Genomic DNA, 144179 nt, shown 5'->3' with positions numbered 1-144179 from the left:
AATAATCATGAGCCAGAAATATTTTGCAAATGACCTGGCAATTATCTGTACACAATGAATAATGCAACTCGGTGAATAATATCAGAGCTAACTTGCTTAATGACCTAGTTCTGAATTAGTTCACTGTTTGACCAGATCAATACTTACTTTATCCAACTAGTAAGGAATGCAGATTGGTACTCTTTTCTCCCTCACTGACTCCACTGGTTCTGACAGAAGTTTAATTCCCCGATCAGAGATGTAAATGATGAGAAGCATGTTCTCTGCATGCAACTGACAAATGAGTGTGACCACACTCCACACTGGATATTGTGTTTATGCTCCTCTAGTGCAGAAATGAGAGGTGAGACTGGCTCAAATCTTGCCCTAATATCACAATATTATCCCAGAGCTCAATTATGTAGACTACTTTACATGCAATATTAATTTAAAAGAACATGAACAAATATCCCAAAGGGTTTTGGTCTGTTAGGTATTAGTTCTTATTGACTAAAGTGCTGACATGGCACACGGATGACCCACCAGATTCTATTTGACCCATCAGTAACACTTGAGAGTTGAAGAATTTGAAGTTGTCTACTTTCTTGGCAGTTACCCCACAAGATTGAGATTTTAGAAAGCTTCTTGGTGAGAAAAACGTAAGCAATGGTTATATGAGAAGTGCCTGTCATGAAAAGTCTTCAAAATTTTGGCTCGGTGGTCAGAAAACAAACCCGTTTCCTGTGAGTTTAGCAACTCTGTCATGAATTATCTCAGTTTGTTTAACACAGTTTTCAAAGGTGTGTTTTTTGTTAATACTGTGTATGATAAGTGCTACAATGTTCCTGACAGCTTGGATAAGAAGTGATGAACACAGTGAATAAGCTCCATCAAGTAAGGCCAGGAATTATATCTGTTCTAGTAATGTCAGCTTGTCTTAATGCTGCATTACTTGGCACTATACCTATATCACATTTCATAGCTTTCTTTGCCTCTTCAATTCCTGCCCCCAGTTAGATTGTCTTCTGACACCTACATTTCTGTCACATTTCTGTATTTCTCTTGATAGAATCCAAGGGAATAGCAGAGCTGTTGAGGTATGAGATAGATGATCAAGTTACAGCATTTCTCAAGTTTGTTCCTTGTCAAAGCTTCATCTTTTGGAGATTTTCAATAGATCTGCTTCTCTTTATGCTTTTTTTTCTTTTTTTTTTTTTTTTAATTCATCATTTCTTGGCAAGTCACTTGTTTTCCAGTGAAAGCTGTTGCCTTTACTGTAAATGACCATTCAGAACTTTGAGCACTGCAAGAATAATGTGTCTGTTTGGCTAGAAGACATGAGCTTGGGGATAATCTTCTACCTCTTCTCGTACAAAAAGATCTGTTAATGAGCCAGCACATTACTCAAGAGCTGGCAGCAGACAGCCTGCATTTTAGAATGAGATCTAACTATAAAAATATCCATCAACTCGACAATGTGTCAGGTAACTGTACCTCGTGGCAAATGAAAGTCCAATTTGCTAGGTCATGAAGAATTAATTCTTTTAACACAGATTGTTCTGCAATTTCTATAGAGTTTTTTTAAACACAAAATAAAATCTCTTGCAGCTTTCCTGCATTAGCCTTCAAAATACTATTGGTAGAAAGGAAAAATTCAGTTTTCTTCTATCTTTTGTGAACAATAATAGAATTTTTTTATCTCCCAAATGGACTAGGTCTGAATATTAGCAGAATCAAATATGGTCTCAGCCTGGCCTCACTGCTTATTTTTTCATGTGTGCATAGCAGGAGCACGGGCTGTGATATAAAACTGAAGAAACTTTCCACAATTTATGTGATTCCCTGGTTGTGAGCTAATTTCATTTTCTAGATCTTATCTGCTGATACTGGGCTGTTTTAAGGTCCTTGTCAGTGCAGGGAGCTATTTATATAAATGCATCTATTTGTTTAGGCAAATCACAGGACAGGAGTAGCTTGTAGAGTTGGGTATATATTTCAGAAGTAGCGCCTTCATTTGATTCATATCCACAGTTGCACATTAACATCTCCATATGACTGTCCCTTCTGACTGGGATGAAGGCAGTAGAGAATCCACAGGAACTGCAGTGGTTGTCTTTTAGAATTTGGCCAATATTTTTACTAATTTAGGTAAACTGTCTTGATTTTTGCTATTTTTAATAATGGGTATCATATTTCAGATAAATTGTCTAGCTCAGCTCCATGTACATTCTACATCAAGAAGGCAAGAAGATTTTCCTTTTGTAAAGAGCCACACGAGGGGCAGAAGAGTCATGGAGGAATCTGCATGGAATTACGCTAAATTTTTGAAATTTCTAAATTACTCCACATTTTCATTTTCAGATACAACTGAATGAGACAGTGCTCTCATTCAGGTACCAAATGAAATGGTGATCCAAGCAAGGCCAAGATGTGCAGTCCCAGAAATCAAAAGAACACTTTAATGGCATGTTATGCAGCTTTTCCTTCACAGTTTAGCCCATCCTCTTCTGTTATGAAGGTAAAAGCAGAAGTGCTTCTGTAACTGGAGTTCCTCTTCCCCTACCACTGAGCTGTGTCATTCATATACAGCAATGTAGCACAGGTTCTGCCACCCCAGAAAGAGATTCAATGTTTGTATTAGCAGCCAGAAAGAGTCCAGGCTTCCACTGACAATTCAAATGCGTCTTCTGGTTGGAGAATCTCCCAACACAGCTAAAAGAGTCATCTTTTATCTGAGCTGAAATCCTGTTCTCTTTGACTATGACTGTTCTCTGACTGTTGCAAAGTCCTTGCTGTTTTGGCATTTTTCCTGGTGTTTTTGTGATACTTATTTTAACATAGTGCCCATTTTTCATTCTGGGACAGTGCTCAAAAATTTTCCCATAAATGCCACTTTAACTGAGTGAATGCTGCTTTTTATCACTGAATTGCTAAAGGCATTTCTGGTGTTTTTCCAGACCCTTGCTCTAGGTTGTTGATGTTGAAACCAATTTGAGCACAGGCACAATGGGTTAACATTTTCCTGCTTGTTTGTGTAGCGATTGATTGTTTGTCCAGCTTGTGAGACCAATCTGTAGCAGGAAACAGAATACAGACATTTTGTAAGAGAGAGATATAAAGACCTGCTCACATTTATGAGAGGAGCATTCTAGGGGACAGAGAGAGGAAAGAGAGAGGAAAACAGAAAAACTGTGGATGTTGTCTGATGAAATACAATGGAACTGAATTAACATTCATTTTCTCATTTCATGCCCTCCACAATTTTTCACTGTGCAACTTCTTGTTCCATGGAAAAGGCCTCTGTTTCAAGGTGCCTTGATATGGGGTGCACAACTTTCAGTGCACTCAGCTGGGACACAGAGTCCGGGACCCTTAAGGAGGGGGTGGTAGGAAAGGAGGCAGTGCACAGCCATGTTGTACTATGAACAGAGTATCACCGAGCCTTTGAATGACTGATTGCTATTCCTTCTTTTACAAATGAGAACTAAATGGCAACAGTCTTCTCTTTGGTCCCTTTAATTTCATCTCCTTTCCAGATTAGCTGTACTGAACAGTTTTAGAGTCACAGAATGGCTTGGGTTGGAAGAAATCTTAAAGATCATACAGTTCCAGCCCCCCTGCCATGGGCAGTAACACCTTCTATCAGACCAGGTATACAAAAGGATGCAACATTGTCTCTTCTGACCCTCTATTAGAGGCGCCTGGGTAGCACAGGACACTCAATCCCCTTGCTTCACAGTGGGAGCCTGTCAGTGAGATTAGTCCAGTGAGATTAGAAACAGCAAGACTGGTCCCTGACAGCTGTAGTTCACGCCAGGGTTGCCTTCAACCCCAGGGGTTGCTGAGATTTTCTTTGCAATCTACTGTATGGAAAACCTCATCAGAAAAATCCCTCATTGTTTTTCAACCAGATCAAGCAGATATTTTAATTAAAAACTACCACTGGCACTACTGGTATGGTAGGGAACTAGGAACCCTTTCTGTATGGCAGTCTCTCAGCACAAATGATTCTGTGTGGTTGTGGCCACATACTTGATTGACTTGGTTCCCAAGCTGATGTTCACAGTACTGTATTCATCTTGTTCAGATGGCTGTGACATGCTGCCTGAATGCACTGATACTGACAGTGAATGTGAGGAGAACCAGACAGTTGACAGCATCTCCATTTTTCAGGGCTGATGTAGGATGATCTATCACATGATGTTAGGCCACAGCATGTCATTTATACAGCTACAGCTGTAATGTGGGTAAAATTAGCAAAAATGAGAGAGAAGTGACAAGAGGGGAGAAAAAAAAGAAGGGAGGTGTTAACACTATTTTGCATGAACATACCTTATTTAAATGAAGAATATGTTCATCCTACATCTCAGGTCTACCCGCTATTTCTGTGGGTTGGAACAGCATTGACAGCCCATCCTTGCCTGCTGTTTGGGGAAATTTGTCTGCCCAGGGGCAGGCATCGGAGACCTTTTGGGCTGGTCCTGTGCCCCATCCCTCATGGCTGTTCGGGAAGACTTTCTCACTGTTGCTTGGAATGCACAAGCATCAGCCAGAAATACAGGGTATTAAAAAAAAATTCTCTTGATCTAAATAACTGTATGCTCAAGCTGGGAGCTGTAACAACCTTGTATGTAAGAAGTGTAGATGAGGGAGAGCCCTGAGGATGCATTCAATGCTGCTATTGAGCACCTAAGGTGGATATGGGGACCTCTTCTGGAAGGAGATTAATAGGTGACTCAAGCCTACCTTAGAGGTCAAGCATATCACCTCTGTGCAGCTACTGGGGAGATCAGCGTAACTGTGTGTTTACAGTTCTTTACCTGGCTTTTCTTGTGTGAATCAACTAATGTTGTTCCTTGTTTTGCTGGCCTTCCCTGTAATTTGGGAAGAATAGTTCTTGTAGCTCTGGACTCTCTGGAGCTGTCTAAGGGAAATGCTGTATGCTGTAAGGGCAGTATTCAGAAATGTCTTCCATTTGGTGACTGCCTGTTTGCCCACCTGTTTACATGTCATCCCTGAAACAGGAGATTGAACCCTGTTGTCAAGTGGTGTGGCATGAGCTGGACTGTCCCAGGTTTTGTGCTAAAAGCTGTGAGACTGAATGGTATCTTGTGAGCCCCAGCTGACCCTCTACTTCACTTTTTCTCTAGCAAGTGTTATAAATTGCTGGTGGCTTAAATGTGCAGGGAATGTGACGTGCACTGGCTGCCATGCTGGGGGCTTAAGAGGGAAACGGAACAAAGCTCCTGCCCATTCCTCTCATTCGCTGATCACCTTCTCATAAGTGAATGGAAAGTCAGTGGCACTCTGCTTACTTGTCTCTGGTTATGGGGTTCACACTACTTGCAGAGGCAGGTGTGTGTGTGTGTAAGGAAGGTTGTTCCTGTGCATCTTTAAAGTCTTGCTTGGCTCTGTCAATCATATTTTTGTGCCTAACTTGGGTTAAAACGAAAGCCCCATGATGTCTGTGGTACTTCTGTGACAAATGTTACATTTTTCTTAGTATCACATATTTCTGTTGAGATGACTGGTGTACCACACTTGACAATGATGAATTATTTACAGCAGACCAACAGCCATTTATCCTGTGGTACCATCTGCCATAAAGTTCACATTTTTGTCTAAGCAGTTTTCTCCCTTTGTTATTCTTTGAAAGAATATCTGAAGATGAGGAGGCAGTGAGGAATGGATAACCACCTCTGGGCGATGGTTTCAGTGGTGTGTTCAGACGCTTCTGGACAGCAGTGTTAAAGGTTAAATGCTCTTGGCATTTGATTGGGAAAACTCTAGCAAAGGTGAAGTGAATGATGCAAGCCTAGCATGAGCTTTAACTGTTTAGGATGTTTCCCATGTGCATCCTTTGCTGGAATCCTTGGTATAAGGGTCATGTTGTGGGCAAGGAGGAGGTGTGACTGGAGCAGCACTGGCAGATGGTCCCTTGAAGGTCGTTTCTTGTTGTTATCTCCTGTAGTGCTGCCATATGCTGTGCAGGGGGATGTTTCCTTCCTCTTCATGGAGTGTAAACTCATCAAAACAGCAAGTGCAGCATGCCATCAACCCTCAGCTCTTGAAGTTTCTGAATAGGTCTGTGGCTTTAAGACATTTTTAGTATGTTGTCAAAGAGTATATAGAACAAGAATTTTTGAAAAGAATTTTTAAAAAAACTGTCTATTGTGAAGGTGGAGGTTTTCTTTTAATGATTTAACATTTTTCTCCTGAAATTGTCTTTCTGCTTACAAAAATGTTTATTTTTATCTTTTTTTCCCCTAAGACCTTTCTTGTAACCCGTGAACATCCAGAGTATGGACAGTACTACGTAAGAATTGTAGGGGGATTGAATGCTACCATTGCTTCTGGAACCATAGCCACTCCTCTCAGCTGCTGGTAACAGCACAAATTTCCAACAGAAAATATCTGAAGAAAATAGCCACACCAACTGGGGGGTAAAAAGTGCATCAAACAGAAGTTGTTGGTTATGTCTTGAATTAAATTAGTATTTCTGAGCTGCTTGTGCAAATTTAAGTTCATTCCATAGTGGAGTCTTTCTAAAACTGGGAATGAAAGCACATGTAAACCATTGTTGCTCCATATAGAACATGATCTTTAGATAATCTGTCCCCCTCTTCCTTTTCTTTTGTTAGTTGTGAATAATAGCATCAAGAGAAATTGTTTATCCTGAAAGAACAGACAAAGGTATACATGAGCTTGTAGAGCTACAAATCCTGTATAATCTTTCAAGGAAAAGTATTACTGAAGTAAAAGGTAACAAGTCTGAGTAAAGCAGAAGAATCAGGATGTCTTTGCCCATTTGAATGACTTGTAACCTTTTAGAAGGGGCTTGACTATCTTAGTGTTAGGCCACCATATGCCACTGGAATTAGTGTTTACCATTACTCAGTTATCAGTGGTGCTATGATTTGGTTGTCCCAGACAATAAATATGATCCTGAACTTTACAGCTCTTAAGTGACTCAATCAACTGACCTAGAACTAAGGTAAAGACCCAAGAGTTTCTTGTAGCAAGCCACCAAGGCTCAGAGTGACATCACTTTGCTCTTCTTTTTAGCTTCTTAGGCTTCATTGACATATGTGTGTCAGTCTGTTTACAGTTTGCTGTTAAAGCTATTTTTGAACATAGTATTTAATGAGGTGAATAGCAATAGGTGGGTTTAGGATTGCAAGGACTGCACATGAAGTTAAAAAATCAGTTAGCAAACAGTGATATTTGATACTACTATTTAAAGCTGTAATATTTACCTGTGGGTTGTAATTAAATACTACAGAATTACAGAATCAGTTAGGTTGGAAAAGACCTCTGAGATTATCCATAGAGTCCAACATATGACAGAATGCCACCATGCTAACTAGACCCTGTCACTGAGTACCACGGCCAGTCTTTCCTAAAACACCTGCAGGGATGGTGACTCTGCCACCTCCTTGGGCAGTGCATTCCAAAGTCTAATCACCTTTTCTGGGAAGAAATTCTTCCTAATGTCCAACCTAAACCTTCCCTTAAGGCTGTGCACTCTTGTCCTGCCACTGATTGCCTGGTTGAAGAGACAGGCCCCTACCTGGCTACACCCTCCTTTCAGGCAGTTGTAGAGAGTGATAAAGATACCCCTGAGCCTCCTTTTCTCCAGGCTAAACACCCCCAGCTCCCTCTGACACTCCTTATCAGATCTGTACCCCACAGCCTTCCCCATCTTTGTTGCCCTTCTCTGGACACACTCCAGCACCTCAGTGTCTTTCTTGTGGTGAGCGGCCCAGAACCGGACACAGCTCTTGAAGTGTGGCCTCGCCAGTGCCAAGCACAGGGGAAGAACGACTTCCCTAGCCCTGCTGGCCACACTATTGCTGACGCAGGCCAGGATGCATTTTGCCTTCTTGGCCAACTGAGCACACTTTGGCTCATGTTCAGCCGCTTTCAACCAGCACGCCCAGGTCCTTTTCTGCCAGGGAGCTTTCCAGCCATTTTATCTCCTATAGTGCTGCATGAGACTATCGTAGCCAAAGTGTACAACCGGCTACTTGGTCTTGTTGAACCTCATACTTTTGGTCCCAGCCCATCCATCCACCTGTTCAGATCCCCCTGCAGAGCCCTCCTACCTTACAACAGATCAACACTCCTCCCCATCTTGGTGATACCTGCAAATTCGCTAATGGTACAATCAATCCCCTCATCCGGATTATCAATAAAGACATTAAGCAGGACATATATAAACAGAAATCCTGGCACTGTGTGCAGTTATACAATTTCTCTTAACATCAGATGCTTAGAATTAATTTACTATATGTGTAAATGTTGATCCAGTGGTAGATATCATCCCATTGTACCAAATTACCAACCTTGTGCAATACCTACATTTTCTGGGTGAGTAGTGGTGGTGGTGCATTTAACAAGCTGCATAATTTATATTGCTGAACTGGCCCTTTATCTATGATACTTTTCTTCTTTGTAGTCCAAAAAGCATATCTAAATTTCATGTAGCTTCCTTGATCACTTCTGCCTCTGCAGCAAGGCAATACTCTTGTACCCTGGTAAGTTCAGACATGTGGAAACTGCAAAGCTTAAAGGAAAATAATGGTCATATTAAATTTTGCTTTCTTTATCTTTTGTCATTGAAAAGTGATTATCACATTGACTCAAAGGTGTGAAAATTTAAAAATCATGGTCTGACTTATGTTTGTTTTATTCTCTTCTCTAGAATGGCATTTTGAAACACCAGTGTGTTTTCATTCCTGACCACTGAAAATACAACTTTTGCTACTACTTCTGATGTGGCTTATGGTAGTGTTCTTGTCGAGGAGAAAAGTGATCTTCTTATGAAGAAAATATGGTATGATATGGCCTGGCCTTCCTCTCTTTAGGGAAGAAGATTGTAGCCATTAGTTTTAGACGTGTTGCTGGGCTTTCCTTAGGTCTCAGAAATTTTGTTACTTGGTGGAAGCAACTCCTGTGTTTAATTTGGCTGGGATTGTTGTAGTAGTATAATTGGCATGGCAGTGGAGAAGGATTTTAGAAATATTCAGAACATCCAGGTACAAAGTGTTGTGCAAGAAGCTGGGGAGATGCAATTCATCTTCAGGAGAAACACAGCTTCTCTGACTGAGTGTATTGATGGAGCATCTCAATGTGAAAAGGCCACCTGTAGCCCCTGCTCCCTATGCCCATCTTCCACAGCAGCCAATTACTTCACGAAGAGTAAGTCTTTGTGTTAATGGGACTGTATGACAATGTAATGTGACTTTTGGAAGCATTACAACAAGTTCTGAATGATAGATGAAATGAAAAATCCCTGTCTGGTGAAGAGAAAGCATGTATTGCGCTGGATGATACACTGCCAGCAGTTCTAACAAGAGGCTCCTTCACAGATTTTCCACCTCAATCAGCAATGCAGTTGCTGTCCCCTGAGCAAAATCTCTCCTCTACTTTTTTTTTTTTGTCTCTGTGCAAGCAAAGAAATATTCTTCATCTTTATAGCTTACCCACTGCCTAAAAAATTCAATAATCTTTATCTGCTTCCAGTTGTGACAGTCGCTATAGGAAGCATCCTCTCCCCCAAATTCATTCAGCTTGTTCAAGTACTTTTACAGTAGTTTTACTCCATACACTGAGGGAGTGGGCCAGACAAACCTTAATCAGTGATATAGTCAGTAATGTATAGCATTTGCTGATGTATAACATCAAGTTTGAGGAAAAGGTTAGCAAGAAAATAAACAATAAGGCCAAGTAAAGAGTAATCACCTAGTTTAAGATTTCTGTTGCAACAAAAGGGTGTTTTTTAATACAGTCAAGCCTGAGCTGGTATATATTGGCATGGAGAATAAAGTAAATCACATTTTGGAAAACAGTGGTTTATAGATGGACTTAGGTGGCATCACAGATAATTTCTTTAATTTTATTTTTTTCCTGCTGTGTTGTGGCAAAAAACGGATGGAGTGATCTGTGAAAAAGAGAAACATTTTGTACTGTTTGTAGGCTTCTTCATCAGGTGATATGTCCTGGTCTGTCTAAGCTGGGCTATAACGTGAGTTAAGGACTGGAAAGCAAATATCAGGATGAGAGGTGTCAAGAATTCAGAGTATTCAGGTAATTTGAGAGCAGGGCAAAGAGGTCAGTCTCAAGAAGACACCTGACAGCAGAGGCTTTTCCACCTGGCTTACAGGAGCTGAAGTTCAGCTAACTCAGTCTTGAAATAAGAATCTGCTTTCTGGCTGTGAGGTCTCTTGATAATGAGAGCTCAAGCCTGGCCTGGACAGCTTGCCTTTCTCATCCTTTTCCTTAATGTAAAAGCATTCAACTCAAAAGCTTGTAGACAGCAACTCCACATTAAGACAATTAACAGACACGAATTTCTCTGAAGATGATCAGGGCAGATTTCTTTTCATCTCCTCCCTTGCGCAAGGAGTGAAGGTTTCTGTATGCGGCTTCTTTTCTTTGATATTCACTGCTTTCCCCTGCAGTGCAAGAGATTGGCCAGGGCAGGAGATCTCTTTGTAGGTGGCATAGAGAGTGATTATGGATTGCCTTAGTTGGTTTGGGAGGGAATTTTCCCTGGGTCAGGTTGGCAGGCTCTGTGGATCTTTTACCTCATATAGCATGAGGTGTGGTTCGTCTGCTAGGATCATTTGTGTACATCTCAGATGATTAATTATTTGCCATTGCATGGCTTCCTCAGGTCTTGCCAACCCTGTGCCTGTTGCAGATAGTTTTCTAAGCAGAGAAATGCTTTTCCCTTACTAAAGTATTTGAGCGTCAACTCGATGTTTTGCTTAAAATTAATGGTCTGTGAACACACAGTAGGTACATCTAGTATCCTTTTTGGCCTTAACTTTCAGGAAATGGTATCCACATAAGCTATCTGATTGGTTAAGGCTGAAGTGGTTATTTAGGAAAGCCCTCTTTTCTGTTCTGAAAAATGGCCTGACTCCCTTAGAGGTCTTGTTCTGACAGCCTGAGAAAATCTTGCTCTCCATGGAGCAGAAGTCCAGCTTGCTTTAGTTTAATTTCAAGCAACAATCAACATATATATTTCGAGTGGCTCATTTCCATTTGTAAAAACCATGCAATTATATAGACTGATCTCAACTGAATATCTGTACTGCCTGAAAGAATATCCTCTTCAATGAGCTTTCTGACTCTGTGTGGAAACTACCAGTGCAAAAGTAAAGGTAACTCATGTTAAGTGGTGTTCTGGTAGTTAACGTAGCTCAACAGCCAATGGATTCCTGTCTTGCTGTGTGCTGGTACCAGAGGATCATCAGTGACTTTTTCCATGTCAGTGAAGTCAAACTCAGGTATTCCTGAGTTTCAATTATTTTTTTCAGAAAGCATACAGTTTAGCCCTTAAGTCTATCTACTTCAGCAAAATAAAAAATGCTACCTTCAAAATACAGCCTTTGCAGCCTCAGGGGCCCTGTGATATATGTGACACAGAACCTGGCCTTTTCTATATTCAAGCAAGTATTTCTAAATGTTTGTTTGCATAGGATTGTAATATAATACGTATTTTAAGAAATTTTTTGGTTCACTGGAGCTAGAATTTCACCATACAGGTATATAGCCATGTGCAAAACCAATGCATACATTAAATATTAAGTCGAACTTCTGCGATTTGTGAAATATACACCAGCACCACAGAAACAGACATCATATAAGCAGCAGTGTTTGATAATTGTCTTTTATATTATGATCAAAACCAGAGATATTTCAGAAGGTTTTTTTGTGAAGGGGCCTTTGCAGAAACACCATAAGTAATCAAGATTCACTCTGTGCATATCAAGAGAAACGGTGCCACTTCCTTGTGTCTGGCTTCATCCTGTAAAGTGGAAAACAGCAGCAATTGTGTGACTCTATTCAAGTGCTCTCTGTTGTTCTGCATCTTTCTTCTTTGCACCCCAAACTACAAACTTTCAAATAAAAATAACGGAAAACCAGAATACTGTATTTCTAAGCTGAGTTGTCCTTAAAAATTCGAATGAGTCATTTAGATAACATTCACAATACCAGCAGCTCCAGGGCACTTTAGAGAATATGTTTCAACACAGAGATATTTGAAACAAAAATTGTAATATTCTAAATGAAATTAGATGAGCAAAACCGTGTCATACAGAGATGAAATATAAATAAGTGCTTTAGGCCCACTCCATGAAAAATGTATGTGCTTTTTTAAAAAGAATTTTTATTCTGCAATGGTTTAATTTCTGTAGAAAGCAGTGGTTGGTTGTGAGTTGTTTTTGTTGTGTTTTCTTTTTTTCTTCCTAGTGCATTCTCCCAGAATGTGCTTTTGCCACTCCATAAAGCCTTCTTTCTACTAAATGTCTGTCTCTCTATTAAGCCCCCAAGGAACTGTACAAGCCAAAGGCAGATGGAAACAATAGGCATTCCATGTTCAAATGTACAACCTACAGAAAGTTCATTTGTCAAAAGTCTGAGGAACATTTCCAAGGAGGTTGCTTCATAAACAACATCCACATGGGGCAGATCTGACTTGTGCTACCACTTTTCATGCACACATTCCATAAGAATTTAATAAGATGTTTACTCTTCAATTAATAGTTAAAGCAACATTTACAGAAGCTTGTTCCAAATCCCAGTCATATTTCTCCTTTCCTTCCACTCCCACCCTACATTTCAAACCTCTTCATCTTTTACGTGCACCAACTACTTTCCTTCTTTTTACTGAAGACTTATCCTAGCCTCTCTATTAAGAGCAAATCACTCTCAGACTTCTTGAACTTTTTATTCTTTTAGACTTTTTGAACTCTATTTTTGTACCTGTTGGAGCTGAGCTCCACTTTCACTGGTGAGTATGCAAATCCCAACACAGTATGAGTCTTTGAGATGTCAATAACTAATGCCAGTATTGTAGTGTTGAAAGTTAATCTAGCCTTCTGACTCATGCCTGGAAGACAAAAGTTACTCTGGTTGATGCTGTCTAGCAGACAGCATACATGCTTTTTAAAGCTCTAATTACTTATGATAAAGATTTGCCTTCATTCCTTGGCTTTGTATTAATTAAATATTTTTAACATGATTAAGATAATGATTCTATAAAGCTGTGAAATCACTTTGGCTCCCATGAACTCCAACAGCTTCCCTGATCAAACCCCAGATTAGGGGCAAGGAAAATAAGGAAGACTTTGTCGATACTTGGATATAGGGACCCTGCATCAATACTTTGTTCAGGAGTAATCCAGAGCTGAGACCAGCAGAGCTGAAAAAGATATCAGCCAGCTATTGTACCCAAGTACCTTCTGCCAAAATAGGCAGCTGATTCAGAGGGCTCTCATCATACAATTGGTAGTAACCACCTTCTATATTAGGCCAATTTGAATTTACCTAGGATACCCAAATCCTGTATCTGGAGCTAAAAATAGCATGTAGTAGTTTTTGGTGCAAAAGCAAGATAATTAAATTGTGATATTAGAAAATTAGTCACCCACCAAATGCAAGATCCCGTTTTGATCCTGTACTTATTCAATGGCCATGTATTTCTCTGCAAAATAACAAAGTGTTGGAAGGTGACTTGAAACCGGAGGCATATTGCATATATTTCTATACATAATCTAGCACTAAAAACTACATAACCAATTCTCTAGACTTCAAAAATGGCATTTACAAATAATAGACCTGAAAAAGTGAAAAGCACCCCTAAAGAGTGGAAGCTACTCGAACATTGTAATTTCTGCCCAAGAGACATCAAATTCATCTGAATAAGCCAATACTCAGAACTTGGATTTCCCCCTTTCCTGAGCTGCATAGAGGTGCAGTGCTGTGAATGACCAGGAAGCCAATGGCATGTTGACAGCTTTGGGTAAGTTTTCTCCACTGGAAGTACTTGCCTCAGACACTAAGGTCACCAGTAAATTTTTGTCTATTAGGACTATGGAAGTTGTTGGCTTTCCAGGGTCTGACCAGTACAAGAAGAGAAGTTATAGTCTGATCCTTGTGTAATGTTGGGTAGAAGTGCAGAGTGGATGTGGTTTTTAAACAGATCTAGATCTCTTCACTGGAGCTGTTGAGTGCATTTATGGCTGTCACAGGAGCTTTCACCTGCCCGGCTTGGGGCCAAAAATCTCCATTTGCAGGATGCTGACACAGTCTATGTGTTTCATTGCCCTCTGGTGGCGCGTCCACCAGAGCAGGAGGCTATTGCTCTTCCCAGCCGCAGGAGTCTGTGCTACTGGTGTAAGAGAAGCAGGTGCTACAGGAAGTGAAGAAAAATCCAGCAAGTGTCGGTCAGGGCCTTATTTTTTAGGAATTGTTATCTGCTGTTGCTTTAGTTTACTGCAAGAGTTGTGAAAGAAAAACAGTGGGCTAAACTGCTACCAGTTATCCCTGTGCAAATCCAGACTCTCACCAGAGCCAGACTCAACAGTCTGGTTTTATACCTGTGCAAAAATGTTGGAAAGTGGCTTGAAAAGACAGGGAAACCCTTATACTGCTTGGCTATTACAACAGCAAATTTACAAGTTTGCCCTTGCAACACATACGTAACCTCTTAGAGCACAAGAAAGAAAAGAAAATTCTCTGTGATTATCCAAGTGCATTCAGTATTGGATGGTTTCTGAAGCCAATATTCAAGTAGGCTGAATCTAGGACCTCCTCTGTAATAGTCACCATCTGGACTCTGAGACTGGGCACCTCATGTCCAAGGTGCTAGAGCCTTAAATCACCTACAGCCCTTGACACCTTACATTAGATTCTGGCAGATGAAGTCATCTGCTTCTTTCAGTTGTGATGGTCCTAGTACAGTCAACCTATATATACAGCTGTGGATCTGCTGTCTGAGATGTGGGAGAATAAGAGCATTATACTGTAAAACATTATTCTTTCATTCTTGCTAGAAGTAGTTCTGAGGAGAAAAATAATCTGAAAGGAAGTGACAGTCCAGAAATCAGGTACCGTATTTTTTGTTTATGTTGGTTTGTTGACTTCAGTGGCTGTGTGCATATATATTATGGATAATTTGCATGTCTGTGGTATTTCTATAGGTAGGGAAGAAGTCAAAGCTATTTGAGTGTGTTTCCAGGAATAGGTTTTTACAATCCATGGCAAAAGCATGGTAGGAAGTAATTCAGAGAAACAATGTTTTTTCCATTTATGCTGGAAGTTTTTTGTCTCCCCAAGGTTATCTGTTATCAGAAAGAAGTCCAGATCAGGAGAGGCAATGGAGAATTTTCTTTGTGGATTGTTTGTATCTCAGCTACTTTTACTTGCATTTGTCATGGAATATATTATAGTCATATTGCAGAGTCCACACAGCATGTCAGCTTTGAGACAGGCACTCTGAAATGTGCTCACAGATGATAAATTGCACACTATGTCAGCTACATCTTTGTCATGAGATTCTGTTTTCTATTTATAGTTGAAATGAAACACTTGAGAAAATTCTAAACCAGAGCAATTTCACAGAAATCTCGCAAATTTTTCCTTATGTGTATATCAGTGAAAAGACCCTCCTGTGCTATCTCTTTACTCTGTGGGTTTCCAAGAATCAACTTCTGAGATCAAAGTAGAATGCTTTCATGATTGTAAAACTTATAATGTGCCCATGTAATCTAGCTGGTGTGCCTTTGGAGTATGTTCCCTTTCAAACATGAAGGAGAAAGAGCATGTAACCAGAGCAGAGTGCAAATGCATAAAAAATTTGATACAGTTTTTGGGAATCAAAACCCATTATCTCCATAAGAGAAGAGATTATTTAGTTACTTCTTTGGCTTGCCATGCTAGTTTTGTTTGAAGCTGTCTGTGCAGTACTTTGCTTTTGTTTCACCCTCTTTCTAGGATGGTTCTTTTTCACTTATGCATCTTAAACACATAATGTCCTGCAATGGAGTAGTGGGTAGCAAAAATTGAAAAAAGGCACTAGGTATGCTTTGCAGCTAGAAATGCTGCTCTGATTTGTTGCGATTTGTTTTTCTTTTTTCTCTGATTACAGCAGCCTACTTTAGGAAAAACATGTCTGGAGAGCAGTAATGGTGCACTTTATTGGGACAAAAGCTCACACTGGCCTAGACAGGGACAGATATTCTGTAATCTGCTGAATGAATATTTAAGTTAAGTAGGTCTTGTGATGGTGTCCTTCTACCTTGGGCGCTCATATCTTCATGGACAGAAAGCACAAGGAGAGATTTGGCAGTTTATTCCAGATTTCTGTGTGTGTATATACATATCTCTAACTGATTTTAAAAGCAGCTCTAACTTGAACACTAGAATGGCCTGTGAACCTGAAGATATCGATACTTGTTCAAAATGTGTGTTCCTGCTTCTGACTCAGCTCTAAAACTTTAGTTTTAGAAGAGAGAGGCCTTGGATTTCACTTCCCTTCAGCTCTGTAACCTCAGCCATCCATCAATCAGGGTGCCATGATCTGGTTTAGAAGTGCATATCTGGGGCATTAACCGACAAAGAAAACATCGCAGCATTAGTGTACCAATCTGGAAAGGTTAAGATAGTTACTGAAACTCAGTTTGGCTGGAAAGGTAACTGATGGTATTTAGCAACATTTTTACAAATAGTGAGCCAATACCTTGTGCCCTGTCTTGCAAAATGCTGCAATGAGTGTCTTTCTTTAAAACTTGTCTTATGGTGGAAGATATCTTCAAAAGGTACATATGAAAAAAAAAATCCTGATGTTAAGTTAATAAGATCACCAAAGAGAACATAAAATCCATTTTCCTAGTTTGGAGTCATTACCATAAAAACAGTTTGATCTTTTTTAATAATTTCTTTTCGCTCTTCCATCTCTCCTTACTCATTTCTGGCTCTTTCCTTCTGTTCCTATTTGATACACTTGCTCTACGCACTCTTCTTTCATATTTTGAATGTCCTTAGGAAGTGAACCTCCCTCCATGGCACATTGGGTTTGCTCATACTGCCAGTTTTCTGACAGCATTATGTTTAATCAGGCAGCTTCCTCTGCAACTGGTCTGTCCTGTTTAACTTAATCTTTTCACCCAGAGCAGCAATAGTGTTTTATTTAACTGGTATGTTGGCCGAGACTGGTAAAGATATCTGTCTGGATGCTCATGTGACATGCACTTGGGTCAGCATCTTTAACTCTTACTACATGGCTTTGTTGTTAGCTTGTTTCTTTAAAATACTTGACTGTTAAATTTGCAGTCATGAAAAATAAGCTAACTAGCATCGGGCTCCAAAACTGTTGTGGGGGGAGGATTACCCACTTGAAAACAAGCAAGAAGTCTTACAAATATTTGGACTGATTAATTCACCAGCTTTTCTTTACAGAGCTCTATTGTGCTATAAAGCTATTCACTGACCAAGAGAGTACATTGTCCATTAAGTTACTGTTTTGTATCTCGTGTCAAACAAAAGACATTGCCTCCTACAACAGTAACAGCTGAATATTTTCACTGCTCATGCAGTTTCCTCTTCTAGCTGCTGGATCATCAAAAATTCTAATCAACTCTGATCTAACGCAATGTACTACATGGCATTCATCATCTGTTTTAGCCTTTAATGCACCATGCAAGTTTTAATCAAAGGTATGCAACCATTAGCAAAAAAGAAAGACGAGAATTATGATGGTGTCCTTAGCAGAGCTCTAAAGCCAACATCACAGGCAGCAGATAAGTTCACCTCCCCCTGCTGAGTACAAATACAGGAGAATAAGATGGGTCTTTTTTTGAAATAATTGCAGGAGAGTGCCACTGAGGTTTCAGGGCCATGACTTCTGTTGTTTTCTCTCAGTATAACTGCTGAGACTTATTTGCTTGCTTTCCTGAATATTGAAAACAAATGTTGGCACTGTAGCCTTAATGTGGGGGGCTGCTGGATCATCTACTCAGTTCAGAGTATGCCTGTGTCTTCTGCTGGTGCCAGAGGGAGCCCAGGGCATTGGCAGTGACCGGCAAAAGAGCCCAGAGCCTTCCTTGTGGCAGAGAAGGCTCTGGTTCTCACTTTCTCCTAAGCAAACTCCATTAGTCACCTTTCCTCTTTTCCTTAAATGCAGGGCTAGTGGTGCTGCTGTTGGATCCTGGGTACAATTAGATCCATGTGCTCTTCTTCCATGCAAGCAGCAAACTTAACCTGTTTCTCCTGCATTTGGCCTCTATTCCAGCACCCTTTGCTTCTCTGCTTGTTTAACCAGAGCTATCCATCCCTAACAGGATGGCAAGCAGCCCCCTCCTGCCTTTGCCCGACTCATTATTCACAAAGCACCAGGGTTTCATTTGACTGTAAGGATACACATTCTGTATCATGTCAAGCAATTTCTCCTCCTGCTTCCCCACCCACATCAGCCCAGTAAATCAAAGCCAAGCAGCAACCAGCCACTAGCATGGTGTCAGGCTTTGAATCCAGATTGGCATGGGGAGCAGGCACTGGTCCATACTGCAAAACTGTTTAATTTCTGCCTAACCGAGGAAAAGGTGAAAGCAGTCTTTTTGGGGAGGGTAGCAGGCTGTGGACACAGTAGTGTGATCTTTGTCCTGCCACGTGAACTCATGAACGCCACCTTGCTGGAAGTGGCTTGGGTGAGGGTGGCAGACCTGACACTCTTTCACATGTCCTGAGCAATCCTATCAGATTTGAGGGTTCGCTCCCCTAAGAAAACTGCTGTTGTTTTCTCAGCCTGCTTCTTCCTTAGTTCGGGTATTGGCAGTGCAGTTTCAGGTCCTGGCTTAAGAATAAGAGGCTGTAACCTGTGCCAGCTTGTAGCGTTTCCTTGAAGCCAAGATGGCAACAGGGAACGAAACTCCATATTGTTCTTTGGCTGTGCCCCACCTAGCTGGTATGGGCAGAATGGGGAGCTGACAAGCACCCAGGGAGTCACAACTTAAATGAGTGATCTGGAGGCCTTTGGGCTTGTGAATCCATGCAAATAGTGCATGGGTGGAATTCCTCCTCAGGTCAGCTGACGTGGGGTATGAACTTTGTGAATTATGTTGACTTTGGGGCATGCAGGAGAATTTCCCCATGCCATGGCAAATGTAAAGTATTTTCTGTGGGCTAAAATCCCCCTTATAAATAATTACCACTAGCTCAAGCTAGCTCTGGTCAGACATTAAAAATTGGCCTTTCTAATGTGTGGTCTGGGGGCCAATTCTGCTCGTGTGCTTTGTTCATTGAGCAGCTGCCAGTGGGGGACAGGGCTCAGTAGGACTCAATGTGTGCTTGCCTGCATCAGCTCCTGTGTTCAGCCTCCTGCCAGATGGAGGTCCCAGGCGTGCCTAGGCTTTCACACTAGCAGAAACCCTATGTAAATTGCTGGCTTTGATTTCCACATGGCCTTTAATGTGCAACATGTGCGTCTTTTAATGACCACCTCTGGCAAAAGATTAATTTGGTTGGGGGAGGGAGGAATGGATGCTTTAAATCTACCTGTGCTTCCTGTGTCTGGCCTGTGCCCAGCTATGCATGGGAGCCAGAGATTTTCCACAGCACCAAACAGTGGGATTATATATCCAATTTCCTATTTAACTAGGCTAAAAAATAAACAGGATTCTGTTGTTTTAACCCAGATAGGTCATTAGCTTTACCCAGTTTCCAAGTATTGGTTCATCATTGCAGTATATTTTTGTGAGTTCCAGAGGTGGATAATCAGCAGCACAGTGTTGTAAGGATCTGGTTCCAGGTCACAGACAAGTAATGAAAAAACAGCAGTCACTGAGGATTTGATTTACACACTGCAATGGCTATGTGATAGCCCCTTTTGCGAGGAAGAAAGTGTCCCTCTGGAGACCTCATTCTAACCAGCAGCAAACATTCAAGCTCCCTGGTGCTTCAGATGTCAATTATACCAAAGCCTCTTATTGTATAATGCAGCTCTGTTATAATAATACTGTCTGAGGCAGCAATAATAATGTTGAGTGAATTTTCAAACAGTGGAGATGGGAGGGGGAGGTTTATCAATACAGTACTAATGATGGCCTTGTCTTTCACTGAAATAATTGTGATAGGGTTTATAGCACTTCCTTCCTATACCATGCTGTGCAGCAGTGTTAGTTTACTACCTGCTGTTATTGCTTTTGTATAAAAAGGTGTTAAAAAGAAACGTCTGTCAAATTTTGAGGCTGCAACTCTTAATGCAGCAGGGTTGTTCTAGCCAAGATGGTCTGAGGATATGAGAGGTACAGCAGTCACAGGGAGAAGTGAAATCTTTTATTAGACACACTGTCACAGTGAAGAATAAATAAGCTTTTGGGCTCAGAAACCTGTAGTAAGGTCCCAATTTTTATAGTGAATTACTCATATCTTATTATAAAGGTGCCATTGGAAGGACAATTTTTTTTTTTCAAGCGGACTCATTCTCCTTGCTTGGATATTTAAAGGTATCTGCTTTGAGAGGAAATGTAATATGAATTCTTAAACACATAAGGATACAAAAGAAAAGCTCTCTGGCACTTAGGAATCTTTTCTATTTATGTGACCCTATTTCTCACCTGATATTTATGGGGTTTTCTCTGTTACTCCACCATGTGTGTAGCATGTATACTAAGACCTACTGGACCTAGGGCAAGTCATATCCTGGTGTGTTCCTGAATGTTGTGGGAGAAAGCAGAGAAATTCCTGTGAGGGAGGGGGAGATAACAGTATATTGGAAATATAGTGTTGGGGGGGAGGGGGTTGTTTTGTTTGTTTTGTTGTGTTTTTCTTTGGGTTTTGTGGATTGTTGGTTATATAATAAGTTCTAAAATTTTCTGCAGTATTTCAGAGTTACTTTATTTCTCAATATGCTGGATTGATGAATTCCATACTTTTTTTTGGTGAAGTGAGAGAAATTGAAAGAAAATATAGCCAGAGTTAATGATAAAAATTCTCTCTGTTGAAGCTCTTCATTACAGTACTTTCCAGAATAGAAAAGACAAACTGCTTTTTCAGTGGCACAAGTCCAATCTCAAACTAGAATCAATTGCTTTGCCAATGCTGAACACAAAGGATGTTCATTGTTTGCAAACTGAATTTTTCTTAGTGTGTGTGCACAAAACCAATGATCATATTATTATTTTTTTCCTTTCAAGAAACCCCTGCAGTGAAAAAACTGCAGCTGATTCTGTGCTCACCATCCTGGTTTGCAGGAAGGCTTCTTGCTTCACAGTGTGATTTCTTCATAATAGCTGCATGACAACAGTATGCCAATATTTTGAAAAAAACAACATCCAAAGTTATAACATGGTTGTTTATGTTAGCTACTCACTGCTGGGTTTTGTTTTTTTTTTTTTCCTTGAGCAAATAAATTTGCTTTTGTTCACACTGTTTTGAGGCTCACCTTGCTATGTGCAACCTACCTTTTTCTATGTCTGTCTTTCCATCTCTGTATATAAATTTTGAGAGGAGTAGAGTGATCTTCCCAGGCCCGTCCCTTCCTGCAACAAGTAATTGCATTTTATTATGCTTAGCATCAACCATCTTAAAAATGACGATGGATTTCTTCTCTTGTTATATTTATGCAATATCTGCCCCAGGGTCACTTTTTTCGCTGAAGCTTATGATCTTTTTTCCTAATATCTAAACATATTTCTGGCTGACTTTTCCCTATTGCTGTGCCAACATTGTTTTTACATTCCTTTTTCCTCCTATCATATACTTTGTCCTTGGTATGTTTGCAGAGAGTAATCACATCCCTTTCCATGTCTTTTGACACTGAGCCAGCATCTGAAAATATAAGGTCTTTATGGGGTGGCAAGAACTCACCCAGACATTCATGTTTAATCCACACAGTGGATATGGCATCTGCCTGGAGTCATCCTGACTCTGACTGCAGCATTTTGTCCCTTAGGGACTGAATTCCAACTGAACACCAGTGATGCTAATTTTGCGAAGATCTATTTATTTATTTGCCATACCCCTCCTGCATAGCATTGCCTGGGATTCCCTGATACAGAAAGCAGGTCCAGGTAAGAACACAGGCTCTACATGATCCATAGAAAACAGTCCCACTTGCTAACAAGAGAGTTAAAGTAACATAGATGCTGCAATAACTTATGTAAGTATTAAAGCTGCCTCATTTCCTTATTTGAATCTCGCCTCTTTATGTATCACCTCCCAGTTGGCTGCCGCTTCCTCAGAAGTCTTTGCAGCTGACTGATATGTTGCAAATTATTCTGTGGTTTGTGGAGGTGTTCAATATTGGTAATTTAAGCTGCACAGCCTGTTTGTTATTGGTCATGTGGCACAGTTTTTCTTCCCTGAGTGAATGAGCTTAGCAGGTCAAAATTTTGTGTTGAATCCTCACAGGAAGTTATTTGAAAACTTTTTGCAGAATATGCAGAGTTAAAGATTTGCTGGCTCTTGCACATTTACACTAATATAACATGACCACAGAAATGCTGGTGGAAAGCTTAACGGGGGGCTGTGTATATAGTAGCACTAATTTGTTTTAGAGCATCCTACAGAAAATTACTTGCAGTATTCCTGAACAATTATGTCAATACATCAGCATAAAAGATTCCCTTGACATTTGCTGATATGTATCTCAAGCTGACATGCATTTCTTCTGAGAATATTTGCTAAATATTTAACCCAGGGCTGTAATGCGAATTTCTTTCCTATGTGTTATATACTCTCATATATTTTCTGATATCTAGTGTTACAGGATATTCCCTGGTTCTCTTGGTAAGATGTTTCACAGTATCAGTTATGATATTTTTCAAGTAAAAGAAGCAACATACATTTTGTGAAGCATTCTGCTTTGCCTCTATTTGAAGATGGTTTTTGCCCTGCTTGTTCACTAATTGGCAGCGCTGAGTAATTTGTAATCTCTCTTCCCACTGAACCAGTGAGTGTTCTGTGTGTGTATGCATATGTTTACAAAGTCTTAGGATTCATCTATGTGGTAACAAGAACCAGAGGAAATAACTGCATTCTAATTAATAATATTTTGATTAAGGTCTATTTGTAAACCCTAGTTTTGGTGTAATTTAAGCCGAAAAAAGAAATCACATTTAGCTGTACTAAAATGGCACTGAAATCTCTGTCTCATGCTAACTACTGATGAAATGTTAAGAGTGTGATTTACAACTGACTTAATTGGATTAGTTTCATTTACCATCTAAACAAGCCCTTAAATGTTGCAGTGTTTACCACCTGTTGTGACTCGTACCTTACAGAGATTTTTTTGTTCATGGGCAGGAGAGTGTGCTCTGTAATGAGAGAGGAAAAGGAGGGCTATAAATGTTCATCTCAGTTTCTGCATGCTAGTAAACTTGACCCTGGAAAATTGTGAAGTTTTTTCTAGAAATTATGATAATTTTAATATGTTGGTGGTGATTTCTTCTAGTTTCTGATGAGTAGTGCATTTACTTCTTATCATCTGGGATAATTAATGTGGAAAAAGTTTTCTTTGTTGTAGTTGTGTTATATAATACTAACTGATCTTCTGCTGTTTCTGTACAGATCTAGGTCTTGTAACAGGTTGTGAGCAACTCTGATAAACAACCCTGAAAAATATGAAGGATTTTTTGACATTTACTTGGGATGTTGGATTTTTAGTGTTGAGTCTCTGCCATAGTCTGAGCAAAAGATACGAGGCAGAAAGGTCTATACCACAGAAACACTGTGAGATATTTTGGTGTAACCAGGTTGGACTGTTGACACAAGCAGTCACTCTGCTTTTCTCATAGTCTTCTCTGCAAATGTAATAAGCTGAGTCTTCCTTTGCTAATCCCCTACAATAATTCTTTTATTGCCATAGTGGAGAACAGATGGGTCAAAGGAGAAGATCCTTTCCTTCCCTCTCCTCAATCCTGGTTCCTCCAGAACTTGGAGCTCTGGATCCTGTTCTGGGCTCCCCAGTGTCCAGCAAAGGGTCATGAAGATATTTGGAGTACTGGAGTATCTGGAGAGGATGAGAGAGCTGTAACTATTTACCCTAGACAAGAGAGAACATGGGGCAGTCCTTTTCTATGTGCAAAAATACTTGAGGCAGTGGTAAAGAAGACAAAACCAAACTCATCTCAATAATGCTCATTGTAAGAACAAGGGGTAATGAGCACAAAATGAAACACAGGAAACTCCATGTAAACATGAAAGACAACTTTTGCAGTATAAAACTGGTTGAATGCTGGAACAAGTTGCCTAGAGAGATTGGAGCCTCCATCCTTCAAGTTACCTAAAACCTTAGTGGACCAACATCTCTAGTTGTCCCTCTAGTTGCTTTGGACACAGATGTTGTATTAGACAATCTCCAGAGGTCCCTTCACACCTCAGCAGTTCCATGAATCCATAATTTTTACACTGTTGTCTACTTAAGGTAAGTTTGATTGTAGACTCTGGTAGATACACGCTTTTATAGGGAAACTAAACCAAAACAACAACAATGAAAAAATCAGTCTGAACTTAAACAGAGGTAGCCAAGATCACAACACAACCAGCAGATTTGGGAAATATATGTGAAGAAATGCAGCAATCCAAAAGCAGAAAGTTATTCTCCTTTCTCCAATACATGGTTGCCCTACTTCTACCATCTAATTCCTTCCTATTTGACTTCAGGTAGCTCTTTACTTTGTCGCTTCTCCTTTTTGATGTTCCACCCTTCTCTGCATGTTCTCTCTGCAGTGTTAAATATAACCAGCCCATTAGGCTCAACATTTTCTGCTGGACCAGCAATCACAATTAAAATGTCCTACATTAGAGTCTGATTCAAGCGGGTAGCCCTACTGGAATATGAGCTCAGTGGCAAAGGCAATGATCAAAGTTTCAACAGGATTTTCTCACAACCTTGTTGCATTCCTGAGATGCTGAGAAACTGGTTATCATTAGGCACCATATTCTGTCATCTTATACAGACTTTAACTTCTTTCTTTGCTCCTTCCATTTTCCCCACTACTTAGCCCCAAATTCCCTCTGTAATCTAGGATTCCATAATCTGATTACCATCTCCTTTATTTTTTCCCAGAGTTCTTCAGAATTATGAATCTTTCTGTCTACATACCACTGCTCAGCTCTGAACCACCTCCTTATTCCACCCAAACTCAAGATATAAAAATGAAACATGTTATTTGGGTGGAGATCTCTGTTGTTCATATGCTGTCATCAGTGAACATCTCAAATTGCTTCATACATTGTTTTTTACAGAATTCTTCTTTAATGGCTTCCAGCACCTCTGTTTTCAAGCTTTACTAGATTCAAGATTCCAGATTAAATCAATAAATGGGTCTCTAAGACCCGTGTATTTATTGACTTTCATGTGCTCCTTCTCATTAAGGTTGTTTGTCATCTTCTTCTCAGAATTGTTATGATTCAGCTATAAGGTGAAGAGTAACCTAGATCATATCTGCCTACCTTGGACATATTCTCTGTTCTCCCAGTCTATCCCTCCTCTCCTTTTCCTTTCTTTCTAACTCTGGATGCACCTACCATATATTTTCATTTACAATTTATATATATTTTTTATATAGCTATGTAGTTTATATTTTGTAGTCTCTTTAAAATGCCTTATAATTTGTTTTATTCCTCCAAAATGGACCCTCAGATTTTCAAAAAACCAGACACAGCTTTTAGGATGCCAAATGGAGTCTTTAATTGGATGATCCATTTGTGCCTGCAAGTAATCATGCTGATTCTCTGTACAAATAGGTACAGAGGTACAAACAGATACAGAGGTACAAACTCTTCTCATACGTAGAGACTGACAAGCCATTAGTAGCATTACTTGGCATTTTTGCTGGTTTTTGGTGGTATAGAGGCCATTAAGTAAGAAAACAATACGATTTATAACTAGATTATAAATTCTACTGAAAAATATGAAAAATCTGTTCATGTCCTCCTAATTCTCAGAAAACTGAAGTTTTATGTTATTTGTTGTATATTAAAATAATACTAATTTTAAAAAAAAGCACAAGTTTTTTGGGGAGAAAGACCTCATTATGTTTTTAAAAGTGTGTGTATACTGCTGGCTTTGAGACATATCTTTCTCTAAGAGAATATGTTTACATTTTTATGCTTTTAAAGGTTTTATTAGTATTAGATAGGACATTGTGCCTAGCAGTGTTGTCTCTATTTAGTGAGCCTACTGAAACCCAGAATTATTGGAGTGTTCTCCAAGCTGATGAGTAGCTTCCCTCTACAGCCAGAGCCCATCATCACAGACTCCCTTTGCCATGAATTTTCTAGAGCCATCTGGAAATAAAAACTGTAATAGCTCAATCTCTTACTTGGAGCCTAAAAGCAACTTGTTCTGTCAAGGTAATAATTTGGAAGCCTTTGACATACTTTTCACTTCTTGTCCTTTTTGGCAAAGAGGAGGCAGGAAAAGGTGGGATTTTTTTTCTGATGTTTCTAGAAAGAGCAACATTTTTCATTTATTTTGGTAGCAGCAATGATTTCTGCTTTTAAAAGTTATACTGTGGGGAACATGCACACTGACTAAATTGAAGCTAAATCTGTATTTCTTCCTCTTTGGGTTAGAGTATGCCACAAATCATGGGGAGACTTGTGTTGTCTCAGACATACGCAGGTGGAACATGGAGGTATAAGGGCATTGAAGGTAAAACTCAAAGTACAAACAAATCTTGGTGATAAAGCTCACTGAAAGAAATTATAAAGATTTTAGATTTACACAGCGGCTTGCATCAGGATGCTGACAGCAATTAGATTTTGCATCCCTACCACTTTATAGCAGATTAATCTACCTTTTTTTTTGTCTTTTGAGTGGAAGGTGTAGTATATAGAACTGAACTGAAATGCTATAATTCTTGGTAGGACTGAAGATCCTGGAGAGAGACGAACATGATTGCTGTATGGCATGGTATATGTCGTTAGGTACATTTGGCCTTTCCACAAGCTTGTTTCTGAAATCCCTTTTGGCTTTTAGATCTCCTCCACAGGCACCTTGTAAACATTTCAGCAGAGATTACATTGCAGTGAATCTCTTGCAAACTAAGTGTGATTTGACCATGTTAAATTCTGTTTCCAGTACTGTTTTAGATTTAGGACAATTAATTACAGCAATGATCAAATCAATGGAAGTTTCATGCAGAATGGGAGCACTAGAGCAAAGGAATGAACACTCTTGCAAATAATGGAGGCAATCATTGCCTGGCAAATGTAGTCAGAATTCTTCTGAACTAGAATCTATCATGAACAATGCACTTAAGTTGCTTAAATCTTAGTTAAATCAACACATTTTGAAATTGCTGGGGAATCTGACTATTTACATAATCTTTGTAGCCAATTGATTGTAACAGACTTCCTCTGAAAAAAATATTTTATCTGTCTAAAGGCTTCTCCCTTCCTCAAAACTCTGGTAATTCATAAAGCTATTTAATCACTTTAGCAAAATCAACATGGAAAAATGAATGAGGTCTGCCAATGGAAGAATGAGTTAGAAGGAACTGATCTATAAAGAATGCTTTTCTAAGTATCGTTTGTCTCATGACTGTTGTCCTCTGCTAAAAAAAGCCAAACAGCCTACTTAAAATTTCTTTCTAAAGTGAAACAGAAATAGCAATAACAGCCAATGCTCTTTCAAATGTTTCTGTTTGTCAGTCTCATAATTATAGTATCATTATCTGGATTTTATTAAATGTTTTCGTGGTGCTGAAATAATCTTAAAATCATGAACATACACCTGTGCACAAGGTAAATTATACTATCCAATGTATAGCTATACTTTGTGGGTTTAAATATCAGGTTAAAGCAAATAGGCAAAATACTTCTTGTGAGCATATGCCTCTTCAGATGTCAGTATGGTTGCTGATGAATCTTCTGTTGGTATCTTCGCTAAAAATTGCTCTACTGCCAAGTTACACAAAAACATCAAGTCCTAGACATGAGATGCAAAAAAGCATGTAGAGGTTTTTGGGAATTTGGATTGCTTTTGCGGGTTGAGGTGGTTTTTGTTTGTTTGTTTGTTTTGTTGTATTTTTGTTTGTTTGTTTGTTTTCTGCAGGATAATTTCTGCTCATTCAGTAAAGTTCTTGCTCTGGGTCGATGGTGTTGAGAATCTGAAAAATCCTTCTGATAGCTCTACTTTGTTCCTTTGTCCCTTCTATCTTCAAATCCAACTAAGTCGCTCATGCTTCTGTCTTGTGAGGGGATTTATGGTTAAATAGTCTTTTAGGCTTGGAATTTGGCAGGTTAGACTCCTGTCCACTTGCATATGGGCAAGAGTAATGAGCTGCCTTTAATACAAGGTGGTCTTCAGATTTTTTAAGGTCTACAAAACAAACCTAAATTGCTTGTTAATTTGAGGGAAGCTGTGGATAGCAAGGCTGTCTGCAATTTTACTGTTTCTTTTAGTCGGGCTGGTTGTGGCCAGGTAAAGAAACATTGCTGCTTCAGGAACATATTTAAATGATCTACTCCTTTTTAGAAGCTGCTAGTTGCATAGTCAGTCTTGTGTTTCATGTACATCTAAATGCTTCATTGACTTGTGCCAAGAGATGGAAACTAGCCTGCTTGTTTTAATACATTCCTGATGATTTTGATGGAAAATCTAAATGTGTGAAGAACACAAGATCCTGGCCACTAGCAGCCAAAAAAATACCATTTCACATTTGTTACTCTTGGGAATCAGGGAAAAAACAAACAAACAAAAAACCCAAACAAACAAACAAACAAACCCCAAACCCAACAAAACAGTAAGAACAAGCTCTTGAAATTAGAAATAAACCAAGGAGGAAAAGCTGCAGTTAATGTGAGAGCCATGCATCATTGAGATCTTCCAGTCTTACAGAATCACAGAGCAGCCCAGGCTGGAAGGGGTCTTGGAAGGTCCTTTTGTCCAGGCTTTCATGGAAGGGGGAGCCTAAATGAGATTATCCAGTACCCTGTTTAATCTTCTCACACAGCAAAGTTTTCTGGTTCCCCATACCCTGTAAGGGGGAGAGCTGAGCACTGCTTCCTAGCCTGCTTCATTAGATTGTTGTGTCGGTGGCTTTTGATTTGGTAGTTATTCTTTTTTATTGCATGTTTTTATATTAGACTCTTAGCTTTTCTTTGTAATTAGACATCGTGATTATAGTATATTTTTATTTTACACTGGAGTGTTCCTTTAATGCAGAAATCAAATAAACAAAACACTTAAAATACAGAAAAAAATTACAACAGTAATGCTTGGGTCCGAAGGAGCAAAGAATTGGGAAAAACCAAGTTGTAGTTATTGCTTTTGGCATCAGCAACACAGTTCATATTTTTTATTATCCTCCAAATTAGGTTTATTCATTTATTACAATTCAGTCAATGAATTAAATATAAAACTTATCCAGATTTTTAAAGACAGACATGTGTTGCAGTTAAATACAACTTTTTTGTTCTTGTTCAAATGCTGAAAAACATTTTTCTTCTTTGTGTAAATGTTTTCTGAGGAAAGGGTTATGTGGGGTGAGGAGAGAACACTCAAGGCAGAAGAATATGTAGTAGAGTTTTTAATAGCACAGAGCAGGGCCGTGCTGGTCCTCTGTGGCAGCATCCACACAGTGATCAGCAGTGTAACGCCTTCCCTTTATCTAAGGAACAACACATTTATTCCACGTGGTCCCATCTGGGAGTTTGTTTCAGAACAGTATTACCTTCCTCGTGATAAGAATCTCTGCTTGTGAAATTATTTTGGAAAAAGGCCATCTCCTAGGGAAAATAATAATAAAAAATATGAATCCATGATTCAGATAATAAAACTTTGATTACTGCTCTCTTAGGAGGATGGATGAGGAAGCAACAGTCCAAGGAGCTGTCCCTGGAACATGTTTTAGAACAAGCTGTTGGGATTGACTGTAATGTCATGCAGAGGCTTGTTATGTGAGGTACACCACTCAGTTGGCTCCCAGGGAATGAATCAGGTTTCCTTCACCAGCCTTGGCTCCAAGTGGTTCCTGAACGGGGTGTGAGTAGTGAGGAAAGAAATTCCTTCCTGATACAAACACATTCAGCTCTTGGTGGCATCTAGTGGGTGGGATAATAGGGTGTAATAGAACTGCTCTGAGGACGCAAATCCTCAGCTGTTTGTTGCACCCAAGATGGTTCAAACTAAAATATTTTTACAGTAGTTCAGTAGCTAATACATCAGTGCCTCAACAGAAGCAGTAGTGCAGAGATGACATCAGTCGGATGGATATTAGTCACACCTTCTACAAAATCCCTGATCCCATTCAGCATAGAATTCTAAGTAATAGAAGATTTCAGTCCAAGGTATGCTAAAAGTTGAATGAACTCTCAGTTTTACATTATTTTAAAAATTGGTTTGATTCTCCCAGTTGCTTAAACAAGTATAAATCAGGAATAACTTCTGGAGTGATTGCATTCCAGAGGAAGGTTAGCAAATGAAATAAATCCTCTACTTTGTTGGAGACCTGGGTGGAGGAGGACAATCATCCTTGTAAGTGCTCTGTTTGAAAGTGCACAGAAGATGAGATACACCAGCTGTGTTAAAACAAGCCATTTTCATTTCACACATACACCCTGCAATTCTACTTTTTAATTTCTAGGCAATCACACTGCTGGAATCTTTTCCAGCCATTGAGTAAAATATATGTTTGTCTTGCAATTATGTAAATAAGGTAAGTGGTTAAGATTTAGATCTAGAATAATAATGTTAACAACATTGTCCCTTCAATAAAAAGCAAGCAAGTTTTGGATGTAATGTTGTTTTTGCTCTGTACGTTCCATGCCACAGAAAATCACAGGCAGACACAGAGATGATGTGGTATTCTTATTGTATTTAAAACAATATTTAGCAGTGTAGCTCCTATTGCCTTTTACATGTGTTTGAAGGAAAGCCCTGCTTCATCAATGGGAATGTGTCAGAATTTTGTAATAAAGCATGCTGTGTAATATATTTAAACACAGTCCAAATTAATTAAAGTGTAGTGGACGTGAAAGATACATACTTAATGTGACATTTCAAATAGGGAGAAAATATGATAATGAGCTATTTCCATGTGTTGCCATCCTTCTGGTTAAATAATACTTCTGTTTTCAATGAAGCCACTGAGCAATAACATTCATTTTTGGAGTTCCACAGCGGTTAGAACTGATTGTATACAGGCTGTAATCATTATCCTAATTCTGCCCAGGAAACCCTCTCTCCCCACCATGGAGAAATTTGGAATAAAAAGTCTCGTTCCAGGAAAAAGAATTTCCAAATAATCCTGGGCACCAGATCAAAATATGAGCTCCAAATCCATTCCTTTTTCTTAATAAGAATCAGCACTTTGAAAAATGCTGTTCTGCAAGGAAATAATTGCATTAGTCAGCCTCTTGGCACTGGCGTGGGCTGGAGCCTTCTCTTAAAATGAGGCCCAGCCTCGCCCTGCAGTACATCCAAATCCCCCAAAGATGCAAATAGCCCCAAGACCCTTGGCTTTGTTCTTACAGGCAGAAAACTAAAACATGGGGCAAAAGGAGAGAAAGCAACCTGGAAACACGGCCTGTCTAATGCTGAGGCAGCCTTGGGTAAGACAGGCATCTTTTGTGTGCTGAAGAGTAGAAGCCAAAATAGGAGCTGGAAATAAGAGGTTACTGCTTCATGATATCCTTTCCTTCTGAAAGATCTGATCACACAGATGCAGGGCCTTTAGCTAATTGTATAGCCCAAAGCACTGGTGATACGTGATTATATATTTGCCTCTTGACAGGATTATAGTGCTTATGATCAGGACTACTCCAATGCTCAGGCCCTGACTGAGCAAGCACTAGCACAAGATTACTTTGGTTGCTCTATGATGGAAAGGTCTTGCATTTAGTCTAGAGAGTAAGCCTATTTGTCTTTCACTTGGAGGATTTTTAGAATCTCACCAAAATATCCCTTTTTATTAATGCTCTGGTTATCTGATTTTCAACAGTGAAAAGGCTGCACATCATTGGTGAGGGATGAAAGACAAACTGGATGCTTTATTGGATATCAAAAGTGCAATGCTGGAGCTTTGGTCTACAGGAACAGAAACCAGACTTGCCTGGCACTGAGACATTATCCCTCCAAGAAACCATCTAAACTGACCAACACCCTGGAATTCCACTGGGGAGGTAGGTGTTGAAGTGTTTTTCACATGCCTGTTTTGTCCTTACATTGTTTGAACTTTTGAGTCATCCACATCACCACCACCAGAACTATTTCCTTCCCAGCTTCTCCTCAGATAGACCAGTTGTAAGCAATGTAGTGGAGCCTGTAATGTAAACTGTTAAGATTAGCATGGAACAGAATGGACAACTCATTCCTTTGTTCGAAGACTACCAAGAAACAGATCTGTTTCTTCCTGCTGAAATGCAGGAATAATACTTCATTTCCAAGATAGTTTTATGCAGAACTCTGCATCTTAACTCTGACGGGTTCTATTAGATACCCGGGAACTCAGTCCCTTGGTGAGGTTGATGAAGAGGTCAGGCAGTCAGTGCCCACCCCTGATCCTCCTGCTAATTACTTTGTTGGCAGTGCATTTCAGGTGCTCTATATTCCTCCCTCTTTGGGCTAGTATTGTTCCAACTGTTTCCTCCTATTCAGCTAATGAGCCAGAAGCAAATGCTCCTTTGTTAGCTGCTGTTGACCTAATGGGAAAACGCTATGAAGATGTAGCTTTCAGTCATCACCTGAATATAGTAGAGGAGGAAGATACTTTAACCTGTTCGTGTTAAAACTAAAGACAGGAATGTGCATCTATTGGTAGGGAAAGCATGTCACCTCACTATGCCAAATCAGAGCTTGCCAGAGCCCTCACCACCTGGTAGAGTCATGGATGGAGTCAGGCTTTGTGTGCTCAATCAAGATCGTGTGCTCTGTGCATTAAATACCAGACTGTGCTGTATTTTTCTGCATTTAGATTTAGCTCTTCTGCTGCTGGAGTGTTCTAGTATTGTGGTCTCAGGTGTTACAAGGTGCCTGAACAAAGAACCAAGCTGCCTTGAAGATAGTTGTTTCAGAAAGAAACATAATTAATAAAGTTCAGACCAATAGGGTCTAAGCAAGCCTTACTGCTCTGGTGTGCACCTGTCTGCCTGGCAGCCTGGCAATGCCCAGCAAACACCCTGAGGGGTAGGAGTGCTGCTGGACAAGGGGTGCCTTAGGGTGTCTTGTCCTGAAGAAGGAAGGGTTACCATCAGGTAAAATACATATGCTGTGTGTTTGGGACAAATGTGGGATAATGAGCCAGTAATAAGCCTAATGTCTTCTGTCACCAGAGAAAGAGTAACTCAGGAAGAATTTGTAAATTGGCAGAGGCATTGCAGATATCAGTGTGAGATGTTTATGGCATTTAGTACTGATCTGAAATTTTCCACCAAGGTGTCTTTTCTGAAGGGAAGGTTACACAGTATTTTTAAATTGACAGAGTTTTGTGTGAGAGACTCATCCTCACATTCAGAGTGTGCTCAGTGTGATAAGGGCATGTATGTATCTGACTTTCCCAGTTTTCTCTTGCTTCCCAGTACCTGGGCCATAAATCTGAGATTTAAGTGATGCATGCCCCTTTGCCTACTGTGATCAGACACTGACAATTCACTACAGCATTTTCTGTATGTTTGTCCTTGTGAACAGGAGCTACACTGTCTCAGGCTGAATGCCAGTTGGCCCTCTGGCTTTGGTAGTTCAGAGATCCCTGCTCTGTACCAAATAGAAAATACAAAAAAAACTTTTCATGGAGTACTGGGAAAACTAGACTTGCTTCTGATCAATGCAGCTATCCCTGGCAGAGGGATGGTGGGAGTTGATTGAACAGCAAGAAGAGAAGATAGTGGGTTGCAAGGCAAACCCAAGAAAGCTGTTTGATGCAGCAAAGGAGAGAGAACTGGTGGAATTATGCATGGAGGGAGTAGCATCCAAGAGTAGAAATAACATATCAGGTAGCAATGTTACTTGGAGGAAGAACAGAAGTGCCAGCTCCACAGATCAACAACTCAGACAAATCAAAAAACTAGCTCAGGAGAGGTTTAGACAGAAGCAACCCAGTTCTCTTGCATTATGCTCCCAGAGTGTGCAGGAATAGCACTGAATTGAATAAGGCCCATGGGAGCACAGAAGGCAACTGTTGATAAAAACCTGTGTGAGAGAGAGACGAGGACCCAGGCAGAGCTGCTGGGTTCAGAACAGGGAGGACTGAAGAGGGCTGCAAGGGCAGCTGTTGATTTGGAACATTCCGAACATGGGGTAGGATCTACAGACTGTGAGGAGGGCATAAAATGGGTGAGACTATAAGGAAATAAATCTATCTGGGAGGGGAATGGGAATAAATAACACAGGATCTCTGGTAAGTATGGGAATGAGAGGACATGATATCTAGAGAGCAGGCAGAAAAGACAGAAGGAGGGGGATTGCCTTTCTAATTATGGGTATCTGTAACTTTCCTGAGATATAATGGGCAGAGGATGACTAACAAATGGCTGAGTCACAGAAACCATGTGACTGAGATTCTAAATTCATCTGCTAAGGGACTTGAATATTCACACAAAGCTTAGAAATTTTCCTCTGATACTATTCTGGTGCAGGTGATCCTAAACTTCCCATACCAAAAAACCCTTTCCAACTGCTATTTGGAAATATCTATCTCAGTAAATTGGTCAATATTCATGCTGGCAGGCAAATATATTACCTTATTCCTCCATTCCTGATGGAGAAAACCACTTTTGGCCAACTAAAAAAATGGTCCATTTTTATCCATAGAACCTTCTGCAGTGAGCTTTATATGGAAGGCTGTTTGAGCCTTCACCATAGCAATTTGGTAAATGATGTTGCTTAGAGTCAGAACAGTGTTCTGCCAGCCTTTGTAAGGAAAGTTATTGACTTTAACTGTCTACTACTTATAGGATTTTCAAATACTTGATGTGTCATGAAATAAGGAGAATGAGTGCCCTCTGTTTCAAGGTGCTGACTACTGAAAATCTTTATTTCATGTAACAGTAGTGCTTGCAAAAATTGGTAGAACCATCAAAAGAAGTTACTCATGCCTTCCACTAACCCTCCTCCTCCCATGTGACTTAGATTCAGGAACTGATGCAGGTTAAAATTATCTGTTGTCCTGGCCATCATCTGATTAATCAGATACAATCATAGTTGTCTGAATTATTTCAGATATTATGTTTAGGGGAAAGACATAAATGTGAAATTCCAACCCCCACCCCCCTGCCCTACTGCTAAAGAATGGGATAATTTCTTTTCCTGATAGCAATTGCTGAAGAAATATATTCTGATGAAAATCAGGATTAATGTCTCTCCCCATCTAAGCTGGAGTTTCTGTGTGTACAGTTAGAGAGATTTGGACAGCAGTGAGCTTTTGTGAATACTGTTATATTAATGAAGTTTCCTTCCTTTTGACTTAGCAATCTCTAGTTTACTTGAGATGAGCAAGTCGACTCACTTCTCCCTTATATTTTTGTCATGGGGAAAGAGCAATAAAACAAGCAATCTCGCTACTGAGGGCAAATCTAGAGCAAGCAGGCTTTTAGCCTCAGGTCTAGGACATTAGTCACATGCAAATCGGTGATGATAAATCAATGCCTGGCTCACAAAGCTCCCTAGGAAATCACCAAATGAAAACATGATTTTTAAAAGTACACAACTAATCCCTCTCACCATAAAGAAACAGTCCCAACTTCCATGTCTAGCAACATTTTTCAGAGCAGGAGCTGGACTTTTCCAGAAGGTTCCCCTGGAAGTTCCAAGGAGTTACGTGACTCCTAGTCCTTCATTACTGCTCTTCCATCCCCTTTTCCTAATAGCCAGAGAGTCTCAGCATCTGATGCTTTTATGAAACAGCAGAGAGGAGGTGGTTCTGATTGTGTTTCTTTGTAAAAAGTTTCATTGCCACAATTCCCTGGATGGTACACAGTGCTCTGAGCTTCTGCCTGCACAATAACTGGTTTTAAACATTTCTGTTTAATCAAGAGTGAAGTAAATGTCAGAGATTCAATGTTCTAGATCAGCAGTTTCCAACACTGATACATCTTAATCAAGCAATTAGGTGCCTTTTTTTTTTTTTTTTTTTTTTTTTTTTTTTTGTTATTGTTTGGTGTTTTCCATGCTGGAGAAGGGAACAGATTTCCTGCTTTGCTCTGATGACTGCTAGCAGCAGTGTTTGTTGTTAACAGAGACATGTACACCTAACCACCAGTTGGCAGGTGTTAACACTTTGTTACTCGCTATTCCCACATGCTGAGGATTGTGGGAAAGCTGTCAAGCTCTCTGTCTTGTGTAACACTCAGCTTTTACAATAACAACAACAACATCAACAAGCTCTGAACAAATTCAGAAGCTCAGTAGGAATGCAGCGATGCAGCACTAGCAAGGGAAACAATAGGATGGATTCTCCTGGCTTTATGGGAGCTAATATGAGGCTTTGTGGAAAGTTTGAGATATTTCCTTGTCTTTGCTTGAAAGCAGGTAGATGGAGGCTGAGTGCTTTCTTCTTCTTCTTCTTCTTCTTCTTTTTCTTCTTTCTTTTCTAATTGGTGATATGTCTGATGTTTGGAAGAAAGCAAGAATGCATTGTGTGTGCCTCAGCATTTCTAGTCTGCATCTGACATTTGTACTCACCTGTACTCAGGAAAGAAAGCTATGAATACAGCATACAAACAGAGGAAATATCACAGAAAAGGATAGGAATGCCTAGATGCCTAGGAATGCCTTTTTTTTTTTTTTTTGGGTGGGGGGTGTGACTGTCAAGTGAGAAATGAGAATTTCTTTTACTATAGTACAACCCTTCTGGCAAGCTCAGATGTGCCAAGAAGAAAATGTCCTCTGTGAGCCTTAAGTATTAATAAAATACTTTTTCTCTGTTTCTTGCTGTCATCCAGGTGCTCAGACATAATCTGCCTTTGCAGCTACAAAGTCATGGTTGAGTAATCCAAAGAATTGATTTATTACTGAAGAAGTGAGTTTTGATGGATTTTTGATTTACATGAAGACAGTGATGAAGAAGGAGTGGGAGTAGCAAGGCAGCTGCAGCTGGAGTTCAAGACAGAAACTCAAAAGAGCAAGTGGGCCAAACAGTATAATGTATTAGATGAGTGACCAGTTTATATGGCTGATTTTAACAGTGCTGCACTGCATAATTGTACCCTTTCCTCCCAAACGCATAATACAGACCACTTCTTGAACCTGCAGAATTATGCTCTGCGTGAGGATGGATTTCATCCATTTTCTTTTTGATGAAAGTGCTTCAGATGATGGGAGCATGATCAAAGGAGTGATCATGGGTTTTCTGGCATGTAGGTTATTATGGCTGGGCTGATTTTTGAGCACAGCTCCAAGTTTGGGGTCGTTCTCCAGTTAATCTTGCATCCAAACTGAACTCTCCTTGCACTATGGATGGGCTGGGTTCAGGATAGGGCATTTCTTGAGATACACCCATGCTGACTTGAGTCTGCCAATGCCTGTCCTGTGAAACATGAGGAAATGCTCCCTGACAGGTGGGTGCGCCAAGTTCTTTCCTGGAAAGGTTCCTACTGCATGACAAGGACACTCCATGGGATATGGAGGAGGTTGAGCAGAAGGTTCTTAACAATACAGTTGTACAGTCATATTTTAGTGGCCTACCCTCTGGTCTGTGTTACACAAGGCAGTGTTGACATGGCCCTCAAGACAGTGACTTTTAAGTTAATTTTAATTCTGGAATACAGATTTGAGGTTAGTCAAAAGTTAGGGGCTTAACGAAGTGGGATGTGCAAAACAACTGCAGAAACAAATGGATAAAATCCCCTGGGCTGTGTTTTGCATTGGATGGGATTCCAATGGTCTCTCCCAACTTCACAGGTCCCTGAATCACTGCAAAAAGCAGGTCATTTTAATGGACTTAACATTATTTTTTTGACATGAAAATCATCCCTATACCTGTGCACTGCTTTAAAAAGCCTTCCTGCTTGCAGAGCCACCTCCCGCAAGCTGGTTCTTAAAGATCTGTCTGCCAAACTTGGGAGTGAGAGGGAGGTACTGGCTCACATACATCTGCAAGTTGTGTTTCCTAGCTTCAGATTTCTATTAAAAATTTATTTGCTCTTGTTTGGCCACAGGAAACCAGTCAAGGAAGTCACTAACATTGGTAAGATGAATATGTAGATCAAATATTGATAAACATCTGTTTAGTGTATGCATGGTCCTGCATTTGTTCCTGTACATATTAAAGGATAATTTTGTCTTTTAAAAACCCTAGAGAGAGAAATCCTGTCTCTTAGGGAAGCCATGGGGAAAGTGAGAGGAGAGAAGAATGATCATTTCATGAATGGGATTCATAAGGTGGGTTTAATTTCCACATGCACCCTCTGTTGATCAATTAGTTTGTGCACTGCTTGTCTTTTTTTAAGTGGGGACATGTAGTGGGATATTTCAGGGTTTGTTTTTGAGGTGCTTAGGTGAAAAATAAGTGATTTGGTGCAATGAAATTGTAGATTTGATTTCAGAGTATGGCTACAGCTGACAAAAGACCAAGTTAACAGGCAATAAGAAGGTCCTTTCTTGAGACTGGAATTCTGTCCTCCCACCTGAAGGCCAAGCATAGCTGTGAGCACAGTCCCATCCACTGGCACTGGGAAAAATCCCATTTACACGATGGCTAATGGCATTTCACTCTGCTGTGCAACAGGTTGGAAAAGATGCTTGCAATTCCCTGTGTGTTCCTCTGTTGCAGGCTGAGATCTCCCTGAAACATGGAAATGGCTTTGCTGTGGTCCTATGCTCTTCTCTGCAGTTGCTATTTTCTGCTTGTATTGTGGAGGTGCCTGGAGGACTTGAAGAGAATTGGTTTGGGCTGAAGGCATACCCAGGAGTCAGCTCCTCCTTAAGGATTAGAACTGTTATGCTGATCCTGCAGACAGGAGACCTATCACTTAAGCTACTTGCTTATATGAATTATCTGAAGGACTACAGCTGAACTTCATGGCTTCTCAGCACCTTAGCTGCCCTAGTTTGAGCAAAGTCATCAGCATTTTGCAGGGGGATTCATATTTAATTTGGATTTTTGATCTCCATAAGCAAAACAAGGAAGAAAAGATTTCCTGAACTTCTGGCAGGATTTCTGCACATTTTTTCTCCTTCTTTAGCAACTTAATTTGTTTCTCTTTTTCCTTCTTCTTTTTCCCACCCCACCCAGCCTTAAACAGTGCCGGGAAATTCTGTACTTACCCAGCTGTACTGTCTGAGGAAAGCCAAGCTGGTTTTTTTCCATGCATCAAAATTATAATAGTTTGAAATTACTTATTAACTCTCTGAGTTTCCCAGAGAGAAGACATCATATATTTAACTCATATGCCTCTTGTACTTAGACAAAAGGCCAAAGGTTAGGGCAAGTGGATACACATGACAACTTTATCCAAGTCCTTAAGGATTTCCCATTGACTAAGTCACAGTTTCATTCTTTTTTTTTTTTTTTTCAAGTGAAAATAATTAACATGACTCAAGTAAAATGAGTTAATTTATTTTCATTGCAAGTCTCTTCCTGCTGCAAACTCTGCAGTCTGTGGACAAAGAAGGTATAGTTGCTACTCAGATGGCTGTCTTGCCTCAAAACATGCAGTGATCACCTCAAATAGCTCACCTCAAATAGCTCACCTCAAATTGGGTCATTGCTTGAGAACGCATATTATGAAATAGTTTTAGAACAAGTTGATTTATATTTTAGCAGATGGATCAAATAAACATTTCCTTGTGTGTAACCACTGCTGCTGTGTTGATGACAAAAATGTGTTATGGATGTTTCTGTGTCACTTCATAGCAGTGCGACTTTTTTTCTTGCTACTATTACATGAAGTTCCAAAACATTGCAGTTCTGTGGGTTAGTACTCTTTTGCTCTGCTAGGAAGGGAAATATGTTTGTTTGGACTGGCAGGAAACACTGTTATTTAATTTACTGTGCTTTTTGGTGGGCATATTATGTGTTGTGGGCTATGGTGAGTGATTATTCCCTGTATAATCCTGCAGCATTCGCAAGCATTCACACCAACATCAGGATGGTGAAACCTTTATCAATAAAAACATTGTGACCTAGAACTCAGTATTATTGCATCTGGAGTTTCCAAAATGTCTGGGGAATGCTCAAGCAACAAAAAATGGTGCACCAAAATAGAATTCTGCCTGAGAAAGCCTCCAGGCTACAATAATATTTCCTCAGCCACCCTCACTGTTGGGCCCTTCCTGGCAGAGCTGGACCATGTCCACAGGTCATGTTGACTTTGTTTGGATTGATGGTGTTTCAGCAGCTGTCCCCTGCTGCTTTCAGGAAGCCAGGTTTGGAGCCATTAGGTGAAACAGCCCTGTAAGATTAAGAACAAGTGCCAGTTCCTGGCATGAACAGCAGTATGATTTTATGTCTGAGAGAATAGCATCCAGGAACATGCATTGTGCCCATACCCATGTCTGTGTGTGTGTCAGAGGACTCCATAGGAAGAAATGTGGAATTTGGGGGCAAATCTGGGGCAAGTAGGTCTTTAGTTCCCTTGCTCTTCTGACCCCATAGAGACCTCCTGCAGATGTGGTGCATAGCTCCCAATTCATTGTCCATTTATTGCCTTATGACTGTGTGGGTTCCTCGCTGGGATGAGATCTGTGCCCACCCTTGAGACTCTGGTGGTACAAAAGCTATGCTGCCTAATGCACTGCTTGCTCTGTTGTGTAGGTTTCAGGAAAGTATCAGAAAAGAAATGAAACAGGGGTCTGAATTTCCTCAGAACAGGCAAATTAATGAAACCTGCTGAGCCTACAATAATGCCTAAGAAATCTCTTCCTTTCTCCTGTGTTTGTTTATATCTCACCTGCACTTTGCTGCCAGACTTGGGACTTGGAACTGAAAAACAGTTTTTCAAGCAGCAAGTTTGAACTGTAGGACTTGGGGAGTCAAGGAATGGCCTTCTCTCATCCAAAGGTCACTCCTCGAGTACAGATGTTTCACAGACCTTTGCTTTGATACCAATTAATTTTGTGGATTTTTGAGTAGTTGGATCCTAAGTGGCAAATACTTGGATCCAGGTGGTAACTGGTACAGATAGCAGAAAAGCAACTGTGCTGCTCTTTTTTTTTTTCCTTGGGAACTTAAAAATTCCAATCTTGCTGCATTAAACTAAGTCATGCAGAAATGCTCCAGCTGTTCTTTGCACTGTGGAAGCCAAATTCAGCATTCTGATGGGTTTTTTTCTTTGTTTTTGAGAGACCAGTTGTGAAACTGTTTGATGTCTTAGGTAACAAAATCATACCTGTACTCTCCTTCCAGTTATTTGAGTTTTCCTAGTTATTTTATTTAAGGTGGACTCCTTACAGGTCATTGTGTGAAATACCAAGTTCACCAGGAGGTAAACTAGTCAGCTTTCTTTGCAAGCTGGGATGCCCAGTAGCACTGACGGACTTTTAGTCTTTTAGACTCCCTCTTCTTCTTTTTCACTGAATAATATGATGGCAGCTGAACTCAAAAGAATTTTGGTCAAAAGCAGTAGAACACACCAGCTAATAATTCCTGTGGTATGCATTCTGTTTCTAGTAAGAGCTTTATTTCATACAAAGTGTGGTGATCTCTTCTCAGCTCCTTCCACTTGCAGGAAGAGTCAACCCTTATTTAAATACTCCTAGAATCCACTGAAGTATTTTTTATTATTATTTTGAAAATTAGATATGTCCTATTTTTCCTAGCAATTTTCAGGTGTGAGACTTCTCTGAAATGTAGGCGATATTCATAATGGTATTTAAATGAAGGCTTATGTCTCTGCTTAACAATGAGTTTCCTGCCCCTCACTTCCTTCTCAGTGCATTGAAGAACAGGAACACTGAGTTTGTCAGCACTTACTCCATAGCATTGATGTCTAGAGCAATGTTTATGCTGTGGTTTCTGGATGCATGATCAGGAGAACAGAATATGCTGTATGGAGCATCTTGTACCTGAGCAGATACAAGGATTGACCTAGACACCGGGTAACCTCATGCTTATATGCCACATCGGTTAGTCCCCTATCCCTCCAGTTGGCATGGACTTCCAGTGCTCAGTTCCTGCTGGTTTAAAGGAGAAGAAAGTGATCTGTGTCCATTACCAAATTATGTAGAATCCTTTCCACAGGGCTTGTAATTTCAAAGTCATTCCTCTTGTTTCAGTTAAGCTATTTAAGGATTTCCAGAGTTACTAGTAATTTTAATTTAAGCCTTTTTAACTTAAAAGTTAGTCAGCTCTCATAAGGCTTGAGCCAAGTGACTGGTGAAGGTCACAGCAAAGTGACATGTGCAGAATTATCTAGCCTGTTATCACTGACTGTACCAGGCACAGTTCAGTACCTGACCATATGACAGCACAGTAGCCTGTTTTGATCTTCATTTTCTCACTTTAATTGGGTGGCCTTTCTCATGTCTCTCCCTGTCTCTAGTCTTATTAACTTGTGAGCGTGGAACATACTGGCTGAGATATCAAAAGACTGGGTACTTAAGATGAACAAAACCACACAGCAGTTTATAGTAATTCAAAGAATATGGAAGCATTTTCACTTTCTGATACCACCTGCTTTGTGTGCCAAAGATTGTAATGGGAACAAAAAGCTTACAGGTTTCGGGATGGAAAAAAAAAAAAAAACAAACTTTTTTGTGAAAAAAAATTAAAGAAAAGGGCAACAGAAGTTGTCTTGGAATGTGAGTGAAAACAGAAACATTGGTTGCAAACTGAGTGAAGGAGGTGAATCTAATTACTATGCAACAAAACAAAGGAAGGTGGCTTAGCAGCCATTTAAATTGCAGATACTAAGCCCTGCTGCAGAGCTATAGATTGGACTGTTGTAGGAAAATGTCTGGACTGTCCTTTTTATGGGAATTGCCAGGATCACAGAGATACTCACAGAGAAATTCATCAAAATCTATTATCTCCAGATATGTGTTAATAATATTCTTAATCTTCACTATATTTTCTCTTGGGCCTATATGCTGCATGAATATTTCTTGGCATGCCTACAGATCTCTAATTGTTTGTATATTTGACTTGCCTCAGGCCTACTTTAAATGAATGCATGCAAGAATCTTTGCTATGTATGGGATTATTTAAGTGCCATTACCATAGCTCTGTGGTATTGTTTACCATGTGCCATACCATTAAAAAAATAAAAACACCATCAAAAAACCAAACCAAATCAAAGAAGATCCAGAAGGGGAATCCTGTCAAGTTTTTGATCAACATGATATATTGAGCAATTCAGTCAGTGATATTCAAAGATGTTAGGGCTACATCTGCACACTTAAAATTCTGTTGGTTGAACTAAATGTTTAGATTTTTTCAGAGTTACCTAAGAGGGTGTAGGGCTGTGCTTGCAACTCATCTAGAAATGACCAAAGTAGCTCTAAGCTACCTTGTCCAATAGCACTGAGTTCAATGTGGACAGAAGCCTTGCCTCTGAAACTTGATAAATACACAAAGGACACTTCCTCTCAGCTGATCTTATTCCTTAGTCTGAATCACAACTGAGCTATTGTTTTGGTCTGCCTCCCTCAGCAGTCCTTCCTTTGGATCTCAGCACTAAACATGCTGCATGAAGCCGTGTTTTATGTGCACTGGAGGGGGCCCTAGGTGCCTCTGGGGATGGGTAGTCAGTGACTTGAATGCACCTGCAACAGTGGAGACTGAACTGGGGAGGCAGAGGCAGACACAGATTAGGAAATTGGGCACTCTAGGTAGCAAAAGAAGTTATGAAATACAGTGCCATAAAAAATCTTCTGCAGGGGGCCTCAAAGGATTGGCATGTATCTTTTGTGGTTTATGACATTTCTGGTGTGACAGAGAATGGCAGCCCCATTTTTCAGTATTCAGGCTTATTTATTGTGTGTCACTGTCTTTGAGTAGGCTGTTCCAGACAGGTACTTTCATGTAATTTCCTTATTCCTGCACTGTTGCTCTGCCTTGCTCTTTCTGTGTGGAAAAATAAGATAGAGTGAGAAAAATGTGCTGGTGGTGTTTGCCTTAATGGCACACTACAAGGAGTGTGAGGAGCCAGATTTCTCACAGAACATTTGTGCCTGTGTGGCACCAGCACCTGAAGCAGGGCAGTTGAGTGTGCAGAATACAGCCAGTAGAAATCTGGCTGATCATATCTGACACACTGATTCAGGCAAAAGTGCAGATTATTGGGCTCAGTGCTGCACCAGTGGCACACTCAGAAATATTTGGCAATGGTTCTGACAGTGTCAGAGTTAAGACTACAGCTAAAAAGAGATACTGAGCTGCATGGATTTGTCCCATAGACTCTACATGGCCCTTGGACAGCTAGCTGATCCCCCTAAATAAAGTCATACTATGGTTAGTATCCCCGACTCAGTTCCTGTTGTGAATTCTCTCTGATGGGTCAAGTTGGACGGAGTTCCAAACTGTTCTAAGTAGTTTGAGTGTGGTGATGTGCTGAGTGGCCTGGCTGCAGTCATGCTGAAAGGCATTTGTTTTCAGTTCTTCAGCATATAGGAGTCTCCAGTGCTAAAGCAATGGGCGGACTTCCCAAAAGGCAGGGAGGCAAGCAAGAAGAATGGCTGCTTGCCATTTCTTTTTGATCCATTCAGGCTAAAAATCAGCTTTGCATGTGAAGAAAGAGAGAAGGTCTCTGTTGGCTGCTTTTCAAGAGACCTTCACCTTTCTTCTCCTCAGTTCTGCAGCAGAGTGTTGTGACTTATTTTCCTTTTATATACCCTTGCCCCATTACAAACCTACCCTTTCTCTAAAGCTATCACAAAGAACCTATTATACCTCTCTGCCCTGACCCCAGTATCTTAACCCACTCTCCCTGTGCTCCCTCACTTCTTGTTTTCCTCTTCTCTCTCTCCGTTTCACCTCCTGTTAGGCAGAATCTGTGCTCTGTGGAATAGAGGCTGAGCGTGGGCTGAGAGGAGAGAAAGTATTTAGACACCTCTAAGCATAGTGTGTCTTGACAAATAGCGTGGTTGCTCTGGATGAAGAAAGAGAAACAGATCTGATTCTTAGCCACCACCACGGAAGACTGTGCTGCTGCCACACTTCAGGCATTGCTCTGTTCCTGTAAGAGGAGCAGGTCGATGGGAAGGTTTCTGGGGCCAGGATCCAAAGCGCTCCCCAAGAGTCTCTGGGAGTGTCGGCAGATTCCTCAGTGAGCCAAGAGAAGGGCCTCTGTGCATTGCCAGGCTCGCTGACAGCACCTCTGAACTATGCGTAGGATTAGCTGCTGTCACATGCGCAGCCTTCCTGTAAACCCGGGGTGTTCAGGTCCGTCCACTCCCTCAGAGCCTCGCAAAGGATGGGGCTGTGGAGGTGTTGGATCCACCGGAGGCTGGTGCAGAGCTCTGGCTATCACGGTATCTCTGAGTGAGGAAAGAGAAGGGCAGGAGTTGTGAAAGAGCCTTTTTAATTTCATTACTTTCTTCCCATACCCTGTATCCTGTCTGTGGAGACCTCTCAGCAGAGAGCTGGACCTGCACTGCTGTGTGAGGTGAAAAAAAAAAAAAAAGAAAAAGTGATGGAGAGTGAGAGAAAACCAAGGGAATCCATTAAAAAATGCCTCTGCTACCTCATTAATCTTTTGCAGCAAATAATATATGCAAAACTTTGGCTAGCAAAGTCTCCAAAGAATAACATTTTTTTTGGTGAGGTTTTAACAAATTAAAGAAATAAATTAAGTCAATAGCACAGCAGGAAAGTGCTTGAGGCCTCCAGGATTTGTATGTTTTACCATTGTTCTAAAAATAAACTGGGGGGGAAAAAATTAAAAGTCTTTCAGTTGAAAAATAATATTTGTTTTAAGTAGCTGTGTTTGAGTTTTGCTCCCACATAGTACTTCAGCACCTTCCCTGGCCCTGAGGCTGACTTTTGGAAAAAGAAGGTAGAAAATAGTAGAAGCAGAGGTCGCAAAGCCATGTGGTGAAGGGAAAGGCATGCTGGGGGTTAGCGGGAAGGATGTAAAGCAGAAATAAAAACACTTGTGCCTCACCCCACTGCAACTGCTGAGACCAGGCATGTGTTAGAGATTAGCAATCAGCTTACTGGCACCCTTAGGCCCAAACCAGTAAGAAAATTTCTGGCAGCTTTGGTCAGTTTTGGAAAATAGGTGGCTTTTGGAAAATAGCTCTTCTCTTGCTATACTGTAGACTGGTCATTATTTTAATGATCAGAACAAGGCTTCCCAGGTTGCCAGAAACCAGACAAGTTAAAGGCTGCCTTCTGATTTTCCTTTTCCATTCTCCTTTTCATAATTTGCAGTAGTGACCAGAGTGAACAGCATTACAGCTCTGTCTTTTCTTCTTCCCTTAAACTGACTACTTCCCCTCCCATCCCAGCTGCTACCAAGATAGTTTTCCACTGCCTCTCCTCCCTGGGCTACCTCTTCTTCCCATCTGCTGCCTGCTGTCATTTTTTCCAGCTCCACCCAGGCCTTGCCTCACTCTCTAGCCTGTCCCAGATTTGGAACAACAGCTTTTTGATCTACAATCAAAACCTATGATTTTGATCAATGATCAGCTGGCAAACAGCATTCTGGAGAGAGGTCTAAATGGTGGACAGGTGCCTAGCTTCCTACTTCCTTTACTAGAAGAGAGGTATCATGAATTTATACTCCAGCCATTGCTCATGCTGAAGCTGAATGCATGCACATTAAAAAAGAAACTAATTAAAGGATGCCCTCAGAGTTGCAAAGGCAAGGCTGTTGTTTTCTAGTAGGTAACCTGCAAATTGACTCTAATTTCCCTGCTACTCACACAAATTCCTCAGTAGTAGGAAATATATATGTATATGAACAGTGTAAGGAACCACTCTGTTCTTCTGCATAGCTTTTTTGTTGATTGATCTCTCACACTTGTCCTTCTAGCCTCAGTTCCCATCCCTCTCGCATTCTCTCAAGGGACTGGGATACTGATTTTATGAAGGTGACCTGTGCATGGAGCAATCCCATGTGCACAGCCAGAATACACACATACAGACACCCTCCAACATGCACATGCTTGACAATTTCAAGTCAGCAAGTGCCAGAATTCCAGCTACCCCTGGTATCTTCTGTTAGTCCCTGTGGGAATGTTCTTCTGCCATAGAATTTAATTTACATACACTTCTGGTCTTTTCCTTCCTTTCATCCCTGCCTTATTTCGTGCACAGCATGGGCTGTGCTCAATTATTGAGCAGCAACTCAATATTTAGTTTTCTCCTTACTGCTCACTGTGTGGCCCCTATTCTTATTGGTGGGACAACATTCAAATCCTTCTCTGATGAGAAAATGGTTGATTCCCTCATGAGCTTTTCTGTATCCTCATCATTGCATGTGTATCTGTGGCTACACAAGTGCTTCATGGTGGAGCTTGTTCTGATACTTGTTCCCAGCCCCCTGAAGGTTCCCACTGACTGTTTTCATTCTTGGAATGATTTTAGAGTAGAAAAATATGCCCAAAAAAGTGGTGTAATTTGTTGTAAAGGGAGGTAGCTATTTTGTTTTTCTGCTTGTGCATGCTCTGTTTTGTTAGGAAAGCTGTGGGTGAACAGTAAGGTGTTTTATTCTGCCTGCTTCAGTTCTTCTTCTGTTGAAGAGAGGGGAAAATTACCCCTTCTCAGAAGGCTTTTGGGAAGGGAGGAGAGCTTTTACAGTGGACAGTGTGAGACATCCTATTCTACCTGACACATACCCCCAAAACTGGAGCAGAGCTCTTGGGAAATTCCCAAGCATGGCACTGGGCCATGACATCCCCACTTGGCCCTCATAGAGCATCTCATGGGAGCCAGAAGGAATGGTCCAGGACTTGGAGCTGAACATTGAAAACTTCTGGACTTAGGGAAGGTTTGGGAGCTCCTTAGCATGTGAATACATAACAGTCGGGAAGATGAGGTGGGGAAGAAGTGGTGAGGACTGTTGGGTTTTTTTCTGTTCCAAGTTTTGTATTCTCTTTGTTTGCAGTTGCCTGAACTCACATCTGTGCAGATCCTAACACCTTAGCATGCTTGGTTTGCTCACATTAAGGAAAAGGTGTGAGAAGGCCACCTCAGAGTGCTGGCCAGCTTCAGATGTGGTTGCAACTGAAACCAGTTTGGCAGCAGCTGGATTTCTTTGGCCACATCTGCTTGTGTTGGACACTATTAAATCCTAGTGGCAGTCCTGGATCTGGGGCTCCGTAGAAAACTTCTGGCTCTTGCTGATTACTGTGCTGGCTCCTGCTGATTACTGTGCTGGCTCCTGAGTATTTTGGGAAGTCAGGCTTTTCATGGTGCTGGCATTGACACCTGAGAAGAAAGGGAATACATTTGGTTCCTCTAGGGCTGCAATAGCAACCACTGCCTGTAAGGAAGATCTCAGACATTGTGTGGTATTGGACTTGAGTGACTAAGAAGGATGATGCTTACTGGGCTGGGGGTGACAAAGAATAATTCCACTTTTCCTGCATTTTGCTAGTCAGCAAAGTGTTAAAAATATTGCTGGTTGGATGGGACTGAGGCTAGATCACTATTTAACATGAGCCCCTAGCAGGCTGTAGAGAAGGTCTTTGAGACGGGAATGGATGGTTGTAAGTGTGGGCTTATGTGTGAGGACGACTGAAACCACTACATCTGCTATCTAAAATGTTTTACTGAGGTTCTCCTTTCCATCACCTTAGGAGAATGTTTTGTGTTTTAAAGGCTAGAAGGGATATCCAATCTAAGACATTGTTGAAGGTTCATGACCTGACCCAAGTATTCCAGAGCAGGTGACTAGACAAAGACGTGCATTCAGCTTCTTGAAGTGTGGGAAACACCCTTTAGCAGCTATCATCTAAAACATGGGGAAACATATTTAGATGAGTAATATCTCAATTCCTCCACTGTGGGAAAAAATAAATACTCATTGCCCTGGCTGCTGTGGTGTGCAGCCGAGGCTTGGCAGGGCTGTGGTTCAGTCTCCTCTGAATTTCCAGCTCTCTAAGCAAACTCTATGTTACTGAAACAGAAGAATCTGTTTTCCACTGGGATTTAAAACAATTTGTGCTGAACGCTGGGAGTTTTTAAGCTACCAGATTTTGAAATTGTCCATGTTAAAACAAGAAGGAAGGGGATCCTAGGGCATAGAGATTTTGAGTCAGTGGTCTGGATTTGCTCATGATGTGAGTAGAGGGGAGATCTGCAAGTGGTTTCAATAATCAGGCGGCAATGTTTGTCAAGGTAGGAACAGAGATGCCGGTAGACTCCCCTGTAGCACTCACCATGAGAGCAGAGAGCAGTTGTGTTGTTGTGTGTTCCCCTCATTATTCTGACACCTGATTCCAGACTCCAGTATCAAAAATCTGTAGCAACTGGTTTCTGGCCTTAGAGGGAGACAGGCAAGGAGGTGGGCTTGCAAGAGGCTTATCAGGTTATGTCACACTAGACAACTAATATTTGCCTTTGTTTCCTGAACAGTGTATACCAATTTAGGACAGGTTCTCTAGAAGTCACCCTAGGACACATGTGGGAAGCCAGGCTATACTGAAACTGAGAAATGCTTTATGGTCAACAAACTTAGAAAAGGATTAAATTTTTGTTAAAAGAGGGCAGCTTGGAAATTGTGTCTGGCTCTGAACCAGAGCTTAAGCCGAGTAAAGGGCAGACATGGGGTTAAAAAGAGTTGGCCTAGGTAAAGGATATTTCACATATAGCCTTGGATTTGAGGCTGATTTCTGTGATAAGAACCATCTTTAATGTAAAGCTGAAAAGATATTATAAAGATGAAACAACTGGAAATAAGAGAAGCCTGGCCAAGATTTTATTTACATGGGCCATGTAAATCTGCCTCTTGAGCTGTAGTTATTGATCTATTTTTACTTTCTTTGCTTCCCAGAGGCAAAAGTAATAGCTCTATGCCAAAAAGGCCAGTTTTCCCAGCACTTACCAAAATCCGCATGAGTTCCTCAATGGCCAATGTCACTGAAGTTGCATGTGTAAAATCTTAGAGGGTTTTTTGTAAGCATCAATGTTGTGGACAGAAAGGGGCCAACTAAACCCCAGGCCCTAGATAAGTTTGGATCCTTATCTACACTTGATATCATGTTATTGTGATCTAGATTCCTCTCTGCTTGATGGCTTTCCAAGATTCCCCTGTATTCATTTTATCCTTGACAGGCTAGTGAACATCTACAGGCACTGTATCAAAAGGTTTGCAAAGGCAACAGCTGAACATCATCTTCAGATAAATGCAACATACCAAGGCCACATAAAAATGGTCTCTCTCATGAACAGAAACGTGAGGCCTATAGCTCTGAAAAACTCTTGACTTAGATTTCTCCCTAGAGTGTAGTGAAGATCAAGTTATCACAGCGGTGATCTTGTAACATGGTGAGCCGAGCTGTGGAAACTCTCAGGTATATACCTACAGCTTGGCTACTCAGAGGATTTTCAGGCTTATGTAGGGAATGCCCTGATGGGTGGTATGCTGCCAGGGTTTCATGACTTGAGCCTTTCCCAGCTTAGACAAAAGTGAAGAAATGAGCTGCATATTCCACCCCTGATGCAGTATAAGCATACAAACAAATGTATCTATCTCTGTAGGGCCACATTCAGATGCACATGTTGGTTCCTCAGTGCCAGATCCTGCTATGAACTCTAGCTCTGCATGCTGTTAGAAATGGCAGAAGGAGACAGATATCTGTACCTCTACACATGCACAGGGTTTTATCTTTTTCTTTGACCTGCAGCATATAGTGAAGTTTGCTTAATCCATAGAAAACTCACATACCTATACATAATGTAACAGGTATTTCCCCTCACAGCATGCAAACCATGGTTTTGAACTGGGCTGTATTTGTTCCCAGATCCTCTCCATTTCTGCTGCATAGATAGGCAGGTATGCTTGGTATTTTGGTTAATTTTTTTTCTTTTTTTCTTTCTTTTTTTTTTTAATCCCCTAGAAAACACATACATAATTCAGAACACATGCTTTATGTCAACTATTTCAATTATTTTATCTCTATAAAGAGGGCAGAGGCAAACCCCATTCCAAACGGCACAGGGAGGAAGATGCACTGCAAAATGATGGCTGGGGTCATGCACATATATATTTTTGACTAGAGAGCCCAGCACAGAAATGTGATACCTGTGTTTTAATGTTTGGGCACTGTGAGTTGCTGAGTACACATAAAGAAAGTTGAGAGCCGTCTGACTGCATCTGTGCAGTCACTATTTGTCCATGACTGTGGGTCAGGACGGGCTTCCAGATGTTCAGAAATCCCACACAATTATGCTGTAACAAGAGACTCCATTGGAGGGTGCTAAATTTCTTGGCATTCCCTAGGAATTCAGCCGCTTATAAAATATGAAGTTTGGGTCACTTTTCATAAGGGCGAAGCCAAGTTCAAACTCCTGAAGTCAGATGGAAGTGCTCTATTGAATTAAAAAAGGGGTTGGGTTGGACCCCTAAGATCTCATCTTCCATGCAGATGTGGCCGTTTCTTTTGCTTTTCCATCTCATAGATTCTTGACTGATCAGCTGCTGAGAGAATTCATAAATGTTACTTTATTTTTCAGCACACCTTACATTCTCCCTATAATTCACGTCAAAGCCCTAGTCCCTTTATAGGGAGATGTTCCCTCATGCCCCACTGACCGTGCTTCAGCATTGCTGAGAGTGCCTGTCCCTAGCCCTTTGTATCTTCTTGGTTTATTCTAATAGCTTAATGAGCTATATAATTTTGTATATCTTCTGACAGAGTAGACGTAAACCCATTTCTCTTTTATCATGGTGATAATAAATGTCACTACTACTTGTCTACCACTCAAGTCCTGATATGCACTGCAAAGCTAAAGACAGCAAAACAAACAAGGTAATACCCTAGGCTGTCATGTCCACAGCATAGAACACAGCAGGGCAATTCCATCTTTCAAAAGACCTATTCCTGAGGATTATTTATCAGCCCTTTTTCAAAAAACTATTTGAAGGAAAAGTCACCAGTGTTGCTGTGAATATCATATCCCAGCATCTCATTTCTCTGCAGTTAGAAGATTCCCCTCATGTCCAACACAGCTGTCTTTGATGTAAATCATGTCTACCTTGTTCTCTCCTCAGTGGCCACAGAAGAAATCAGTAACAACCTTTTATGTACTAGATAGATGGGGGACCCTGCAACATAGATGCTTCTGCTGTGGTTATGTGGAACCAGAATTCTGGGGACCTTTCTCTGACATACATTTTACATCTGTCCTCAGAGAAATCTGTTAATCTCTATATTTTGATACCCCAAAAGAGTGCTGTGAGGGTACATTCATTGGTGTTTCCCAGGGCATTCAGATACTGCACTGTCAGAGGCTACACAGGTGAACAGAGAGAGAGAGCAGGTATAGGTATATTAATCTGGTAAAGAACTGACACTTAACTCAGCAATGCCCCCAAAGAGATGCCAAAGACTATATTATCAGTATGTCTCTTATCTCTGGAATTTTGTTTTGTACTATCCTACTTTACTGATTGTTTTGTGGTTTGTTTTGTAGCTTCCTGGAAAGGAGAATTTTAAGAACAAGAACAGAAAAAAAGCCTGGTAAAAGCTGTAACTGGCTCTGCCTGTCTGTGATATGACAGCCAACAATATCACCTGCTGATGATTTACAGATTCCTGGGAGATGTGTTGTTGAGTCTCAAAGAACTGGAACAAGAACAACTCGCTCAAATTGCTTCCCGTGAAATAGCATAATGTATCCACCCGCTTCATGCTCTCCTAATTTAGGACACGTGTCGTCTGTAATGAGGAACTGGCCGACTGATCATGTTGCTGTAAATCTCGTTCCCCACCTTACAAAATACCCCTGATTGACCTCTTTTTCATGATAGCTCAGTGCAGCATTTCCAGTCCACTTCTTGAAAGGGAGAAAAGTCACACTAGCCACTTGCAAAAGCACTTCTCCAGAGCAAAAACTGCAACATTTTGTTGTTTTTATTTCATTGGCCAGCCTTTTCAAGTTCTGTAACCCACTTTTGCTTCCCTTTACATCGTGACCAGTATTTATTTATCCCTCTTTGAACACAATAACTCAATTAAGAAACTAATCAGCAGTGTTGTACTGATTTTTCAACCCACCCCTATCTCTGAAGGAAATGCATAATACAAGAAAGATCCTATTATCTAAAAAGCTTTCTACTAAAAGCATTTGGCATCTAAAAAGTAAGCCTTGAAATTCTGCACTAAATTTATAATGTAAATACGTGAACATTATTTATGGAGTCTGAAATGTACCCCAACTAAACTACCCCAACTGAATCTAACAAGTTTGTCTGGATTATGTATTAAAAATAAAATTGTCACAAGTTTAAAGGACTGAATTGTATATTTTGGAGTCTGAAGGACAGATTGTAAAGGTACTTGTGTAAGAGAGAGAAGTTTAATGGTTTAGGTTGCCTCTTCCATCAGCGGAGAGAGGTTGGCATGTTCCATTTTCTTAGGCACTTACCTTTGCATGGAAATTTATTGGCTGATCATCTCAGCAGGGCATTAACAGGATGTCTGTGGTTAGTCATCATCATCATCCGTTATTCCCAGTTCCCTTGGCTTCAGACTGAGAGAATAATTCTGAACACTGCTTGGGATGGAGGCACCTGGGGCAGAAAGTGACTAGATCCCAAAAGGAGAGCTCCCTCTGTGCACTCTTACTCAGTCCTGGGAACTGAGCTGCTGCTGGCTGTCTAACAAGACAGATTCAATAGGACTTTCTCCTCTCCACCAGCCGTGTGCTGAGCTGTGAATGTCAGCACTAGAGGACCTAGTTCATAAGCCCCAAATGTCTTCTTGGGTAGGATGGCTCCATGATGTTTGGCCTAATGTAGCCAAAACATTCATATTTCTGGACATGCTCAGCTGATGAATTAAAGGTGCTTGAGTAACTGCTCTGGAGTAGAACTGAGTGGTTAGAGGAGGGACAGAAGATCCCTTGCTATCAGGCCTCTCCACCCATCCAAGTGGAACTCTGGGCACCTTACCGCAGGTTTAGATCCAGACCTTTTTCCTCCATGGACTTGAACAGACAGGTAGAGATAACAATTTGTTCTATCCAAAAGCGGGTCTAAAATTAGGGTGTGATTGCTAGAATTAGAAAGTGGCACATGAGAAGCTTGTTTTTCTATGGCTTTGGATCTTGTGATTGGATTAACCTGTGTCTAAGAAGGTAGGAGCTCTATTCCAAGGTTTGCCTGCAGCTGGGAGCTCCTCAAAGTGCTTTCCACTGGGGATTGTCTGGTGACTAAAAATAAGGTGAAAGAGTTCTTAGAGGTCTCTTTTGTTTAACGAACTATAATTTTCTCCCTTCTTTCACATGATTTATGGGACTTCATCTTTTACCTTCTAGTCCTCTAGTAGCTGGCTTGAAATGTGCCAACAGGCTCAAAATGCTGGGGTGGGGGAGAGAAAGATAGATAGATGATAGATAGATAGATAGATAGATAGATAGATAGATAGATAGATAGATAGATGCCAGCATGTAGTGCTTTCCTGAAAACAGTAAAATTAAAAGGGCATAGTGTCTGTACTATGTAACTTCCTGTATCCCTAAGGATGGGCTACAGACAAGAGAATGGACTGAGGGGGGTATGGCATATTAAGGACTCATGATGGAAAGAGCAGGTAATTCTTTTAGCAACTTGAGGAGCCCCCAAGTTCAGTTTGCCACTGCCTACACTGGTGGGGTCTATTGAGCTTGCACAAAGATGTGATGAAGGAATTAATGTCCTCACACTTTATGTTGCCCCATTTGCTTGGTTATGTATTATTTACTCCACATGAGATCTGTAGGGAAAAGAGAAATAAAGATGAAAAGAGAGGATTTTCAGGAAGAGCAGATTGCAAGACTGTGGCATTTTTCCCACACATCTTGAGTAGTTTTGTGCTTGGGCTTTTTGAGGAGTTTTTAATTAATTTATTGTTTAGATAACTGTAATGAGAAGAGCCCCTGCCACACTGATTGTAATGAGGATTGCATTTGCTCTGTATCTTTCTCGTTGTGGACTGTATAATTTAAATATCTTAGCCAACATGTGCCGTGGCAGATTTCACTTATATCTGCTTAAATTAAAGCTTGTCAGTTTAGGAGCTAAGAAGCATGCAAATATTTGAGAGATATTTGACATTCACTGCTGAAATCATCACAATATCTGGCATCAATGACATTACTTGAGAAGGGTTAGAAATTCTTGCTGTGCTGTACAGGCTGGACATTCTGGACTTAATGAAGAAAAATGCACTTATCCTTATGTGTTCATAATTAAGGTCTCCACCAAAATTTCAGCTTGTTTTTCTTCTATATTTTCTCTGAGCAATATGTGACTATTTGAGAATCTCAAAGTTGCTTCTAGGAGAACAAACAGTACCAATATCTCAGAAGTACTTGGAGTAATAGCACGATTTAGCTGTAAAAGGAATGGCATTTCCTTATGTTCTCATCCCCTAGAAATGCAAAGGAAGATGGCGCTAAGCTGGAAGAGTCTGATGGAACCTTGGACGTTTGAACAGCTCCAGGAGATGAAGATTAATTTCCTGTGCATGTGTATTTTTTCCTATTATAGGTCACTATATCAAAACACCATATTATATGTAGTACGTACAGCATGCAAACTTTCTGTGCTGAAAAGTACTGACTTGTTGACACACTGAAGTCAAAATTGGATATTAAAATAGAGGTACTAGACATCTAGGTGTAATCTCAATTGTAATGTAATTGTAGTGGCACTTAATTGGCCATTACAAAAGGTGGAAGAACCCAAAATTCTAATACTGAGACAGAGTACTTGCTATCAATTATAGAGCTGCTTCCTTTTCTGATACAGGACCAGTTAATATGCAAAAAATATCAGAGAAAGTATCAGAGAAGATATCACAGGATAATTAGGGTGGAAAATATCTCAGGAGGTCTCCAGTCCAACATCCTGCACTAGACAGGATCTGCCATAAGATGAGACCATGCTGTTCAAAGCTTTCTCTAATTGAGCCTTGAAAATCTCCAAGGAGGCTGCACAATCTCTGGGCAACTCTGGTTGTCCCCAGGGGAAAAATAAATATCCTTATAACCAGCCTGAGCTGCTTTCCAATTATGCCTTGCCTTCCCACCACACACTGCTGTGGAGAGCTTGACTCTGGTCTTGTTGGTGATCTCTTTGCCCATTGACAAGGTGCTCTGCTGACCACCCACTTTTGCTGACAGAGATACAAAGAGGAAGTCCCAGTGTTCTGACATCTTACATGGTATAAAGGCAAGTAATGGCTGTTAAATACAGCATTTCCTCTTCCAAAGTTTGTGTACCAATCTACTCCCTCACTCTAATCACTCCTTTCATTTTTTTGTTTAGCCTTAGACTGGTGGGTCTCCTACTGTTCAAAGGTTTTGAGAGCTAGAGAGGACCATTTTCTTTGATCTCTGTTGATTTATGTTGTTTACAGTTAGGCACAGGACAAAACACCACTTCCCCCAGAGAATTTTAGTGTTCCATTTTCCACAGTTTATTCCCCATTTCCTTCAGGGTCTGACTTTTAGCCATTATCATCTGTCTTCATTGTGAAGCTTTGTGTAAGTGGTGGCACAAGTCCTACTCTGCACAATCTCATCAGAGCCAAGGAGAAGAGTCATGAACTCAGCTCTTGGCTCTGCTACCTGCTCACTCTAACATGTGTCGGCACTAATTATTGTCCCTTACACATACAGCACACTGCCATGTCCAGGTTACCAGCTTTGAAGGAACAGCAACCTGCCCCTATACCAACTAAAGTCAGCCTAGGTGAAGGTCAGATCTGTCATGCTGATCTATTTATAATTTGAGAGACACTGCAAAGAATTTGCTGGGCAGAACACTGGTGGGGAAGATGGAGTTGACAGAACTGAGCCATCTTTTGTAGCACTTGAACTTTCTTGTAAGGGAATTCTGTTTTGTGTTTGAATTCAGGGCAGGTCGGAGTGGAGGTGTTACTCAATACAGCAGAAACCACGTGGAAGAGTGGGTTCCTTCACCCTAAAACACTGTGCAACTCTAACAGTTCGACTACATTTCTTCATGCCATGGACTCACCTCTGTGATCCTCCCCCTTTCCTCCTGCTTGCACAGTTTCAGGTCTGGAACAATTCCTGTTGGCAGCCTCCTTCACAACAGTATGCTGAATGTTTCAGGCTGGCTTGTAAGTCTTTACTTTTTGGATAAGAAAATTTTGTATAGAAAAATGAAATTTCATGGTACCGCCCCATGTGCTTTTCAGAACTGCTGTATACTGTTGCCTGAGCCACTGTTAGTTGAAAAGCTTAGGAGGGGTTCAGGAACTTCACACACCCAGGGTGCCTCTGCACTTTGTTCTCACTGATGGCATTCAATTAATTTGTTTCCTCTGAAGAACTGGACAGGCTTTCTCCAGATTTGGTGTTGCACATTAATGCTTATGCATAATGTGGCTTAAAGAAAAGATGAATTGGTGAGCAGGCTGGAAACCTGAGGCACATTGCCCTTTTGAGTAATGATTCTGCATATGGAAAGCAGAGGAAAACATTGCCATAGGGCCTCTATGACCTGTTCATGGATAAATAATTATTTAGAAAACATTGATTTGGAATGAAAAGTCAGCTCAAAGGCCTGATGGTTATACAGCAGTCCACAGGGTTAATCTGGGAAGGTTGTGAAATCAGTCAAAAATCAAATTAATCCTTGAACAAAACTAGCCTGCTGAAGTTTTTATTTTGAGAAATAGAAGGAAAACAAAGCATTGTTGATTGCTGTGGGTAAAGAAAAGCATAATTCAGGCTTTTGACATTTTTAAGATACAATGTTACATCAGATTAATTAAGCCAAATGCTGTATATATGCACAGGAACAATATTCTTGTGAGTAGTGAGTGGGTAATTTCTCTGAGCATTTTCAGGACATGGAAGACTTCAAAATGGACTCATCTAAATTTAGATGGCATACCATATAAGCCAGCCAAGTTGGAGAATTGGGCAAGGCACCTAGGAAGTCAGTGGCCTCACACTAATTTTTATTATCTTAGATGTTTCCTTTTCCTGGCTCCTGTTTCCCAACTGAAAAATTAGAATAATGCCAAGGTTCAACTGATAGTGTCAGTTTTACTTATCCTTAGTTTAGAGTTTAGATTCCTTTGTAATAAGATATAGTTGACTCAATTGCAGCCCTTGTGAGAGGAAGATGGTTCCTTCTACCCTTTTTATCCATGAAATGTCAAGGAAAATGCGACTTCATAAGAGAGGTAGGGTATGGCAGACAGGAAGGAGCAACAGCTTACTAAAAGAGGCTTCCAGTGGGCAGGCTGGGACATAATGAATAAAAGCAGGAAGTAGATTCATAATTAAGTGCCTTTGGATGGGAAAAAAGCAGCTTCATGAGGACCAGGACTGGTTATGCATGGCCTGCTCTGGTCCAACTGAATTGAATGAAACCAAGATAGAAGGCATCCCTGAAAGGATGCAGTGGGCAGGGGAAAATGGATTTATGTCATCCATTATATGGGGATTGTATTTGACCTAGTCATTCCAATTTGTGGAAAACTGGCTGGATGGTCTGGCCCAGAGAGTGGTGCTGAGTGGAACTAAATCCATTTGGCAGTAAGTTGCCAGTGGTGTTCCACAGGACTCAGCTTCCAGGCTGGTCCTGTTTAACATCTTTATTGATGATTTGGACAAGGGGGCTGAGTGCATCCCTGGTTAGTTTGCAGACAACATCAAGTAAGGTGGGACTGCTGGTTTGCTGGAGGGCAGGAAGGCTGTACAGAGAGGTGTCCATGGACTGGATCAATGGGCTGGGGTCAGTTGTGTGACCTTCAGTAAGGCAAAGTGCAAGTCCTGCACCAGACTCACAAGAGCCCAAGTCAGCACTACAGACTTTGTGCAGAGTGGCTTGAGAGCTGTTACTCTGAGAGAGCAGAAGGGGACTTGAGGGTACTAGCTGACAGCCACTGAACATAAACCAGGGTATGCCCAGGTGGCCAAGAAGGCCAATGGCATCCTGGCCTGTAGCAGTAATAGTGTGGCCAGAAGGACCCGGGCAGGGATTTTTGCCCCTGTACTCAGCACTGGTGAGGCCATGTCTCAAAATCTGTGCTCAGTTCTGGACACCTCACTTCAAAAAGGACCTTGAGGGTTTGGAGCATGTATAAAGCAAGGCAACAAAGTTGCTGAAGGGTCTAGAAAACCTGTCCCTTGAGAACTGGGTGAGGGAGCCTGGAGAAAAGGAGGCTCAGGGGGGACCTCATTGCTCTCTACCACTTCCTGAAAGGTGGTTGTAGTGAGGTGGGGATCATCTCTTCTGCTACGTATCAAGTGAAAGGACAAGAGGAGACAGCCTTAAGTTGCACCAGGGGCGGTTCCAATTAGATATTAGAAATAAAAATCATTGAAAGAATGGCTAAGCCTTGAATAAAGTTGCCCAGGGACATGGTGGAGTCACATCTCTGGAAGTGTTGGAGAGACTTGTGGCAGGTGGGAATCAGGTTTAGGGGTAACTGTGGCAGTGCTGAGTTGACGGTTGGACTAAATGACATTCAAGGTCTCTTCCAGCCCTGATAATTCTGTAAGAAATTAAGAATTCTCATTTATATTCTAGTAAAATCCAGTTGTTTTTTTGTTCAAAAGCCTTTCTTTTGAGAGGCTCTGAATAAGGGAGGTTTACCTGCTGAATTGGGATCTCATAACACAAGAAATCTCTTTCATTGCAAGATGATTTGAGGTTATTGGAATGAAAAGTCCCACAGAAGTCTGACATAGTAGTTATTGAACTGCTGAATACTCCCTCAGGTCTAGAAGCCCATTTCCTGTGCTTATATGCTGCTCCTCCCAGCTGATGAGAGCCTTGCTGAATTTTGCAGAGATTGTAGGAAGTTAATCCTTGAAGGTATTCCCTTCTCCTCTATTTAAGCCAAGTACAAGCAAAAGCAGTGAAGATTCAGCTTGTTTTGACTGCAATGGAAATATCTTCATTCAATTAAACCATTAAAATTATCTTCTATCCTTTGATTCTTATTTGTACCCACCTGTCCCTTTGTTATAGTTTTCCTAGCGCTGAAGAGAAGGCTCATCTGCTGCTCCTGCATCTCTGGAGGTGGGCAGCTCACTGCATGGTGCTGCTATGGAATGGTTTCCATCAACTCCAGGTCCCAGTGGGTGTATAATTCTTCATAAATGGAAAAGCAACCTTCCAGTCTTTGCCCCAAAGAAACACACAAAGAAAAACATGCAATATACAATTTTCTTTCTTTTGATCCCTTTTTCTTTAGATAATGCAGGTCAAATTTAAGTCGAATAGTCACAGTGAGCTCCACTTTATTAACACTAATAATTTATATGTTTTGCAGACATAAATTTCTCTTCCTGCTCATTTCTGAAGAAGTCAGTGCACTAAATTCCCAAAATATAGTCTGAGCCTACACAGACATCAAGATCCTAGTAACTGGAACATATTGTTTAAGACAGTGGGAATTCTGGAAGTCTCTTCACACCCAAAATCACTCATTGATCGTAAGTAATAATATTCATTCTTATTAATTATGGCTATAGAATTATATTGGACCCTTTCAATTTTTTAATGCTTTAGGCAATGCTCCATGACATTTTTACCGACATTTAGAAAAAGAAAGGCCCTTATGTCTTTTTCACATAGCAAATAAATTAATTTTTATGGAATGGTAAGTGGAGGGTAGAACTGAATAAGCTAGTTGCAATGGAAATAATCTTTCAAAACATTGGAAAAGTTAGACACTTGCAATAGCATGTGGTCTAATTTCCTGAACCTGTGAGAAAGGACATGAATTATTATATAGCTTACTGGTGAACATATGCTTGATTCCTTATGTATGTAGAAAGCAAGAGTGGAATACATGCGTGAGTCAGGTCCAGCCTCTCTCCTTCTGTCTCTTACAAGTTTAAAACCAAAGCAGACATTATGATTGACAGGAAAGCATGCCAAGAAGTGAGCCAGAGTAACTTAGAGTAGTCTAGATGCTTCTAAACTGGACTGGACAAGGAGAAAAATAAGTTTTGCTAACCTCTCTGATTTTTAAATAGTTTTTATTGTATTTTGTTTAAAAAAACTTGTCAAAAGTTTTGGATTTATATTTTTTCAGTGCATATCAAAATGGTGATTGTGGTAATTTTGCATATGAACCATACTCATCCACTGTTCCTCTGGCATGGCAGTCTTCCTCTAATATTCCTGCACTGTTTTCACAGCATTTACAGATAAATTTACTGAACCTTGTCATAGAACTGGGGTCAAAGGTGATGCAATGAGGTTTTTTAGAGGATTTTTTTTCTGGTTGGTTGGTTGGTTTTAATTTAGTTAGGGGGTTTGTTTGTTTGGAGTATTTTTAAGAAAGAAACCTATACCTGAGTTTAAAATTCAGGTAGAATCTTGGCTCCTTTAAGGTCACATCACGGTGGGATCCCACAAACACAGGTCTGGTTGCCACCTAGGGAACGTAGGATGCTCACAATTCACATTCAATTTACTGCTTTTATGTGAAAGGTTTCTGGATTTCAGAGCTGGATGGTAGGGTGACATTGAATACAAGATTGTGTAGCATTTTATAGAACTTTTCTTTTATTACCAGCTCCATAATCACATTAAGTTAGACTGAAAATTTGAACTAATTCTTTCCCTTGAGTCCTGGGCTCTAATAATGGTAAAAATCTGTGAAATAAGATGAATGCAATTCAGTAATTATATTGATAAATAAAATGAAAATCAACTAATTGTGTCATTCAGTCAGTTGCCTGCCTCCGTTGTTGCTGCCTTTCTGCATCAGTGACTGCTAAACTTTTTCTGTCACACTTCAATAAATTTAATTGTGCAGAATAAATGAGCTAATTTTTGAAGTCACAGGCACTGTTTGCAAGATAAGGATGAGGATTTATTGACCTCCTTCTAGCTCTGTAAGAATGTCACCCTCCTTTTTCCTGATAACCATAAAAAGGGGTTTTGTCCCTCTTCACCCAGAATCTTTCTAAAATCCTACTTTGTATATTTACCTTCTCATCTCATTTTCTTGAAATCACATAATACAGCACAAAGCATCAAAGATCCCTGCTTGAGTTTGGTGGCTATATAGAATATTCCAAATGATTATCAGAACCATGGGGATTTTTTCTTTCATTTTATGCTATTTTCTTCTGATGATCTTTTCATCATCTTTATTTTGGAAGGGTGTGGGCTAACAGGAAGTACAAGAAAAAAGACACAGATTGATGACTGTTTTTTTTTTTTTTCCTGGAAGCTATGTTCTAATCTCAATCGTGGTTCTGTGAGTTCATATACCCTGCCAGGATGGACACTCACTCCAGTACTCATTGACATTGATAGTTTGACCAGGAACACGGGTAAAAAGGCTGATATTAGGCATTGGACATGCCTCAAAAAAAAACCCAAAACCAAAACCAAAACCAAAAACAAAACAAAAACAAAAACCAGCTTTTAAAACTTTTGTTTCTGTTTCTTGGACTTAGATGATGAGAAGATGAGAAGATGACACTGACTATCTTGTCTCTTGATACTGCTGCAATTTGACAGCAATGGGTTTGTTAAACTGACATGAAATGGTAGGAGTGAACAGGCTGCACCCATTCTTTCCCACCTCTCTGATTTTCTTTGTGAGTTAGGGCTTTTTTCAGCAACACATCTGTATGACAGCCATAACTAGCCTTTTTCATAAGACTGGATATTTTGTTCTGTTCTTTAAATAAAGCCTCCAAGTAACCTATATGTGTATGAAAAGGGTTGATTGGATACTGTGGAAGAGTTTTGGTACAACTGTGTCTCTGTTACAGCAGACAAATCGGTTGTCATGATGTAGCAATGTGATCCCTGAATCTAAAATCTTGGTAATCTATTGAGTCAATAAAACTCTTTAGAGGAAAAATAAGATCAGCATCAACACACCGTGTCAAAAAATGCTCTCAAAGTTCTCCCTCCCTACCTTTGTCAAATAAATCTCAAATAAATCCAATAAATGACAAGGATGGGGACACCTTCTTTGTGTATAAATTGGCTGCCTCCTGAGGTGCACTGGGCTGTGCAAACCATCTCAGTGTGTACTGTGTTTCTTCTTCACACCGAGATTGAATCTACTATTCTTTGACTATGACGCTAGGCAACATAGTAGGTCAAATATATATGAAAACTAGCTAGACATTGACAAACCTGACATCCTGGAAGTGCACAGTAAAAGGCTTTTCATGGAGCCAGGATTTCAGCCAGGCACCTAGAACACAAACTGTGAGAAAGTCTTTTTTCATGTTTTAGTTGTTATATTGGACCTCTTCCTGCTGTAATTTTCTTCTAAAGAAGACTTATATCCTCCTAAATATTTCCTGTCAGGTGCTGGCTAGGTGAAATGCATCCTAGGGAATTGCAGCTGGAGGAATCACAACATCCCACATACAGAGCAGTCCAAATTTCTGCCAAACTCTTCACTGTGTCTTAAACCACTTGCACTCTTTGTGACTGATGCTTGTAGCAAAAAGGCAGACCTAACCCAGAAAAGTCTTAATCTTAGCTCTGCATTCCTTCAAACAAAAACTTATGCCTGATTTAGCAGCCTGCCTAGGAGCTCCACACAAACCTAACACAGACAGCCTTTGCCAGATTTTGCTTTTTTGCTGGTAATTGCTGTCTCTCCACGTTTTCGCTGTGTAGTTGGTGCTTGTGCCTTGGTTGCTGTGGGTCAGTTAATTTACACTATCTCAGGAACCTGTCAAACTGCACTGGAGTGATTATATTGATTTTGGGAGGAGCACTGAAAGCAAATTAAACCTGAACAAAACTTACTCTTTGGTGAAGAAAGCATTGCCAACTTTAAAAGGGCAAAATTCCATCAGCATGTAATGTTTTATTGGGCTGTAGTGAAATACTTTGGAGAAAGATTTCCAGTTCATAAAGCACTTCCAAAATGTTGATTGACCTTCTGTTTCGTGGACCACTATAATTTTTCTTTTTTCAAACCAAGTTCCAACTGTCCTGCAGATTTTTTGCACCAAGAACAAGAAAATAAAATATGTAATAAACCTTCGACGTAGTAGGAGGTACAAGAGATTTCTGAAAATGCTAAGTCTGATTCAGATCAATATATCTAAAGCTATGGCTTCCACTGAAGAAGTTCTGTGTGCTTCCTTTGAAAGAAAAAGGAAAGTCAGTAGTCTTGCAATTAAGGTAGTACTAATTTTCCAGTTCAATTTTTTTTTCTGCTGTGACATTCACTAGATCTTAAATTGTAAGTAGATGAACAGAACATATTTTATAATTAATCCAAACTGAACATGTTCATCATGCTCTGTATATTGTAACACAGTTCTGCCCTTCTTTATCCTTTTTTGTTTGTTTTCTGTTTATGTGGATATGACTGAGCATTGCTGGTCTGCTCTGGAAGAGACTTGGCAAAATGCCACTCGCTTGTCACTCCAAGTCTGATTTACAGACTAGCTGAAGGGTATAAGCTTTCGTGAGGTAATTCGTCCATAGATGAAACCAAAGTTAGGTAAATAAGAGCTTCTCATGAAAGAAGACCTATCTTACATGTTGCTGAATTTAGAAGCTGAACTTTTCAGGTGTGGGGATAAATCAGGGCCAAGTACAGAGATAAGACTCTGGTGAAATTTTGTTGTCTTTCTAACATACCAGGCTTTTGGTTCATTCTGATGAAGATGTGGAAGCCAGCTGCATTACCAAGGCAATGCATGGCCCAGACCAGGGTTTAGATTTGGTATCTTCCTAAAAATACTGGGTTTTTTGTTCATTCTGCCGAAGAAATGGAAGCCAGGAAGTGAGGACCGTTATTGAGGCAGTGCATGGATTTGAGATTATTCTTTGTTCTTTGATGTTTGAAAACTAAGTTGGTAATAATATAACCATCCAATTATGCAAAAATCAGGAGCTTGAGGGTGTATTGAAGCCCAAGTGAAAAAAAAAATAGAAAAGAATGTCTAGAGATAGGAGCCATTCAGGGTCCATGACTGGCTTGGGCTCCTCTATTGCCAGACCTTTTCCAGTCCTCAGGACAGACCTAATATGATTAGGTCACAGCATCCCCTATTTCACAATATATACTTACTGAAAGACGCTTGTTTCCAGTTGAGATTTTTTTTTAATATGTTGTGGTTTTGGGACTGCCTTGGAATATTTTATATAGCATCAGCCACTGTGCACATTTGTCTATTGTACAGTAATTACTTAAATAAGGGATTTTGTATGCTACAGCCAGTGATTCATGAACTGCAGGGTATCTGCAAAAGCAGGCTTTCATTGGGATTATGGGATGTAAAAAGCCTGAAGGTTTTTGCCTTTGATAGCAGACCTGCCATGGCATCCACATAGGGTTTGTCTAATAAATTGTATTAGTGCTGATAACTTCCCTCCCCCAATTCCTTACTATTCTGAAGTGTTTGAAAGAAAACTTTCTGTGTGAGTTATTGCTGTGGCTATCATTAAAGCATATGTTCAGCATGCGTGCTGTTGACCATGAAGTATAACAGAGAAGTTGAAAAAGTCCTTCAGAAATTACTTAACTTTGTGAAATTTGTAATTATATGATTTCTAACAAGAAATAAGGGAGCTGTGCAAAGTGTGAGGAAAAGAGGACAGTTTGACATTCTCAACATCTTCAAGGGGATGTGGTCTCTTCTCTCCCATCAGTTTAGGGTTAGGTAGATACATCTCCTACCAGCTTTTGGAAATACTCTCAGCCACTGACGAAAATGGAGCCACTGACTGATTTAGAGCATTGATGGCATAATTTGGCATACTGAATTATTTCAAGCCCACAAGAAGGAGGAGGATATGCTGATGACAGCATGTTCATGCCTGTGTATTCAACCAATGTGTTAGACTAGGGATCCATGTCAAACACAGGTAAGCCTGAAGCTTTTTCCTTCTGTGAGATCCAGCAGGAACTGGGCCAGGGGAATCATAAATATTATGATAATGTCTTGCTGCATGATAAAAATACTTAATTTTTCCAGGGGATAGAAGGTTTCTGCTGAAATTTCCTTGCTGAGTTTTCTGTCAGCCCATTTCTAAATGTATGCATGTTTCATGTCATAAAGACAGAAACAGTTGTGTCATAGTTGCTTGTGAGTTTTAATTACAGCCAGCAGAGAATTTCAGACATGCTGATGCTTGTTTATGTTGGTATTCAAATGGCTGCATTTTTTTTCCAGGGGTTGGGAAAGATCATTTTCTTAATCATATTTCTCTGAGATGTAGAGCTGTGCAGATAAAACCAAAAAAGAACACTTAGTGCTATTAATTCACTTCCTTCTGAAGTCATCACAGCTCAGGTAAAGCAGTTCAGTAGAAAGTAAATGCAAGTTGGGGTATGTAAAAGCAGAGTGCATGTTTGGTACCTGAGATTGTTCACTGACTTTTATTGCCATGCAAAAGGGTCACATCAGACAGTAGCAGCAAGAAAATTCTAGATGCCCCAATATCTATCCACCTTTGCTCATTTTTGGCTGTGCCTGTTTCAGGCTGCCTAGTGTGCAGCAGGTTGCTTGCTATTTTAAAAACTCAATAAAAATAGGAGGACAGCAAGCAGTGAGTGCATCGTTATGTTTGTACTTTGTATGTACAGACAGGGCTGTATATCATTGACTGAAATCCTCTGTTCAGCAGAGGTTCCCTGGGTAAGGTGCTTTGTAAAGGTTTGGTTTTAAAGTCTTGTATGATTCTACTCTCACTATTCTCAGCTCTATTTTGCAGTACTTGGCCATGCAAAGTGCTGCTCCCAAACAGGGCATTGGAGGAGACTCAGCTCAGCAAAGCTGCAGGTAGAGCAGAACTCGTTGCCACTGTTTTCCATATGTTCCTCTCTATGGGGGCCTGACTGGACCTCGACCTGAGGAAGATGCTGAATGGAAACTTAATGGAGAAGCAAGTCCCACCCCCAGGTATATGAGGCAGCCAAACTCTTTTGTTCTCATTCTCTTTGATTTAGGATGTTTCTGTCCTGGGGGGAGGAGCCTGTGTGTGTGTGTGTGTACTACAGGAAGCACAGTCATCCCTTGCTCTGCTAATACCATGAACACATTTAATGCTTAGCCTTAATCTGCAGCCCTCAAAAAACCCCTTCCCCTATTTCCTTTTTTTAGCCCTTTTTATTTTTTTTTTCTGTATTGCTTTAGGTTAGTTCACATTGGTTAATCATTTTAGAAATGCTTAGGGTTGGGATTATGAAACCTTTCCTGGCAAGAGTTTTTCCCCTGGAGTCAAGGAGACGACTCATTAGCATGACTACTTGCCAGCATGAAGGAGGGATTCACAATCTGGATGTTTGTAGTTTTAAAAATATGTCTCTATTTAGCTTATTTGAGCAGCTGAACAGGGCTAGTTATGGAAATCAGGCTGTCACACTCTGGTGTTTTACTTCAGAATGCATCTTTGGTGAAGAAATGCATTTTTGCATAATACATGCACACACGTTTAAATAGTATTTTAGTTATCTGATTGGTGCCTTCACTTTCACGTACAAGCGTTGTGTGGTGCCCAGCAAAAAAACAAGTCATTTGTTGATAAATCCCTGCTCTATTCCCCTCTTAGCTTACGAACCGTGCAAAAATGTATGTGGATCATTATTGACAGAAAAGCCATTACAGGCAAACTATGCCAAACTCTTGGATGTGGGTAGTGCTTTCAGGACATCTGTTTTTGAGCCCAGTGGGTGGAGGGGGTAGAAGGTGAGGAGCTGGGTATGGCTGAATCTGCAGGACATGAAGGTGGCATGGCTGCACCTCTTGTTCCTGCTTGCAAGAAGCAAAACTCAGAGGAAGGAAGTCTAGCTCTGTGACAGTAAACCCTGTGCTTCATATTACACCGGTTGCCTACTGTGAGTCAGTCACTCCTCTTTTTTTTCTGGGGACAAGTGAAATAATTCTGCCTCTTGTCTGCATGGCTAACAGCAGCAATGACTTTCAGGCTTGCCACTTAAAGGTGTGGGATCATCCAAGGGAAATTTCAAAACAACAGTATCTTTCCCTCTCCCTGCTGCTCCTCCACCCCATTCTCCTCTGCAGCCATCAAATCTGGGTACTGGGCTACTGGAGCACCAGAGTTTCTTCTTCTGTCTGCCTCTCCCTCTACCTTCCACAAAGCTGACAGGGGGATTTTTCAACTCCTCACTTTCCTTTTTCCTCTTTGATTAACTTTGGACCAGATGGCCAATCCCCAGTCTCTCAGCATGCATTTGACTGACAGGAGCCTTTGATAAACCTCATAAGAATGAAGTCATCTTCAGGTCACCTCCTCTGCCTGGCCTTTAGCATCCCACACATACCACCATTATCTGCTGAATAGGAGACAAAGGAAATTAGCTCCAATTCCCTATCATCCCCATTATTTTCACACTGATTTAAACAATGAGGCAATGAGATGCCCTTCACTTTCCTTGGAAAGGTACAAATGTCAGCTGTTAAGAAATGCAAACAAGAGGGTTCCCATGTTAATGGATGGGCTTCTTTGTAAAGCCATGAAGTGGTAAAGTGGATTTATTCACCACCTGCCTGGAAAATGCTTAACACACTTCTAAACAAATTCTTTAATGACTTTTATACACAGTGTGGAGTGCTTGAGAAGTCTCACTGTTTTGGTCTGGATATATACAATGAGAAGATATACTGCTCTGTTGTTTTTCCATATGAAGTTATCAACTGAAATCTTGGAATCTGAATTCCCTGATATACAGCCAGGTTTTGCTGTGTATGAATCCGAGTACTGCGATGTAGGAAACTACCTCCAACTCCAAGTGAGGAAAGAAATCAGTATACTCTGGACAGAGGATCAAAGTGCATGAATAAAAACATCAACTCTAGAGAGATTTGTAAATAGCAACCTCATATCCACTTGGCTATTAACATTTTATCTGGGAAGAAAAATAACAGTACACCTTAGGAATTATTGCCTATAGGGCATTTTAGGGCAGGCATGCTAGAAAATATCTGCAAAAATATTTATTTTTATGTAAGTTCTTTCCCAAGATTGTGGTCTTCTACTTGAATTGATTTGACTGTCAGTTAATTCTGGTTTTCTGGCAACTGAGAGTGTCTGGATGATTGGGCACTTGCATGAAAACATTCTCCAGATCACTGGCACACCCAAATACATGGCAGGAGATTAAATCATCAATGGTCTCCAAATTAACACTTGGGAAAACTGGTCCATAACTTGGACAACATTAAGTGGTCCAACATTAAAATAGAATTTGTTTTTTCTTCTTTGCTTATTCAAAATGGGGACTCCTACAAAGTCATCTCCTGATGTACAGTTGAAAAGTCCCACAGAAGACTGTATTTACATATTCCACACAGCAGCAATGACACTGGGATCTAGAAACTGGGAGCTGTATTCCTGTTGCCCAGAATGAAACAGGAGCAAGGACAGTGTGTCAGGTCAAGAGAGTGGTGAGCAATTCTGCGCACCTTGCCAAGTTGCTAGACCTTGGCTTCCTGTGCAGTCAGCAGAAAGAAAAGTCATCTTGGTACCGAAGTCAGGCATGTAGAGAAATCAGTCCTGCATGCTTGATGCATTGTAGCCCCTGCTCACTAGAAGTCTGAATCACTCTTTGCTTATTGACCTTAGATGCCACTGTAGTGGAGGTTTCTACATTAGACTCTTACATTGAGCAGCCTGAATGTGATGGCACTGAAAGTGATGTTCTGTGAAGACCTTTCTGTTGTTTTAAATTCCTAGGTGGTGTTTGCCACATACCCTTGGCCACTGATGAAGTCTGGTCTTTTTCTTCACAGTGTTATCACAATTACCTTACTTCACCAGTGGCAGAGAGAATTCAGATGATGAATTGTCTAGGCTGATTTATGCTTCTGGGCACCCCTGGCTACCCTTCACCGTGAACTCTGTGTCTAGAGAACAATTGCAGAATTGAAGCATGAGAATACATCTATCTTTTAAATAAAGACCCTCTCCATGTGAATTCAAACATACTCTTTCTTCTGAAGGAGGATGTTAATATGGAAGTCAGGCAGAACTTATATTGTTTTTTGTTTTTTTTTTTTTTGTTTTTTTTTTGTGAGAGTTTTTTTTCTATTACTTCTGTTACTGATGTAAGAAGATCCATTCTATGGTACTGCAGTAAATGATTCCTATTCAAAGCTGGGCATCTGAACCCAACAGAATTTACTAGCTGAGAGAAGTCTTCAGAAAAGTGAGTTAAGCCTAATTAAAGTATTATTTCTTCAATCATTCCTGAAAAAAATCAAAAGAAATGTTTGCTTATTTTTTCCTTCCAGCTAACAAGCTTCCAGTGTAGCCTATACCATCAAAGTATTTCAAGTGCTTAGCAATTATGTCTTGTTCCTCTTTCCTCCATCCATCTTATGGAGTGAACCTTAAATCACCACCATTTTATGGGTGCTGACAATAAAAGGATAGTCTCTCAAGAACCTGTAATTCATGTTACTTTTTGAAGCATTTGAATAGCTAACACAGAAGGCCAAATGCTTGCTTCCATTCATCAAGTCTCACCTTCTTCATGTTTTTGTGTTTCTATCTTGATCATGGCTGACTTTTCACCAAGTTGCCTTTTTTCTGACCCCTTGACAGTCAATCCCCAGCCAGTCAACTGACTGAAGATGGGCACTAGGCTTAGCAAGCCAGAACATGGCACAGGAAAAGATGGCTTCTGCCCCAGAAGCCTCAACAGTATTTTAACACTTCAGAAGGCACCTTTGCACTGGTAAGGGTGGGAAGCTCGACACATTTCCATGCATCCTGCTGCACGCTTTCTGATCGGAATCTGGAGGAGGAATTGCACTTCTGGCAGCAGTTATGAACTTGGCAGCCAGTCAGTTTCTTTTAAGGACCCTGCTGTGTCAGGGTGCAGATCAAAGTGCACAACCAACCCTCTGAAAAGCTTGTTTTCCTTAGATAGGGAAGAATGAATTGCATGTAGCTAACCTGTGGCAGGGATTGAAAGTTCTCTGCAGTACTAAATATGTTTTTTTAAGCACCATTCTCTCCCTCAATTTGTTTTTCTCATGCAGCCTGTCACTAATTGGTGTATTTGTCTGTCCATCTCTGCACATGAATGGACACACCAAGGAGATGGACTGATGTACTGGCACCAACAGAGTGTGACTTAGGTCGCGTTACAGTAGAAACTCAAACCAATCTGAAGAAGCAAGGACATGGCAAAGCTCCTGATCTCAAGGTTTTGATTTTTGGGGATTTTTAAGCAGAAGTATTAGCAATCTGCAATTCAAAGTGAGGAGTTGAGGGTGGGGGGCTTATGCTTCCCATTTTGTTTTTAAGAAGGTCACAGTGAAAGCTTGTGATTGAATATTTTGCATGGAAATGCTTATGACAAAGACGAGGGGTTTGTCAGAGTACTATGAAAAGAGAGAAAGATCTGTGTTAGATTTTTAAGGTATATTTGAAAGAATGAAATAAAAAAAATGCTTTCAAATCCTCAGGGACTTTGCAATTTATCAGGAAAGACACATTCTTCCTAATGAAAGGTTACTGACCTTCATGAATGTGACAGTTCAATTACAGCCCATTCATATGCAGAGCAGTCGTTGATAAAGGATTTAGGAAATGTGACTAGCATAGCAAAAAAAAAGGGGGGGGATGTCTAGAAAATTATTTTTTATTGTGGAGCAAGAAATATAAATAATATTCAGTCAGGTAGTAGAACCTTTTCTTCTCTGGCCCAGCAACCCATTAGATTTGCTTCAGTGAATACATTGACTTTTTCCTCTTCTTTTTCTACTAATATTTCTGTCTTTTTAATCCTCTGAACTACTAAACCTAACAAATCATAAAGCCCTTGGGGCGCTGAGATGCAGGGTTTCAAACATTTTTTCCCTCTGACTGGCAGAGAAAGCTGGAATGTGTCCTAATGTTTTTTTAAGTGCTTCAGTAGTATTTAAACTCTTAAATGGATGGAAAGTTAAAGCAGCAGCAAATGCACATGCACATACATGTAACCCCCCTTCCTTTTCCTTCCACCTTTTCCTCCCCCTTCTTCCCCACACACACTGAGCTTGGCCTCTCCAAGGCTGTTTATAGCCAAAGCAGATATTGGCTAGACTCTGTGGAGCCAGCCTTCAGCCAACGGAGTGTGACACCTGTGAGCTGATGTTTGTTGAACTCCTCCAGGTGTAGGAAAGATGCTTAAATTGACATAAGGCAGGAGCTATGAAAACAGGCAAGTGTGTCACTCATATATACATACAGCTCCCTGGAAGATCTCAAGGCCAAGTTGTTGCAAAACGGCTAGAAAGAAAGACAGAAAGAAGGAAAGAAAAATGTTTCCCTTGCTTTGAAACAATTCCAGATTATCTATCTGCATGCACACACACTCATGGATCTGGGCCGATGCACACATGAAGTGTGCACAGAAATAACTTGAGGTAAACACGTTCAAATCCATCTTGTGTCTTAAGGTGAAAGCAGGCTGAGCACTTGTCGAGTTAGATGAGGACAATCCTTTGAGTAAACCCTCTTCACAGGAGGTCCTGGATGGAGTGTCTGTGGTGCAGGTTGAGCTCTCAGTACCTTATATCTACACTAGGTCAGGGTTATATGGAAGGCATTGTCTTCCAGAGAGCAACAAACAGATTCCCTACTTTAACCAAGTGCTTGAATTCAAGAGCAGTCAGGTGGGTGTGAAAAAGTGCCAAACCTGCCTTTGGAAGTAAGAGCCAAAAGGTATTTCCTTGACCCTCTACTCACTATCTGTGAAATGGCACTGCCCAGGCACAAGGCTGAGATTTTCTGCACTGCCCAGGCAGGGAAGAGCTGCAGGCATGGAGACTGTGAGATCTCTGTTATTCTCAGAGGAGCAACTGCAGGGAGTAAAAGTCAATGCAGAATACCTTCTACTTCTGTTATGGCCAATGATGTTTTTCAGAAAACTGAAACCACTCTGAGTCCTTCACGTTGCTGCACAGTCTGTCTCCCCTGCCTAGTTACCTTCTCTGGGTAAATTTCAAGCCCTATCCCTAGTGAATATTTTGAGCACTTTGCTGACAGGGTGCTGAAATTTGTATATGTTTCAAGAAAGTTCCAAGGGGGCTGTTTGGAGGTCCTGTAGTTTTTCATCAGCAAACACCCATTGGTTCCGACTGCTTTACGGTCTCTCAGCCTCTGTTGGCTCATTTGGGTTTAGGTGATCATTGTAGAGGAAAGAACACTTCCTTGTCCTTACTCTAATTTTAGATCAAGGGCTGGCATGGAACTGGCTTTGGCAGCATCAAATGATAATGTCTCATAGCAATGTATATAAATAATCAATCTGTCTTTATTAGTACTTTCAGATGACTTTGAAATGCATAATTGTAAAGTATTGAATTATGGAAATCATGATAGAAATTACAAGCATCCCTTTGGAATGGTCATATTTTACTTCTCTTTTAAGCTGAAGTTCATCTGATCTTTTTTGAAGGGCTTTTTAAAGCAGAATTTTTTGTTCTCCCTTTGGTTTGGCACCTACCTGAGACCTTCATGAGGGTGTTAGGAGGCCCCAAGAGAAATGAATCCAATATATTCCCACAGGGTCTGTTTCCAAGAAATCCATTGATGCAGTTCAGCAGGCAACCAAGTATCTGTCTGGGACATTCTGAAATTTTTTATAACCTTCTTGCTTTTCCTGGTGCCCAGACTGCACTAGAAGCTCTGGGCAAGCTCTGACAATCAGATGACCATCTCCCCTGCCATAGCTTTTAACTGTCTCATAGGGTAGCAAGATTACAATCAAGACCCTTTGAGCACTGGAGTTTTCTAGTTGTATGTACACCACTTGCTTCTAAAGTTGAAAAGGAAAATAAGATAAAGGGGTTGAAAGTGTTGTCATTTTTAAGTTAAGACCTCTTTGGAGACTGTCTGTTCTGTCTGATCCATTGTAGGCAGGGTCAAAATCCAGCAGAACAATTAAAACACTGAAACTGGAACATTATTGTATCTGAACTGAGGACTGAAACACTTATATTTAAATGGAGAAAGTACAAGAACAAATCCAAGTATATTCTATTAAATTCTGTATGCCATTCCTCAAATATGTTTTCTGCAACCTGCTGTAGACTATTTGGACTATGAAATGATATAAAGGGTTTACTGGAATTCATCTGGGGTAACCTTTCTGCAGTGTTTTTTCTTTGCCTGTTGTAGATAATGCATGCCATCTAAGATTTTTGTTTCTTTTTCCTGTAAGATTCCCAAAACAAGACTGTAAAACATTTTTCATGGAAGGCTCACCTTTCACCAGTAAAATATATTTAGTCTATTTACCAATGACAATCTGATCAACTCTCATTTTTAGATACCTTTATTTTCATGACAGAATTTAATATTCAAATTGAGTTAAAAGCCATTGTTACTGAATGCAAAATAATAATTATCAGTAGCAGCAGCATGAGAACATTTCTGACCACATTAGCTTTGCTGAAAAATGAAGACTTTGTTTTTTGCTTACATTTAATTGGCAGGGTTCCTTCAAAGTTTACTCTTGGCCCTGAGACTTGAGAGTGCAGTCAGGCATGTGGCCGAGAGCAGTCTTAATAGGCAAGGCTGCATAACATCACCAGCTAAAGCTCAGGGGCTGAGAGGGGGTTGCTCACCAGGGGAAAAACACAGTGCACTGCCGCTCAAGCTAGCATGAACTTTACATACTGCATGCCTTGCTGATTGATTAAAAATGTAGTCATCCTTAAAGGCAAACCTCCTAAGGACTTATGGTAAGTCACAAATACAAAGATGGTTTTATGTTGTGCACTTCTATGTAACAGACTCTTTAGGGATGAAGACTTTGTTTGCAGTCAGTGCAAGTTGGTTGGTGGCTCCTGTTAGCTTGCTGGTTGAGGCAGGTTCTCCTCAGTCAGTCCATGTGGAAACCAAGCTGCACCTGAGCAAACAGTGGAAGGTGGAGAAAGAATTGCTTTCAGTTCACAGCCACAAAAGTTGGAGTGACTTATGCATGTTCCAGTAGGGAAAACTTTCTCTCATGGCTGATTGTTTGATAAGATATGGCAGGAATTATTTTAGTGGGGCTAGTAATCATGAATTATTGTATGGCTGACCCTCTTCTAGCTTGATTTTGAGGTGTATCTGGAGGAAAAATATTGATCAGAATTTGTCTCTCAGTTGCTCTGGTGCCCTCAGTCAACTGGTATGAGATACACAGGGAAACATTTGCATACATACTTTTTAGATAGTAAAAAAGAGGGATGCATGTGACAGGCCATGAGCATCTTAGAGTAGGGTTAATGTCTTGTAGCCACAGTTTCAACTCAGCCTGGAAAGCATCGGGAACCGAATAGCAGGTCAACATGCAAAAGAACATTATGGCCAGGGTAAGAAAATGGCCTCCGAGGGAATACTCATGCTGCTGATAGTCACTGGATCAAACTATTGATAGATTTCCTTGTGTGAAGTAAAAAAGTTGCTTTTCCAAGCAGATGTGATGCGCCAGCAGTGTCCTGGAACTCCAATTTCAACATGGGCATAAATTCTTTCAGGTGCTGTTCATTAAAACTGTGGTAAAGAAGGTGAAGGTATAGAAAGTTCAATGTTTTGCTGTTATTTGCCTGGTCTAGTGCATACTCTGCATGTTAGGGTAGACACTGCTCTGTCTAGTGTCTTACAACATATTGATAGGAAGGACTGGATCCAGAGAAGGCAATGTTGGCTCACATTCACAAAATGTTATAACTACATGTATATATATGTCAAATCTGAAGTATTTAAACAGACCCCTATTCTGGTGTATCAAAGTGTCTAGAAAACACATTTCTTCAAAAGAACCATTTCTACTTTGGAAGAAGCAAGAAAAATAGTAACAGGCAAGATATATTACAAAATCTGGGCCTCTATCCAGGAAAAGCACAAGTTTCCAAGATCCTCACAGTTCTACATTATGGCCTATATTGAGGTCAAACCTTTTTAAGGCACAGATTTTTCTTCTGGGTACTTCAAGAGGAAACAATGTGGGTTCATTTCCGGGGTTTTTTTTTGTCTTTATGGTGAGTAATAGGATCCTGGGATATTTGTTTTTTAAAAGGCTGAGACTTCTTTTTTATTGCTGGGTTCTATTCCTGTCTTATCTTTTGTTTGCAATGAGTCTTGATGGTGCTCTTAATTGTGGATTTCCCTTGAAGAGGAAGTATATTGAAACTTTAGCAGATTTTCTCCAACATGCTATTTTAGCAATCAAAGTAAACCTATGAGAGGTGGAAACTTCTGAGTGTTTACTCATTTAACCACATTTTTCTTCGCCTGTAGTTCATAATCCTACCAGCTTTCCTACAGTCTCACTATGCCAATGAGATAATTAAAGCATGAATTGCTATTGTCAGACAAGGTGACACCGGAAAAATATCTCTAAAATCATTTTAATGAAAATAAAAAAGTTCAGAAAAATACCCTATCCTTTTATCTATGGCAGGGATGGCCCTTAAAGATTTTTGTAATTCTAAGATAAACAAAAATCTCCTCAGTGATTTCAGCAATTCATCTCTGCTGATCCCAGGAAGTGAGGGTATAGCTGAGAGATTGCTCTGCTCCAGCTACCATCCCCTTAAGAGAGCAAACTTGCACTCACACGGGGTAGTGTCCAAGGTTACTTTCCAATCTGTCTCTTGATTTCCTTGAGGGCAGTGCTGGGGTAACTCCAGATTAGGCCTGTGTTCAGCCTGCCAGGGCAGTCAGTCCTGCCAACTGGTTTGTACCAGGTAAGAGCAGTTGTATAATCTACTCCTGTCTGCCCTTGACCTTCCTGTGTAGACAGCAGTGAAAATCCTTTCCACTCATCCCCCTGCCTGCCACAGCTAATCCTATGCATTCACTCCTTTTAACGCTGCTTGTGGATACATGCAAATGTCATTTCTGAGGCGCTTTATTGCCTGTGAGTGTAAAGGGACCCAAGGGACTTCATACAGGAGCACATAGTAACCATTCAGTGGTGCTAATAAAAAAGAAGTAAGTTATAATGGAGGTGGGTGTGTTTCCAGCCAGCTAGCTACATAGTCTAACACTGGTGGTACTTTCATGTTTTGCATGAATTGCTGACCAGGAGTTTCATGTGGCTGCTCTACTATACATTTATAACATAGACATTCCATGAAAAAGCAGGCTTTGTCTGTGCCCAGACACTGTTTGAACATTTACAGCTATCGATAGTCTGTGGGACAGCCAGGAATCCTTATTTTCAGGCAGATTTCTGGACAGATAAAAGAGGACATGTTTGGTGAAACCAGCCCCTAGAGCAGCCTCAGTAATCTGTCAGTTCTTGGCCTCCTGTCTCCCATTTCAAGGACAGGAGGCCAAGACTCCACTGTCTTGGTGTCTTCTCTGATGCAGTTCTGGAGTGCCCCAGAACTGGTCTGCCTTTGTTCCATGCATCTCCTGTCCTGTAAGGAAGGCCAACAGAGGGAAAAATGTTAATACGAAATGGGCTGTTTCATGATCCCCAGTGACTGGAGTAGCCCTGCAACCTTGCTAGGGACACCGTAATTTATAGTGAAAGTTGAAGTGGTGCAGAAGATTCAGTTTTCAGGTTTTAATCCTGGACACTTTCCAGGGTCAACTCTCTGCATTTCCACAGAGATCTTGTTGTACCCATCATTTTTTTTCCTGGCCTTTTCTTGAATTGAGTGATAGCAACTACTCTCAGTGTCTCATACTGAGCAAACTGGGAAGTCCATGCCTTCTGCTTCATATCAAAGTTTGTTACCCATAGAGTGAAAGATAAGGGGTCTTGTGGTTGTTTTTTTTAATGGCTTTTTTTGGTGGTGTTAGGTTTTTTTTTTTTCTGACAGACAATGTGTGGGTAGGAAAACATCTAATCTGTCAAACTCTTCATGACTAATAAATATTAACTGCTTCAAGTATTCTAATTAACTCAATTTTTAAAAATCTGTGGCCAACTACTTAAATATTTAACCATCTGCCAAAAAGCACTTTTGGAGGTTTATTCTACAACATAAAGGCACTGTTGTTGAAAATTGAAACTTTTAATATAGTGTTTAGATTATTATGACATCAATTTTTTTTCTTTGCTGGTGAAGACAGTGTCTTAAATTTTGTCAGGATCTCCACATAACAACACTCCCAGTCTCCTCCAAACATTCCTCAATTTGAGTGTGCCAGAAGATCAAATTGGCAGAGAAAGGTTTAAAAACTCCCTGTGTTGGGATATTGAACAGTTGGTTAACCCATGTCGAAGGCAATGGAGCTGGCCACAGAATATGGCCATTGCCGCTTCTGTGTGATGCAATAACCAAACACAGTAGGATGCAACAGAACAAGAATAATGATAGTCATTTTAAATTCAAGCTTGAATTAAAGCTGATCTATGCCAGCTGGGCTTCCAACTCCTGGTCTCTCACTTTCACTTTCTTTTGCATTCTTTGCTTTTCTTGATCTGGCAATGTCTATAAGACATTGAGGGGAAAAAAGGGCAAGAGAGAGATTTTGAAATCCCAGGCAGCAAGTAGGAACAATCCAGACAGCAGGTGATATTTCAAAGCTTCAGGTCAAGAAGAGTCATCAAGCCCCGAGGCCTTATATCACTTCAGATCCCCAGAAATCTTCTGAATTCCAGAAGCTTCCTGACCTCTTTAAAGGTAATAATGAATAATCAATACTATATTTGATCCCTTGCATAAAGGCACTACAACAAATGGCACCAGGTCTTTTGAAAAAATAATAATGTTTTGATCTTACATTGTAAAATTGCCATACTCACGACTACCTCCTGGCTTACAGGCTTAATTATGTAATGACATCCAGCTGGACTACAAAGGGCTCTTGCAGAAAGCCAGGCTCCTCTGGGAATAAAGTGTCAGAAAGGAAATATTTAGGTTCAGAGATTCTCTGGAACAAAATTAGGTTTCTGAGGAAGATCCTCTGTTGTATCACTTTTATGGTGTTCTACTTAGGACAGGGCAATCAAAACAAGTCTATTTTCAATGCGAGAGACTGATTTTTGGGGAGACAGTTGCATCAACACATGAATAAAACACTCATTTATTCAGATTCTCTGAAGTGTTACAGAAGTGATGAATGTAAACTTAATTCCCTTCTTTTCCACCAGTTATATGTTGCCTCCATTGTTATATTAGAATTGTCTACTGAGGAACAAAAGATGAATTATACCAGCTTGAGATGACCCCTCACTAGTCAGGGAAAGTAAGAATGTCTTTTGGCTGTGGCATAAATGGTGTTGTGTTACAGATGTCTGAGCACATGTGGACCTATGAATGTGCATTTGTTATCCAACCAAGGCAAGGAGCCCTGCCTAACTGAGGAAGAAACCCTGGAGAGGTAACTGCCTCTTTGCAAGATGTTGAGGTAGAATTTATTTTCCTTTTTTTCTTTTTTGTTTCCCAGTGAAAGCTCATTTTATGCGATAGGATACTGGGATGCCTGTCACATTGGGTAGTGTTTAAATCTGAATTACATCTGGGACTTGCATGTCTTCCTTGTTGTCTGGGTTGGGATATGTACATCTTTACTGGTTCATATAACAGCTGTCACTTGTATATCACAAAGTGCTAAGTATGTACAGCCTTGGGTCTGGAGCTTGAGATTCTAGTATTCCCACTAACAGTGCGCCAACAGTGTCCTACGACACTGTATTGATCCAGACATGGCCTTCATGCCATTCCTGCCAGTAGCAAAGTCCATTGGTGCAGTGCTGACTCTGGTCGTGTGTTGTATTAATGGCTGACAGCTCTGAATTCAGTGAAGATGTAGAGCTGAGCAGCTTTGCTTCCCATCATTTTTGGCTGAGGATAAGGACTAAATGATATTTCACAAGCAGTGATTTCACAGGTTCTCCAGATGAAGAGTCCTGCTTTTATCACCTTTAATGAGACTAATAACTCTGTGCTCTGCTTATGAGGTACAGCAATTACTTGCAGGTGACTTCCTTCATTTTTCATTCATCGTGCTTGGAACTCCCTGGGTGAAAATTAGACTGTATTGTTACAACTCTTGTAGATATTTCTAAATTCTAATGACGACAGAACAGTTTTCTAAAATCAGAAAACCTAGTTTTTCTAAGTCTTAGGGACAGAAGAGCTGACACAAGTCTGGTAGACTCCTGTTAATTCACATTTCAAGCATGCTCTGCTGCCCCAGTCCTATGTTTCCCTTGAGTAAAGTTTGCATCCGTATCACTAATAGAAACAAATATTTATGGAGGCAGGTATTTCATGGGAAGAAAGTACAGCACAGGAACAAGTCCTAATGTTGGACCTAAGCTCTTTGTAGTTGGTGGGAACATGTACAATGACTTCATTGAGTTGTCATTCTGGCACTGTTAACTTGAATCTGTTTGTGCTTTTCAGCTTCTGCCCAAGGACAAAAGCTCCATAGCTGTTACCACTCTCCACTGACTCTGCTGTATTCTTAGCACACTCTTTTCAGTCTCTTGACTCCAGTTTTGTTCTTTCCCTCTAAACAAACTAGTCAGATCTTTCTCTGTGAGTATCCCAGTTCAATGGGATCTTCCAGAGGGGCTATCTTCCTAAAAGATAGGTATGCAAAAATAAAATGTCATAATCATAAAAGCAGAATAATGACAGAAGAACAAAATGTAAAATATGTCTAATATCTAAGCTGTATTATTTGTAATTCAGTGTTAATTTTCTCCTATTTCTGAATATGCTAGGTTTTTTCTTGCCTTTCAGAAAATTTTGCTATTCACTGTTAGGTTTTATGTTTATGTATATGTGTATTTGTGTGGGGGTCAAATATATACATGGATAGGGGGAATATACAGAGAAAGATATGTCACAGTTTCCTTTAATGTAAATTTATTGTGTTGCTGATAGCTGAAGCAATAAATGGAGAGAAAACAATATATAAAGAAATGTAGTTATTAATGGTTCTATGAGCCAAAATAAAGGAGCTTTCTGTTTCAAAGAAAATTCCATGACTGTACATTTAATGAACTCTTGAAAGTCAAGACACAAATATGGTGGAATGCGTTGACAAGGAATGTAACCCTCTTTCAACTGGTGATAGATTTTTCTGTAGATGGTATCAGAAGGCACAGCAGAAGCGAGATGCAATGTATTCCTTCCCTGTAAGAGATTTGCAGCTTTTGATTTCTGTGACTGAAAATTTTCACTCTCTTTTGCCTGCTTTGCTTGTCTGGTTATGCTACCAACTTCACGGGAGCTTTTTACTTAGGGTTGATTTACCCCACCTCTACATTTTCCCTCCATCCCCCCAGATCCCAGTATTTCCTTTCATGCTTTGGTTGAAAGTGTAACTTTCTAACTGTCAAGCATAGTCAAAACAAAACTTCATTTAAATGTTAAACAAAAATTCAAGAGGGCTCAGTCATGCCCTCTAAGTCCAGATTCAAGCCTCTGATCTGGATGGTTCTACCTGTCTTGAAGCAATCTTTCCCAAGAAATAGCCTTTCCCTTCCTGTGATCAATAGTGAAAAAACACACCATGCTTTTCTCTCACACTGCCTTGTCGTTTCTCTGAAATCCTGTTTAGACTAAAAGAAAATTGCAAACAATGTACTGAAGACAAGATTTTCAGTAAATAAAAATGTATTTTTGTAAGAATAGGGATAAAAGAGTTAAAAAAAGTAAAACATCGTCCATTCCAAGACTTTACATTTTGAAAACACTGATTAAATTAGTTTTTCACAGTTTTACCAGCACTACTTTTAAGCTTGCTTCCCACGCTGTTGTGCAAGTTACTTGCAGACTACTCAGGGATACAAATCCTCATCAAGCCTGACTCCTAGTGCCTCTGACAAATGTTCATGCTGTGAAGGAAGAGGCATTCAGCTGCCCTGGATTGAGCAGGCTGTCAGACATCCTGGGAGAAGTTACCATGAAAAAAAACTCCAAAACTTTGTTTAAAGTGAGGGCTGTTAATCAAGGCCTTGATGCTCTCATTAGACAGGGGAGGAACCATTTAAATTCAGAAAGCTGCAGTATATGAAAGTCATGAAATCAAACTGAATGCATCTTTTGCCAGCTGGTTTCACACCCCCAGTTGGCAATACACAAAGGTTTAGAGGGGGAATTAAATCCATTTTTCAAAAGATATAGCTATTTTTGTGATTATCATATAGATTCCATGAGCTGCACTTTGGTCCTATGAAGAAAGGAAGGCAGCTGCATGAGAGGTGGAAAGAGAGAAAATGATTAAGATGAAATCGGCACCAACAGCTATCATGGGCAGGGAAAGCAGCGTTGGAATCCAGCCACAATAACTTTGCAACCTGGTTTGAATGGGCCTGATGGGATGCTATAATGTAACCTACACTGAACAAGGTATGTGGAAAGCTGTCTGACATGGGGCTCTATTTCAAAGAAAAAATACAGATTCCTTCCAGGCTCAAATTGTTTTTATTTTTGCTTGTTTTGCTCTTGGGGCTAACATTGCCTTCAATAAAATGAGATTAAAAAAGTAGAGTGAAATAACACTCTAAACCAAATTAAAGTGAGAAGAACTTGAAGGAGAGATTTCTTCAGAATCAGTCTTTAAATCAGCTGAAAGGCCAGAAATAAATGGTGACTGAAGTTACTCATCAGTCTATGAGGTACAGTTCTGTTCTAATTTGTGTGGGGGTCACACAGTGTTCTAATTTGTTGTTTTGTTATTTCTTGGTTTGTTTGGTTTTTTTCCCCAAAAAAACACTGGCCACCTCAGTCCATGAAGTATTACTGGGATTGGATGTGATTATGGTCAGGAGGCTGCTGCCTCATTCTGAAATGGTGACTGAGCTCCCACCTTTATCAACTCTGGGTGCAATCTTACCCTCCAACCACAACCAGGTTTACAACTGAACAACAAATTTGTTTTGTCTATCAAAGGTCAGGACCAAGTCCTCAGCTGGGAACTGCAGGAGTATAAATACTTTCTGGCAATTGGATTTTGTTGTCTGTTATGTCTTCCTAGCCAAAAATTTTGGCGCCTGCTGCTTCTGACGGTAATTTCCCCAACTCCTTTTGGATTACCAGAAATTCATCCCTGTGCAATGAGCACATGTGTCTCTTGTAGTCCCAATTTAAGTCCTGTTGTGATTATTTTAGAAGTGCCTGGGAGCCTTGCAGGGACACAGTCATGGGATGAGCTAAAGATTAGTTTCTATTTACTGCAAGGGGTCCTTAGAAAGTGTCATAGCAAAACACACATGTCACCATGGAAAGCAGAGAACAGCCAACTGCAGCACTCCAGCTGCCTCCCCCTTGGTCTGATCTGAGTGCTCAAAATGGCTCTGGCTGCACAAACAGGTGGAAGATCCATGTTTTTTTCATGTTAAAACAGAGGAAAAGGAGGTTGAGAAGGAAAGAATAAAAGAAATTACCTATTGAAGCTCTCTTAAAAAGTGTACTGATTTAGTCAACAAAAAGTGAGGAGTAACCCTAAAGTCCAGGCATTGGTTTAGTGGTTACTAAATATTAGGGAGAAAAAAATGCTTTTCTGTCTCATAAATGGCATATCAGATCTTGAAACTTACTAGGCCCCCTTGTACTACCCAATTTTTCAGAAGATCCAACATGTATGAGTTCTATTGAGAAATAGAAATACAATTAGTAGGTCATGGTTTAGACATGGCTTTTAGAGACTTCTTTTTAATTCTAGCTAAGCTCTAGAAAAGTCCTTGATAGGCTAGTCAGACTCTAGAAGACTCCATTGATTTATCCAGTGAAAGGGAAGACAAATATCCACAGTCTCTTGTTGCTGGCTTGCCAGTTATTGAACACTATACAAAAACTGCAGATCAGTAGTACACAACCTCTTCAGAACCCATGTGTCATTCTGACAACTTTCCAGGACCAAGGGGTGCAGGCCTAATCTGCATACATATTAACATAAATTTACATAGGAATTGAATCAAAGATGAATGTGCACAGTTGTTATTATTGTGTATTTACAATAAACTTCACTGTAAGTGTTGACAGCACTTCACAAAACAGAGAGGAAGACAAAACATTCTTTGAGAGTCAAAGAGTAAATGAAGCACGGTTTTCCTGATAATGGTTCTTCATGACTTCCCAAAAATTTGATATGGAAAGAGGCATTGAGGAATACAGCTTTGAGGCTCTCAGATGGCAACTACACTTGCATGAATGGCAAAATAAATCTGATTTTCCACAGATAGGAACTTGCTGTGGTCTGTAGTTGGAGAGACTGATTTTTCTGGGTACAGAGATAAGGATTATGGAATTTCTGTCTCTTCCTCCAACACTGTATTTCAACACCTTCTTTTTTGCTGGTCTACATGAGTTCCACCTCCCTCTGCACTGTGAGAGGAAAGGTTTCACTTATCTCATGTTTTTGTCTACTTGCTATTTATACAGTGGAACTGGCATTTGTGAGTCAGAGGTGTGTTCTGAGCCTGTGCTAGAAGAGAGGTTGCAACTGCAGAATCAAGGGCAAGATGGGGAAAATTTTCTTTCTCCCAATATGGAAGAGTCAGTGCTATACAGTAGGATTCCAAGTATGACTCTTTCATTCTAAAAGAAAGGATTTCCTCTGAAAAGACTTTTAAATGGATGATTTTTTTTTATGTGAGGCATAAAAAATGTTTATGTGAAAACATTCTAAGGTTGATCCCCCCCCCAAAAAAAATTAATCTGCAATGGCCAGTGACATTTAATAAAGTGGTCTGTAGCATCCCTGGCCATAGAAGATCCTGGGAAGAACTCCAAACTGCCAACACAATTGCTGGATAAGCCAGCCTAACGGACCCAGAGGGCAGTGCCAGAAGAAATATCCCCTTTTACTTTCAGCCATGGTGATGCTGTGCATTCATAACCAAGGAGGTGGAAGAACAGCATGATGTGCTTGAATAAACTGTTCAGTGTATTTGTTTTAGATCATGGAGTTAGCTGTTATTTAAGGTTATTACACTCAATGCCTTTTCTCTTTAGAAAGTGCAGAATAACAAGGAAAAGGATGCCCATGTCCAGCACAGGTCTCTCTATACTATGTGTTTTGGGGTTTAAGTTGTTCAGGGTAAGGAGGGAAATTAATTAAACCTCAAAAGCATACACCTATCAGTGTGGATAAATCTGACTTAGACCCAGGGTTGAATGTGGCTGCTCAGGAAGCATTTTTATTAGAACTAAGTTGATCCCAGCAATGGTTTGAGGGTCAGAAGTGGCAGAGGTATAAAACAGGGTAAGCCCTTGCAACCTTTATGGGAAATGTACCACTATGGGTACCTAGTGTTGCTCAGAACATCTTTTGGCATGACCTCCATTAGGACCTTGGAAGTGAGAAAAAGTGTCTGTGAGTTGGGGCTCACAGTCCCAAGCATTTGCCATGGAAGATAAAAGAGTTCACCCTGCTCATATGTGAGTCCTTAGCCTGCAGTGATTCTGAAGTACTGCAATTTATCCTAATTTTTTTTTACTCCAAGTTTTCTCTGTGAGCCTAGGTCTGAAGACAGGGACAATGGCCTTCTTAAATATTTCTCCAGGAGGTGCAACTTTAGGCTGTAATTGGACCTAGAGAGACAGGGCACTGATATGGTAGCACACGTCTCTTTGTCACGTTTTCCTGGGGTGTTTGATTTGTTTCACTGGCATATGTATCTTTGACAAGTTTTTCTGAGCTGATTCAAAAGCTTGTCTTTTATACTGTATGATTCCCTTTGCTATTGGTACCCTAAAAAAGGAGAATGAAAACCATTCTCTTGCAAATCTTGTGACAAATGTTTGCCATCCTAAAACATGTTCATGCCTGAATAAGAAATCATAAATAATATTATCCCCATGAATCAGAATGCCCCAACTCAGAACTTTTGCTTACAAATCTTCTCATAAATTATTCAGCCAGTTCCAATTTTGGTGACTTGCTGAGGAGAATCTAGCTCATAAATTGATATATCCTAAATTGGTTCAGTGACAGGATAGATTATAAAAGGACTTTTACTGCAGATCCCCAGGTCCTATACCCTGCTGCAATAAGTACTTAATTTTTTTATGGAGTGTAAGAGAAATCCAAGAGACTGGGAAAGCATTGGTTTGAAATACAGCATAGACTAGTGGTAGAATTTCCTGGGAGAGACAGGCTCAATTCTCTGGTCTAAGTCAGACAGAAGAGGGAACTGGAACTGATCTCCAGCCTCCCCAGGAACAGACCCAACTGCAAATAGACAGGAAGGTGGTGAGATTTCCTCCAGGTTCTTTCTGTGAGGCACCCACCTAGGAGACAATTTCTGGGAACATGAATGTGGGGCCAAGGAATTCTTGGTTTGAAAGTGCAGATACAAGCATCAAGCTCCTTAGAGCCAGAGTATCACATGTCTCCAGCAACTGAAACATAAGGTAATTCCATCGTGTAATGTTAAGAATCTGTAAGCTTAGCTGAACAAATGGGAGGGGTCTGGAAGACCTAAATTTTAATTCAAATGCCTCACATGGCAGCCTGTTACTTTAGCCTATTTGGGAGTTCAGTATCATGTGCCTTTATGCTTACTATCATCTTTTCAGCTCTTTCCCCAGATTGCTATTTTGAGCCAACCTCAGTACCCACAGAGGGCTCCATGACCCATCCACCGACTGCTGGGTTTGCTATGAGACTAACTGCAACTCTGAGCCTGGTTTTCCCTCCCATCTGGCAGCAAAAATGAACTGCTGCTGACTGAATGACCACTGATTCTCTTGGAAGCAGAGCTGTACAAATAGCAACAGCCAACTCTGTCACCATTTGTGAGGATTTGTAGCTCGGGCCCTGAGACATCTGGCTGAGATATTTACGCAGTCCCGTATTGCACTCACTGAGGCTCTGCGTTCACATCTGGAGTCTAGACTGAGTGACTCTATGGGCTGGCCTTCGAGCCTCTAACAGCTCATGTCCCCCTTGTTCTCCAGCTAGGTTTTTTAGTGCTTTATTCATTTATTTATTTGCTGTAGGTGCTTCTATCTCATCTCCTTAGACTCTCCTGTCACAGCCACATGAGACCTTTAGGGAGGAATGGCAGTGACTGACAGAGAGCAGGTAAAACAAGGTGGGATGGGCAGGGGGAAAAGGCTGTGTTGTGGCAAGGCACCACTTTTCATGGGTGCAGTGATGGGGGACGCCTTGATCTTGTTTACGCTGTTTCTTCTGAGTTCTACAGCTGTGCTGTGAGAAATGACAGCGCTCAGCTACACAGTTTGCATTCAGCACATGTGGTAGAAAGCAGGGGTTTCTGTAAGCTTTTAGAGGTGGCCAAGTGGTTAAGCCAGGCCCCTGGGTTAGATCATCAGGGAACCGCAGGTACCACCTGGGCCATCAGAGCTATTCTATCTCAAGCTGGTTGAAGTTGGTCCCCACTCATTTTCTCAAGCCTGAAAAGGACACAGTGGTTAGTATTCCGTAGGCTAATGCAATGATCTGAAACATTGGCACAGGCGTAGTAGATGCATCATAGGTCCTCTGGGAGAGACTTAGAATTGAAAAGAGACATCTAGGTTTAGAAAATTAATCCCTTCAGTTAGGCATATGTTCTGTCTCTGTGCTTAGTTTTGTATCATTTTGAACATGGGATGCTAATAACTTTACCCTGTTCTGGTGCTGTACTTTGAAAACAGGTGAATTTCTGGCTGATCTGACTGACACTCTCCGTGGCAGAATTAGCAGTTGCTGTTGCTGCCTGCCCTGGGACCAAATACTCTGAAATGTTGCTGCCCTTATTCCCAGCCTCAACATAATTTCTTTCCCTTGGGCCTTTATTCTGTTAGTTCCACTTGCTCCTCTGTCTGTCCCATATTCTCCTTTTAACAGTTTTCCTTTGTTTTAGATTTCCTGGTTGCCTAAAAGCCCTGTCTGCCACTACTGAAGAAATACTGCTAGGGTGTCAAGGGCTAAGTAATGCTGAGAACAGTGGGGTTATGACCTGGAAATGCAGTGAAGAAAAGGAATTGGCTAATAGTGAAAATATTTGTAGTGCTTGAAAAGATGGGTACTATGGATGTAGTTGTGTAGTTGTTTGTGTATCTTACATAGATAAGCCAGAATCTACATTAAGAGAAAGTCACAAACCATAGAATTACAGGCACTGAAATGCAGTTCAATTGATTCTTTAAAAGAGGGTGAAAAGGGATTTCAGATATTCTTTGTGCACCCAAAGCAGCCAGCAACAGCATGATGGCAGTTCTAAGTAAAGGGCCTTAATCAGAGTATATAAAAAGACTGGAATGATGTTTGAACAACATGTCCAGCTCCCAAACATTGTCTCTTTCCTGCTATCAATGACACCCATTGTGCAATAACAGCATTTGCACAGAGATATGTCCCCTTTTGTGCATGGAGAGTATATTGAAGCAGCCATAGGGCTGCTCCAGCCTCAGCTAGAAAAGTCCCCAAGGGCTCGTCTGCCAGCTGCTGACTGATGTCGAGCTGCTGCTGCTGATAATAGGGTACATGTGCTGGTGTGGAGCTGAACTAGGCAATCTGGGGCACAGTCAGATGTGCTCAACAAGGATCAAGTTCAAACCTGTTTAAGAAGTTAGTTCCCGTCAGTGGTGATTTAAGCTAAGTAGCTTTGCTGTGTATTGGAAAGGACAAGGAATGCTCACATAGTCAGCTACTTCATCTTGGCTGTCACTGTGGTGATTTCAGCACAGCCAGGGGAGTCAGAAAGACAGCAAACAGCTGAGATCTGTGACATCCTCAATCACACAGACATAAGGTGCTAAAGGTGTATTTCCATCAGATGTTTGCATGCTACTTACTTCACTTTCTCTTTCTGAGAAGTAGAAATCAAGAGGTATGAATCACTGTTCTATACTGAGAATGGTTATTGTTAGTGGAATGTTGCTGATCCATTCATGAGCGGGCAAAGTGTCAGGGTAGGTGACAATAGAAAAAGCAGATTTTTTGCTGTAGAGATTAATGTACCATCATTGGAGAGCAAACATAAATTCTCCCACTCTATTAAATGCTCTCACCGGAGAGGAGATTAAAAAATTATCACTACAATGTTCAAGAAACGTAAATACACTATTAATTAGGCAAATGAGCACTGTAAATGACATTTGTGTTAATGTCATGTAAATATATCATCAGCCATGTTCCTCCTAGAGATATCTCACATGTGCTAAGCAGGATATACCATTGTGTGAATAGTTCACACCACCCAGTATGACAGAGATTGGCTATATTATTTTCCAGGCTTAGAAACCAGAGTTGGCCTTGTATCAGAACAGTCATATTGTAAAGTTGCTGAACATAGTTCCTTTGTGTTTCCCAAAATTATTCTGTTCCTTCATCTAAAGAGCATCTTGCACAGCAGGAAACACAACTGAAGACCTGCCCAGTGATTATTGCCCTGGAAGATGTAATGCCATATTAATTCTGATGGAGAAACTGAGCTCCAGAGCAGCAGTTTAGCTGTTTTGCAGCTTTTTTTTTCTGAGAGATGCCCAGTGAGGGCACCTTCAGATAGATCCACAAAAGTCTTTAAACCTTAGGTAGACCCTTAAATTATAAGTAAAATCCAGTTTCAAGATTCCAGCTGGTTGTGTCAACAAGAGTTTGGATATTAATAATAATAAAATAAAAAAAAAAAAAAGCAGAAAAACTAATAGTTTTCTGATTTGGACAAACTACGATGGAAGCACAGATGACTTCTTCCTGAAATAATTTGTTTTGCCTGCTAAACAATCACTTTATTATTTACTTTACTGTTACTACTTTACCACTGAAGTGAAAGTTGAACAAATACAAGGAAAACGGTTACAATCTTGTTACCCTGGCAAGGATCCCACTGACCACAATAGTACTTTACCTTTGCATGGGCTAAGAGAACAGCAGGATCTGAACAGCTGGCCACTTAGTTGTGTTGCTGGTATTTCTAAATCCATAATAAGGCAGTGCTGAACGCAAGTATCTTGTAATCTGAATACAGAGATCCTATAGCATCACTCAAGGCCTCTTCAAGGCAATGCATACAACATACGAAAGGAAGCTGTAATCTATTATGCCACAAATCCTTTCTGTGGATTATCTCTCTTATCTCATCTGGCATCAGAGAATTACATGTAATATAGACCCATAAATGGCGTAGTCACAGAAAGATCCTTTAGAAAAAGGTAGCAAAGAGGAAGTTTTGTTTGCTTCTAAGTCAGAGAGAAGAGGCAAAGCTCTGCAAATACAAGAGTATCAGAGCTAAAGTTGTGTTTGGATTCAATTGGGAGAATTTGCCAAGAGAACAGAATCCTCACAGCCTTGTTTTTCACAGTCTTTTGCAGCCATGGAAAGGGAGGTTTGTGCCTCTATTCCCCCAAAGTCAGCCAGTCTGCCTGAGTGCCAGGGAAGTGTAAGACAATGATTAAACCCTGTAGTTCCACATTGCCAAACAAAAGCCATAGATTTGAATAAGTTGAACTCAGGATAGGATTGCTTGATTTATGAGGCTCAGTTGCATACCTAAACAGATTTACTCATTGCAGAGCCAGCCTAGATTAATCTTTGGTAGTTCTCTCCTACTGCCTTCACTTATTTTTCTTTATAGGACCCTGGTGGTTTCTTCAAAGACAAAACTTACACAGTATGATGCAGTTTCCCTTCTTGTAACTTTTTTTCCTTGTAACTCCTACTTATCTTGTCTCTTTTTCCATGTGTGAGATTCTAACCTAGCCTTGTACACTTCCTCTAGTTACCTTATTCCCCTCTTCTTCACACCTGCCGATAATCATGTTTTTCTTCTTAAAATCTTACTCTAGATTGTTTTTGTTGGGTTTTTTTTTTGTTTGGTTGTTTTTTTATTTATTAACAATAAAGATTTGGGCTTTCCCTTCTAACAAATCATCAACATCCTTTCCCTCTCCACTTACCAACTGATTACCAACCCTTTTCATCCTTTCATGTCTAATTCCATCTCTGATGGTACTTGATCTGTTGTTTATTGTCTATAAGCCAATGTCAGGGGCTGTCTTAGGCCCTCTCCAGTCCAGCCTCTACACTTCTTATTTATCCCAAACCTCTCTTGCCAAGCTCTCTAACAATGGCAGAAAAGAGGAGAAAGGACATGTTAGCATACCTTTACATTCTAAACACCTATGTTTATATTCTCCTGTTTTGGGAACAGATTAAAATCACACTAAAATTAATGAAGACTTTCCATTGATGTAATGATCCTTTGATGAGGACCAGACAAATCTTACATTATGTGAGTCAGAGTTCAAGAAGGAATTCCAGTATTTTCATTTATAGATGGCTCATTTCCTGTAGCTTTCACACTGTCCTTTCCACTCGACTGACCTCTGTCTGATCGTATACAATCTCCTTTATATTCCCTCTTACAGGATAAGTAGTTGGATATGCATAGAAGAATGTTCCATTTTCTGAAAGAATTTCTTGGATTCCCTGAAGAGATTAGTTCAAAATTTTAATTAGGGGCATTGGCAGAGTTCCCAAATGCTGGTATATTAGGCCGTAGTTTTAATTTTCATCACCCGTTTTGGTTCCTATACAATGCATAGGATTTCTGATGAGTAGTTTACTTGAAATGATGCACGTTTTGTCCCTCCAGTTTTTGTTCATCCTGTTAATACAGATGAGTCATGATTGGCAGCAATGTCTTGTTTTTTCCTTCCAAAGACTGGGGAGGTTGCCCAATATTCTGAGGACAATTGTCCAAAAGATGTCAAAGTTTGAAGTGACCAGTAAAAGTTCCACTAAAACTCTGGAAGGCATACAGGATGCAAGTGTCATTAATTAAGCTCTAAAAACCTACAGTGCTGTGGGAACCTGGCATAAAATACACAAGCTGAACTTTGTTTGCAACTTCCTTCTATTTAGGAATTCATTAAAGAGCTGAAGCATTTGCAGAGATTTCAGGACCCAGCGCTAGAATGGCTAATTGCTGGCTCAGTCTTTTGTATACAGTGCAGCACATAAAAGGACTGTGATCAAAGAATGCAGGTGCTGCTGAGGGCAATGAGAATGCAAGTATAGTGATTGCTTGCCGGATACAATATATAACGTTTCATTTAGCCGTGCTTTGCTTTGGTCCATGATAGGATTTTGTAGGGATTGCTGAATGATTTTGACTGGAGGGATTTAGCAAATGCGTTGTTTAAGCACAACTAAAAATTTATACTTCTTCTTTAATCCTCCCCATTTTTTCCTCTTCTAGCACCTGAGGGAAACATACCCACTACTGCAGATCTTACTTAGATAAAGGATTTAGTAAATTTCTGTTGGTTTCATATTTTTCAGTATGTTAAACGAGGCTATCACAGTTAATTTTTGCTGGATCTTTGATCTTGTAGTGGAGGAGAGTGAAGTTACACAGTACATCTTGGCTTACATATCTTCACAGGGAGAACAGAAGAAGTCACAAATAATTTTATGGCCATATTTACCATACCTAGATTTTCTTCAGTTCCCACTCTGTTCTTATCCTGCCAATCTTTTCATTTATTGTTCTCATCAAATAGCAAAGAGAAGTCTATTGTGAAGCTTTCTCCTTTTTTAACAACCATCCTATTTGATCACCCCCCAAAAATAGCACAAGCCATATGAAACAAGTGGAGCTGTGGACCCTGTCTTGAAGAGCATGCATGAGTAATTAAATAACATGTCCTTCTGTCACCATTTTTGCAGGGAAGGGGATTAAAATCTGTGTTCACAGGCTGAGAGCAGGTGTCTGTGATGAGACCCCATGCTGTGACATGGATGCAGAACATTCTTACATAAAAAGCCCTGGCTGATGAAATGACCACAGGAAGACAAGATGGAATCCTCCCAGCACAATCAGAAGAAGCTTAATTAAGCTCTGTGGTTAAATTTAAAGTGAGTGTGTGCCTGTTTTAGAAAAGCATTAAGAAAACTGAAAACATGGCATTTTAAAAAATTATATTCTGGTCTTCCTGACATTCTTCAAGCAAACTGTCTTGTTTCTTGCATGGTCAAATGATACAGTGACTCAGAAATGAACACACACGTGTTTACGTAGATGGGATTTAGTAACTTGTCCAATGTGGTTTTGGAGGTTTTTTCCTTAGTTGTGGACATTTTTTTTCTTTGGCAGAAGGCAGCACTGAACCCACAGTTTCTGCAGTTATTCTCAACACAGTAGTTTTAGTTGTAATTATATGACAGAAAGCATACAGAGACTACAAATTCTCTATAATCTTGCTAAAACTTTCATTAAAGAAGGTAAAAAGAATAATTGACAAACTCAGAGAAAAGATTAATGCTTGCGTTAGAATGATTAAAAAAAAAAGACAGTACTACTGATGGCAACAGTACTTTGCCTTGTATTACATGTACTTTTCCACTAAAGAACTTTAAAGGCTTTCCTGATTTCTGTGAAACAACTTGAGAAATTCTTTACATGTACATGTGAATGATTATGGCTGTTGTAACTCTGGTAAAGCAGAGGTTTGAAATAAGAACCACTTGCTCTGACAATGCAGCAAGTCAGTGTTGAAACTGGAAAGTCAAGACTAAAGTACTCATGCTCACCTTAATGCAGAATATGGGGTGAGAAACTGTGACCTAGCTATATATCATTTGACGGAGTGACAAAGAACAGCTTAAAGCTTCATAGACACCTTCGCTTTTCTCAGTAGAAGAATCTGCTCTTTCTTTCATCCTTTTTTTTTCCCTTCAGTGTGGTTTGGTTTTTTTTCTTTAGCCTCAATACAGGCAAGGTCCTTCTCAAACATGAAAGAAGGCTCTGTCTGGGAAATTCATTAGCCAAATTAGAGATAAAATAATGAGGGGGTGAGAAGGAGGCAGCAAGGGATGGGGGTGGGAAGGGAAATGTGAACAAGGATAGCTAGAAACAATTCTCTGCTAGGGTAGCTGATTAAAACAATGGTACAGTACCTTGACTAATGTGAAGCTAATTAAAACTCTATAGGACAAAGCACTTCTAAATATACTATAGGGATCAATCTTGCTATGCCAAATATGTCCCCAGCGAAATTTCATTGACTTCAATGGGTTTTCTTCTGGGGTGCATTTGGACTGATAACCTAATAATTCTTTTCTGTCTTTAATTTTTAAGGACTTTTTGTCAGAAGCATGGCAAGGAACTTCAGTCTGGCTTTCAAAAGTGCTGAACACCCAAAACTCCTACCAAGGCCTCCTGAAATTACAGGTAATAAATACCACTGCTAATTTAAGCTGAATTAACTGTTTCATGTTTGCTGTGAGTTTACTTTGTGTACTGTGCCAACGCATCTGCAAAACGACCCTAAGGTAACCTCCTAAATCTTCTGAGGAAGAAACTTCCCATGCATAGGTGCAACACCTCACACAATGCAATGCAGAGCTTAGTGAAAGCCTCTAGGCAATAATACAGTAAAATTAATTAGTAAAAGCAACAGTCCATTATAAATTCACAGCATCTGTATTTGCAGGGCAATGGAGAATATGTACTTGGGCTATGGTTATGGCATACTTTTGTTACCCAGTTTCCAACTGACTGTCCATGGTCTGATTTGTCAGGTAAATTGTATTCAATATGTTCATAGTTTCTGTGAACTTAAAAAATGTGTCTTTTTATGCCCCTGCAAAAACCATATTGAGAAACAGGAAAAAATAAATGAAGGCATCTTATAGTGGAAGTTACAGCTGTCATCTCTGAGGTGTCCAGGAGTATCATGTAAAACCATATTGGACTTTTTTATGAAAGCTTCAAGTGAAACAGAGAATATACCTTTATACCTTTTGGAACTTTTTTTTTTTTTTTACTGCACTACTATTGTAAAGCCCCCTCTGCTGTGGCTTCCACTCCATGGAAGATGTGCATCATATAGATAATTAGAGTGTTTTAATGGCACACTTCTTTCTCTTATTTAACTTTTTGGCTTTAACTGAGAAAAAAAAAAAAAAACCAAACTTATGAATTTCCAGCAACAGGAACCCTCACCATTCAATGAATTGTGCTCTGGTTTTATTCTGAAGGCTGGCTCTGAGAGGAGGATTACTAGTTTATCTCTGTTACTTCAAAAAACAGATCTGTTCGATTACCCAAATGTTTGGTTTTAAAAAGGGCAGCTCCTGGGGATCTTTAAGAAATACACAGTGCAACAGGGAAGGAATATAATAGACTGTTTTGGAAAAAAATACAATGAGGGGAAAACATAACATACAATACATTTAGTGTGAACTTTTCCCAGAAGATTGCTTGAGCCTCATAGTTCACTTACAACCAAAGTACAGTGATGCTGGGCAGCCTGCCAGTTCTTGTTATTGTAGTACTGTGTGAGCCAGTTCCCTGGTGAAGAAAGAAAAGGAGAGAGAGAGAGAGAGAGAGAGAAAGAGGGAGAGAGTTTTCTTTGCCTTTCATAAGTGTCCCATACTTTCCTCTCTGCTCTCTCTGAACACCCAACCACTCTTTACATCAAGGTGCTGTGGTGCATTATACACTGTGCAGATGTCATGCTCCTCGTGTCGCATGTAGTACTGTCAGAGTTCAAGAGGGCTGACACCGGGCTGCATCACCTCACTGCACTGGAGCTCTCAGATGACAGCTCTGCCTGACACTCTAACAGTAAGACACCCTGTGATATGCATAGTGAGGATGAGTAACACCTTGTCCTCACAACAGAACTATCTGGGAAGGGAGGCATTCCTAGGAGTGGGTGCCAGGCTAAGTTGCATGTCTACACTGAATTTTGCAGTCAGATGTGAGCCAGGATAGCTTGGGCTTAATACTATGCTACTGATGCCAGTGAGGCATCTCTGATTTGCTCAGAGCACTGGCAGACATCTTTCGTGTCAGCCTAAAAAACAGCACACAGACACAGATGAGTTAAAGGCTCACAGTCTGGCCCTGAACGTACAGCAAAACTGAGTATGGATGAAAGAGGCCTCCCACGTTTTTGCATCTATATTCTACCTGGAAAATCATCCAAGAACATTTCAAAATCAGCAAACATAGCATGAAGTTGTTTTTATTCCACCCCTCCACATCCACACACCTCCTCTTCATGCTGATATGCTGCCTTGAACCCTGAAACTACAGCAGTCTCTGGGAAGCACTTACACAGCCTCTATCAGAAGCATGCTGGGCTCCCAAATGTGATAAGAAGCTGATAAAAATTATCTGGGCGTTAAAACAGCCTTAGTGGAAGAATGTTTAGCTAAATAGATACCATCTGTCCCTTACAGAGAGCACGTCCTTGTTCTGCCCTGGCCTAACCACTGTGAGCTATTGCTTTTGTGGTGCAGTCCATGTGTGAACAGGCTGTTGTTCCCAGGACCTGGGGCAACTGTTTATGCAATGTGGACTTTATGAGAAACAGTTACAGTTGCAGGGATTTTTTTTTAAGAGTTAAAGATTGGTAATGAAAACAACATTTTTGCCTAATACAGAAAAGTACTGGACTAGATCAGCTCAGCTGAATGCTCATATTAGCCTGTACAGCTCATTTCTCTGGGGTAGCCAAAGAGGGAAGGAATCCTGAAGAACTATAAGCAGCACTCCAATTACCAAGAGAACTTTCATGTCAGTAACAAACAGTGCAAATATTTTCCAAGGGACACTAGCAGCTGGCACACAGCACTGACTACGGCTTTTTAATGTGTTTTCTTTACCTGCTCATGACATGGTAGAGTAGAGCATGGATAGACTGGCGCTACAGATGGCTCATTGAGCCTCTATGCAAATACATAGGAAAAAGGTTAAAGACAAGAATCAGAGGGTTATTTGCTCTGAGAATGACTAAGGAAAACTTTGGAATTTGCAGGACTAAGGAGAGGGTGCAGTCTACCTAGAGGAAAATCCAGCAGACCATGAGAGTCACAAGTGTAGAACTATTATCATATTTCCCCAGACAGAGACAGGTAGTGAGATCTGCAGTGGGACAGTCACACCATCCAGATAATCTAAGTATTCCAACTATATTGTAAAAGGGAATCTAAATGTCTGCCATGGGTGATATTGGGAGGTCAGGCTGGTTGAGCTACCTCACTGGGTCACCTAAAGATAGACAGATCAGTGTCCCATGATGGATGCCAGAGCCCTGAGGGCACTAATGATCCTTAATGCTCATGACTAGCCTAACTTGTGGCATCCACTCACACATCTTCCCATGGACCCAAGAGCCCCACCTTAACTCAAGCCTGGCCCTCCATCTTTGTCTGAGCTGTGTTGTAGGTAGAGTGGAATGGAAGAGTAGTGATGGAAGGGACATACAATGGTCACTGATTGCAGCTATCTGAAAACTTCAGGGCTGACCAAAAGTCAAAACATTCTATTAGGGGCACTGTCCAAATGCATCTTAAACACTGACAGGCTCAGGGCATCAACCATCTCTCCAGAAAGGATGTTCCAGGGTTTGACCATCCTCTCGGTAAATAACTGCTTCATAATGTCAAGTCCAAATGTGCCCTGATGCAGCTTTTTAACATTCCCACGTGTCCTGTCCCTAGATCCCAGGGAGGAGAGCTCAGCACCTCCAACTACACTTCCCCTCCTCAGGAAGCTGTAGGGAGCAGTGAGGTTGCCCCTCAAACTCCTTCTCTCAAAACTAGACAAGCACAAAGTCCTCAGCCACTCCTCACAGGATATGCCTTTCAGCCCCTTCTCCAGCTTTGGTGCCTCTTCTGGGCACATTCAAGGACCTTCATGCCACCTTCACCTGTCTTAAATTGTGGGGCTCAGAACTGCACACAGTGCTCAAGGTGAGGCCACACCAAGGCTAAATACAGTAGGAAACAAACAGGTGTTCCTGTGTCTAACGCTGACCCTGGAGCTTTCTCAGACCTATGTGGACCTCAGACCTATGCTGTAGGTGTCTTGTTTTCTGGATGGCTCTCTCATACCATGAAAGATGATTTGGGGCTTTTATTCACTCCTATCTTTGGTTCTTTCTACTTTGAACCTGATGGGTTGTTATGGCCTAAGTGCAGGATGCCGCACTCTCCTTGTTGAACTTCATAAAATTAGCCTTGGCCTGTTAATCCAGCTTGGCCAGATCCCTGCTTAGAGTTAAAATATCACACAGCACCTCACCATCACAGCTGCTGTGGGGGTCAGTGGTGGTATTTCTCAGGGCAAAAGGTTTTCTAAAGGGGGCAGGCAGGCTCCAGGGCACTGGTTGTTCCCATTCACCAGCAATGGGTTTTAAGCTTTAATTGCCTGAAAATGCTGAGAAGCAGGGTGGCTGCTGTAAGAAATTGGGATCTCAGGAAAAGAGACAAGGCTTCTTAAATTCCAAGCCTTAACATCTGCAAAGGAAAGGAGATCACATAGAGCCACAAGAAGAGGGCATTGGCTCTGCAGAGGGTTATAAAGGCTTTTGATGATTTACTTGGAGAGCTTTAGATAGTGAGGCCACTGTGCAAGCTTGTGTTCTCTTAATTACTTTTGATTCTAATGTGAATCTATCACCCTGGAGGTGTGTGGCTTTGAATAGGTTCTTCAGGCATGAGCTGTCTCAGCAGTGCTTTTAAGGCCTGGATGAGAAGGATTGCAGAGACATCTCTTCAAGGGAAGAGCAGTCAGAAAAAGAATCTTCACATACCAACCATTCTGTGATCCTGGAGTTAGAAACACTTCGAAGGTCAGACACAGTCCCAACTGCCTTGGGAATACGTGAGATTCCTATTCAGACCAATTCCACTGACAAATAAGACCAAAGAGTCTATGCAAAAATTTATGGCGGTTAAAAATGTGTAGAACTCATATATTTTGGAAGAATGTCACAAGATGGAAAAGATATTCTGTAGCTCGAAATCAGGTATTTCTGGTGGAAGGGATGCAAGAAGAAAATGCAGAATCCAAGTTCTTTGAATATTTTGTTTGAATATTTTGTATTTTGATTTTTCCTTTCCACCTTCATAACAGAAGATGACCTGTGCAAATTGCCTCCAAAGTTCCCAGTGATTGGCCTACAAAGGGGTGCAATGGTTAGAAAAGTGGGTCCTTGAAAGCTGCTTCATTTCTGTGGCTATTTAAGTAACAAGTCCAGCAGGGCTCTGCTGAGGACAGATGCTTGCCAAAGTGACATCACTCTGATCAGTTTGGGGAGCTGCAGCACAGCACTAACAGGTTGTGCTTTACAGAGAGCATTTGTAGCAGTGATATTATTCATAATAGTACTTTGACCGAAGTAATCTTTTGATTAAAGCTCAAAAATCCAGGTCTTGGGATGAAGTGCAGAAGCTGAAGCCTCCTAGCCAGTTGAGTGCTCATACAAGATACTCTTTGTATGTTCATAGCTATAGTCAGAGGACAGCCAGATAAGAGGTAAAATTCAGTTCTGTTATTTGACATTTTCAGTATCTGACACTAGTGAGCACATTTCTTTCTGTTGTGGAGGGTAAAATGAAACTTCTCTTTGATGGGTGTCTCAGCTCACCCTTTACGAGCTGGTTAAAAAGGCTGATTGTTGGACCTGATCTATTTCCACTGCATGTGTTACGCAGATTTCCTTAAAAAGGAATCTTCTGCCTTAGCTAGGAAGATAAATAATGAGAAAACATCTGCTCTTTAAGCTCTGGACTGACCTATAAATCTTAATGACGTATGCAATCCCAGAAGCAGAAATCATCTACAGATTGCAAAATTCTCTCATTTTGGTTATTTTATTCTGTTTGTTTTGGCGGGGAGAGGCAGGGAGGGGTTGGTCGAGGGGTTTTTTTGTTTGTTTGTTTGGTTGGTTGGTTGGTTGGTTTTTAAGCAATTTTATTGTTGTTCCTCTAATTCCTGGTAATTTAGAAGCCTGAGTGTGGGATTTTTCCCCTCACTGTGTCATTATAACTGATAGGAGCTGGTGAGAGGAGGGCATAGCAACCATAATAACACAAGAGGGGTGGAACAGACAGCCCTTACAAGGAGCTGACAGGCAGAGAATAATGACAGAGTAGAGCATGGATAACTAATAGTTTGGTGATTTACTCCTGAGAAGCTCTGGAGGGTGGGATGCTTCTTTGCCTGTTTATTTCAACCTCTCATGCTGAAGAAATGAGTTTGCTTAGCTACTTTAATATTTTGCTGCATTTTCTCCTGCCAGGGAATGGGAACCTGCTTCTCTCTTCAGTACTTCCCTGTGGCCTGCCTCACAAAGACAACATTGCTGTTAATAATGACAAGAAGTTCCTATCTCCTTTTGCCTCTAGAGTTGCAACAGCAGCAAGCATTTAAAAAAATGTCAATTTTGTGGTCATCAGTGATGACCAAAAAATTAAAGAAACTAGAATTCAAACTGCTGTTGAGAATGTCAGGTTCAGTATCCAGAGAAGGATATTTGTGTGGGGTATGGCTCACCTGCAGCATGAGCTAAGATAAGGAAACTCCTGATTTAATGATCCTTGTGGGTCTCTTCCCACTCAGAAAATTCCATGATTCTGATCTTGAATTGCCCTGAGATGCTATTAAGAAGTAGAGAGTCTCTTATGTAGCGAGTCATTCTGATACCTCCTTGCTTACTGCAAGGTCATTATAATTTTATTCTCCATTTCATGTTGCTTTAATCTAAACATCGGAAGAGGTGATGCTAGGGTGAAAGTCTCAGGAGACTGAGCAGCATATGGACCATTTCTCTTGATAAATCATAGAACCATCTGCATGCGAGTGGGCAGGGATGGAGTAATTCTTCTCCTGAAGATGTTAATACATGCTTACTTCTCATGAGTCAGTATCCTTGGTCTGTTTTGAGGGTAAGATGCCTACAGAAATCATTCACTTACCTATTTCAAATTGGGACAGGTGGGACAAGTAAGGTGGGCTGGAAACTCAACCATCCTCTGGGAATGGTGCTCCCAGGGTGGAAATCACCCTATTCTGAATTACACTAGAGAGTAATGACTTCAATTCTGGAATGGCAAGGCACACAAGCACACTAAAAGTAAGATAGTGTTTTATAGCTCGAACAGCAACTCAGGGAGCAAGAGCTAAATTTAAACACATGGCGATGCTCTGTTTTGTTGCTTCCTGTGCCCTGAATACCATCTGCTTGAAAATCAGGTGATTCAAAGTGTTATTCAGAAGGACTGTTCTTATTAGATTGATATTTTCTTTAGGTGGAGCAAAGAATCTTGTCTAAAAGAGGACATATTTAGGAGCATAATCTGTAAATGCAGAAGAGACTGCAAGCTGATCAGTGATCAGAGGAGGGGGAATGAGTTTGACTGACATCTGGAGTAAAGCAGTGCTGTGCTCTTTCAATTACAAGTTTAAGACTGCCACAATTGACAGATTAAAGGTGCTCACCCTAATCCAAAATTATACTTTCCTTGGTCAAATTGACCATTGTGTCAGCTTCAATTTGTTCAGATACGTCACCCACGGTGAGTGATTGGACTGATTCACTTGCACACTCTTTGACAAGGTCCTTGTTTTGTGTTCACTCCTTACTCTTCCTATTTCCCTTGTCAGACAGATACTCCAGAGGCATTTCCATTATCTTCTATGTAGCTGTACTTCAGAAATGTACTGGACTGGAAAGAAAAATCCTCAGGCCAATTATTCTGACATAAACTCTACTTATCAGGAAGCACTAGAATATAAAGCATAAGTTAAAATAGCTCAAAAATAGGACACATCCATACACACATATGCACCCCAGGCAGACACCTAAGTAATGCTGGGCTCAGTCTTTGCTGTGACTGAGTATGGATGAGCACTTTTAAACAAGAAACAACAAAAACGCTGTCTCAACATCCAGATCGAAACAATCTCTCTGAGAATGGAAGTGCTTTAATTTAAAACAGAAGCAAAGAATTGTTTGCAGGGACCTGCTCTGGATTTTTTTTGCTTTTAGAAGCAGAAGTGGCCTAATGCTTGGATAACAGTTACCCTGTAATCTTCCTGACTCTTTGAAAAAGGAAAAAAAACAATGTGTACAAATTTCTGAGAACCTTGCTGATGCTGATTCTCCTTGGGTGAGGAAACAGGTAAGAGATGAGTTGCATTTCTTTCCCACAAGCTGGAGGAAAAAGAGGTACTCATCTCATAAGCACAGAGATGTGAAGTGGCATTCAGTTCATGAGTTTTAACTTTAGCCAGATTCATCAGGTGGGCTGTCCCTTCCTTGCCAGACTGAAAGCATGTCACATCCTCCTGCAGAAGTTTCACATGGGGAGCTTTTGGAGAGCTCTCAGTGGTGCAACTCACTTGAGTCTTATTTTGAGGTGAGGTAGATGCTTGTATAAATAATGTCATTGTCCTCTCATACTCTTTTGCATCTCTCCTAGTGTTTTGCTTTTGTTGGTTGGGGCCAGGGTTTTGTGGGTTTGGGGGGTTGTTTGGCTGGGGAGGGGTGGGGAGTTGCTGTTATTTTACTTCTCAAAGTATCTATGGATATAAAAATGAAATATTTTTTATCAGGTTACAAGTACATAAAAATGTCCAGTGTAATCAATCTCTATAATCCATCTGTCAGAGTTTCACACACACACACACACACACACACGCACACACACACACACACACACACACACAGCCATTAAGTAGAGTTTCCAGGCACAGCAATATGTAACCTTTAAAAGAGATACTACAGCCAGAACAAACATTACTTGCCTGGCCACCAAGGAAGTCTTTGCACTAAAGCTGAAGGAAGTTTTTCCCCTCAGCTTGCTACAGCAATGCTGAGAGGGATGCATGCACAGGTTTTGTGTAGCTCGCAGGACAGTGGCACACTACAGAGGCTTGTGAAGGAGGATACTAAGGACTGACTATGGTACCACTTGTTATCACTGCTGGAGAATCCTTTGCTTTCCATTCTGGAGATTCCCATAATTAAAATACTTTAATTCTATCAGGCATTTGCAAAATGTTCATAATGCTGTTGACATTTTATCCAAATTATTGCATATTTCCTGAAGGACCCAGGGTGAAGTTGCTGAATTTTCTTTTGTAGTTAAGGTTTGAATTTAGAAAATGGGGCAGAGGGGGGTGGGGGAAGAGGGGAAACTGCACTCTTTCTGTTATGTTTCTTAGGCAGTTTTAACACCTTAGAGAATTGGTGTTGCTCTTTGAACTTTGGCATATACATTATCCCCAACCACAGTCATGACTTTGGGTTTCCTGCATAGTTGAAGTTATCAAGAGAGATATGAAATATTAAATATAAGAGCACAGCAGTACCTAGTACTATTTATCCAATAGTTTTACCTATCTCTATGAGATCCTAATCACATGCCCTCATACATAACCTGCAGTATTTGTGCAAAAGCAGAATTTCTTTTTAATTGCTGATTTTCCAGCTTTCCATAGCCATGGCTCACATTACGTGGCAGTAAGGAAGGCGGGAATAATTTCTTCTATCTCTCTGGATGTGCTTGCAGCCCTCATGCATAAGAAAGCTGAGCAGATACTTTTCCTTAAGAGATATGTCCACACGGGAAGCAAACCCTGAGGGGAAGCCTTGGAGCAGATATGAGCTCTTGTGTGTTTATTGACTTCACAGTCAACACAACGGTACTTCACAAACAAACGGTACCACTGGAACCATTTATGCGACTCAGGGTTCAGTTTTAACACAGATGAGCTTTTGCTGTCACTCCCATTTTAAGATGGAGGTGGGAGATATTTGATAGGTAAGAAGGCAGAAACAAAGAGGGACCGCAGAGGTGAGCTTGTTAGGTCAGTAATAGTGCTAGTTGGAAGCAGAGAAATAAAACCATCAGAGATTCAGCAGGGGAAAAAAGCAGAAAACCATCACTGACTTGTCAAGATCTGAAAACCTTACGAGAGGAGGCAGAGAAGAGGCAGGCAGTGCATCAACAGGACTAAGCATCTGCATGTTGTAAGGAGAAACAAAGGTTGACACTTCTCTGCTTGATTGACAGCACCTTGGCCAGCAGAGACTCACAAGGTGGCTGCCCCATGGATACTGAGCATATGAATGCTTAGCCTAATAATGTTAGTCCTGGCCCATTGCTGTATGTGTTAGCAATAAATAAGACTATTTTTATAAATGGACAGTCCTGCTTTTGGGCCGCTATGCCAGTAAAAGATGCTAAAAACATCAAGGGTTCCATTTAATGTGATCTGCTTTATTGTGCAGACTGCACTACTGGCCTCAATTAATTCCTCCTTGAATTAGAGCATATCTGTTTGGAAAACAAAAATCCAGCCTCATTGTCTTTTGATTGAAAACTTTTCCAGTGATGTATACTCTATTGCAGCCCTCGGGAAATAATTCCATTTTCATTATCCTGAATGTTAAAAATATGCATGTCAGTTTTATTCTGATTTTGACTGGTTTCAACTTCCAGCCACAGAATGTTTTTACATATCTGCTAAATTGAAAAGACCACATATTATCAGGTTTCTGCACCCTGTTTGAATGGTGATTAAATAAGTCTTTTGCCTTCTTCTTGACATGCCAACCACACTGTGCTCTCCAGTCTGTACCCTAGCCATGTGCCCCAAGTCCATCATTATCTTGAATGGATACTTTCTGAATGCTCATCAGTGCTTCAACAGAAAGACAGTGTCTTCAACAGAAAGACAGTATTGCAGAGATCATGCCACTACAAAACACAGGGAAGATGCATGAGTGGCAGGAGAAAGAGTGATTACTGTCCAGAGAGTCATAGAATCATTAAGGTTAGAAAAGACCTGTGGGATCACAAAGTCCAACTGTTCACCCAGCATCAGCACCAAGTTCACTATTAAACCATGTCCTCAAATGCCTTATATGCTTGCTTTTTTTACACTTTCAGGGATGGTGACTACAACCACTTCTGTGGGCAGCCTGTTCCAAGGCTTGATGACTTTTTCCACAAGAAAAATAAATTCCTAATATCTGAACTGATCACCCCCTGGCAAAACTTAAGGCCATTTCATCCTGCCACTTTTTACCTGTGAGAAGAGGCCGACCCTCAGCCCACTACATTCTCCTTTCAGGCAGTTGTAGAGATAAGGTCCCCCCTAAGCCCCCTTTACTCCAGGCTAAACACCCCAGCTTTCTCAGCTGCTCCTCATAGGGCTTGTGCTCCAGACCCTTCCCCAGCACTGTTCCCCTTCTCTGAACATGCTTCAGCCCCTCAATGTCTTGCTTGTGGTGAGGGGCCCAAAACTGAACAGAGCATTTGAGGTGTGGCCTCACCAGTGCCAAGTACAGAGGGACAGTCACTGCCCTGGTCCTGCTGGCCACACTGTTGCTGATACAGGCCAGGATGCCTTTGGCTTTTGGCCACCCAGGCACACGCTGGCTCATGTTCAACCAGGTGTCGACCAGCACGTCCAGGTCCTTTTCCACTGGACAGCTTTCCAGCCACTCTGTCCCCAGGCCTGTAGTGTTTTATCACCATAGAGTTCTTTTCCAAGTGTAATAACTCGATGATTCTGTGATAGTCTGTAATGCAGTCATGTTTTCATCCATGTTATTGATAAAAGTGTTTGATAGCAAAGTGACAAAAATTAATTTTTAGGGTAGCTCAACCCAAGTCTCACCTCCTTGACAGGTGTCACTCTGCTTTAACTTTTCTGAACAGACTTTCATAGTAGGCAGAGCTCTGCTTACCTTGACACCAACTGAAGCAAACCTGGAGCTATGACACGCAGGCAGTGCAATCACTGCACTGCAAGCCAAGTGATGTCCTGCCCACCTCTCAGACCAGCCCAGCCCATCTGGATCTGGCTCTTCTTAACATTTTGATGTTGTTCCTCAAACCCTTAGACTGAAACAGGGCCAAGAACTGATCCTTGCTGACTGGCACTCAGAACTTAGTGACTCCTGCTGCTCTTGTGTTTGCTGGTGCCAACAGGTTCACTTTAAGGTTGCTAACTTATGTTTATGGGCAAATGGTGACTTTAATGTTTCCTGACTTCCTACTGCTTGTTCTTGCAACTACCATGTAATGTCAGCTGTCATAAAAGCAGAATGATAGATAAAAGTGAAAATCAGTCCTGTAAAGCAGCAAGCAATGTAGAAGACAGTGAAGTGCAGGGGATTACATGCATCTCATATGGGGAATATGTTGCATTAACTAAATACAAACATACATTTTTCCCTGTTTTGTCTTTTGGAATGAGAATGAGGGGGACAAATCAACAGAACAGGGATATCCCAGTGAAACTTCACTCAAGTCAGTACAGTTGCACACCAGGGATGCATTTGGCTGATTCTTTTGCTAACGGCTGTATGAAAGCCTTAATATAGAGTTTCTGCATGTGTGAAGTGTATGCCAAGACAAACGCAATGTGCTAAATGGAACCTCTTGATTTATTTAAATAAAAAATATGTTACAAAAAAACACTGGATAATTGTAGTGGAATGGATCCAGACTGGAATCATCTGTCTTGTGTCTCCAGAGTGTCTGAAGGAGGGGCTGTAAGGAATATCTTGCTTGTATACCTAAGCAATGCAGGATATGCAGATAGCAGATAATTTTTTTGAAACTGCTAAGATCCACCAAGGGACTCAGAGCTCTCTAAAAGACAAAGGTTATAATCAGATGTAAACCAGCTCTTTTGGCTGCAGCTGATATGAACTAAGATATTATCAAACACAGCCCATTTTCATCAGTTATCTTCTCTATAGGCACTTGCTTCCCTCTTCCCTTGAGTTCAGATCTGCTGCCGGAATGATCATCACCCCCTGCCTGGCCAGAATGATCAAATTACAAAAAAAAATTACTACAGAAAGTGTTAAGGACAAACAAGAACAGTTTGCCTTAACTGGGTCAGACTATAATCCTGGAGATGTGCTGTGGGCGTGGTAGACAACATTCATGCCTTGTGTGGGCTAGAAGAGGCAGCGTCTTGGTGTGGGTCAGCAGCAGCCTAAACAGCATACCTGAGCAGAGTCTTACTTCACTGTTGGAACACCATGGACTTTCTCCTTACAATGCCTGATTGCTTGCTGACTGTGGAGGAAGCTACAGCCCTGCACTGGCCTCCCTTCTGCCTGTGCTGACCTACAAAACCCTTTAAACCAGGTAACTGTTGAGCTGTTCATCAGAAACCCACCTCACATCAGAGGTTTGGTGGATTTCTCAAGCTCTGGGTTTCCCCTATGTTTAATAGATGGTATTAATGGCCAGCCAAGCAGGGGCTCCCAGAGCACACCTAAATTCCACTTGAGGGCTAGTGCTGGGAAGAGGGAAGGGGAGAAGAGACTGTGTACCTGATACCTTCAGATATGAGAGACCCAGTTTTGAAGGAATGCCAGAACCTAGTGCTCCCATGTGCACTGTTGGAAATGGCGCAACGAAGCTTCCTCGAGACATGAAGCTGTTCTACTTAGCATGAAATAATTATGCAAATGCCTCTAGGACAAGGTCAGGGCAATTGTAAAAGTTAATGCCCCTGTTAACAGTGCATCAGGTGCACAGAGTGAGTGCAGCTCCCAAGAAGGAGCACAATGGAATAGAAACCCTCAGCAAAGTTCTCAGCCAAGATGGGTCACTGTTAGGGATAATAAGGCAGCTTCACATCTACATATGCACTCACAGACGGTGGCAGACTATTTTAGCTTTAAGGGACTGTCTGTGTTAGGAGGCAACCAGCAAGAGGAGAGTGGGAAACTAGATAGGAGCTAAAGCACTCCAGGAAATTCCATTGAATCCCTGGATAGACGTTGTCTCACATGTTGAGAAGTGTGATGGTGCAGTACTGGAGGAGTTATCTTGGTTACATGAGTATTTCAGTATTGCTGTCTTTGCTGAATATACCTGTTAGAAGAGCAAGATGGAGTGACAGTGCTTGCATTAATGTATTGGGATGAAAAAATACTAAAATATGGTTCAGAGAAAGAATTAAAGGTGAGATTTTCAAAACTAGTTTTAGAAAGTTGGCACTCAAGTCTCTCTCATTTCTAGTGGGAAAAGGATATCCTAATTGGATAACTTTAGAAATGCTTCCTTTTTTCAAAGGGACGTAAATTCATTTAAATTAGTTTGTATTCTTCAGCTATTTAAGCACTTCAGAAAATGTCACCATGAGTCAACAAAGATGCACTAATCAATTACATCAGTGAATTTAATATTGGCATCCCAGTATTAAATTATCATTCAACATTTATTATATGGTTTCTAAAAGAAGTTGTCTCCTATAAGACTGGATTATATGAAAAATAGTGCTACCAAATCCAAATGCCATGGGGCAGTGTAAATGTCCTAACTTTGACATCCTGAAGTTTGAATACTGACATGTGAAATCATAATGTTCTTTCACAGCCTCATCCAGGGTCCACAGAAGTCAGACAGAAATTTCTGATGACCCATTCAGGTCTTGTCTCAGGCTTTTAATATGGCCTTTTCCACCCTGTTTAATGCCTGACCTCATACAGCTTTGTTCCTGTAACAAAAATCCTGTCTGGTACCTGATTTTTGTCTGATTTCTTAGAAATGTCAAGGTAGTTTGCTAGCATGGTTGAACTAAGAACAAAGCCTAAAGGATGGTGAATACTGAGATTCTTTTTAAAAATACACTTTTAAACAATAAAGGTTTTTAGATTATGCCATACATTAGGTTTTGATTAATACTAAGCAATTCTGGTGAGAGAGTGAGAGCTTCCTGTTCGAGTTAAAGTTTGTGACATATAAGCGTCATACACATCCTAAAACACTAAGTAAGCGTGGTGCAGAATGGGGCCTGTAATAACTTCTAATGTTGGGAGCCCATCCTGCAACAGGAGGAGACACCACTGCAGTTCAGCAGTCAAAGTGCTGGACTGGGACTTTGGAACTGCATTCTCCACTCCTGGCCCACAGACCATATTGTATGAATTACTACAACTCTGCCAGCCTGAATTTCCCTCTGTTTAAAGGGAGAAAATGCTAATTTTGTTTCTCAAAGCTCTATGGTAAGTGATTGTTTTGTTTGATTAGGACCAGCTCGCTAATTGTTACTCAGACAGCAAGAAAAATTCAAAGGAGTGAGAATTTTTTAGACAGTGCCATTAATTTTGTTTATGGCATGTTTTGCATTGGTAGTGTAACAAACTGAAAAACCACAGCTCTCTTTGAACCTCACTTTCTTGCTTCACACAGAGTTTTTCAATTTCACAGCACACAACTGATTCTGGAGGGGGGCGGGCAGAGGGGAGAAGAGAAGTGATGATTTTGGCAGCAACACCGTTATGATTTGCTAAAATAGCAGCTTGGCAAATCTGGTTTCTCAAATATCTCATGTTTTGTTAATTACTGACAGCTTTGTTTTTAACTGAACGTGAAACAATGTGGAGAAATGGGCAAGCGTGGCCCCTGACTCACCACTGCCCGGCTAAGCTCGGCAGGTGGGAGCAAGCTGTCTCCAAGAAGGGGCCTGAGCAGTAATTGCTGCCTCAGTTCATGAGGTTCAGCAGATAGACACAAGGGGAGAGTTCCTGGAACCCAGCTATGAGGTGCCCAAAAGGAACTCTTCCCATCCCACACTTCCTGGGCCAGTAAGAGATTAGAAATCTTGCCAAAAAGGAATGTGAAGCAGGCTGGAGAAGTACCCCCTTCCCCAGACACAGTTTGATCCGGGTAACAACGAGGCACAGGATGACATGGGGGAACTGTTGGCCTCGGTTCTGTCCCATGTGGAGAAATGGGAGGGATCTAGCTGCTCTAGACCACCAGGGGCTGGAAGCATCCCTGCATGAGCCAGGGGTTTACCTGGAAATGTATCTTCAGGGGTAGGTGGAGCCCAGTCACTTTACACATATTTGCTTCCCTGCATGAGCCAGGGAGCCCAGTCACTTTACCCATGTTTGCTTCAGACTAGTGACCACATCCCATGAAAAGCAGCAAAATGTGAGACTTCAGGATGTCTGAAGTAAGTATGGGCAAAATGGGCCAGAGGAGACACACCTGTTGTAGTTCCTCTGTCAGCATGTCCTGGCCACCTGGAAGTTCATGTGGAGTATATCTCCACATACATTCATCTCCACAAAAACTGAATGATGCTCAGTCTTCCTGCAGCACAGGGCATGCACAGAGCATGGACTCACTGGACATGCTTGGGAGATACATTTTGGACTGGGATCTCTTGGGCAGAAATATGGGAGCTTTGTATGAGCAGGAGCTTGTTCTGCAGGTCTGCCCTCCCTGCTCCTATCCCAGTGAGCATGATGGATTCTGGTACCAGGACATGGGGAAGTTCAAAGCTATAGAAAACTGAAAAATTCAAATCTAATGAAAGACAGATTATTTCTTCTGCCTGTGTGCATGTAATGAATCTCTTCCCTGCTCCAGGAAATCTCAGGGGCCAAGAACATAGCAGAATTTTTTTCAAGGAACTGAAATTTTATGATATAACAAAAATACCCAGCCAGGTTAATAAATTTTACAAAAGTAGAAAAAACACTTCATCTTCAAGGTTTATACCCATTTCTAATGAGTGGAGACCATGACTAAAATATTATGGGGAACAAGGATTCCTAAAGATGCTTGTGTGATGACAAGATGCTGGAGCAGCAAGACTGCTGGCCATGTAAAGCTATTCATGCATAACTGTGCTCCTAATGATCCTGTGGCAATTTATTTTTTGACCTATGTTTATTGTAGTGGGTAAATGTCACATCCGCTTTTTGTCTCTTTATTAGCACAGCTTATCAGGCGCTCTGTGTGTGTGTGTGTGTGTGCGTGTCTGTATATGCACAACACATAAACATAATTACACGTAAGTCCTTCGGTGTCACTTTTCCCAGAGCAGAGTAACACTTTACATATTAAATGAATTTTTATAGAAATAATGCTACAGAGGTAATTTTTTCTGACCATTTTTTCCTCTTTACTAATATATAAAAGAAATGGAAGTAGTGAGTCAGAACATATCTTAATAGCATGGCATGAAGAGAAATTCAATTTCCAAGGTGCTGAGCTTTGTGTCTCGCTGCAGAAGGAAGTCTGTAAACTTGGACTGTACAATGCACATCACAGATCTGGTATTCATGACTGATAAACTGTTTTGAGAAGCAGCAGCATCTCAGCCATGTGTAGACAAAGACATTTTGCAACTGTCCTCTCATTGAAGTTAGTTGGAGCTCAGGAAATGATCTGGGAAATCGAGTTTGTACAGTGAAAGCATAGTGCTGGGAATACAGGCTGAAAACTTTGGCTCTTTCACAAACTTGTTGCTTGACCTTCAGCACAACAGAACAAGGACAGGAGTCCAAGAATGACCTGGGGCTGCTTTTCCATCATTGGACTGTCCTTTAACTAGCACTTGTTTTTCTTGCTATGGATCAGGATCTCATTTCCTCAGCAAAAAATAAAAAGATGGGGAAAAAATGTCCTATAAAGGGATCCTGAATGATCAAGCCCAAGCCCCAGACCCAGAAGACCTCACTGACAGGTTTCTCCCTTTTTATACAATGCAGAGGAGAAAGTATTACTCAGTGAACTAAGATTTCACTGGATGAAGCACTGGATAATGTTTCAGTCTGACTTCTCAACCTGCACAATCCTTGGCGCACCCCTGACACTGCCTAGAGAAGAAAAGCAGCCCTCCTGCCCCACAGGTGGGGACATTTCCTTGTCCCACCACCCAGTGCTCCTCCGGGATGCTGCCACATCTGTCCCCAGCTCCTCCACAGCATCACAGGCAGAGGCGCCTGCCATGCTTCCTTCTGGCAGGTCACTGCCTTGACCTCTAAACAATGAAACTTTATGCAAAGAATAGAGGGACAAAAAAAGGAAAAAAAAAAACAAAAACCAAAAAAAACCTACATGATGGCTGGTATTGAAGCAAAGAAAAAAATACAGGAGTACAAAGTACAAAGGGGGTTAACAAAAGGAAAGAGAAAAAGAGATGGGAGACTTGAATAGCATTGAATATTTGAATTTCTTTTGTTTGAGAGGGCTTCTTTTTAAGGCTGCTTGGAAATGTAAAGGGCTTTTTTTTTTTGTACAGGTGTTCTCTATACATTTTTCCAATTAGAAGACTCTCCTTTATATATTTAGCACTATTTAGAGGTAACTGGGAAGATAAGGCTAGTGAGGAATGCTGCAGGCTAAAGCTAGGTTCTCCAAACTGGCTTTTGTTGCACCAATGTGAATCACTTAATAATTCATATTTCAGAATACATTAATGCAAATGATAATTTTAGCTTGCTACTGAATTTTTAAATATGCACTACAAGCTATTTATATTTCTGTTCATTTTGCCAGGTAAAACTGTTTAGACATTTTTAACATATGCTTGGTTTCATTCATCATATATCATTCCATTGTTTTAATTTGGGGTAATTAAAAATTAGGAACATCACAAATAATACATGGAGCCCTGTGCTCAGAGAAAAATAACATGGAAATTATGCTCAATCTTGCAATTTGAATGAAAGACATTTTTCAGTGATGCTCAGAAAAAAATAGCAGTGTCCTGTGTTTCTGAAGATAATCTATATCTAAATAATAATTACTGTGATTAATTGGTATCCCTTTTCCTTTAAATCATCAGTGGGTTTTTACTGGAATTTTTTTTGTTTAGATTTACAAGCAATATTTGGTGTAGGAAGGACAAACATGTTGTTCCTCTCCTACTGAGCGGGCTAGATAATTAGAAGACTCAAAATCAGAGGTTATTGAAGATTCACTTTCTCTTTTTTGTTTCTAGAAACCAATTGTCAGCTTTGACCCCACATTTCAGAGGCACAGTAGGAGTGGCACACAAGTGGCACACAAACCGTGAGACCCAGAATGCCCAAGCTGGGTTTTGCCCAGGGAAAGATAAGCAGCTCTGGGACTCTTGCATTTGTCCCTCATCCCTCCAAGGTCCCCAGGGAAGCCAGTCCTGCCTGCCCGAGTGACCATGGCCCAGCAATGTGCCACTTGGTAGGGGTATATTTAAAGCAGCAGTTGGGGACAGGGGATGAAGAATCCTGCAGCATCTTTCTCTGCCTTTGTGACTTGTTGCAGAGAAATATAACATCTGTAGAGAGGGCCAAGGAATGAGGAGGACATCCTGAGGCCCTGCTGTGCCTTCTCTCTTCCTCACATTTCTGACTGTGCCTCTCCAGCTCCAGCATATCTGGGAGGGTGTTAACTTTGCTCTCGCCATGTTCAAGGGGTTGTGTAACTTCTCTCCCACTCAACCATGCCTGTAACAAAGGACAAGAAAGAGACTTATGTGTCCCCTTCTACACCTCTGGGGAAGATGCACCACCACCTCTCCTTCCCACTTCATCCTGCTGGGCAAAGGAAATAAAAATTTCTGCCCTTCATCCCTTTTCAGGACAGCAAATCCATCTTTTACTGTCAACAGTGCCAGACTGCATTCCACAAACACCTACTCACCCCCAGCTTTCCTTTGGCCACCACGAGTGCTCAGCTATGATAAGGTGGTAGCATTTCCTAGATATGAGATCTACAGACAGATATGACCCACCTAACAGTGGGACATATCCCAGAGCTCTCATATGCAAATCTCATCCTGTACTTAATCAAATATCATCAATCTGGGGAGGCGAGGAAAAAAAATGGAAGTGCTATTAGAAAAGAAACAGTAATGGGAAGAAAAGAGATATCAAGGAAAGAAAACAATTTGTTATAAATTAGTATTACAACCTGGGGATATAAATATGTCTGGTTATTGGAACACACACTCTCCCCCTTAAACCATTGCTTGAAGCATAAAACTTCCCACGACATGCTGTATTGGTCAATGTATCTCTGTAAGAAGGTGCTTTGTATCTCAGAAGTAGCATAAGAGCCATTAGATGTGGGTGTTGCTATGGTAACTGCTCTTTTTTTTAATTGAATAGCATAGTAAGTAGTCTTGTAAAACCCACCAACCCGTAACTTGCTGGTGCCCTGAGGCAGCATTAATGCAAGCACCTTCTCTTTGTCTTATTTCCTTCCTAGGGAGATGCAGGTACTTCAGCATAAGCTGCATCCTTACAGGAGTAGTAACTGTGCCAGGAGAATATGTTCCCATGCCTTTTATTAAGGGGATGGTAAACAGAAGGTTAGGTAAGGTATACCAGTATTATTCCAGGTTGCTTTATATATCATGGGGTATGGTAGATAGGAGACCCTCCCCTTCTTTTCCAGCTGAGATGGAAAAGCCAAAATCTTTTGCTAATGTGTCATCATTTGCTTCTTTCACACCCTGCACATCCCCCACCCCCACCCCAAGCCATGGTGCTGTATTACAGCCAGTCAGTGAAGCATCCAGATGAAGCCTTCCAGTACACCAGCCATTTGGATGAAAGGAATTTTGTTTGGTGTAAGATTTGCTGGTTTTCTCTTTCTGTTGACATGTGTCAAGTGGATGTTGTCAGGTGTTACTTTTTCTAAATCTCTCAGACCTTCTTTTATAGTACTTTTCAGAAGATCAGTTTCAATGCTGAGCAAACCTGCCTGTATTTTGGATCCTCCCTGTTCTTGCGTCTCTTCATGTTTTAAGTCAGTAGCAGAGTATTTTTTTATGCACATGAATACCAGTCCTTCTCCAAGCAGGGAAACTGTCTCTCTGGTTGAATACTTGTTTAATTTGGTCAAACATACTAGTTTTTCAGCTTCAGCTCCAGAACTCCCCTTGCCACTGCTGATAAGCATGCCTTGTCACAGTTTTGCTGTGGGATTCTCTGCATGGGGCTGTACCTCCAGTTTCAATGTCCTGGTCACATGAAATGTATTCATACACCCTCACCCTTTCCCTCCCAGCCCAGCTCTTTGGCCTCAGTACAGTTGTGACATTGTAGATGGTCGGCAAGCAGGCCCTGCCCCTGGCTGACCAGAAGAGCTTCCACAAGAACCTGGGATTGCTGCCATTTCTTTCTTCTCTGTGTTTTTATAACTCTCCATGACCAATCATCCCTATGCTATTCCATGCAAGCCCACTGAAAGGAGCATGTCATGGGGATGAAAAGGAGATCACTGTCTTTAATGCCAAAAGAATAACTAACCTTAAGGCTTCTTTTGTTTGGGATTTTCATTTATATGTTGTCTGGGACAAAGTCCACAGCTGAGATTTTGGTAATCTCCATTCAGGTGCTGCCAAACAAGGGTGGCACTGACGCAGACATTTGAGATAAGATTTTTTTTATCCTAAAGGTTTTGCAGTCATCTAAAAGTTCTGCTTTGATTGCTGCACAGTTTCAGTTTTGGCAGGGGTCAAGCTGATCAGATCCAGAACTACGGGTTATTGTACCTAAGTCTTCCAAGAAGATCTTAAAACTCTTGACACAAGTCCTCATAATCTGCTTTATTTAAAGTGCTGTTGAGGGAGTGGGCACTCTCCCACCTCCAGGTTGTATCCCAGGTGGGGCACAGCAACCCCTTAGTTCTCCTAGCACAGTTGTTCCACTGTGAGAAAAACAATGCAGGATTTACTGGGTTAGACTTTTCTCCAAGGCTATGTAGTTTTTCAATTACATTTTGATGTAAAATAAAAAAAACAATAGCCAGAAAAGCTGCCAAATACAAATCTCAGCTTCAGACAGCTGTAAACCTTGGGTACATTAGAGATTGGAGCTGAGCAGTATGTCAGAGCCTGTGATGTATTTATTAACCAAAAGTGAGAGAATTTCTCCCGCTTCAGAGAACAGAAGTGAACTCTGGGTGTCACATAAGCCTGGTTTTGCTCTGCCATTTGGGAAGTTAATTTCCCCCTAGAAGGAAGTTACGGCCTTTAATCAAAGGCTTGTGAAAAGTGACTCATTTTGCTAGGTCGGCAAAGGTTTCTAATTTCTTTTGATATTTTTGGGCCTATCCAGAAAATGTCTCTTATTGGAAAAGACAGATTAAAGAAATAGATAAAAAAAGAGGAGGAAATACTTGATGTGCACTTGAGGTGCCCGGATTTGTTGAAATATGAGCTAGGAAAATCTGAGTGATCTTCACATTCAGATCACAACTTCACTGCAAAAGAAAGGTCACTTTTGCTTGTATTCTGGGGCAGCTTTTTCTCTTTTGTCCCCTTGGTACGATCTCTCCTTTTGTATTATTATGGATGTACCTTGGTTTTGAACTTTTCCTTTCTTCTCCTTTTTTCTCTTTTTTCTTTTTTTCTTCTTTTTGGACAGAGAACTGATATTTCATATTTTAAAAGATTTACAAGAAAAAGAAATAATATATGCACCACAGTGGAAAAACATGTCTCTGTTCATACCTTTGCATTTTACAGGAAAATATGTCATTCATTTCAGATCCATGAATTAAGATGCACTATTTTTTGCTGAAGGCTATTTTAAATTAGGCTAATAAATTGCTGCTCTCTGCCTTGCGTGATAATGCATTACATTATCTACTGATGTACACGTATTGTTTGACTCTAATGGTGTGGAAATTAAATGTTAGACATGGGCCAGATGTTCCTATAGATGAATATGAAGTATGACTCTGTCATAGCTGAGTCTCAATGGGACAGAAGGTAGACGGTGAGGTTTTTTGAGCAACAGCAACAAAAAAACCTTAAGTGGGTCACTTGCATCCACACCCAAGATCCAGCCCTAACACTGAGCTGTTGAGCAGCATTATCAACCTGAGCACTGCTATTATTCCTCAGCCAGAGCCAGTGCCTTTCTTACTTCTAATGCCCCAATGCTTGTACAGCCACAAAGAATGGCTCATAGAGATGGCGAATGCTTGCTGTCCTTGTCAGACTGACAGACACAACTCAGGGTGCATCCCTGCCTCTTGCCTTAGCTGCAAACATTTTGAAGCTCTCTCCCTCTGCTCTTCCTCCTCTCCTTGTGTATTTTCATGCAGTGGCTGAGGGGGCTAACAGATGTATGTTACAGTGAATATTAATGAAGGTCCCCCACTGGCATCTTCTCTTGGAAAAGGCAGGGGGAGAACAGTTTACAATCTCACTCGCAGGGCTAAATTACCCAGTGACTCATACTCTAAGTACCAGCAGAATGCTGCTGAACATGGGTATTTAGGATATTTGATAATGATGGACAGAGGCATTTTCAAAATTGGTAATAAAGCAGCTTTGCTTTGGGAATGCTCTGACTCGCTACAGCTCACTAGCACCTACAAAACAATAACCTATGTTGTAGATGTCGGCGAACCCAATGGGAAGAATGATGATGTCTGACTTATTTCAGAAGGCTGAATGATTTCTTTATTATAATTATGCTATGATACATTAATATACTACATAAAAGAGGATACTAAAAACTACATGCTACTCTCTCTAACTATCATATCTAACTCACTCACAACTCGTGACCCTGTTTGCCAGAGTCCAGACACAGGTGGATCAGATTGGCCATCAAGCCCAAATAATCCACCACGACCCAACCAAGCATTTGCTCTAGGTAAACAATTCTCCAAACACATTCCACAAGAGAAAAACAAGGAGCAGAAATAGAAATTGTTTTCTCTTTCACTTCTCTCTGTGCACCTTTATAAAAATCCTGAGAGAGAGAGAGAGAAATGTGCTTGCCACAACCCTAACCCTGAGATTAACCAAATGTTTGTGTTTGTGTGTGAGGAGGGAAGGAAGGATAATTTTTGCATTATCAGTAGAGGTCTGTCAGCAAACCAGAAGGACTTTTGAGAGCACTGAATTGGTAAGGAATGGATTCCTTATCAATGAAAAGGAGAAATGAACTTTCTCTTTTTTTTTGCCAGCTCTGCTTGCAGGGCTGCTTGCCCTACTTGACCACTGAGTTCAGTGCAACTCTGTACTAAGGATTTCTTCACTCTGCCCCATCATACAGATGGCCCCACACAGGAACAACAGGGAGGGTGGTGAACTGCAGGATGACCATGGGAATGGTCAGTGGCAAGTAGGAGCAGGAAACAGCTTTGCAGCCAGGGAAAGGGCTTGTATAACTGCTTCTGGAAAAAGATGTCACGAGGTACACTGAAGAGAGACAAAGGAGAGCTAGCCATGGCCACAGCATCACATTGCTTCTGAATGGGCAGTGGTCCTCAGCTATGTCGTGTAAGGGGGTGTAATGGTCAGGCATTTCCTAGGCAGAGGGTATATCTGGCTTGAGAATTCTGAGCTGCTACTGTGTCCTACCTCAGCCTTCTGTCAGGCTCATAGTTCTGCAAAGATTTTGGGTATAAGCTTGTTTTTTGATGCCCGAGCTCACCAGAGGCCAGGGATTGTAAAGAGTTTTGTTATTTTCCCTGCTGAATGTGTCAGTCACATCCAAGAGCATCAGGCCCTGACAGCAAGCTCCTTGCCACCCGCATTCACGTCCACCACAGTTCTGTCAGCAATGTGGCGTGGCGGAGGGACGATGAGCACAGGGCGTATCCCACTGCAGCCCACAAGCATCAGAACCTGTGTCCTGGCTGTCAGAACCATGAACAAGCCCAAATCCCCACCAGGGATGATGCCACAGCACTGGTCCCAGGTGAAAGGCAGCATCCAGTCTTCAGTGTGTAGGAGGCTAGGATCACTCCCCATTGAGCTGAAATATTTCTTGGGCCTCTTCAGTGGCAGGCACTGTCAGATATACAGGAGAATGTTTTCATCACAGCTAACAGAGGGCTATCCAGATTGCTCGTAACTGTTTTTAGCACAGTAAACATGCAAACCAAGTGCCTGGGGAAAGGAAAAAAAAAAAAAAAAAAGAAGAAAAAGCCTGTCCTTGCAGTAGCTGATCATTTTTAATTAAATCTCAATCTATCAATCTAGTTACTGTGTGAGAGGGAGAGAACCAGCATTGAATGGTTTAGGAAGTGGGCGATCTGAGATGCTCTGTGACCCTGTGCAGAAGCCAACATGGCCAAGGCACTCCTGCTGCCAGTACAAGGACAAGGCACAGGGCCAGAATTATCCCACTAGCCTGGCCTCCACCTTGCAGCTCACTGCTCGAGAGAGTCTGTCAGAGCCTGGAGTAGGTTTCTTCAGGTAGTGATGTGGTTCCTCACCTCACTGAGCTTCCATGGAAACAAGTGTATATGGCATTTGGGTGTCCTGGATGGTACCATGAGAAGCATGAGTACTTCTGCCTAGCCTGCTCCATTGCCAGTTTCCTCCCCAGTTGGATGGAGCTGAGCATGGCACAGGAGAGCTGGCTGCCATGGCATGTGGGCACCATTTGGGATGGTGCAGAGCTTGGAGGGCTCCTCCTGGAGACCCTGCACCCTTAGCATCTGCAGTGCCTCTCCTCAGTGGATGGGGATAGAGAGTGGGGTGCGAGTCACCTTTTGGTCTCTGGGCTCAAGGATTCTAATGAAACTGGTCCAGAGTACTTTAAAATGTGAAAGTAGAGAGGATTCATCTGGTGAAATGTGATATTTATTGTCTTCACATCTTTTCTCTCTCTCTGTTAGCTGTGCTGTTCATGAATGAAGAATGAAAGAAAGATGTAAAGGCAGTTGCCAGTTTTGATACCAGTTTTGGGTCTTAGAGGAGGCACGAGGGGGAGGGAATGGCAGGCGTTCATCTGCATTTCAAGAACAGTGAGCCTCAAACCTGAATTTTTTTCCTATTTGAAAACAGTGATTACCTAGAGCCAATTTAGCTTACTGTATAGCGTCCAGCATCTGAGCATCTGAGCTGTGGCCCTCTTTGAGCAAGGTGATCCCCAGAGGTCCTTGCCAATCTCCATCCTTCTGTGATTCTGTGATCTCAGAGATGTTATAAAAGGTGAGTAAATTAAGCCTCCGATGCCCTGTTGCAACAGGGAACTGAGGCACAGAGTAATGTGCCTAGGTAATACAGTGGTCTAGTTGCCTGGTGAAAAGCACTAACATGACAACTTAACATGCAGCCCTGTTCCCTCACACAAGCAGCCACAGATGGTCATACAGCCTTTGGATGGAAATTGTGGCTCAAAATAAGGGTAGAGGCAGCCCTATCTGATCTATGAGAGTGCCTGCAGTGGCCTTGATTTCCCATTGAGGCACCACAGTCCAAAAGAACAAGTTTCTTATCCATCCCATAACACCTCCCTTGTTTTTCACATGGAATGTGCCTTACATGTTAATTAATTTTCTTTTAACTTACATTTCAAAGGTCTGTAGCTCCTTAATACACCTTAAGAAACCATCAGGTTTTCCACACTTAAAAAGCAGGTATTTTGACAACAGCACCTTCTATGTACTGCAGTGGAAAAAACATCATCAATTCTCTAATTCAGTGGAAGCTACTAAATTAAAAATCCTTAAATTACCTGGACCCAAGGAAATTCAGGGTTGATTCTGGATCTATCAACTGAATGGGAATATTACTCTGTGGAATCAAGACTACCCCCTGTTTAACGGAGCTTTATGCTAAATACAAACAGTATTTAGGGATTGGGGGAGGAGGAGGGAGGAAGCAGCCACCTAAATATTATGTTTTTCTTATGAAGGTAGCTGTTATCCTTCTGGAAAACTCATTTTTCTATAGGTCTCTACATGCAACTTTCCCTGAGGGTGATGGAGGGGGGGGAGGTTTCTACATACTTGCCTCATAATTCTACATCCTTGCTGGTTGCATAAATGAAAGTGATATGATCACCACACTTTGTTATCATGATTTCTTACAGCTCAAAAGAATTCCTGTGGCAGCCAGGCAGTAATACAAAATTAAAGTCAGGCATTTTCTACCTCTTCACCAGAAGGTGCCCAATGATCCTGCACAGGAAGTTCTCTCCTACCTGTGACAGGTTTGTGATGGGCTTGCCTTCTTCTGAATAGCACACTGTCTGCTTTGAATATGTTTCTCCTTCATGTCTATAGAAATTCTTAAATGAGAGCTTGTCCTTCCTTCCTTTCTGTGATAAGGATCTGTGGCCAAGGAAAACTGAGCCAAGGTCTCACAGCTGACAGTCACCACATCAAGCAACAACCGATCAGAACTGCTGCTGTACAAGGCTGAGCACATTTCAGCTGGTGGCCTGACATACTGACCACTGCTTACATAATCCAGCCAGCCCTCTCATTGCTAAACATCTTCTGGTGGAACTATTACTTAATTAAAATGCCTTGACCAGTCCCGTCAATGTGGGAAGCCAAGACCACAAAGACTTTATAAGAAAAGTCAGTTTGATTCCAAATGAAAAAACTATTCCCACTTTTCTCTTTGCTCTCTAATTTTCACTGCAGATTCATGTCCTGGTGAGCCATGACATATGCACAGCACATTTTTTTATGAAATAACTCGCCTCTTCTGCTCGTCCCTCTCCTACAGCTGCTTCCTCACCCCCACACCTCACCCCCACTTGTTCCTAGACCTTGTTCACCAAAAACTTTCTAATAGAAAAAGAAAGAAAAAAGGAAAGATTTTTCCAATGGCCATCAGGCTGCTACAACAGTTCAAAGGTTTCACATGGATTGGACTTTCAGCTTTAGCCCAGGACTGTGAGCACAAGCTCTGACTGATGATGTGAGCAATCTCTCTGCCACACTAAGCTAATCACAGCAAGCCAGCTTGAAGTGTCAGTGTATGATGGACAAATGCTAAAAGGCAAAACAGATGGGAAATAATAAGTCTTTATTTTATGTTGTAAACCTACCACATACAGTTTGCTAGTGATGAAACCTCTGCAAATACATCCCTGCAGATAGCTTGAATATGGTCTCAGTTCAGAGCTGCTAAGTGAAATGCTGAACAATGGATTTGCAAACACATTTTTGTTAAAGAAGAAAGTTGAGGTTAAACTGTTCAAGTGTACAAAGTGCTTCAGCTTGGACTCTTGGCCCTAAGTGTTAGAATTTTGTCCCATTGAAAGTGACTTTGGCAAAATGCTTCCAATCACTCTCCTCCTGCACCACAGGGAGGGAAGCATGATGACACAAATAAATAATGGTTGCATCTGAAGGAGAAAGTTCAGTGAGCTGGCATAAGAGATGATACCAGAGAGAGCTTTGCTTGTTCTATTAAGCATGAGGGCTTACTTTTGGCCAAGGAAATAAACAGAATTTGCCTGAAAATTTATCTTCCTACAGAGTTAAAATATTTCCCTCCTGTACTTGTGAGTCTCTATATTTTTTACTAAAATCCATGCTTCTGCTGCCTGCTGTTCGATTCTCCCTTCTCCAATGATTCTCTTTTCTTCCAACTTCTCTTCTTCATTATTGCCTCCTTTCATTTCTTTTCCATTTGTGAAATATCCCATCACATACCATCAGTGTTTTATCCTCTCTCTACTTTATAGACTCCAGTTAGTACTTGTAAACTCCCCTGAGCAGACGTGTTTCCATATCAGCCCTTCCTTCACCCTTTGCCCCAAGCCAACTATGGACATTTGTTTGTTTGCATAAGGTACAGGTATGTACTTTTTTAAACATCTTATTCCACAGCTATGTCAAGTTCATATTGCCATTTCATCATCTAAAATGCTTCATTCTTTACAGCTGAAGTGAGAGCCTGCTGCCTGCTTAAAGTGACTGATAAAATGATAACCACAAGAAGTCTAAAATATAAAATTAATCTGTGTGGGCTGGTTCATGACCCTGAAGAAAACATCCATCCATGCAATAATCGTTGTCTTCAGTCTACCACTGATCTAGCCATAAAGAAATTGACAGATTTTTGTTACCTAACAGCACCCTTTTCTGGGAGATATATAAGGAAACTTAAATAACAGGTCTCTCTGGGAAGCATATGGTACAGCAGCAGAAAATTGTGACTCTAGCAGTGGGACTCTGCCATGGTAACCTCACTCAACATGAGGAATTCTGTGTCTTCTCCTAGTTGGTCTGTGTTTTCAACCTCTTTTAAAGAGACAACAAATTGTTTCAGTGGACAAATCCTCACTGGAGAAAGAAGTTACTTTCCCAGGGCAGGAATGTCTGCATTATGCCTACTGAGGCTCTGTATAGGTTCCACTCTTCCAGGAAAGCTTGCACTCTTCTCCACTAGAGAACAAGGTTCTCTAGTTCATTGCAGGCTCAGAGAAAACCTGTGTTCACTTATTTTTCTTTGTCTGATCCTGTTGCTTAAACACAAACTCAGACACTTGGTTGTTTTTGCTCATACAGCAGCAGCCAGCAGCTTCTCCTGCACCTTCTGACATCTTGAGTATTGGCACTTCCATTCTTAAAATGAGAACTGGCAGCATGAAGCTCAAGGGAGGCAGAGATGAGAAGAAAGAGGAATTCCTGCCAGACACTGCAGGAATGTTGAATTGTCTATCTGTGTCTATGTCTGCCCACTGCACACCTGTCAATCTATGGAGAAGAGCTCACAAATCAACCCTTTCTCAGGTGCTTTGAGCCAGCTCTTACATTTCAGGAAAAGCCACACTTGCATAAGCAATGTAAGATGATGCACCAAGCCACACAAATGGGAGTGCCAGGCAAACTGTTCAGGATGGAATGTTGTGAGTGACAGGAGACAGATGTAGGTAAACATTAGTGGACACACAGGTCCAGTTTCCCTCTATGCCTTAGAGAACACACAGATCTCAGTTTCTACCCTAAGTATCTTCCCATTGCAATACTCTGCTCTTATGTTCTCAGAACTTTGCCAGGTTAAGTTGTTTAAACATTTAATTGTTAAACCATTAAACTGAATATTTTTCTTTCCCTGTTGTCCATCCAAAGCTAAGGATTTGGGAGAAACTCAATCAAAATATTTCATTTTTTTGGGTTTTCTATGAAGTTGAGATTGAAATCAAGGAAAGTTATTTGTTTGGAAAAACAAAAAGCATACAGCCTTCATTCAGATGCCCTAAGACTGTGCTGCTTGAAACTGAGTATCTGCTTTCAGGATGTTACTGTGCATATGCTTGTTTGCCATTTTAGTGGACATTTTTCTCAAATGTGGCAAATTGTATACATATATATACATATATAAAATGAAAATCACCATATGTCTGTGTCTGGAGAAGACTTTTTGAAGCTTAGCAACTGAAGTATCCGAAGAATCCCACTTTCAGAACCTTCCAATGAGGATGCTTCATCTTCTCATGCCTAGAGACCAAATTATACAGTCTTGCTATCAGATGCCTTGGCATGTTCCAGCCAGCAATACAACCTAGTCCTTCCTTACTGTGGATGAAGGATAGTGTGCTACTGTCAATGGAGCAGAAAGCTAGGGAATTTTCTTTTTCAGTTACAATTTCTAGAACTGTTAATGCCCAGAGAAAAAGGCATGAATGGGATGAGGTAGAGTTTTAGGCAAAGGTTGAGCAAGGGAGAAAATATTAACCTTAATTTCAATATTTTCTTGTTTGTAACCCGTTTTATTCTGGCATCTTTGTATTCTTTCCTTATGATGCAATTATGTGCATTTAAAAATATCCTTATTATTTACAGGCAAGCATAATAGTAAAATATATGCATTGTTTTCTTTGCACTGTAGCTGCATAAAAGGTTTATGAAATTATCTATGACAGTTCCTTGACAGGGAAAAAACTGAGATATTACTATAGTAACATTCAAAGGTGATTGCAACACAAATAAATTAATTCAAACTAAGACAATATTTGCTCACATAAAGTGAGTCATTTGGATTGTGAATTCCTGACAATGGTGAAGAAGGAAAAAAATCATCAAGGAAGAATGACAATGTGTCCTCACTCCATACTGCAGAATACAAAGACTCTCACTGTCAACCAAGATAAAAAACAATAACACAAAAGTGGAACATATATTCCTGAATAGCAGACTTAAGTGATGCACTAAAACTGGGCTGAGTTCACTTTCACATATGTTTTGGGTTGCCTCTTGATTTCCATGCAAGTACCTGTTTATAGCAGGGATGTATCTGTGCAGAGAGGGACCCAGCTCCCCTTGGATCAGGCTGGGAATATGAAAGACAAGACAAAGATCTTCATCACAGACAAGAAACATGCAGAAAGAATCTGAAAGCAGATTTTGCCCTGCACAAGAGCCTGGCATCAAATGTGGGCATTCCTGTTCTGCTCCCAGCAAAGCATACATAATAATAAAAATAAATGTAAAGAAACTGAGCTCGTAAACCAAGGTGCCAAATTCTGCTCTTCCTGTGCAGCTCCACTGATGTGCCAGTGGTACAAAGTCTGATATCAGGAGATTAGCACAGTGCAGGTGGGATGTGGAACACCACAAAAGGACAAGATTATGATTTTTCCATACAGAAAGACAGAGAAGGGGCTCCCACTCTGAGTGATTTCACTTTAGATGATAAGTAAAGAAAAAAAAAAAATAGAAGGCTGTGCATTTCTCTCTAATGTGCTGCAGCAGTTTGGCTTGATACAGTGGCAGCTGTGAGTTTTGGGAGATGCTCCTAGGAACTGTGAAGGCACAGGGAAAATGCAGCCATATGAAACACAGAATTTGCTGCCTCTCTGCCCCTAATAAATGTTACATTTACTCAAGAATGGGCAGAACACACTTCAGATGCCATTAACACACCAAAGTAAATTGTATCTTAGAATAGGTGCCTTGCCTTGTAAATCAAGGAATGGCACTCATATAGAGTGATTCGTCCATTCTCAGCCTACCAAAGAGTCAGGAGAGGCAATTCCACAGGCAGTTAGCTGCCTTGGTGGAGGAGAATGCCATGCATCCAAGAGCATGGGGTGGGGAGGTGGAGGAGAAGGACAGGACAGAGGCAAGGGAAAGAATTTAGCTTTAGCCTCTAAAATCCAACCCTCTCCTTTAAGAAAAAATGTTTTTTAATCACCTTGACAGCCAGTGTAGCCAGCTCTGAAGTAGAAAAGTTCAAAGAAATTGTGCTTCTATTGCCTAAATTTTAATTAGTCTGTGGGTAAATGGGAGCTTTGAAGTTGTCTACACAGCAATTTCCATGTGCCCTGTTGACTTGAAGAGACCAAAGACTCCAGCAATATTCAAAGCTGCCTCTGCAGATGTGTAAACGATTCCACAAAGTGCAAATGTGTGCATTTAGGTCTTAGCCTGAGAGATCTTTTTAAGGATGTGCGTACTAATTCCAAAAAGAGACCTTCCACGCAGACCTATAAGTCTCTGAAGAATAGCTGCAAAGTCAGGTTCCCAGAAGTGCCAAGACCTGCAGAAACAGAGCAGACCGCTGTGTCGTAGCTTAGGCTGAGAAGCTCTGAGCAATAAATTTGTGTAAGTCACAAAATCCTCCAGATAGTAGAAAAATCAGATGGTGTTCATTTCCATGACAATTTGTGCTTTGGTTGAGCTACTTTTGACTTATAGTGAGAGATGAATTTGACCTGCTCTCTCTCTCATCTGCTGGGCTGCAGCTGTGCCCTGTAGCACTGGATATGTATTCCAAGCTCATCTAGATGTTGAAACAAAAGCACAAATTAGATGACAATCTTCCATTCTTTCTGTTTGCTGCCAATACCTGTTTGTCACTATAATGGTATTAATCATCCTTTATTTATAGCAGACCATTGGAAGCTTCAATTTTTCCCTTTTGATTTATTTGTAGGACAACAGGTGCACAACTTAAGCAGGTGTATGGATGTGTGCATATGTTGTGAGTTTGCTGATAGCCACAAAACATCTTTACTAAATTATTACTTGTATCAAAGCTGCCATTATTTTTATTTCACGCCTAAACTTAATCCCACAGCTGTTAGCTCCCACAATCCATTAGCTGTTTTGTGTCACAACTGCAGTAATGCAGCTTGGGGGTGCAAGACCTCTTCTCTCACCCTCCACACAAACAAAACATCTCTAAACCATACACTGCTTCCAGTTTCTTCTGAAACCTGGGAGAGGCACTGAAAATGCATCAACAGTTTCCATTGGCAACTGCTGCAGAATAGCATGTTACCGGTTCAACAGCTGACATGAAATGCCTTTCCATATGTAAAGTTCTGCCTTAAACACACAAGGGACATGAAGAAAAAAACTTTGTACTTTCTTTTTCTTTTGCCTAACAGTAAATGAGTAGCGTTGAAGTGCTGGATGACTAAAAAAATGTAGTTATAACTTTGGATCCAAGCTGTGAGAACACTCATTGGAGACAACTGTTCTCCCATGGGTTAGCCCTGAATAAACAATCACAGCTCTGTGTGATACTAGTTCTTAACCAGATTCTAGCATTGAGCTGTTGCTTCGCCATGGTTACTTGCCTTTTAAACCAATGTTTCTTTTCCTTCTTTTTTGCCAAGATTCTTGCTTGCTTGGCAGTGGCTCTTTCTCATTTGAACTTTTGCCCTATTTTAATCTCCACCAAGTTTTTGCTCTAAAAGAACCTTTTCACTGATATCTCTTTGTTGCCCTGAATTTCTTTTCTGTGTGTGAGAACTTACTCAGGGACATGGCTTACGGGAAAGAGCCCAAGTGACTGTCTTCTTCTAAGTATCCAGCAGCTGGCAGACATCTGTGAGATTAGAAAACAAAGCCACAACAGCACAAGACAGTAGCCACTCCCAAAACAAAATTAAATAGGAAATAAGGAGACACACAAACTACCAGGTCATTCATTTGGAGATTTATTTGTGCTTGTCAGCTCCTGAACTTGCCTCACTCCAATTCATCTGAGGATAACATCATTAAAACCCATGTAAGAGCATCACTCTAACACACGGGATTCCAACCCCTCACCAGAATCCCTCACTTGTCCTGTTCCTCTGAAGCTGGCAGTGCACTGGGGTCCCTTGGACCATATTAAAGCCCTAAGGAAGGGGAACACACCTCTGGTTCTTTGGAGGCAATTCTCCAGTCAACTCAGAAGAAACAAACCAACAGCTTCTATAACAAAACCTAAAATTCTTCCTTTACAAGAAAAATATGTTATCTTGAAATATCTTGACTATTTTTCTTTGTTGTCTTTTCTGGAGAATCTTAAATGAGAAAATTAATGGGAACTTGCTGAAGGCCTTCTCCAGAAAATTCTAGCCACATAGCTGATAAAATTATTTCCACTGCTGAAAAAGAGAAAAAAAAAAAAACCCATAGCTCTGTCTTAGTTGCTCATTCAGCTTCTTATTCCTTGGAAAATGTCACTGCGTGGTTGCCTAAAGGAAAGGCAAGTGTATGTGTATAATATACATGAGCTTATGCAGATGCATGCATACCAATGTACAAAACCACAACGTAAATATTTCGTACTAACAGTTGGTTTTGGTAAAATCCATTTTCTTGCCGGAAGGATAACTTCAAATTTTCCAGTGTTAATAAAAGCACTGTTATTATAGTTTATTAATCTCCCAGTCTTGGCTGTATCATTTGGACTGAATTTTTAGCATAAAGTATCACACAGTTTAAGCCTGTAGGACAACATACCCCTTTGGTGTGCTGTATGCAAACTGAACCAGAGTAACATGCTGCTGGTATGTGCATTCTGACAGATAAACAAGAGGCCAAGGATTTAGTCATCTATATTCACAGATTAATAAGGAGTTGTGTACACAGACTAAGACCAACTTTTCACCATTTAAAATTTTCTAACCAGCAAGTTACTGCTTTCTTTTAAAATATCATCTTACTAGTACTGCACAAGTTAGAAGATTTTAAATGAAAGCAATTAAAAGTATATCCTTGTTTGCTTTTATTTATTAACTTTTAGAGGGAAATTTTCTTCACAGTAGCAAAATCAATACTCCGAGATAAAATTTCTAACAAGAATTTCCTTTCTCATACAATTATTGGCAATTAAATTTTTCATCTCTATTGAAACAGTAAAATGGAAAAACAATGCTCCCTTTTTTTTCTTGTAAAAGGTCTTTATTTACTTTAGAACCCAAGCAGGAGGTACATGTTCAGCTGAGTTCAATCAATTTCTGCATCTTTGATATCTCTTCATTTGCACAGAATCCTGGCTGACAGAAAAATCACTAGCTAATTGACTAGAGTACACTTTACGTGGAAGTGTTGGTTACAGTCTGCTTTGCCTTGTATCTGAGTTGGAAGTGGGCAAAAGTGCCCCTCTGAACACAGCACTCTATTGCACAGAATTCAGCTGTCACCTTGGGCAATCTATCCCTTAATGCCTAATATACAAATTACTAGTTGGATCCAGGTGAATTACTGTGCTTTCCTATTGCATATGTACAGCAGCAAATCACTGCACTACTTTGGGCACTGAGGGGAAATTAAAGGGCTCAGAGTGTCACTCAGTCTGAGATGGGAACACAGACGTTAGAAAGACAAGGGTCCTTTCCAGTCCTTTGGCATAATAGAGCAGGAGACAGAGAAGGAAGGCTGTTCAAAGCCTTGCATAGGTAGTAATGGCTTGCTTCATTCTAGGCTCTCCCATCTGATGATTCCAAAACTATTTGTATAGCTTGAGTCACTGGAAGATGCCAAGACAGACAAAAATATTATGGCAACATCATGGCAGGGAATGGGTATGCAGCCAAATTAGGTAACTTCAGTCCAAGACTCACACTGAGATGCACACCTAATACAGCTCTAGCTGTGTTTCTTATGCTAGAACAGGTCTTTCTGGGGAATGGAAGCCTCCTTTATAGGAGCAACACCAGAACAAAACCATGCCTTGCAGAAATGCAGATGGAAGCACACACACAGCCACACTCTGTCACCGACTGCGTGGCTCCCACCAGGTAGCAATTAGCACAGAATGTGCACCACAATATGCAGGTGCAATAATCCTTAACTGCTGGCAAGACCCCTCATCCAGCATCTCCTACTGTTCTGGCTTTCAGTCAGACTCGCACAGCCAGGACTGCCCAGGCTTTGGGAAGGGACTTCTCCCTGTACAATGACAACTTTTGTCCCGGTGCAGAGTGTCAGTTTCCCACACGGAGCAGTCCCTTGATCTGCGAGTAGTGCCTATGACTTTTTCAGGAACCACTTGCAAAGGACAGTGCAGCTCAGCAGGCCCTTTGTAAATGTGTGGCCGTAACACATTCATCAGTAACAATGACCTCTGTAATCGTTTGCAAAGTCTTTGGGCCTCGTTTGCAAAGTCTTTGGGCTTCCGTGTGTAAAAAAAAATGCTGTTATGCCAAGACAATGGGAGAAAAAATTGTGCTGTGGTTGTGTCTTTAAAATTGGGAAGCATTATTTGTATCAAGGGATGAAATAACAAGTCAGAAGGGTGAGAATACTTGAAAGGATATAGGCTTAGGGAAACAGAAGCTGGAAGTAATCAATAAATCATAGAATAAAGTAAAGAGAAAGAACCTTTAAAATGCCCAGTTTAAATGTCAAGAGTATTAGAACAAAAGAGCTCAAAGCAGGAGAATGTGTGACAGGAAAATATGCTAAAAGTCTGGGAGAAAGTATATTCACTTCTGAGCAAGAAAAAAGTACAGTGAATGAAGGGCAGCAGAGAAAAACAAAGAAATTTGGCGGTTCCGTAAGTTCCTCTTCTTCATATAGTCTGAACACACAGGATCGGCGTTATTGTTTCTAGAAGGTACTGGGGACTAAAACTGGGTTAAAAAACCAAACATCCCAGCAGTGGAAAAGATCAATTTTAAATTTTATAGAATGCTGGAAATGTGTTATCTCCTATGCATGAAGGTATGCCATCAATATTGCAGTGTAATAGGATCTTGCTTACGTTATATTACGCCAAAAAAGAAACAGAGCCAGGGTGGAGTTGGTCTTATATTTATCCCTGAACAAATTCATTCAGCTAAAATTTAGGGTTTTTTCTATTGACTCTCTTTCAGTGATGCATTTAATCTTACATAGCTGCAGTCACACACAGGTCTAGGCATATGTGCTTGTCGTACTGAAATCAATGCATATATCCATATACTTCAAGTTCAGCTAGTACTCAAAATATTTTTCCAAGCTGGAGACTAAGTGCTGATGGATTATCTAGTTAGCTATAAATTTCATTGTTGCTTCTGGTTTTCGCTACTGGCTCAAAAACAGATACGTCTTCTGTTTGAAGCAAGCTACAATAACTGTTATTCATGTAATATAATAGATTCTTCTGGTACTACACACGTTGGACTTTGTGAAACAAATCTTTTTGTTCAAATGGGGTTTGCAGTCAACTGAGCAAAGACTGCTTATGCTCACCTTAGCTGAAACCTTTATGGAAAGGTTTGCTGTACCTTGAAGAGCAAAATTTGGGAATACAGCCTGTCATAGACACTGCTGGGACATGTGCATCCAGTGAAAGGCAGACAGACAAACTTCTGGCCCTGTTGCTTTGGGTGATGGGCTTCCTCAAGCATGGAAGATTTTAGGGCTTGTGCAGCTGTTGTGCCACAGATCTGGGCCACAGCTATTCTTAAGTGCCCTGGTGGCTCCAGCCACTGCACAGGGCTTTTGTTTGGGCCAAGGGCCAAATAGATACCCTTTGCAATATGTGTACAGTCAGGACACAGTTGCAGTAAAAAGTCATTAAAAACCACACATATTTCTTGTTGTGGGACTAAAGCATCCCCTTAAAACCATGTGGACCACTCAGGCAATGGCAGAGGAGAAAAAGTACATTGAATTGGTTGTGAAATACTGTCAGTTTAAATCAGGTAGAGGTATTTAATAGGGAGAAGAAAAGCTTATCTCAGAGAAGCTTAGTTCATTTTAAAGAGTCTTCATTAAACTACCCTGCCCTTCTGCTGCATGCACATAAATGACAGTACTGATGTGTAACAGTAATGTCAGCAGGTAAATTGAGTGTTAATGTTTGTGTTAATGTTTCTGAGCATGCCCCCAATAAAAAGGAGATGTTTCCAAAATCCTGATGGGTCTGACATGAGCAGAGTGCTGAGTCAGGGAAAAAACCCAACTCACAGCAAGCACTCATTTGGCAGCAAAGGATTTTGTGGTATGCCTCAACAAGACATTTAAAATTTCACTCATAATTTTATGAAATGTCTCTCATTTAAGTTGTCAAAGCCTGACGGGCTTGTTAACAGCATCAAGGGGTGAATGGTCCTTCATCTTCTTGCTCTTGCTCAACTGAATGATCAATGAACAAACTGAAGCTGACAGCTGCTGCGAAGATTTCAAGAATTAAAGGAGATGCAGAAGATGTGTTCTACTCCTCCCTGTCTAATTCAGCCTAAATAATTTTATATTCATTTCAAGAAAAAGCTGGAAAAGCAAGAAGAGCAGTAGCTTTAATCCTGTCTTTAAGTCCAGCTTTTCTGCCCACTCCAGCAAGGCCCACTAGGCAGGAACAAGGCAGGGCAGCTCACGAGACTGGGGTCCACTAGTTATTTTCTGTTTTCAGGGTCTTCTTCTACCAGGAATCCTAGAGCTGAGACCCCATTAATGGAATAAACATGAAAGCCTATCAGAGTGTCCCCGGGATTTACACAGTATCTTGACAAATTTTACTGTAAGAACAGCAAAACAAGTATTTTTCTTAAGTAATTGTCCTCCATTAAAATGCCAGTATTTTTTGGATGACATTAGCTCTCACTTTAACTTAATGTCTTCAGTCCATGTCTAAGTTTCCCCAAATTTTCCTGTAAAAAAAGTAGTGACGCACATGAAATACAATGATTTTTCACGGCATATCAATACTTGCTGAAAGCCAATTTTGACTTTCAAGATGTACTTGAAACCTCATTCTAAGAATTAATGAGGGAACCAAAGCATGTTACCCGAATAAACAGCCAGTCAGATTGGCTGAATTTTGAACATTAGGTCAAGATTACAATAAACCAGGTGAATGACATGCAAACCAAGAGTGACTCCAATCTCAGGATGTGTAATACACTGGGAGGACACACAAAAGGACATGGAGAACCTCTGCATAGCCTGCTCAGGGACATTTTGTGATCAGGAAGTCAGACATCATTAAATAAATGATTCCTCAGAAGTTATTCAGCTCTCTCCTATCAAGCCAGCAAAGTCTACACTGCAGTTATTACATGCTTGGCCAAACTGATAAACTTCAATGACAAGGTGACAGGCCTGGCATATTAGGGGAGAACAAAGGGCTTCATTTCTCTCAAGTTTGGCAGGACCTTCAGCATTGTCTCCCCTAACACTACTTGCATAACACTCAGCAAACTGATGAACTGCATAGTAAATAAAAGGACAGTGGACTGTCAATTTACACGTGGACTGTAAACTGGCAGAACTACAGGCTCAAAGGCTTGTGATGTGGCTGGCATGTCCAGCTGGAGGCCAGTCACTTTTTTTACTGTGAAGGTAATTGAATGGTTGAATAAATTCCAGAGAGGATGTGAAGTTTCCCTCTTTGGAGACATTGAAAGCATCAGTGGACACAGCCCAGAGGACTGAGTTCTAGTTTACACTGCTTTGAGAAGGGAAGTTGGAGTAGATGATCTCCAGAGATGATCTCCACTTTAGCCATTCTGTAATTCTGTGACAGCCCCATCTTAGTCTATACCTTGAAGGTATTGGCATACCAAATGTTTGTTGCTTTTATTCAAGGAATGGCACCATCAGTCAGTGTTTTTTACAGAAAGTGTATCATTTTATTGTCATTTCCTTGACATGTAAGCTGTATTTACAACTCTATTGCCATCCTTATTTTTCCCATTTCTTACTTCAACTTTGCAGAGTGCTCTCTAATGAATAAAGTCTATAGAGTGTCTTACACAATGAGAAAAGGGAAGAACTGATTACCCTTTATTGAGAGACAGTAATTTTGAAAGCTGCATTTGTTACCTAGTTCTCTTGAGTCAGCACAAAGCTTTTCTTTGTTGCAGAGTAGTTTGTCTACAGTGTCCTTTGTCAGCATGCCATATATAAGGTCTGGTATTCCTATCCCAGGTTAGCAACTCTGCATGGTGCCACAGTCCCAAGAGAAACTCAGACATGGGAAGCCACTTTCAGGAGCTCCATTTTCCTCCTATTTTGTAATGCCATCCATGTCTGGCAATCACCAATGGTGGATATTTCTCTTGTGCCTCTGCCTGCTCCTCCTGTATCTATATATAATGCAAAAGAGTAATTTCCTAAGCTACACTGTGCTGTTTTACTACAGGCAGATGCAATTTCTAACTGCAGTGGTAGGTCTCAAATCAAAGATATATCTGTTTCCCCTACAGTTTTAGGACTTGGGACAATCCACAGACTGCACTCTTAATGCCTCAGTCCTGATTCAGATGTTCCCCTGAACCAATCGTTTTCTATGTCCCCCAGGGCAGATGCAACACTGCCACAATTGTGACACCTCATGTCAGTTCTGAAAAAATTTGCGTGGCTGCTGCAAAGAGATCTCAGCTAACCACCAGAAAAATATCTCACTGAACTTCAGATAGAAGCAAAATTGACATATGCTTCGGGATAAAAGAGTGTCACATACAGCAGGGGAGAGAGAAGCGCTCGTGAAAGACTTCAGAGTGAAGGGAATTAATTCTTGCTGATGAGAAGGCCTTGAGGAACTCAACCTAAAAAATATTGCATTGTTGTAAGAATGAGAAAAAATCACTCATTACTACAAAAGCATCACAGGGCCATTCAAGCACATTGAAAGCTTTTATGAAAACATGCCTCCTGGTAAGTTTTTGAGCTACAGGATTTTTTTTTTTAACTTTACATTTCAATTTTTCTCCATGATGTTGCCTGTTATTTAAGTTCATTCTAAATATACATATATAAATGCAAGTATAAATATGTGTATGTATGCATGGGTGTATGCAAGAATATAACCATATGAGCATATGTTTATTTATTTGCATCCTGTGTGCATGTGTCCAACTACTATAGCAGAATTCTTCAGATGCAGAAATGTTTTGCAATCCATTAATTTTTGCCTTCTTCCTGCACTTGTTACACCAGCACCAATTAATTTACAGGGGCTATTTCTAGTGCAGTGGTTCTCAGTTGAGGCAGCAGCAAGCTCAAAATAATTTTAGGCCAATATTTAGGCAAAGTTGTGAGCTAAAACAAGCACAGGGCATGTGTATTTGTATATGAGACTCATCCTGCCCTGCACTGCTGCCCAGCTGCTAAGTAAATCCCCAACCATAATCCCAGAGTGAAGTCGGATGTTGGGGAGCACGGAGACAGGGTGCTCTTCAGCATCTAACAACAAGCAAGCCGTGCTGCTTGCCAGTGCCTGATGCTGATTATAAGCATCATATTATATATGTTGGGAAATGGAGATGGGGCTACATAGAAAAAGTTGGAGCTAAGCCCCTCTGGGCAGGGATGCCCCATCTGTTCCCGAGAACCACCCTGCCCCATCCAAGGCTTCAGGGCGGCACAGGGCTGAAACACTCCTGGGAATATCACTGGTAGGCAGGGGAGCGAACAGGTCACTGAGTCCTCTTCAACCCACCCAGAGCATGTGCTGAAGTTAGTCACTACCAGTAGCTGCTATATTTATAGAGGGATGTCGTAAGTTTGACGTAAGACACTATTTGTTTTTTCTGTAGAGCAGGGCAAAGGTGCCTTTCTCCTCCCCTTCTTCAGTTTTTGGATAAACCCTTACTTGTTTTCACAGGAACATTAGCTCAAATCTGCTGCTACTGTGCGCAGCCGATAAAACTATTGCTTGGAAAGACCATATGTCACATGGAACTACTCAAGAGGCATAAAGCCCCACTTTTTGCCAATCCTTTAAAGATACGATTTTATGCTCAGTTAAAATGGAAAAGAGCATTATGTTTAAAGATAAACCCATTTATTGTGCAGCCGCTTTGCTAAATTCTGTCACCAAATTACTTGTTAGTAAGACATTTGGACTGTCTTTAAAAAAAAAAGTTATTGCACATCACTTTCTCCTTGTTTATCAGTTGCTATGACAATGCTAATGACAATATCAACACAGACAAGGACTAAAATCTTTTACTAGAGACAAGAAAAGGCCAAATCAATTCTGAGGAGAAAGTTCCCTTTTTTAAAATACTTCTTGTTACCCTCCTTGACCCAGGTAGTCGACCAATATTCAGGGTCCCTACAGGTTGCTTCTGTTTGGAGAACAAACGGATGAGGAAGTGAATTGAGCTTTTTAATGTGTGCTTGTTTGTTTAGAAAGACTGTACACAATGTCCCATTACTCTGGGCACAGCGGGAGTCAAAACAATAGTCAGTGTTTTCTCTTTTCACACTTTCAAGCTTCTTTTGAGCCACAAATCAAGTTATCTCTCTCTTAGGTTTCTCTCAAGGTCAGGCTACAAGGGTTTTCCTTGCTGGATCTGGCATGTCCTTGCTACTTGCTATGTCTGCTTCTCTGATGTTTCTGCTGTCACTTTCTGAGTTGCTCCATTTCATCATATGCCACCTTGTCCCCAGCCTTTGCAGTTGGATCCTGGAGAAGTGCCTCAGCCCCCACAATTCAGCACTGTAGGCATGTGTGCCATGGTACGTAGGGAGCGGAATGTTACGATGCAGCTCCTGGAGTCTCAATGAGGATGTCCCAAAAAGAAGGCAGTTCTTTTCCTAGGGAAAGGAAGCTTTCTCACCCACCATCTTCCACAAGGTTTCATGGCTGACTTTCAGCATAACACTGAATTTATTTCCAACAGTGTATTTTTGCTCCCTGTCAGATCAGTATCTCCACAGTAGTGCTATAAGGTGGGGGAGCAGAAAATATGTTACTATTTCCTAACAAAACAGCCTCTGATGCAACTATAATAAAGTTGTGAAAAAGTCCTACAGGAGTTAAACAGATTTGACAGCATCTAATTTCCATAAATTTAGGGCCTGATCCTGCTTTTCTTTTGCTAATGAGTACTAGAGGGAGATAATGCATTATTTTTTCAGACAAACTAAAGACAGAAATAATGCCCCAGCTCAGCAACAAAAGACAGGTGTGGGATTGAGCTGTTGGAATGTTTTTATGGCCAACAGAGATAATTTCAGCATTCCTGCTCTGGGTTAGACTCACCTTTGCTGTGACCAACAGGTTTCCTGTCCAGGCCTGACTGAGATTCACAGACACTGTCTCTGGCAGTAGCTCTGCTGCTGGCTATTTGGGCTCTTTGATTGCAACAAAGGTTGCTTATAGCATAATCTCCACTCAGACAGGGAAAGATCTTTGATTTTGAACAGCAAAAACTCATAACAGTTGCATTTTCTTTTGCTTTTAAGGAAACAGACACCAGCAGTTTTAATTTAGCTCATGTTTATGCCAGGGCTATTAACATGGCCCATTCGACACATAAGGAAACTGCTTCTAGTTGTTCTCAGGCATGACACATCTCTAGTTTTCATATACTTTCTTTTTTATCATTTCTTCCATAAGCCAAATTTCCCACCTTCATATTGATGTAGATGATGGTCTGTGGTGGGTTCAGTGTAGACTCTGAAAGATCCTCTGGTATGACCTCACAGACCTATAACTTTGGAATCAACTCCTTCACTACCACAGATGAACTATAATTTTATGAAGGCCCCAGCATCACAAATTATGTCTTTGGCCACATTCACAGCAGTAATATAATACTTTGGCACTGATGAGACTGTCAGAAGTTGTCATTCTAGACTGTGTTGCCACCCATTAAACTGGGGTGGGCATGGACCTGGTGAATTCATGCCATGAAAAACCTCTGAATTCAATAGAACCCCATTTAAATGGAACGTCATATGCCAGAACAGAGGGAGCTTGCACCTTTAATTAAAAATCTCAGGCTATCCACTCATGCAGCCAGTCCTTAATCCCTAGGAAATGCCCTTTGCTAAGACCATTATTTCTTAATTAATAGACAGTGAACAGTATATATTAGGTTTAGCCTTTGAAACATATATTTTGTATAGCCTTGGAGAAAAGGGGATGAGTTTTCTCCAAGCACTGTGGAGGGTAAACATCTCTTTGCATGAAGCATCCTGTTATGGGTATATTGTATGTAAACTAAAGTGAATGATTCTGCTGAGCTCTCAGCAGAAGATGGAGTTTGAAATAGTCATGTCTTCTGAATACAGGTTTTCTGAACAGTAGGAAAATGGGTTTGGATGTCTACAACTACTGTTGTACAGTATTTGGATTTGGAGGGCAGAGGGGAGGGGGAGTAATTAATTCTCACTTTAGAACTTTGAAGGAAACAGTTCAAAAAGCTCTAGTAATATTGTCACAATAAGATTGCAAAAAGAGGCATTAGGTGTTCTCAGATTTACATGTTATTAATTTCTTTCATTTTCAATAAATTGATAATCACTAGGTCAGAGTCTTAGGAAAATATCTCCCCTCTCAAGCAAGTATCTTTAACAATCCACTCTACAATATGTATTCTCTGTTACACTCTCAGAACAAGGATTTGAGAACTTGTCACTTAAGCCTAAACCTGTGGAACAATCCTAGATTTGTACAAACTGGTACATGTCCCAGTCTGATCCAGGCCAGAGGGGAGCACTCAAACTTATTTCTCTTGAACCTGCCATGTGACTGGCCTTTATGCTGCCTGTATCCTTACACTGACCTTTTGCTGGCTACAAGACAACAGTCAGCAAAAAGCTGGGTGTTGAAGATAACCCATTAAAATTTTTGGAACCAGTGCAAACCCAGTGTCAGAACTTGCAATACATGTCTAGCTGAGATATATTTTATGGCATAGAGGGAGCACTGGAACTGGACTTAAAGCACTGAGCCACAGCCTCAGAAGCATGCTCTAAATATAAGGCGATTACCTTATGAGGCCATTTTGCCTCAATCTCTCCTTTTGGATGTGTTCCATTTTGCTCACAATGCTTTCACATTCACTGAGTCAGAGAGCATAAGACTAACTCTTCAGTGAGGGGTTCAGGGCTCTTGCTGGAGAGGGCAAGCACATGGCCTTCAGCACAGAATGAGGCACTTCATTAAAGTAAAACAGCATCAACAGGAGCAACAAGCCACCTCCAGCCCCACAGCACTCACTGGCCTGCTTAGCCACACATTTTTGGAGGAGGACTCGTGGAGGAGCACCTGAGGAAACAGATATCCCCATCCCCTTGCTCTAGCAAAGACCACTGACCATGAGAGAGGAGGGTTCGGTCTCATCCTGTCCTTTCCTACCCAGCCTACCACGTGTGCATCCCGCTCCTTTCCAGCACAAGCTGTAAGAGCTCTGTGGCTCTGAGCCAGTGCAGCAACCCCACAGTGAAGTTCCAAACAGCTCACTGCACCCTCCTGCCTGTGTCCTGTCTGCATCCTTACTCTGTAACTATTTTGTTCTGTTTATGGTACCTGTTAAGGCTGACAGCTATCTTGGCAGGCACTTTCCCCCTATCCTAACCTGACTGGTAGCACTTGACTGACAAAATTCATGTATCAGGTCAGGATCTCCTTTGTGCCACCAGCAAACATGCTGTCAGGATTAGTTTAAAGCTCCACCATGTTTAAAGAGGACAGATAGGTGGTTTATTCCTTCCTTCATCCTTATACCCTCCTCCCTTTCTATCAGGAACATCATTTGCTGCTAAACTAATGTTTGCAGCAGTTATTATCAGCACACTGACCTGCAACTTGCCATCATCCCACGAAAGCAATCCTACCCTCAGCTTTGTTAGGAGTGATCTAGTTCCAGGTTTTTATTCAGTGACATATTCTCAGTTTTGCTCCTGCTGATCATAAGCAGCTTTTTGGTGAAAATCAGTACTCTTAATACTTAGTTAAAGCCACCTCTTGTTTAACCCCACAGGCCAAAGTCTCCTTAAATCAAAGGCCTGAACATTAGGATAGACTGAATAGACTGTGTGTAGTCACTAGTTACAGCAATGCCTTTCTTTGGGAGTAAAATATTAACACATCCCTGTGGGAAAAGAAAATTCTGACTTGATGATAGCGTTTCACACTTTCTAAACAAAAAGCGAGGTAGAGCAAAATCAGGTCCTTGTTCTTTTGCTTAGCTATTGTTCCTGACTAAAAGTGTCTGCTCAAAAACTCACTGCAAAGTCTTTTTACAGTCCCATATGCTTAAAATTATTACTGTTTTGAAAAACTGACATCAGCTGCTTGCACCCTGCTTTGCTGTCTACAATCTTTCAAAGACCATTTAGCTAAAGTCCTGGAAACCCAGGTCGTGTGGCACGTGTTTTCTCTCCTCTTTCAGAACATTTCAATTATGCCACTTTTGAAAGGTATGATATTTTGTTCCTATACTGATTTAGAAGCATCTGCTAATAAATTGACAGGTTGTGACACCTTCCCATAATTTTAGAGCTTTTTCACCTTAGCTACTGAGTGCTGCTTTTATGGTTTCAGAAGGCTTTTTGTTCACACAGCTTCCATCTTGAGTAGCTCGTTGAATGGGGTTGTCAAGACAGCTATGTTTCATGTACATTTTTCCTGGAACTGAATTCAGTGTTGCCTACAAAATTATAATTCCTCTGTCTGCAGCAGGTTTCGTTCTGCAATGGCTAGCTTTTGATTTCTGTGATTTCTCTCTTGCTAGCACCAAATCTGTTTAAAATACTTTCATAAGGAGATTGTTTTTATTGGTTGCACTTGAAATTAATTTTATTCAGTATATTACCCTCTTTTATTATACACCTAACAAATCTAGGCTCATCATTTGCTCTGTGTTGTGCCCAGTGTGTTCACTGGGAATAGAATGTCTGAATATCTGTATCCAGCAAATGGAAAACCAGTTGTCATTAGAGCCTTGTTACTACTCTTTAACATTTGCATTGTGGCACTACTCAGAGGCCCTGGCAAATGAATCTCTGTTTAGCTTGGATCTGTGATAATCTATATGAAAAGTGAGCATGTACTCTAAATAATCACTGGCAGATTAAATAAGTCTTTGCTAAATGTAGCTTGCCAGCAACGTAGTTTTTCTTCATCTAAGATGTGAACCCTTGGATTTCTTCTGTCTCCAGTAATGTGTCATTACAGTGAGGCTTTTTTTTCTACTTTTGGTTGGCAGATTGGTGCTCTATGGCTTACTTCTAAGGGAGGTCAGTGAAAAGTAACCAGACGAGCAAGCCTGATATCAGTCTGTGGGTGTAAACTGGTCACACAAAGATTAATATTTGCTTTAGTCACAATAAAAATAAAATAAAGAAAAAAAATTTTTAAAAAGTGTGGAAAACCACTAATTTAAAGACTTGACACACTGTCTTTGTAGGTCATTGTTTTAAACTTTGAAATATTTTTTTTTTCCCTGTCAAAAAACAAAAGACAGAAAGTGATTGAGAGCACTGAACAAGGGTCCAGAGCAAAAACATCAAGTAAAAATGGTAGGCACAGGTAGAGTCTGATTTTCTGATTGTGCATGACAATGTTTGAACTTGGGCACACAGAAGAGGTAATCAATTAAGAGCAATCCACTGATTCTTTCCTAGGGCTCACTGAGACATCACCTGATGTCCAGAAGTCTGAAATCTGTGCTAAGCATATGTCTTTTCCTCAGCCTTCTTCCATAAGTGCACCTGCAAGTATGGAAATGGAAACCTGTTTGCTGGGACAAAAGATGAGACACAGCACCCATTCAGCCACTTTTCATCTGGGGACTGCTTAGGAAGGAAGTCTAAAAGTCAGGCAGAGCACCCAATCACTTTGAAAACCAGACATGACAAGAGCTGGGATCTCTTTTTATCAAAGATTGCTGACAATATAGTTCAGGACAGGGAGGGGAGAAATAGTTATTTTTTCACAAAATTTCCTATTTCTAATTTCAAATTCTAGACACGTTTTTAAAATATGAATGTTATTTCAAAAGCTAGTTTAAAATGTTATATTAATGGCTAAGTTTTATACAGATATTTTCACAATATGTCTTCACATATTCATAACTAGTTGGTGTTGTGTGCAATATAATTACTTATGTGGTAATAGGGCAGTTGAAAAATTTTTTAATTTTACTGGCATATTACTAAGCACTCCTACTATCTGGTTCCAAAACAACTGCAATACTTATATATCTCCTATTTCTTTTGTAGTGAAATAACATTGACAGCCTCAGCATTACAACACAAACAGGAAGCACTCTGTTCTAAGAAAGAACACAGTTATACTAAGTGGATATCATTATCTTTATCTGTCACTAATTTATCTGTTACAAATTGCTCTTAATAATTTTTGAAAGAACACTTTTAAAAAAGGCAAATAAAAAAGTGAAAATAAAAAAAATGTTTCTCATCTCTGAATTAGACTTTTTTAAATGGCTATAATTTCTGCTTTTTCCTAAATTAAAAAATAAAACCTTAACTATTTTATGTGATAAAATCAGAACTTCCCCTAGCTACAAAGAAAACAAAGACTTTCAGTAACTTGTTGCTGATCTTGTTACCAATTTTGTGTTTGAAGAATTTTTTGGTGGTACCATAAATAATAGCTTACATTCTAAATACTTCCTTTTTGAATTACATGCCTGGCCAAATTCTGCTTTTATTATGCATTAAGCACTTATGCTAGCTCACAGGTATTTTGGGGATACTATCCATGATAAAACTGGGGCAGATTTTGCAGTCTCCTATCTATTTCATTCTACCTTCCCCTTTTTAATGACATATTAAAAGCATCGCCTTAGAAACATCACAATATGATGAACTGTCACTTGATTTTTCACTTTTTTCACACCTAAATTACTGGACAAAGACTTTAACAGTAGACCTCTGGTGAATTCCCTTCTAAAGCACCAATATGGATAAGTTCTATCACACTCCATGCCAGACAATTTGGGTGAGTTTTAGAAGAAGCTGAGAAGTCGTTTCTTGTTTTGGTTTCTATTACACTTCTATGCAGTGTATAAGTTATTTATGTTATTTATTCTGATGCTTTATTAAATCATTGCACTTTCATGTTTTTCTTGGTTGTTTGACCTTGTATGATACTTAGCACTCAAGAGCAGTGTGAGAAGGGACATTTGTTTATTATTTTGTGTTTAGAAGGGGGAATTCTGCTTTGGCTCTGTTGTGACTGTTGACAAACATTGACAAGGGCAGCCCTGGCCGGTTAACCTTTTGCAAAGTTATCCCAAACCAATTACAGAAATCTGCTATGAAGCACTCATCTTCAGCTTCCCAGCTGCCAATTTTCTCACAGTATCTTCCTAAGCAAGCACATCAGTACAAGATACCTTGCTTGCATATCTTGATATTTTGCACACCTTTTCTGCTAATATTTCCTTCTCTCACCACCTACAACTGTTTCCCCAATGCCAACACACATTTTGTAAGATCTGTAAGATGGCTGAACGCCCCCCCAACCTCCAATTGCTATTTGTGATGTGATTAGACAGGTCAAGTTTAATTTCAGCACCGTGCATGAATCTGTTATCCAATCATCCTAATGATACACTACTCAAACCAGCAGTGGGGCTGAGGATGGAAAGAAAAATCTTGATTATAAGTTGTCTGCCAATGATTGGAGTTTGTTTTGAAAGAACACTAACGCAATCATCCTTGGCTCCCTTTGCCAAAGGTAGGGAACATTCACATCTCTTCATTGTCACTGGACCTGGAGCTGTATGACAGATGAGTAAAGGCATGCCAGAAAGAATGCAGCATTGCAGGAGGCACTGCTTTTCTTCAGCATTAAGGCAAAGGTATACACTTAATCAAATCAGATTTAGGAATATTTTAAGAAATATTTTATTTTAAGAATACCATCTTCCCAAATATTTTAAGAAAATACCATCTTTCACGTAGAAGATACAGCCCCTCCTCAGCTGAATATTGCTCTCCAGGTTACATAATCCAGCCTACTGATTCAAGAAACCACCAGCGGCAGCCCCAGATAACTTGTTTTGGTTTGCCATTTCATCAGTAGTTGCACGTGTTTGAGGCACTCCCATGTTTAGTGGAAGATGCCTCCTTGCAGGGACACAACTTCCTGGATGGCATACATACCTTGCTGCACACCATGCCAGGGCCTGAGCATCTCCCAGCAAACAGCCCTCCAGCCAGCAAGATGTGCTCCTTGATAAGGGAGGAATCACTGCCAGATCAAGACAGCAACGGTGAGATGCAGGAACAAGCTGAATCAGCACAGGCAGATCAAAACGTCAGCACAGCTGTCACATCTGCATGCTAAAGTTTCTTGCAGGGAAGTGAAATAGCTAGAGAAGGGAACTCTTTGCCTCTAGTTTTCATAATACCATTCCAGAGCTGCTCTGTATGCATGTTGTGCCTCTTTGAGACTCTTTGGAATGTCTACTATCCATAGAAAAAAACTCTTTGCCAATACAGACTTATAAGCAGAGGCACCAGAATCAAGCAGGAACATTGGAACACTTGTGCTACAGTGAACTAGAGCCTCTATTTGTAGTTGTCCTGCGACTGCACCTCCCATTTCCATTTCCAGAATACCTCCTTGTCCTTAAATGTGCCAAACACAAAATTTGGCACTAAAAGCTGACTTCTGTGAAAACATAAATTGACAGATTACCTTCTTTTTTAAGAAGCCCCACTTATTCCATTTTCCTCAGAGCCAAGCACTGGTGTGCAGTCATGCAAGAATAAAATACACTCTCTTTTAAATCACTTTTCATTTCTGTGTTGGGGTTGTCCTGGCTATATATCCTCTGAGCTGCTGGCAACATGGTCTTTTGCCCACCCAGGCTCTACCCACAGCAAACCACATGGGCCACATTTATAAGCTCAGCCCTCAAATACAGAGGAGAGGAATCAGACAACTGCTTAGCACACTGCTGACTCCAGGCAAGGACCTGCCAGGGCTCCCTCCATGACCTTGAGCAAAATCACATAATTAGAGAATTGTAAAGGTTGGAAAAGACCACTAAGATCATGGAACTCATCTGTTATCACCCCAGGTAAAACAGGCCCTAATACCCTATATCAGACACCTGAGCAAACCTAATCATCTCATAATACTAACTCTGTAGTTTTACTTATTTCATAGAGTCATAGAATGCTTTGGGTTGGAAGGGACCTTAAAGATCATCTAGCTCCAACTCCTCTGCCATGGGCAGGGACACCTTTCACTAGACCAGGTTGCTCAGAACCCCATCCAACCTGGCCTTGAACTTTTCCAGGAATGGGGCACCCACATCTTCTCTGGCCAACCTGTGCCAGTGCCTCCCCATCCTCACAGAATACATTTTCTTCCTAATAACCAAACTAAAACCACCATCCTTCAGTTA

At 40.8% G+C, this 144179-nt stretch overlaps 1 long non-coding RNA gene across 8 annotated transcripts; it reads left to right on the top strand.

Moving 5' to 3' along the window:
- The first annotated feature begins 59748 nt into the window (after positions 1-59748).
- On the top strand, positions 59749-134231 carry LOC137479415 (uncharacterized). 8 transcript variants are annotated; one of them, XR_011002238.1, is made up of 8 exons: positions 59749-60233; positions 66450-66650; positions 81815-82016; positions 92293-92481; positions 93704-93796; positions 98778-98896; positions 113392-113499; positions 117115-117168. It is a non-coding gene; the product is annotated as an uncharacterized lncRNA (long non-coding RNA). The 8 variants fall into 8 exon arrangements; XR_011002254.1 differs by lacking the exon at positions 59749-60233 and adding an exon at positions 65495-65613 and having other exon boundaries at positions 66463-66650; XR_011002226.1 differs by lacking the exon at positions 59749-60233 and having other exon boundaries at positions 65501-66650.
- Positions 134232-144179: the final 9948 nt, after the last annotated feature.

Source organism: Anomalospiza imberbis, chromosome 1, assembly GCF_031753505.1.
Source record: "Anomalospiza imberbis isolate Cuckoo-Finch-1a 21T00152 chromosome 1, ASM3175350v1, whole genome shotgun sequence".
NCBI classification, from domain to species: domain Eukaryota; kingdom Metazoa; phylum Chordata; class Aves; order Passeriformes; family Viduidae; genus Anomalospiza; species Anomalospiza imberbis.
The sequence above is the reverse complement of the archived record's forward strand: the minus strand, read 5'-3'. Positions and strand labels throughout refer to the sequence as shown.